The sequence below is a fragment of the Erpetoichthys calabaricus genome, chromosome 15 (assembly GCF_900747795.2).
Source record: "Erpetoichthys calabaricus chromosome 15, fErpCal1.3, whole genome shotgun sequence".
NCBI lineage: Eukaryota > Metazoa > Chordata > Cladistia > Polypteriformes > Polypteridae > Erpetoichthys > Erpetoichthys calabaricus.
Window position 1 is genome coordinate 102029853 of NC_041408.2, and position 144179 is coordinate 102174031.

The 144179-nt window shown below is 38.5% G+C and overlaps 1 protein-coding gene across 2 annotated transcripts; it reads right to left on the minus strand.

The window, feature by feature from the left end:
• Positions 1-13099: 13099 nt before the first annotated feature.
• On the minus strand, positions 13100-104283 carry foxn2a (forkhead box N2a). 2 transcript variants are annotated; one of them, XM_051919617.1, is made up of 7 exons: positions 104115-104283; positions 65095-65177; positions 61066-61619; positions 44478-44602; positions 37919-37974; positions 17274-17342; positions 13100-15857 (listed from the first exon to the last, which is right to left on the minus strand). In XM_051919617.1, the coding sequence occupies exons 3-7, from the start codon at positions 61603-61605 to the stop codon at positions 15334-15336; spliced, it is 1314 nt and encodes a 437-aa protein (XP_051775577.1). In that variant the 5' UTR covers positions 61606-61619; positions 65095-65177; positions 104115-104283; the 3' UTR covers positions 13100-15333. The 2 variants fall into 2 exon arrangements, with proteins under 2 accessions (XP_051775577.1, XP_028676235.1); XM_028820402.2 differs by lacking the exon at positions 65095-65177.
• Positions 104284-144179: the final 39896 nt, after the last annotated feature.

A 144179-nucleotide genomic window follows, 5' to 3' on the forward strand; every position in this document is an offset into this window, starting at 1 on the left:
GTAATGAACCTTCTACAGGTTTTCGATTTTTCCTTCCTCAATAGTCAAAGTCGTTCTGCCACAGGTCGCGAGTGGAATCAGTGGGGCTGATCCGAGGACCTCACTTAACCATCCAAATGGTAGTAGCAATGACCGGTGTGTACAAAGGGTAGGGATTTCCTCAGTGTGAGTCTGTGACCTGCATTTCCTGGGAATTCCTCACTAACGGTAACAACTACAAGCCCCGGTCCTAGCCACAAATGGGATTCAGTGGCTTAGCCACACCTCAGGTCACCGGGCAGACACACATTGATCCACACTGTAGAGCACGTATGCAGCCATGGACATCTAAGGGCATCACAGACCTGCTATTGCTCAATGTCACTTGTTATGTCCTCATGTGTGATAGGAATCTCAGAAATTTTTCTTTGTAACTGTACGTGGCCACAAATCCATCTCCTCAGGATGTTCGTCCCCAGCCCTCAGTGAGCATCTTATCAATGAATAGCTGCGATTAGACCATGGGTGTCATAAAATGGTTACACTTTTGTAATAGCAAATAAGTAAATCTGTACATAGCGAGGATTTCCTGTATAACATCTCAAACCTGCCTAATCCATTTCGGAATTGCAAGGGGCCAGAACCTTATGTAAAAGAATGATTCATTGAATTTCATCTGCTAATTATCACAAATGCCCAATTCAGTTCAACGTAACAAGGACTGACACCTATCTGGGAAGCACCGTACCTGAGGCAGGAACCAACACTGAACAGAACTCCAGCCCGATTCAGACTCAAAATTCTTGTCATCTGGAGAAAAAAAAAATTGAAGAAAAGAATCAGACATGTCGACAATGTGAAAACTCCAAACAGACTGTAGCCACCACAGGATTTGAACCTGGGATGCTGAATCAAAACAGTAGCAGTGTTACCCATGAGACCCTACAACAATGGAAATTTAAAAGTATGTCTCCACCCCATAACCCAGAACTGGATTAACTGCATTTGCTAATCGATGGAGGAAGGCGAGATGTGACTGGATGAATTCCATTCCAGATTGTCTCCTTGTTCCTTCCAGTGCCAGGCTAACAGCATCTCATGACTGGATATGTCAGTATCTGACTGGTGGCCTAGTTTTGCTGAATAGGCAACAGAGAAAAACAATTCAAGTAAGGTTTAAATTGTTTACAGAGACTTAGATTTGACATATTTAATCATGATTTTATAAAATAAAATCAAAACTGGTTAGATTAATGATGAGTAGTAATGAAGCACAAGAGCCACTCATAAGGTGAGACTGTGCAGCTGAGCCTTCAAACGTAAGGGCAACAACATGGCAGTGCTTCAGGGCAAGAAAACTGGCACAGTGCGCTTATCTGTGTTTTATCAGAGATTTTTCAGATAAGGCAGACAAGCGTTTTGGAGGAAAAGCAGTCATACTCACGGGTCAAGGTGCCGGAGAGCGGTTTTGTGTTGCATGTTTTTTAGTTAGTGCATACAATTAAGAATTTCACCAAACTCTGGACTTGTGGTGAAAAGGAGGGAGTTCTGACTATGGCCTCTGCGCTCTGGTGATAATTCAGAAGAAAAAAGAAAAATCTTTGTTTCTGGCACCAGCTCATTATGAAGAAGGCACAAAACTAATTTTCCTTGACTGTTAATTGCAATCAATCAGAGCTAAATGGAAAAAGATTTGGGGTTCTTTGTAATCCATGTAGTGAGTTAGGCTGGCATGATGTACTAAAGTGATAGAAAAGTCTGCGCCATTCTGCAATTTGAAGCACCCACCACAAAGGGCGCTATAGGAAATAAAAATGATGTGCCTGTAATGCACTTCATTGTCTTTTATTGTATTCTCATGTGAACCAATTTCCTTCTGACAGAAGTCACTTTTCAAGGCGATATATTAAATAATGCAGGCTAGTTTTACAGTGCAGTGCGGTTGTTAGTCCTGCAGTTGGTTCTTATCGGTGTGGAGTTTGCAGTTTATAGTCATTTGTGTGTGTGTTATATTTTTCTTTCAACACTGCCAAAGACATATTAGGATAGAAATCCTAAAATTACATGCGAATGTGTGTGAGGGCCCTGCAGTGGACTGGCACCCTGACCACGGCTGTTTCATGCCTTGTTCCCACTGTATAAATCAAATGCAGGGCACCATCTTATACTTTTAAGGTTTAGGGCATTCTAAATTTCTGTGTGAAAATATCAAGTAGGAAAGGTCCATCAGTCTACACTCAATAACCCAGAATGACAGAGTGAAAACATGTTTTCAGAACAGTCTGTAAATTAAGAAAAATCAAAAACAGAATATCTCACCCATTTAAATATTCAGTACATTATAGAAGCCCTTTGTCACCGATTCTGTTCATAACTTTTATGGACAGAATTTCTAGGCGCAGCCAGGGTGTTGAGGGGGCCCGGTTTGGTGGACTCAGGATTGGGTCACTGCTTTTTGCAGATGATGTTGTCCTATTTGCTTCATCAGGCCGTGATCTTCAGCTCTCTCTGGATCGGTTCACAGCCGAGTGTGAAGCGGTTGGGATGAGAATCAGCACCTCCAAATCCGAGACCATGGTCCTCAGCCGGAGAAGGGTGGAGTGCCCTCTCAGGGTTGGGAGCGAGATCCTGCCTCAAGTGGAGGAGTTCAAGTATCTCGGGGTCTTGTTCACGAGTGAGGGAAGAATGGAGCGTGAGATCGACAGGCGGATCGGTGCGGCATCCGCACTGATGTAGGCTCTGCATCGGTCTGTCGTGGTGAAAAAGGAGCTGAGCCATAAGGCAAAGCTCTCAATTTACCAGTCGATCTATGTTCCTACCCTCACCTATGGTCATGAGCTATGGGTAGTGACCGAAAGAACGAGATCGCGAATACAAGCGGCTGAAATGAGTTTCCTCCGCAGGGTGTCTGGGCTCTCCCTTAAAGATAGGGTGAGAAGCTCAGTCATCCGGGAGGGGCTCAGAATAGAGCTGCTGCTCCTCCGCATCGAAAGGAGTCAAATGAGGTGGCTCGGGCATCTGATCAGGATGCCTCCTGGACGCCTCCCTGGGGAGGTGTTCCGGGCACGTCCAACCGGGAGGAGGCCCCGGGGAAGACCCAGGACACGCTGGAGGGACTATGTCTCTCGACTGGCCTGGGAACGCCTTGGGATTCTCCCGGAAGAGCTAGAAGAAGTGGCCGGGGAGAGGGAAGTCTGGGCATCTCTGCTCAAGCTGCTGCCCCCGCGACCCGACCTCGGATAAGCGGAAGAGAATGGATGGATGGATGGATTATAGAAGCCCCCTTGGCAGCAATTCCAGCTTAGAATCTTCTTAGGTATGTATCTACAAGCTTTGTATACTTGGACCTGGGCACATCCTCTCAAGTTCCATTAGACTGGATGGCTCTTTAGACTCCAATCTTTATGTCTCTCTACAGATGTTCCATGGGTTTAAGTCATGGGCTTTAGAGCAGTCAGAGATTTGCCCAGATGCCACTTCAGTGCTGTGTTGGCTGTGTGCTTTGGAATATTACTGTGCTGAAAGCCAAACCATCTTCCCAGTCTGTGGCTGCATGTAATCCGGTGCACGTTTTCTTCAAGCAACAATCTGTATTTGTCTGCAAACATCGTTCCCCCAATTCTGATCTCGCTGATCTGCCACTGTGAAGCAACCTTGTAACATGATGCTGCTACCATGACACTTTACCGTGGGGATGGTATTAGATAGATGATGACCAGTGCCTGGTCTTCACCAAACACAGCGCTTTGAGTTCTGCCCAAAGAGCTCACTTTGTGTCAAATCAGGTCGGAGAATCTTTCCCCTCATTCTCATTCTCTCTTTTCAATGTTATCACATGCCTTTTACTCATGGCTGGCTTCCACAAACACCTGACCCATGGTGTGCTGCTGAGATGGATGTCCTTTGGATAGATTCTCCCATCTCAGCAGAGGACTTCTGAAATTCTGTTAGAGTGACCAGACTCTAGTGGTGCCAAACCTTTCCATTTCACAATTATTGAGACTGCTTAACAAATGGTTTTAGGCTCTTACCCTGATGTATGCCTCACCATAATTTGATCTTGGAGGACTGCAGAGAGCTCCTTGAACTTCATATCTTGGTTTTCATCCTGACATGCAGTGTGAATTGTGGGATATCATGTACACAGGTGGGTGCCTTTCTAAACAATGTCCAATCAATTCAATTTGCCACAATTGGGCTCCAGTCAAGTTCTAGAAACATCTCAAAGAGAATCAGAGCAAAGAGGATGCACATGACCACAACTTGGAGTGACATAGCCAAGACTCTTCATACAATTATTTACACAAATGACAGATTTCAGTTTAAATAAATGTGTAAATCTTTCAGAAAAAATGTTTTCACTTTGTCATTGCGTACACCTGATGAGCCCCAAGTAGCACGAAACATGTTGTGTATTCTTTGTGTTATTTGACAGGCATTGTATGGCAAGTCCATGATCTGCTTCTCACAACTGAGAGAGTGTGGTGGATGCTTGCTGACTGGCTAACCAACCACAAGTGTTACCTGGAAGGTGACCACCCAAATAATCAGATTGCATTCAGACCTATGGATATGACCTATGGAATATCTTTTTATATGGGATATCTTTTTATAATTTACTAGCCAACCCGCGGCGTACCATACGCCGCATAATCAGGCTAGGTTTTTAATGATTTTTAAGCACAGGGAAAAAATTAACATTTGAAAAATCCGGAGGAGAGGGGAACGACGCCCATTACGCCCCATCCGTCATGCTAGTCTGCTGATTTCTCGTTTAGTAACCTGTGAGTAGTGATGGGCGGGGTGAAGCCTCGCAAAGCATCAACACGTTTGAAGCAATTGTGTCGGAAATCGTATCGAAGTTTCGAAGCATTTAACACTCACCTCTCTAGTGACACCTCCTGGCCATTTTCATTAACGTTACAGAAACTTATGATACACTTGAATGACGTCTGTTAAAACTGGTATTGCTTTTATTTTTTCGCAGCTACAGACTGACAACGAAGAGAAGGGTTTGTCAGCAGCTTCTAGTGCGTGATGTGTAAAAAATATAAATATAACTTCTTTAACTGCCTTGTGGCGCTGTAGAAGTACGGCTGCTTTGTAGTAAGGAGACAGTGGAAGATTGTGGGTTTGCTTCCTGGTTCCTCCCTGTGTGGATAGCAAATTATCCGACAAACAAACTGTTTTACACGCTGCAAACCAACCCGCGCCGCTTTTTCAATGTTTTTTAAGCAGAGGGAAAAAAATGAACATTTGGAAAATCCGTAACGCTGCTTTCAGTAAGTACAATGCACACGCGTTTAGTTTGTTGGTGACTTTTTGTCAGCTGTCTTTCCTGGTTTGGGCTGTGTTTGCAGTGTTACCGCTTGTGCATATTAAATCTTGAATTCGTTTGAGTAACTAACTAACTAACTAACACCCACCCACTCAGCTTGTGTGAAAAAAATGCGCCTGTTCTTTCATCATTTTGTTGCAGCAATATACATTGTGTTTTCACTCAGCGCGGAGGTGCGCATTCATCTCGGATTATTACATCCAGCTAATCTGCTACACGACTGCGTTTGAAAAACCGACTTATCCCAGATGAGTTTCACCGGCATTAATGATTAGGAATCTGGTTGGAACAAAACACTGCAGCCACAGGGTTCAGCAGGACTGAGTTTGGGAAACACCGCTGAACACTCGTGGCTCTTGCCAACTCACGGCGTATCATATGTCGCATAATTATGTATTGATGGGTGAACACTTTCTGAACGACACAGTTGTCCAAACAGAAGTGAAAGTAAAATCGAGCCTGGTGCATTCTTTAACTGCATTCTCTGTCTTGTAGCGCAGTGGTAGTGTTGCTGCTTTACAGTAAGGAGACTGTGGAAGATTTTTGGTTCGTTTGGGCTACATTTGCAGTGTTACCGCCTGTGCATATTAAATCTTGAAATCCTTCGAGTAACAAATTAACTAACACCCACCCACACACACACAGCTTGTGTGAAAAAATGCGCCCGTACGTTCATCATTTTGTTGCAGCCTATCAAAGACTTGCTGCCCCCAACTCAAGGTGGCTCAGAGGTCCATGTGTAGCGTACAACAGATGAACAGAAATGACGCCGTTTTTTCCGAGGCGTCGCGTCCCAGTTAGTGGGCGTGGCTCTGCGAGTTGTCGTCGTATCCAATGGTCATAGAGTTGGTGGGCGAGGCTCTTTCCTACTTGTCGGCGGCTTAGTGAATCCACGCCTCTTCCTGCGTGCTTTCATGGGTGTCTTCCCCTTTGGCGGCGACTTTGTGAATTATATATATACTGTAGATATATATATATAGTGGACACTAGAGGTCGCGGTTGCCTCTTTAAACCCAACAGACAGAAGCACCAAGAAGTATTTTAATTATTTTCTTCTTTGAATACTGCTTTTAAGCACCCCAGCCACAATATACAAGCAATTAAATCACAAATTACAATAATACTAAACACAATTCTCTCCTCCACACCTCCCAGCAAGCTCTGCTCTTCTCCTCCTGACTCCGGCTCACCTGCTGGGTCTGCAGCAGTCCTTTAAATAGTCCTTGACCTGGAAGTGCTTCTGCTCTTCCATCCACGTGACTTGTCAGCACTTCCGGATCAGACAGAGAATTAAAGTTCTTTAATCAGCCCAGAAGTACTTCAGGGCTCCCGTCCTCATGACTTCCTAGTACTTCTGGGCTATAAGGGAAGCACGACTCCCCCAGTCCTTCCACAGCACCCCCTGACGGCACTCACGGCATCCAACAGGGCTGAGATAGCGAACTCCAAGTCCCAGGATGCCCTGTGAGAATCTGGAGTACTGCTATACTCCAGGGGAGCTGCCATCTAGCGTCTTGGGGGAGGCAGTGTCCTACGAATGCTGCCTACCCCCGTCTTTTCATCTCAGGGGCTGCCGGCTGTCTCTTACAATATTATTGTATACAGTACTGTGCAAAAGTTTTAGGCAGGTGTGAAAAAAGTACTATATATATATATATATATATGGAGAGAGAGAGAGAGAGAGAGAGAGAGAGATTCACACGAAAGAGGCCTTGAATATTCTGTAATACCTTTTGCTAGGATGAAGCAATCTGAACGAAACAACATGCAATGTACTCCTCTGTATATGGAGCTTCAAACAAGCCGGGATGCCCCTGCGTTGGAGTGATGAGGTAGGCGCCGGACAGCCTTTTCGACATTTAACCTCCGTTTGCAACTTCTGGGTGCATACTGCCCGTACCCCTTCACTCTGTCACTTGACTTCTCATCAGGATAGTGGTGTACAGTAGTGAGCAGCGTGTCTTCAAGGTGCAAACCTATTAGGTCACCAATTCGTTTAACCAACGTCAGAATCAACTGGATGATCATGAGTTATTGGAAGGTAACTTTCAGCAAGATGAAGCAATGTGTCACACATTGGCAAGAAGCATGGCAGAAATTCTGTCCTTCTTCGGCAACAGGGTAATTTGAAAGGGGCTTTGGCCACCATGGTCTCCAGATCTGACACCACCACACTTCTTCTTTTGGGGTATGCTCAAAGGGAAAGTCTATCGGAACAAGCCTTGTGGAAGATTTGAAGGAAAACATCCAACATGAAATTGCTGCTGTTCCCCCCAAGATGTTTGCCGATATGTTCAGAAACACGGAGCACCATGTCGAAATGTGTGCGGTAGAAAACGTAAACCACTTCTAGCATCGCACGTAATGCAATTGATTACACATACATCAAGGTGTAGAGCATTTTTTTTTTTGGTTCAGATTGCTTCATCCTAACGGGAATTACAAAAGAATATTCGGGGCCTTTTTCGAGTGAATCTCCTTGTGTATATATATATATATATATATTGTAGCAGATACACCCTTGATCCACCTCTCGGACCCTCAGGTACCACTCCAAACACCAGGTGAAAGTATAACAACTATTTATTTTGTTATAACACAGTGCACCAAGCACCCTCCACTCCACACTATTCATATAATTCACTATAATACAATTCTCTTTCCTCCTCGCCCAGACACTTCGCCCTCCTACCTCCCAGCTCAGCTCAATGTACTGGGCTTCCCAGAGTCCTTTTATACACCCTGACCCGGAGGTGTTCCTGTCCAACAGTCCACAGTTCCTTATTCCTTCCGGCTCAGGGTAAACAGTCCTTTTCTTCAACCCGGGAGCACATCGTTTCTTCCTGTCACGTGACCATGACGTACTCCCGGGTTATAGGGCACATAAGAGCCCACCTACAGCGACGCCTGGTTGCCCCCAAGGTATCCAGCAGGGCTGGGTGTAGAAACTACAAAGTCCATGAGGCCCTGCTGGAACTCGGGGCACGTTTATGCTATCAAGGAGAGCTCCTCCTGGCGGCCTGGGGGTGAGGGCCGGAGTAAAATGCCGGCAATCCACCACAATATATAGCGCCCTCCACGATTATTGGCACCCCTGGTTAGGATGTGTTCTTAGGCTTCTAATAAATTCTTTTTTCTTCCCAAAAAATATAGGCTCACAACACAAAAAAGAGAAAAATCCAACATTTAATTGAAGTTCATTTATTCATTGGGAAGAAATCCCACATTAAGAAATACATTTTTCACCTGAAATCCTGTGTGCCACAATTATTGGCACCCCTGCTGTTAACATTTCGTACAACCCCCGTTTTGCCAACAAGACCGTACTTAATCTTCTTCTATAACATTTCACAAGGTTGGAGAATACAGAGACAGGGATTTTTGACCATTCCTCTTTGCACAATCTTTCTAGATCGGCCAGAGTCCTGGGTCCTCTTGTGTTCAGCTCACCCCATGGCTTTTCAATGGGGTTGAGGTCTGGGGACTGAGATGGCCATGGGAGGACTGTGACTTTGTGTCTGCTGTGTATATTTTGCCATATGTTTAGGGTCATTATCCTGCTGGAAGACCCAATGATGACCCATCTTCAGCTTTCTGCCAGAGGCCACCGGATTTTGATTTAAACTGTCCTGGTATTTCAAGGACTTCATGATGCCATGCACCCTAACAAGGTTCCCTGGGCCTTTGGAAGAGAAACATCCCCACAGCATCACAGATTCTCCACCATACTTTACAGTGGGCATGAGGTACTTTCCAACATACCCATTCTTGGATTCATGCCAGATACTGCTTAAAATGTTTGTTACCAAAAAGCTCCATTTTAGTCTCATCTGACCAAAGCACACGGTCCCAGTTGAAGCCCTAGTACTGCTTATCAAAGTCCAGATGCTAACGTTTGTGATTGTAGGTGAGAGAAGGCTTTGTCCTTGCATGTCTTCCAAACAGCTTGTTGGCATGTAGATGGCGTCTTATGGTTGTCATGGAGACTTTGTGACCCCCCCTAAGATAGAGAACTGTACCAAAGAGTGCTAACAGTGACTTCTCTCACCGTCATCCTCCTCACTGTGCCTTGTGGTCCTCGTCCAGCCCTGTTTGTCACTGTTCCTGTTGTTTTGCACTTCTTTATTATTCCTCTGGCTGTAGATACTGGTAGCTTTAGGCGAGGAGCCGTCACCCGACTCATTAAGGTCGACACGCATCTGCCTGACTTGAACGGCATGTTCTCTGGTCTGTCCCATGTTGAAGAGTGGCTAAGAGCAATAGGACACTGTGTCACCTCATATTTATACCCCAGGGACACAGGAAGTCATTCATTACTAATTCAAAGTTCCAATTTACTCTGATCAACTTTAAAAATTAAACTGGAAATTACAAAAACGCTTCAAACACGTTTATTTTATAGGAATTGTTAGGGGTGCCAATAACTGTGGCACACAGGATTTCATGTAAACAATGTATTTCTTAATGGGGGATTTTTTTCCCCAATGAATAAATGAACTTCAATTAAAGGTTGGATTATTCTCTTTTTTGAGTTGTAAGCCTATAGTTTTTGGGAAAAAAAAGAATTTATTAGAAGCCTAAGAACACATCTTAACCAGGGGTGCCAATAATTGTGGAGGGCACTGTATGTATATATATATATATATATATATATATATATATATATATATATATATATATATATATATATACACTGTATATATATATGTTTGTGTGTGTGAGACAGAGAAGGACAAAATTGAGGTCCGTGTATATCGAGAGGATTGCTTACGGTCACACAGAGAGTCAAAGTGGGCACTGAACTGGCAGTCCAGAGATTTGCTCCTATGTGAAACTGCCTAAATAAACAGGCCACTCAGCGTCACAGAGAGACCAAGGTATGTCTTTTACAAGTCTTGACTGGGATTAAATTAAGCTGCCGTAAGCTAAAAGGTTTTGCTATTAGCTCATTTTAAAAGCATCAACTGGTGCTCTAAAACTGTAGCATAAAACAGCCTAGGGCTGCATTTAGTCACAATGGATGCACTGGCAGATTTAATGACTTGCTCAAAGTGAGTCTCTGTTGGGCTACGAGTCCGTAACCTTGTGGTCTGAAGCCAAACACCTTAATTTACTGGACTCTTCCTGCTCTCTCACTTACGTATGACCTTTTATCTTTTCCCCTGTGATGTAGTATCTGCTGATCACGTAGGCTTCTTTAGGCAACTGACCACATTAAAAAGCAGGTGTAAATGCACAATTCACATTTGGAAGTGGTTAAAAATGGACAGCAACCACACTTCACACATGTAAATGCCACCAAGTAAGCAGAAGCTGATTTGAATTTTGCATGGGGAATGTGATATTTGATATGTCTGCTGTCAATGATGATACATTTTAGAGCCTGGTGTAAATTTAACTTGGCAAAGAAATGTAGGGAAACAATCCAGACACAAAGCTCATATTAATTCCAGGAGTTGGAGGAATTGCTGTACTGTCTGTATTTACTGTTGTAGATGCAGCACATTTCTTATTTTCCATTCTAGTTGAATTCTTAGCTTTACAAAGTGCCATAAGGAGGTAGTGCACCTGGTTAGAATGTCAGTGTATAAAATAAGGATTGACTGCCATTGAGAAATTCACTTTCTTGTGTAAATGGACAAGCAATTAAACTTTTTATTTTTCCTGAGAACTTATTTTTTTAAATAATACCAAATCAAAGTCTAAACATGCCTGCAGTTAGTTCGATGTGTCCTGTGATGACTGGCATCCTATGCAAGATTGCTACCTGCTTTGCACTCTGTGGTGCAAGGCACCAGCATCATCACGACAATTAGTAAGCAGGCTAGAAAATAGACAAAAGAAATGGAATTATTTTCTTGTTTTAATCAACTGAATATCTGGGGTGCTGGAACCACGTTACGGGCAATTTGTCAATCAATATAGGGGGAAAAAGTTCAGATACAGAAATAATTATAGCAGTCAGTGGGAGTAGCTTTTACTCAAGTTTTAAGATGCAGTACATGATCATCCCTACCTAGACGGCCATCTGGAATTAATATTGTGTTCACTAGCTATGAGCAACCTCTCTGATCAGGACTCCACATTGCCAGCAGAGATATTCCTGGCAGGGATGTCAGGTTGCTTAATTGTGAAGAATGAAATAATTTATATAGTATCAAGAAGTTTGTAAATTTAATTGATCCATATTTTAAGCCCTTACTAATCAAACCATATTCAGCATAAAAATGGGAGTCAGCCGTGAGCTTGCAACAGATAAATCAGCACTGCAGGAACCAGTAATGGCTGAAGATTTATCAACTACCCATGCCACCCACAGTACAGGGAAGGAAATGTGCAGAAATAAACTAGAACAGCAGTAAAACAAGTACATTTTATTAAGTAATACCATATATAATGCAATTGCATATCTTTGGTGAAAATAAACTTTATAAATTTTTTATTAACAGACGTTAGCATACAAAAAGAAAAAAAGGTCATCTGTCTTACAGACACTGAAGACAGCTAGACTCATTGTTACACAAACTGATACTGTATTGGCAGCTTACGTTAGTTTTCATTTAAAATCAAAAAAATAAAAATAAAAACAAAGTAGATAAGAAAAGCAATCGTACATAAAGTATGTCACTTTCAGCCTGACTACTTGCGTAGAGATTATGGCAACTGCTTCACTCTTTCTGGCTAGCTGAACAAAAGAAATAGAGTGCGATAGCACCTCATCTCTGGAATACAATTCCAAGGGATAATTACTCTCTTTTGTCAATATATCTGTATTTAGCTTTAATAATAAATAAAAAAGAAAATGGAAATTAAAAAGAAAATGAGATGAAACAATGGCACTCTTCTTTGATGGCTGATTGAATCATTCCTCAGGAATTATATACCTAACAAACACAAACCTGGTTACTTTTGTACGCTTTGTCTTTCTATTTACTAAGTACACCTTCCTTTTCTCTAAAGCCCCATAAATAACATCAAAATACAGAACCATCTTTTACCTAAGCTATTTTGAAGCTGACTGATCAAACTGAAAAGCTTGGCCTCTTCAATAGTTGAGCATATGCTATAAAAACACTTTAGTCCTTAGGACCAATATTGAAAAAAAAAAAAAAAAAAATAATGAAGTAAGTGCCAGGGTATCTGCTCTGGAAGTACATCTGATTTTTCATAACCACCCAACCTTCATATCCCCATACCCATACCATCTTGACATTGCTGCTTATTAAATATCTAATGTTTCAAAGTAAAAATGTTGCTAAATTTCTTGAGAATTCAATCATGAACTCATAGCATAGATTCGTAATACTGTACATAGCTCATGGCAGAGGTAGGGGACTGACTGTTTCACCACCTCCCATTCTTTTCTCTTGCCTCCAACTATTCAAATCCTACTAGAAGAAGAAAAAGTATAAAAATTAAAACAAATCATACTTTCTATCAAAACCTTCTGTGAATTGTGCCATGATAATTTCAGCCAATCATCTCTACATGCATTCTAAATCCTTTTTACAAAAATAAATATAAAAAATAAACAGTTTAATAGCTACTTGCTTTAGGTAAACATCTACATTTCATACAGGTTTGCAAACATATGACCAGTCACAGCTTTCCAGTTTAACAAAAAACTGAAGAAATGATGAAACAAACAGCTAATCTTGCTTTATATTGGAATACCATTCTATTCTGATCACCTGCAAAAAATACATTTTAAGTTGGACTGGCAGTGGATGGAGGGGATATATATATATATATATATATATATATATATATATATATATATATATATATATATATATATATGAGACTGAGTCTTTTGCCTGCTACATACCCATATAACTAATGGCAATGAAACATTAACCAATTCACTTAATGTTTCTGTAAACAAATTGAGCTGGTATTAAGTCAAAATGTCATCAATTTCAACCTGCTGTTAACACTATCTGCAAATCCTGTTTACCACTGACCTACCGGCAACAAATAAAATTAGAACAAACAGAACTGAAAATAATTCAACAGTTGTTTGTTTCGGGTAATTACTCACATTTTCAATCAGGCAGTGATAACTAAAACATAATTAAAACAAGAAACAAACTGAAAAAAATGTGACAGTTCCTGGTAAATTCTTTCCACACAAACTGAAATACATTGTATGTATATTTAATATTTACTTTAACAGCAACCTTTTACCTGCTAAGTTCCCTTATCCTGGCCTGTGAGAATCTCTGTAAATGCTTGATTTAAACTTAAGCATAGGTGTGCTGGTCCTGGCAAACTGCAGAAGGACCTCATTTTGATAGGTCAGTGTTTTTCAAATGAATAATTTAAAAGGCTGAGGTGGCAACCACATTTACATGATGGCATTGGCAAGGAGTTAAAGAAGAGAGATACGCTGTCTGTAAGATGTGGATAAACCCGTACTGCTTTGATACATAAAAACTATATGTATCAACAGATACGTTAAAAATATTATGACATGACATAACAGAAATAAGGACAGAAGTGTACATTTAGTAGAATGCATACAATATAAAGAATCAAAGTGAGCATTGATGGTAAGAAGGCAGTAAAAATGTAAGTTTGGATTCTAATGAGATGAGGTCCTGCTTTTCGGCGATTCTTAACTGCGTAAATGTTGGAAATATAAAAGAATTAATAACCCTCAAAATTCTCAACTTTAAACTGTTAGAAAATAAAGGATTTTTTAAGCTAAACTGTACTTTAAAGAGTGTGATTTTGTAAGGTCACATGAAAACAGAGATAATCTGACTGACTGAACGTCCACTTTCTTCCTAGAAATACAAGGTCTCTAAGCCAGCAAGGATTATTTCCATCTTGACTCATACACTGTGGGACACAAGCAAGTACCTTTTTGTTTTCAAATTTTATCCGTAACAAAACTAAATCATGTTTTACAACAAAAAACACACAAATTGCTCACTTGTGCTTTGTTTGTCAAGTTGGTGTCAGTCTAGTAGCTTTGCACTTCCTTGGTCCAGCACACCATAAGAACAATGGATATTTTGCGACATAGTATTCAAAAAGGAAAGAAATAAAAAAAACACAACAACAAATTCCACAAAAGGGCTGTTTTTTTCCCCTCAAACCCCAGCGGACAGTGTAATATAGCAGGAAAAATTAATCAAGGGATTGAAAAAAATGACATTATTTTGTTCACTTTTCTTTTTCTATACTCCAAAGAACATTCACTGTTTTTTGATTCAGAAAAACAGAAAATGTGTGTGCATACCTCTCACATAATAGTTTGAAACAAGTTTTGAAAATTTTTTTTTTTTTAAAACTAATTATGACTCTAGAGGGTTTCTTTTCAAAATTATAATCTCCCATATAGTCTTCTGTTGAAGTGCTTTAAATGAACTCCTGTTGCGGAACTCAAAAGCAAAGTTCAGGAAAGCTACTAAAGGCTACACATTAACACAAAGTCCAGAGGCTCTTTCTCTAACTTTCTCCCTGATAAGGTTGTGGTGCTAATGCTTTCTTGTCTTCATCTAAATGTATAATCCACCTTGGAGAAAAAAATAAAAAATGGTTTGTAATAATTATTGCATTTTGTTTTGGGCTGTATCTCTCGGATAATCTTCTAGCTGAGAAATGCCTCATTTTCTTGACACTATTCAAAGAGTTTTACAAAGGAAAGTACGGTACAACTGTGAAAAATGATGGAAAGCAGAAGTCCTGCTGTGTGCTATAAATCCATGCATTCATCCCTAAATATACCAGTAACTTGCTGGGAAAGGAAGCATGCAACTGTTTTATGTTTGAAACTCATCACTTTTTTAAACAAAGAGAAAAACGATATAAATTTGTTGAATTGCTTCATCTTATTTGACCCTTCAGAGTAGTTCACAGCAGTCACTATCTTCTTAACAAAAGTCTTAATATGGCTTTGTTCTCCTTTGTAAAATGATATTGCCATGTGGGGTTATTTTTTCAATATATATAAAAAACAAAAAAAACTAAAAAAAAAAAAAAAAAAAAAACTGCCACTCTTGGAAGTCTTAATTTTTGCTCTTGCTCTTTGCTGTGCATCTTGAAGCATCCAAACATGTGCGAATCCCAGCAAGGTGCAGAAGAGAACCTGCTGCCTCCTTTAGCTCCTCGTCAATCTCCACCTTCACTTCTCTGCGGGGCTTCTTGTTGGCTGGTGCACCAGCTGCTAGACTGGCACTGCATCGCTGAGATCCATAGCCACTGTCTCCAAGGAGATCTTCTGTTTCCTCTTCTTCCCCATCATCTGGCAAATCAGAATCTTCATCACTATTGAAGCCCTCGCTCCCTGCTCGTCGAGCTGTTGATGCAAACTCATAGGCCTCATCCACAGATGATGAGGAAGACACACTTGACCTTGACGCACAGCGTTGGAAGGTGGCAGTGTAATTGTGATCTTCCTTAGGGTCATTGCTGACAACTGCTATTACTGGCTGAGAAAGATCAATAGGTTTATCTTGCACATCCTGTATGCTGTTGCTGCTGTAGGTCCTCTTTACTGGCAATGTGGCAGAGGCAGAGTGAGACAGGCCACCTGATTGAAGAGAAATGGCATTGCACTTATGAAGTGAAGATTACAAATAAAAGGAAAAAATTGAGAATGCATTCACAATTTAAAGGAACTCTTGTTTTTCATACAAATTATTGCACTTCACATTTCCCACAATGAATAATATCATATGAAAGACACTACATAAAAGTAAAAATGTCAAATAATAGATTAATAATTCAAAAAAGAAGGCTTCAGAATAAAGCTGATGCGGACAGAATTATCAGTTCTAGTTGGGAGACAGTGACCTACAGGAAATACAACTTGAAAAATATTTAGGGGTATACATTGTTTCAACATTCTCATCCTATTGAAATGTGCAGAATCAATTAAAAGGCAAATTAAATGTAAGTATACTATTGAAACTGCTGAATGCAAATCAAATGAAATTATATTCAGATTATATGATATGTATGTGATACTACCACACAGAAAACATACAAGGAAGACCTAAGCCAACTAAGGTGCAATTTCTAAACTAAACAGCATGTACTACTCTGACAGAATAACAGAATGAAGCTACTTTAGGCCTAATGTCATGTGATGAAGCTGATGATATCTTGAATCATTTTTTTCTTTTTCTTCTTTAAACTGTGGGAATATCCTTTACTTGTTTGTTTTTTTTTTGGCATATGTACACTAATGGACCCATTCACTAATACTTAACTAACCAAATTAGACTAATGGATCTGTGTTAAATTTGTTACATTTTGTATGTAGCATGGGGGTTAGCAGAGTTTCAATTTTGGAGTATTTTTTACATAGAGTAGCATGTGGCCCCACACAAGTTAAACTGACTCATATGGATTGGATATACAGTTCAGATGTTACAGGTCACTACAAAAAAAAAAAAAAAAAAAAAAAAAGGTTATGTTTTTTTAGTTATAGTTAAGGTATGCATTATGTCCTTGTGTTCTGACCACATGACATTTGAGAGCTAGTAAAATATGATACCAGAGACATTAGAAAACGAACAAGTTGTGATTGAGTAAAATTATGTGGTAATTCAACTTAAATATCCAAATTTTAAACAGCCAAGACACTATGTGCTATAGGGTAAAGGCAGTAAATGTTACTTGGAATGTGAGGTCTCTTGACCCAGCTAAGCAGCTAATCTTTTTTTCCTTTTCATTTTTGAGATAAAGGCAATCATCTGGCTTCGATCCTTCATGGGATGCTCAGAATAATGATACAGGGATCTTGAGGCCGGGCTCAAATTTCAATTCAATATTTTTACATTTTTACATTTTGTCTTTTTGAGGGCCCATTTTAACCTAATAACACATGACATGTAACTAAAAATACACAATCCTGACAAATGTACAAATTAAAATGTTAACTTCTACAAGAAAGATAGAAAAAAAAGGTCTTACTGCCTTGCTATAACATTAAATCACTTACACTCCATCTTCTGTTTCTCTGGGGAAGAGTTTAAAAGCATCATGGCTGTGGCTGCATCAATGTCAGATTCTAGAAAGAAGAGAGATAAGGGGAAAAAATCAGTTATATTTACTGGCTTGCACATGGGCACAGAATTAACCTTGAGCTTTTAAAGCTGAGCCATAATTCCCATCACCAAGAAAAGCCAAAAAGCCTCCAGGGGCCAAAATATAAATTATTAAAACCAAACTAAAAATGAAGTATCTTTTTTTTTAACTGAGAATCAAGGCAATTGGTTGTTGAAACATTTGTAGCCAAGGTTACAAAGGCAGAGATTCACAATTTTAACATGCATTTCAGTGATATAACTGGGAAATATTAACTGCTTGCAAGATATGAAAACCACATAATTAAAAAAAACACTAGAGAATATTTCTTTAAGGAAATTATTTCATAACTTAATTGCTCTCAATTTTTGTTGTCAAACAGATGTGATAATGCAACATTAGCCTGTGGAAAAATTAAATAGATAGTTGCTTTATAAAGAGGCTCATCCTGCAGAAATGCATGATCAGATGTGGAGAATTAGATAGAGTCCATTAGGCAACTGAAGGCAGCAAGCTCACGCATTTTTAAAATCATGCTAGTAATGGAAACCAGAACAGGTTATCAGTGCCATCTATTCTGATCCAACACTGCAATGTGCTCTTAACATAATTCTTCACATTCAACAGTTTTTGTATTTCAGAACATACTGTTAACATTAATTTTATCTTTATATCATTTAAATAAGACATGTCTCTAATCATACACTTTGTTATATATGATCATGGTGTGCTTTGCCTGCCACAAGGGGCTTGGGGAATTAATTTCTATACCATTTATAAGGTGAGACCTACAAATGGACAATTTAACTTTCTAATTTAAGATTTATAGACAGATAAAGCCACCTGACTCATCTTTATTTAGCTGAACAACTGTTTAACCATACAGAAAACAGAGCTGGTCTTCCAATTGCCATAGGAGCACAAACATGGTTAAAGAAGATAAGGACAGTTGTTTGACTGCCACAAGATGGAGCAGGCACCACAGCCAAGAATTTCTTTATTGTAAGTTAATTAAGAAAGCAGCAACAGATGGAGGCACCAAGATTTACTATCATATAGCAGTATTAGTTCTTCTAGAAATCCTTACGGCTAAAAGAAAGTTAGCTAAAAATATGTACATTAAAAAAGAGGGTGTTGGAAGTAACTGTGGAAAATTAGGAGGTCAGACATCTTTGCATTTCAAAAATTTGCCCTGTGTAACACTGTTAGTTGCTTTGGTTATTTGCTGAATTCCTATTTCCCTTTCAAATTGAAGTACACACCTAACAAAATACATCTTTTGACAGGATAAGTATCTTTAACCTGAAGAAAGATTTTTAAGTCCTAGTTATGAAAGGGTCAGTTTTAAATATTGTACGAGACCAAGAAAAGAAGTACATCATTGGTATCCAGGCACATTGCTGTGATCACCCCTGCCAGTTGGTCAGGTGAAAAAGTACTTTGGGTTAGTATAAGCACATTAACAAGTATTACAGTAAAACCTTAAATAAACACTACATGTCACACTAGCATGGTCAGAAGAATGGGTGTGAGGGGGACTGCATGCAAGCACTATAACCATACATTTAGATAATATTGCACATACGCCTATATTAAACCATATATGCCTCTCAAAAGAACCACAAGTAAAATAATAATGGACCAACATTCACATACTTTAGCATTCCTCATTTTTCCTGGAAATTTCCTGTTTTTCTCATTTTGCTGAACAAACCCATTGGCAACAGCAGTCATATTCACTTAAGGAAACAGCAATAGAAAAGTACACAGTGGCGTTGACAACATGGCTTTGTTTAACCCGTTCACTTCGACAAATGTGTGTGTGTGTACAAACTCTTTTGAAAGCATTTTGATTAGTACAGTAAAGTAACCGCATGTGTATGGTCAGTGGCAAAATCTAAGCACGAAGTTGTGAAAAAAATGTAAAGCAGAGTAATTGCTTCCTAGGTTATGTAGTATACAACAACAATGAATACAATATATAACATTAAAAAGCTAAAAGTGCCCTGAATGCCCGCCCTTCCCTTCAATTTATGTGGTTCATTGATCCCAGTATTTCAAAGAGGTATTAATACCACATACATAAGCATGCATATGAAGAATTTTATAACTCTAATGCACCAATTTAACATCTCAACAGAAAAAGCTTATTTGTCCATACGTAAGCTAATGACAAGTAATTCTGAAGTTACTTTTGAACATTCAAACAACAATTGATTGTAAAATATAAGAGGATATGTTGGCTAGGTTGATTAACATCGGAATAGACTGCATCAAAGGGTCTTAAGAGCTAGTCTAATGACTATTTAGAAGGTCCTGGACAAATCTGATGGCTCCACTTTACTAAGCTAATAAATCAATACACTATTTACGTAGGCCCTCCTCATGAATAAAGAAGCAATGATTTCAGCATTGCCCTAATTGTAGCCTTTACAGTCCCCATAACAATAAGATAGTTTTAATATTAATATTTTTATGAGGGGTTTACGGAGGTAATAAGTGACCACAAAAGCAGAATTTGTAGATTACTACAGAGAAAAAAGAGGTATAAGCATAATGAGCTAGGCAGTGCCTGCCTCACCCCTATCTAGTATTGAACTTAATTTAATCTTTATAAGATCATGCCAATTTAAAATAAACTTGACTTATTATTAGCACTAGAAATTGCAGCAGAGTAACATCAAATTCTTGTCCCCATAGTTTCAAAATCATTACAATTTAAGACACCATGCCCTCCCAAAACCAGAAATTGGATCAGATTCCATACTTTTAAGGACCTCAAGGTAAAAAGCCACCTTTAACATCTCTGTCCTAGAAAGCAACTGAAAACCATTTGACATGACCTACATGGTCCATAAATATTTGGACAGAGACAACTTTTTTCTAATTTTGGTTCTGTACATTACCACAATGAATTTTAAATGAAACAACTCAGATGCAGTTGAAGTGCAGACTTTCAGCTTTAATTCAGTGGGGTGAAAAAAACGATTGAATAAAAATGTGAGGCGACTAAAGCATTTTTTTTAACACAATCCCTTCATTTCAGGGGCTCAAAAGTAATTGGACAAATTAAATAACTGGAAATAAAATGTTCATTTCTAATATTTGGTTGAAAACCCTTTGCTGGCAATGGCATGCCTGAAGTCTTGAACTCATGGACATCACCAGATGCTGGGTTTCCTCCTTTTTAATGCTCTGCCAGGCCTTTACTGCAGCGGCTTTCAGTTGCTGTTTGGTTGTGGGCCTTTCTGTCTGAAGTTTAGTCTTCAACAAGTGAAATGCATGCTTAATTGGGTTAAGATCAGGTGACTGACTTGGCCATTCAAGAATTTTTCACTCCTTTGCTTTAATAAGCTCCTGGGTTGCTTTGGCTGTATGTTTTGGGTCATTGTCCATCTGTATCATGAAACGCGGCCCAATCAATTTGACTGCATTTAGCTGGATTTGAGCAGACAGTATGTCTCTGAACACTTCAGAATTCATTCGGCTGCTTCTGTCCTGTGTCACATCATCAATAAACACTAGTGTCCCAGTGCCACTGGCAGCCATGCATGCCCAAGCCATTACACTGCCTCCACCGTGTTTTACAGATGACGTGGTATGCTTTGGATAATGAGCTGTTCCACGCCTTCTCCATACTTTTTTCTTGCCATCATTCTGGTAGAGGTTGATCTTGGTTTCATCTGCCCAAAGAATGTTATTCCAGAACTGTGCTGGCTTTTTTAGATGTTCTTTAGCAAAGTCCAATCTAGCCTTTCTATTCTCGAGGCTTATGAGTGGCTTGCACCTTACAGTGCACCCTCTGTATTTACTTTCATGCAGTCTTCTCTTTATGGTAGACTTGGATATCGATACGCCTACCCCCTGGAGAGTGTTGTTCGCTTGGTTGGTTGTTGTGAATGGGTTTCTCTTCACCATGGAAATGATTCTGCGATCATCCACCACTGTTGTCTTCCGTGGACATCCAGGTCTTTTTGCGTTGCTGAGTTTACCAGTGCTTGCTTTCTTTCTCAGGATGTACCAAACTGTAGATTTTACCACTCGTAATATTGTAGCAATTTCTCGGATGGGTTTTTTCTGTTTTCGCAACTTAAGGACGGCTTCTTTCACCTGCCTGGAGAGCTCCTTTGACCGCATGTTGTCTGTTCACAGCAAAATCTTCCACATGCAAGCAGCGCCACACCTCAAATCAACTCCAGGCCTTTTATCTGCTTAATTGATAATAAAATAATGGACTTGCCCACACCTGCCCATGAAATAGCCTTTGAGTCAATTGTCCAATTACTTTTGAGCCCCTGAAATGAAGGGATTGTGTTAAAAAAAAGCTTTAGATTGCCTCACATTTTTATGCAATCTTTTTGTTCACCCCACTGAATTAAAGCTGAAAGTCTGCACTTCAACTGCATCTGAGTTGTTTCATTTAAAATTCATTGTGGTAATGTACAGAACCAAAATTAGAAAAGAATTGTCTCTGTCCAAATATTTATGGACCTAACTGTACATTTGTTGTTTATTACAGTATGTGCAAAGACAATTGTACTGAAATACTTACGTTGTACAGACATTGGTTTGATTTTTCCCTCTGAGCATAGTTTTCCCAGAAAGTTCACTGTGTAAAGAATTACTTGAAGTATTTGTGAGAAACTCTTACACTTACATCTAAGCCTCAGTGCCTTGTTGAACAACTGATTTTAAACTTATATCCAGGGTCTATCTTCATAATTCCCTTCTACTTTTGAAACACTTCAGTCATGTCACGTTTTAATCTTTGCTTGTTTAGAGTGAAGAGATTGAATTTCTTCAATCTTTTCTCATACTATATGCCTCATATACTTGGAATTGGTGTAGTAGGTCTTTTGTTAGATTTTCTTTAAAACTGTTATGTTTTATCTATACAACATAAACCAAATCTACACACAATATTCTAGATGTGGCATGTGCTACATAATTCAACATCCTAAAAACCTTGTTTCTTGAATTGTACGCTGTCTAACTACTGATAGTGACGTGTCGACTAGGGGTTCCAAGTCATTCTCATAAGTTATAGTTTCTGATTTTCCATTGTGTTTTAATAGTTAATGCAGGTGCTTCTCATATACATGATATTTATCAGACATTTATTTACAAAAGGTAAAATGTCTTTAACCTATATACCTTGAAAATCTGAAAATCTGTTTTTTTTTTTTCAGATTCTCTCTGTAGAGAATTTTCTAATTTTACAGATTATCTGCCTAACTTTCATCCTTGAAGGTAAATTAGTTAGTTTAACCCACATTATTTACATAAATCAAAAAAGATTTACCACTGATCTTTTATAGATTTTATTAATAAACATTTGCAGTTTCTTTTACAGTATACATTTCTTCTCGCTTACAGTTTTTACACCTTATCTTCTCCTAAACTAATGGATAGAAGAATATAGGCTGGCTAAGCTGAGGCAGACTCAGCATATACTTTTATCCAATCAAGAAAACAAATATACAGTTTTGGTATTTTCAGACTATAACTAACAGTTCTTCTTTAATACAACAATAAATGTTATAAACACATTAGTTGATTCAGAAGAGCCAGGCACTCTAATAAGGAATGTCTGGTTTATGAAGGTACCCAGCAAATTAACTTGATAGCTAGGATTTACTTATGATTAGCCTTTGGAACAATGTTCAGGAGAACTTAACAAAACATTTCAAACACCCAGCCAAAAGGTCACAACTGTGACCTGCAGTGAAAAATACAAGGAGTGATACAGTGCGAGATACATTTTGCTTTGTATAATTTTGAAAACTGTTAAAAAAAATAATTACATTTCTATTTCAGCAATATCCTTCTCTCAATGCCTTCTAGCATTTTTAACCTGTTTACTCTGTTAATCTGTTTACTCATCCATTGTAGACTTAAAAAATGCTATTGTGTCTAATGTTAGGAATGAATGTGCACTGAATATATGAACATTTAGTCGTTTGCCCCCACATTACTTATTTAAGGTTTTTTTGTACCTCTTCAAGTTGACTTTTTGAAACTACAGTATTTTAACTTTCACAGATTCACTCCAGCAAGCGACACTGAAAGTTATTATACTACCGGTATAATTGCTCACTCCTATTTGGTCTGATGACAAGTTCATTATAAATTTTATCTTGATTATCTAGTCTTAATACTAGGGGGCTCCGCCCCCTGCTCGCTTCGCTCGCCAACCCCTGGCGTTGGGGCATGATAAAGAGTGAGATGTATGAATTAGATATAGAATAGTGTGCAGGTTTGGATGATGCCTATATAAATACAAAATAGAGTGTTTGGCATAGAGTAATGTTTTATTGGAATATTTCTCTGTATACAACATTAGTAGTAAAGATGGTGTCTTGTCTTTGAATGAGTCTTCCTTGGCATGGATCATTTTTAACTTTAAGTTTAATGTGAGATGAACGTCGAACACATGAGAAGGCAACATAAAGATGTCCATGTCCAAAAACGGGTTCAGAGAGGCAGATCCAAACTTTGTCCATGGTTTGTCCTTGTGATTTGTTAATGGTCATGGCAAATGCAGGTTTAATGGGGAACTGTCGGTGTTTCAATGTAAAAGGTAATTCCAGGTCAGAACTCATAAGGTCAATTCCAAGAATGAGAACAGTATTGTTAGCATGTGAATCTGAAAGAACTGTTGCTTGAATAACATCGTGTGTTATGGTGTTGACGACTAACCGTGTGCCATTGGATAAACCCTGTTTAGTGTTAAGGTTTCCTAATAGCATGATTATTGTTCCGTTGTTAAGGTCAAGGTTGTGTTGTGGTCATCCCTCCGGGTTAATAGTGTTCAAATATTCTAAGGGTAAATTCAGATGTTCATTGTCGTCATCAGAGTCAACTTTGTCAGAGCTTAGAAAGAGCCGTGTCTCTCCAGGAAATAATGAAATGACCTGTTTAATAATGTGATTAACATTAATATTTTTTGGACATAATATAGTGCGTTGTGTTAACCACATATGCGAAAGCAGTAAGGGCCATTGCCTTTTGGTGTCCTGTTATGTTCTCCGGTAGATGCAAAAGCAAATTAACTATTGTAGGATCTAATGCAGTTCATAAAGTTTTCACTTTCAGGCACATCGTTAGTTAGAAGCTTCTGTAGATATTCAGGATATGAATGTAAAGGAGGCTTTCTAATCTGCCCCTTTTGACAACAACGTGTAAATTCATTATTTGTATTGCCAGTTGTTTCTTCTGTGAAGTTAAGTGAATGACAATGATTGCAAATGACATTCATTAATCCCAATGAATTTTCCTCAATAGTGGACTCATTATTGAAAGCGTTGTCAGCCAACTGGCGTAAGCGTTTAGCAGGTGTCTGGCGTTGATGTCTGCGACGGGCATGTTTTGCTTGTGGCGTTTGAGTGCCGCGTTGTTGCATGTCCATTATTTGTGACGCGCTATTTTTGATTTTTAATTGATTCGCCTCCGCTTTGCGCAAAGTCCGTTTCACTCTATGTCGTGCATTGTTTGTATCGTGCCTTGTCCGGTTTTGTATGTCGGTCAGTTGAGCTTTCTGCTTTTTGAGTCCCGCTTGCTTGTTTTCTGGCCGGTCATATGCGCGTTGCTTTGCTCCCTTTTTTGTATGTCTGAGTCGCGAGCTGTTTCTTTTGAAATCGTGCTTGTTTCGATGCAGCACTTTGAGACGCGTACTGTATGCATCTACGTTCAATGTGTCTGTTCATTTGGGCACGTCTCTGTAACGGGGTTACTCGAGCTTTGAATTTTTTGATCCGAGACATTTTTTCTCACGTATTTTCCGAAGCGCGTTGTATGCGCCGCCGTGTATTGTTTTGGTTTCATTCGTGTTCGTATGTTTGGTCCCGTTATCCGATCCGAATCGTTTTGTACCCGTGACCGTGTATGCATGACTTGTTTGTTCCTCAGCGTGCGAAATATGTATAAGTAATAAGGAGGATCGCACTCACTGTTAATATGGAGCCTTTTCTCCAGTTGAACGGTTAATAGTGCTTTATTTTAATGAGATCCACCTATGCTGCCTAGTGTGAAGGTGTTGAGATGACGTATGTTTAATATGGACGTTTCCTTTAGATATGTGGCTTTGGGTGTCACTTCTTATTGATTTTGGGGGGGGGTGAGGATTGTTGTTGCGCGCGCGTCTTCTTTCGTTTTGTGTTCCAGGGGCTTGTTGAATACCCCTTTTTGTGTGTGTCCCGTCCGTTGCTTGTAGGGTGTGTGGGGTGGTTTTGTGTTCTTTTTTTTTGTGTTCCAGGGGCTTGTTAAATCCCCCTCTTGGTGTGTATCCCGTCCCATGCCTGTAGGGGGGGGAGCCTTGCCGTTGTGCGCGAGCGTCTTCTTTTTTTTTGTGTGCTAGTTTCGTGTGCAATGGGTTTCGTGCGGTGCCTGCCTTTGACTACATTTTTCTTTGCCTTTTCCCTTTTTCTGTGCTTGCGGCGTCTCATTTCTTTGTCCTCTTGTTTCTTTGCTCACTCCTTTTTTCTGTGGTCTTGTCCGCCTCTCGTAGCCCCTCATCCGCCTCTCGCGGCCCTTTCTTGCGCCTGCGCAGTACGTCTTTTTGCAGCTACGGCCCATGGCCGGATGTGCCTGCGTCCATCATCCGGTTTAGCATTCTCGGTTAGTAATATGGATGTATCGCTTCAACAGTAAGTGATGTTCTGAGTTAAAAAAAAAAACAAATCTGTGAATTTCTGTCCTTGTGTTGAAGTACTTGTGTGATCTTTACAGTTTACACTGGGGTGACTGATGTCCATAACCGTACCATATCCAACTATACCTGCTTAATTTGTATTATAATAATTTAAATCATTTTGATATTGATTTTGCTGTGTGTGACGAGAGCCTGTGATATATAAAATTCCAGGGTCAGTCAATCACTGCAGGTTTCTAGTCAGACCCAAATATCCTGACTAAGCTGCAACTCATCAATTATTTAAGTAGCTTAATTGTTAAATTCTATCTTCATGTATATGACCTCTGACTTTACTAAATAATGTTTATCCATATAAATTATCTATCCAAATTATATCAACAAAGGTTCTGCTATTAGCATAATAATAATAATAATTCATTACATTTATATAGCGCTTTTCTCAGTACTCAAAGCGCTATCCACACAGGGAGGAACCGGGAAGCGAACATAATACAATCTCTGTGTGCAGCGGCATACAAGTCCCAATTATTTAGGAAAGTATATTTTGACCAAGTAGGATTATGCAAGTTTATATACTGGATGGATGAATACATTTATCTTAAGTTTTAATAAACAGTCAGTCAGTCATTGTCCAACCCGCTACATCCTAACACAGGGTCATGGGGGTCTGCTGGAGCCAATCCCAGCCAGCACAGGGCACAAGGCAGGAACAAATCCCGGGCAGGGCTGCAGCCCACCGCAGTTTAATAAACATCAAAATAAAATAATTTTTAAGATGATGATACAAAATGACATTCATCACATGATCAGAACAAAGGTAGTGCACCTATGTTAGTAGTTTATTAAAAAACTAATGTCAGTACAAAGTATTTATCTTTCCGTTTGCTATGGTTCTGAGCAAGAAATATTACCATGTACCTTGTATGGCTGTTAGGAAGTTGTGAAAGAAGGAACTACCAAGGTTTAATTATTGTGCTGTACACAGTCTACAAGGGTATTAGAGGGTTCAAGCACGTGTAAAATGCATATACATGTTCTCTGATAAGTGTTTAATAACTCAAAAGTAACAAAAACAATGACAATAAAGATATAACCCTAAATACTGATTGAACATGCTTAAATTAATTTAACCCATTTGTTCCTTTTGAGTAATTGTATGTATTTTGATCTCAACAACTACTTATCCTTTAATAACAGCCCTTGAATTCTGTCGTGTATTTGCAGCAGCTTGATCAAGCAGACTCAGGATTACCCCTGTGAAGCATGACTACCCCTAATTTGCTTGTACTGTATGTACTTCATGAGAACCAAAAGCATCGATGAGCCTTATCTTTCATTTTTTAAAATTAATAGTTTTGGTGAATGGGAGATGCTAGTTACAATTTTATTTCTGTGATTTATATATGTGATTATCTCTGGTTCTGATCAGTCACCATGGGCAAAGCAGGCACTGTTGAAGAACACTTACACCATAACACATGTCACACTGGCCAACAAAATGCATGTAGCAGAAAATTACTCCAGTGTACTTTTTCCTTTTAACAAAAATGACAGGTGAATGATTGGGGGAAACATGCTGAATTACACACAAAAACGCACAAAACAATGAACATGAAAAATGAATGCAAACACATATATGTGAATTAAACCTTATGAAGGTGAGCTTCAGTGGGAAGAAAGCAGCTTGATGGACAGAGCATAATAATAGCCTATGCTCTTTAAGTGACAAAATCCATGATATTTCACTCATTAAGCCAATCAAAAATAAAAATATGCATGTATTTATGAAGATTCTTTCCTTCAAAAACAAAAAAGCTTATTTTATTTGACATGTTTATCCTTATGAATACAGTGGAACCTCGGTTCACGACCATAATTCTTTCCAAAACTCTGGTCGTAAACCGATTTGGTCGTGAACCGAAGCAATTTCCCCCATAGGATTGTATGTAAATACAATTAATCCGTTCCAGACCGTACAAACTGTATGTAAATATATATATTTTTTAATTTTTAAGCACAAATAAAGTTAATTATACCATAGAATGCACAACGTAATAGTAAACTAAATGTAAAAACATTGAATAACACTGAGAAAACCTTGAACAACAGAGAAAACTAACACTGCAATAGTTCACGCTATAGTGCTAGGAACCGCTAGCTAAAAACACTTTTTTTTAATGAGCAGGGGAAAAAATGAACATTTGAAAAATCCTAAATTTAATAAACCACCAAGAAAAGTAACATTGCAACAATGCAGGCTATGAACCGATCACTGTAAATAGAACTGAAAACAAAAACAAGCCTTCTCTACCTTATGTGTCCCTCCCTCTCTCGCTCGCTCGCTCTCCCTCTCTCGCTCGCTCTCTCTCTCTCTCTCTCTCTTGCAAGCCTGGAGCGCCTGTGTGTGTGTCTCTCTAGCGCGCTCCTGTGTGTGTGCGTGCCTCTCTCTTGCTGCCTGTGTGTGTGTGCGCGGCTCTCTCGTGAGCTGCCTGTGCAGCTCTCTCTCTAGCTGCCTGTGTGTGTGTGCCGCGCGCTCTTGCTCTCTTGCTCGCTGCACAGGAAATGCACAGGGAGAGACTGAACATGTACAAACCGAAAGGGAACCTGGCTTGTTCGTATACCGAGTGTGTGGTCGTGAACCGAGGAAAAAGTTTGGCGAACTTTTTGGTCGTAAACCGATTTGTACGTGTACCGAGACGTTCGTGAACCGAGGTTCCACTGTACTTTTTAAAAGATTAAGGTCATGAAGTTAGGAAACTGTTGGTTGGATAACTATTTACAAATATCAGTGATGTTCTAATCAATAATAAGCATGTCTAAGCATTTTGAACTTTTGCTTTCATACAGTCAGGTCCACAAGTATTTGGATAGTGACACAATTTTCATAATGTAAGCTCTGCACACCACCACAATGGATTTAAAACAAAGCAATCAAGATGTGATTGAAGTATAGACTTTCAGCTTTAATTAAAGGGGTTCAACAAAAGTACTGTATGAGCTGTTTAGAAAAAACAGACATTTTTATGCATGGCCCCCCTATTTTCAAGAGCTAAAAAGTATTTGGACAACTAACAATCATAAATATAACTATCATTTTAATATTTGGTTTTAAATCCTTTATAGTCAATGACTGCCTGAATTCTGGAACCCAGGCCATCTCCAGGTGCTGGTTTTCCACTCTAGTGATGCTTTGCCAGTCCTTTACTGCTGCTGTCTTCAGTTGCTGCTTGTTCATTGGGATTTCTTAAATCAGTTTTGTCTTCAGTAAATGAAATGTATACCCACTGGCCATTGAAGAATAATCTACTTCTTTGCTTTGAAAAGCACTCAAGTTTGCTTTCTCAGGATGTTTTTGCTCATTGTCCATCTGTATAGTGAAGTGTTGTCCTTTCAGTTTTAAAGCGATTGGCTGAATCTGAGCAGCTACAGTAGTATAGACCTATGCACTTCAGAATTCATCCTGCTACTTCTGCCAGCAGTCATATCATCAATAAACACTAGTCCATTCGCAGCCTTGCATGATCATGCCATAACACTGCCTCCTCCATGTTTCAAAGATGATGTGGTATTCATTGGATCATGAACCATTTCTTCTCTTCTCCATACTCTTCTCTTTCCAATATTCTGGAATATATTGCAAACCCTTTGTCTTTACTATCACAAAGTCTTCTCTTGATTGTAGACTTTGGCAATGATAGGTCTATGTCCCAGAGAGTGTTCCTGGTGTGGCTAAAAGTTGTGAAGGAGTTCCTCTTCACCAAGAACAGAATTCTGCAATCATCGAGAACAGTTGTCTTCTGTGGTTTTCTAGACCTTCTGGTGTTGCTGAGACCATCAGTGTGTTCCTTGTTTTTAAGAATATGCCAGATGGTTGATTTGACCAGTCCTCATGTTTCTGTTCTCTCTCTAAAGGGTTAGTTTTGTTTTCTTGGCCTAATAATGCAATGTTTTTACTTTCATGGACAGCTCTTCAGACCTCATATTGAGAGCTCACAGTGACAGCTTCCAAATGCAAATTCCACACTTGGAATCAATCCCAGGCCTTTTACCTGCTTAATAGTTAATGAAATAATGAGTGATCTGCTCCCAGCTGGCTATTGAACAGCTTGTCAGTCCATATACTTTTGAGCCCCTGGTAATAAGGGGGTTATTTACATTTACATCATTTAGCAGACGCTCTTATCCAGAGCGACTTACAACAGTGGTTGTTAGTTTTTTTCGCATACCCCTTGGGGTCAGAGCGCAGGGTCAGCCATTGTACAGCGCCCCCTGGAGCAATTACAGGTTAAGGGCCTTGCTCAAGGGCCCAGCAGAGTAGGATCTCTTTTGGCAGTGACGGGGATTCGAACCGGCAACCTTCGGGATACCAGCGCAGATCCTTAGCCTCAGAGCCACCACTCCGCCCCAGAAAAGGTTATGCAGAAAAATGTTTGTCAATCTTAAACGGCTTATACAATATTTTTGGTAAACCCTTTAAATTAAAGCTGAAACTCTACACTTCTATCACATAATGACGACTTTATTTCAAATCCATTGTGGTGCCGTACAGAGCCAAAATTATGAAAATTGTGTAATTCTCCAAATACTTATGGACTTAACTGCATCACCATATTAAACAGAAAATATGGAAGTTCAATTTCACAAATGACACTAAATTGTAACTAAAGCTAACACAGAACTGTATACACTGAAAACTGCCCAGTCTATAAAATATGTATGAATTTTTAAGGAGCAAACCAGGAATAAAAGAATGTGCAGGTTCTTTTTTTTTTTTTTTAATATTTTATTAATTTTTTTGTAATCATTCCATACAAATAGATCAATTTTTACAAAAAATAGGATTGAAAACAAATCAAACCCCATCCCTGAGAAGGAGAGCATGGCCAAAGGAGTAATACTTAAAGCTTGTAAATATACCTAAATTGTTGAGTTTAATAGGGCAATAAAGATAAATGGAGAAGAAAAAGAAATGCAGAGATAATTATTTCTTCTTATTCTAAAATATTATTGATTAGATCCTGCCAGGTTTTGAAAAAGTTCTGTACAGATCCTTTAACTGAGAATTAGATTTTTTCCAATTTCAAATAATATAAAACATCGGTTTCCCACTGACTTATAAGAGGAGAGTTAGGATTCTTCCAATTTAACAAAATAAGTCTGCGTGCCCAAAGTGTAGTGAATGCAATCACAGTTTGCTTGTCCTTCTCCACTTCAAATCCATCTGGAAGAACACCAAACACAGCTATTAATGGGTTAGGAAGGATTGTGACACCAAGGCTGTCTGAAAGGCACTTAAAAATTTTGGCCCAAAACATGTGACCCAGTTAGGCAGGAGCTTGGTTGCAGTGTTCACAGATTGGATCTTGCCCTGGAAATATTTTGGACAGTTTTATGCGAGACAGATGAGCTCGATATATAATTTTGCGTTGAATAATTGTATGCTTTGCGAATATGGAGCTCGAGTGAATTTTCTGCATTGTTACCTTCCACTCCTTTTCTGATATATTAAGAGATCTATTTCCCATTGTCCTCTTGGATCTTTGAAAGGAAGGGACTCTTAATAAAATTTTATATATTGCAGAAATGGTGTCTAAGTCCTCGAAACTGAGCAGTATTTTTCCCAGCATGGTGGAGGGTACAAGATGAGGAAAGTCGGGCAGGTTCTGTTTAACAAAGTTTCTAATTTGAAGATAGTGAAAGAAATGTGTAGCTGGAAGGTTAAATTTGGAATGTAATTGTTCAAAGGATGCAAAGATCTATATAAAGATCTCTGAGCAATTTAATCCCAAATCTTTTCCAGATATTAAAAACTAGATGTTTGTGAGGGCTGAAAGAGGTAGTTCTCCTGCAGAGGTGCCACAGATAAAAGGTTTTCCATCTTAAAATGATTTCTAAATTGGTTCCATGTTCTGAGTGAATGAAGCACAATTGGGTTATTAGTATACTGTATTTGCGATAACTTGCATTTATTGGGGCGCAGTGCAGGGAATATAAAGAAGTACTGCAGGATTTTACTTCTATTGCGGACCAAGCCTGTGTATGTTCATCTATTTGTGTCCAGGTTTTTATAGCTTGTACTGTATGTTTGCTGCCCAGTAATAAAACTGAAAATTAGGTAGAGCCATGCCACCTACTGCCTGAGGTCTTTATAGGGCCGCTCTTCGAATACGTGAATGTTTTGAGTTTCAAATAAATGAGGTTATGGTTGAATCTAATTGCTTAAAATTTTTTTTATTGATGTATATTGGAATGTTTTGAAATAAAAAAAGAAGCTTAGGAATGATATTCATCTTAACAATGTTAATTCTTCCAGCTAGAGTGAGATAAAGGGTTGACCATCTATGCAAGTCTTGCTTAATTTTTTCCATACAGACGGTGAAATTTTGTTGATAAAGAGCTTTATGTTTACTTGTGATATTTACCCCAAGGTATTTAAACTGATCTGCTATGGTAAAAGGTAATAATAATAATAATAATAATAATAATTCTTTATATTTATATAGCGCTTTTCTCACTACTCAAAGCGCTCAGCAATTGCAAGTTAAGAGCCTTGCTCAAGGGCCCAACAGAGCAGAGTCCCTTTTTGGCATTTACGGGATTCCAAAGGTAGGGTGTCCAATCTAATATTATATGCTTGAGAATTCACTAGAAAGAGAATACTTTATTCAAATTAATTCTGAGACCAGAGATCTTTTGAAATTCTGTAAGTGCTGTTAAAACTGCAGGCACAGTGTTTTCTGGGTCTGATATATATAAAACCATATCATCTGTATATAGAGAAATTTTCTGTGCCAGTCCTTCTCTGATAATCCCCTTTATCTGATAAGAATTTCGACAGTGGACCGCCAGTGGTTCAATGGCGATTGCAAACAGCAGTGGTGACAAGGGGCATCCTTGTCTGGTGCCACGTTCTAGTTTAAAGTAGTCTGAACAAATGTTAATACAAACTGAAGCTTCTGGATTGGTATACAGTAGTTTGATCCATGCACAAATACTCGGGCCAAACCCAAATTTCTCTAATGTAGTCAAAAGGTAGTTCCATTCAATCATATCAAAAGCTTTTTCTGCATCCAATGATAATAATATCTCTGGGGTGTTTGACTTTGCTGGTGAACATATTACATTAAACAGGCGTCGAAGATTGGAAGGTAAGTATCGGCCTTTAATAAATCCAGTTTGATCATAGATAGATAGATAGATAGATAGATAGATAGATAGATAGATAGATAGATAGATAGATAGATAGATAGATAGATAGATAGATAGATAGATAGATAGATAGATAGATAGATAGATAGATCATGTGATATTACTGAAGGCAGCACTTTCTCCATCCTTCTAGCTATAATTTTTGAGAGTATCTTAACATCATTATTCAGAAGTGAAATTGGTCTGTATGATGCACATTGTAACAAGTCCTTATTTTGTTTAGGAAAGACAGTGATTAATGCTTGACGAAAGGTTTGAGGTAGAATTTGATTGTCTCTAGCTTCTGTAAATGTTGCCAATAAGTGGGAAGCTAGCTGAGTGGAGAATTTCTTATAAAATTCTACAGGGTAGCCATCAGGGCCTGCTGATTTCCCGCCTTGACTTTATAGCATCTAGTAATTCTGATAGCATCAGAGGTTTATCCAGTTCCTCAGCACTAAAATTATCTATTTGTGGTATCTGTAATGTATCCAGAAATGCATTAGATTGTTTGTTGTCTTCTTTAAACTCAGTCGAATGTGCAGGTTCTTAAAGTAAATGTTGACAGTTTGCCTCTGACAAACATTTGTCCAGACAGCTTAATAGGAGAGCAGATCATTTTACTGCTGAGAAGAGTGGTGAGTTTCCATAAACTTACGGATTACATGAATGGAAAATAATATTTACTGCTGGATATGTCTTCTCCTTTCACCATACATTCAATGAACCTTTGCAAAAGCACACGAAGAAGAAGTGCAATCTGCCAATACCAGATGCAAGGAAAGAACAAAATGTGGATGGGTCACTAGTCCATCACAAGGTGTACTCAAAATCCTTCACAATGGACTGACCGGTTTAGAGTCACCAATCAACCTAATAACCTAACACATAAGATGAGATAAGGAAAGAAACATGCACCTGAAGAAAAACCCTTATTATCACAGGGAGAACTTGCTCAGGTCAGGATATGAACTTAGTCTTCTGTGAGGCAATATTTGTAACCACTGCACCAATGTCCCACCATTATTTATATATAAATACAGTATGTAAATACCCACACTGTTGCAAGTACACTTTTGTTTACTATACTTACTATAAACAAAATGGAAAAATAGCTTTGAGATAAATCAAATAGTGGAATAGGATGAAAAGTATTAAAAGCAAAAGGTGACTCAAACCAGACAAAGGTTGAGTGTCCCCAACTATGCGAAAAAGTGTGTTATGGAATTATACATTCCATATTACCACAAAAATATAGTCTGCTTCATTTCTTCATACATACACAACAATTATGTGTTTATAAAGACAAATGTCAATGTGTAGCTCTCAGGTTGTAAAAGTATTTTTTGAGGCTTGCCTGCTAAAGTCTATTGTCCGCAATGGAATTACTGAAGATTTTCACCCAATTCAGTGTAAAAAGTATGCAGATGGAGGATCCCTAATCCAAACTGCCCGGGACCAGAAATATTTCAGATATTTTTGTATTTTGGAATATTTACATATACAGTACATGAGATATCTTGTGGACAGCCTTGATTGAGTAGGAATCAAATGCAGCTAAAAAAGCTACATGATGACTCACGTATAATAACTCATATCTCTGAATAGTTATTATAATGTGCACTGATGTGACAAACATATTCCACTACTACAAGTACTTGGGGATCCTCATTAATGACAGGTTGGACTGGTCTCAGAACACAGAGGAACTATATAAGAACGGGAGTTACAGGATGCACTCTGTACCCCCTGGAAGTAGCAGAAAAAAAGCATTTAAAACAGAACTGAGTGTCATTATGAACAGTACTGTACATCCTCATTCTGACACGCTAACACTGAGCCAACAAATGTTTTAGCAGAAGTGTGTCAAGAAACGCTACAGGGGCTCCCTTATACCAACAGCAATACGTCTGCATAATGCCTTACTGTGACTGTAACAACTAAGTCAGACCTTTAACTATTTATTTACTTACTTATGTATCTATTTATTTAAAGAGCTTCTGTCAAACACCACATTTCAAATTGAGGACAAATAAAGTTCTATCTATCTATAGACTTTATTTTAGTTCCCTTTCAAGAGGGCCAAAGCTACATATTTGCATTGTAGAACTTTTTTGTTTTTTTTGTCAGTGTGTATTGGTCACCTGTTGTAATTTCTCAGGGAACTGGCCGATTATGTCAGGAACATCTCAGGCAAGCTTTCTGACTGCTGTGTTTAAGTCCTTAACCAGCTGATTAGGTTTTGCTACATTCAGCTTCTCTATGGTTTGAGTGTACTTATACAAAACATATATATGCTTTTGTCAATATAAACAAAATGCCAAAATAAGAAGGCAATTTGCAGCAGTGTCCTGTTTACTTAATGTAATCAAAGCAATTTACTGAACTCATATTACAATAAGGGCACTTAGCGAGAATGGAGCTGCTTTTATTAACTTTAAGCAGTTAAATACAATTAACACACAAGTCATATACAATTTTAATGATGCTGTGCAGCACTTTTGAAAACTAGCTTGTCGTTCAGTTCTTCACGGGTTATCCCCCACTCTCCTCATGTACTGTAAATTGTATGTAGTTTCCTTGTGGCCTGTCAAGCTTCATGGGGAACCGCCATCCCGCTCTGAGAGGAAAAATCAATTTGAATTTACAAATATGGTATTCTCATCCACTTTTGGCATAAGCTTATTTTTACTCTTGAATCCAAATAAAGTTTTATAAAACAGAACCCTGGTGTGGAGTTTTCCACTTGTGATGTTATGTTGGTACTGAAAAATTTTTGGAATTTTAAATTAGGGATATTCTGCCTGTAGAAATACATCACATCAGTACCAACTGAAACCATCATAATTTTTAATAACACAGTGAAATGAATTTTTGGCTATACCACCCACTCCTAGCTTTATGAATACACAAAAAACAAATACAAGTATTGTGACTTAAGTGTGTGAGCACCACAACAATTATGAGGCAGTTTTAGCATAAAGTTTAAATACTTATGCAGGAGGATAACATACAGTATATGGGCTATGGAAAAATAATTGAAAAACATTCCTTAAAAATACTGTATTCCATTGCAAACTGTGTCTGTGATTTCTTACACCTCTTAAAGAAGACACTGAACCCTGAATAGTATAACATTTCCCTTTTGTAGATTTTTGGCCAAAATTGAGCTTTAAGGATTTTTAAAAGAGAATGGTGTATAGATGGCAGTAAGTCTATATACCAGTTAGGTGTATTAATTATCCATTCTGTACTAAACAGATTTTTTTAACTAAACGAACATCCATCATCATTAAAGTTTTGCAATTATGCTTAATAAGGATAAAGTCAAATTTAATTTAGACTGCATAACTGACACTATAAATCTGTAGAAAAAAAAAGAAATACTCATAGAGTACTACCTGTAATATACTGTATGCATAATTAACTTGGGTCACAAGTGTATTGTAGTGGTGGTATAAAGAAGCCCAATTTTAAACTTTTTTGGGATTCTGTCAAAATCATCCAGCTCTTTAGAGGGCAGAAGACCATCTCTGATCTGAAGGGGTAGAACTGTGTTGCTCTTGTAATGCCTTCAGGCTAGAGGCTGCCTAAGTAATCTTGCCATTTAAGGGCCACTGAGGAAATGGAAGGAAAAAAACACCAGAAGTGACGTTCATTCCTGGTGTTCTTACAGCTAAATTAGAGGCATCCCTGATCCTAAAAGTGATCCTGGGCTTGGGAGGAAATTATGTAAACCAGGGATTTCTAGCTGTCTCAGATCAAACCTACACTGCTTGGAGTCCCAGCGAGGGCTTATGGTGAAGGCATACTGGTGGGAGGAAGAGGCGAATACCGTCATGGAGAATCATGGAATGTGGAAATGAGTGTGAAAGTAAAACTTTGGTGTGATACACTGATGAGAAATTACCCATGTCATAAGGCATGGGATGGGGGTTAACAAGGCTTATTTGCCTAAATTATTCCCATTGTGTTCTTTTGAGTATTAATGGCCATAATCATGTCATTTTTATTTTCAGTAAACATTGCCTATCATTTTCTTTTCACTGGTATCCACCACTAGTTAACTACACTGTTATTTTCTATTTGTTTTTGTGTCAGTGCAGAAATTATAAATTAGATTTTTATAATAATAAGCATTTTGTATATTGCACAGGAATGAATTATTGTCTTTTATATTGATTTTAAGATTTTACTGTAATCAGTAATATTATGGTTATTCAAGTCACTATTTACAACTGAATAAGCCAATGAAAGAGCTGTCCCCTATTACCACCATATATATTCTGAAAATGTGTCAAAAGCCAAAAACATTTAAATGAAAAGTTAACAACTGCAAAAAACAGATCTTTCTCTGTTCATTTTAAATGATAATCACAAATTGTCAAGCATTTCCAAATATAGGCTAAAAGCAGAAAGGGAAAGGCTAAATAAAAGAAAGTCATAAAAACTCAATGATTGCAAAGGAGCCTGGAAGAAAAACCTACAGAAACAAAACGAAGTAATAAAATTCAACTGTCTTGAGCATATCTTCCATTTTTGCACATAATATAAAGGGAACTGGTATAGATTATTTTGGTCTAATGTGACATTAACACAAAGTACCACAACCATGGCAGTTAAGTGTTTAAAATAATTGTACTTAATTACAGTAAAGTATACGCGAAGCAAAAAATAAATAAAAATACTAACAACTGAACATAAACCTGAGGACTTACCTTTCACAGAAAAGCCTTGATCTTGGAGAATCAAATGTGGAGGAGGTGTTGATGCACTGCAAAGTGAAAAACAAAATAATTTTTGTTAGTTCAGGTATACAGTGTAGGTGGGGTACAATATGAGGCATGACTCCTGAATGCAAATGGTTTGTAGGTACACTGAAAATTACTAGTGCATGTACGTATGTATAAATTGAAATGGGTTTTAAAGTGACAGCATTCAACTGTATGGTGACACTGCATCAACGCAGTTTTCAAGCACAACTTTATTCAAAGACATATGCACATGACATATGTAAAGATATTCATTATTGCCGGTTTAAAAGCGTACACCTCCTTCTGTGCATATTACACACACTGCATGCTATCATCCTTCTTTGCTGTTCACTAATAACATCTAAGCTTCCTGTTTTTCCCTTTGTGCCTTTTATTCCAATAAGCTTATTGTTGGGTGAATTACAGAGTAGTCCAGCTTTCACAAGAGCAAGAATATTTAATGCATGGCACACTCTCCAAGAATGTGAAATTGAATTACTTCATGCAGTACATTAGTGTCACTGTATCACCACAATTTAAACTTGCAATAATGTATGCAGTAAAGATGCGAAGAAGATAATTTTCTCACTTTGAGCAAATTAATTCTACATTTATCATGAACAACATATTCTGTAGAATGTAACCTCAGTGAGCCACCAACAAATCACTGAAACTAGATCCAATATTTACCTAAGGTCCAAGGTATCACAGAAGTGGAAATATGAATTAAATATATCTGGGATCATGCAAACAAACCTTTCAAAAGAGGACTAGTAGAAAAGCAAATGTCTTGCAAAATCTAGATCAGAGAGAATTATCAAATGCTTCCAAATGCACAGGTTAGAGATGGAGAAGGGAAAAGTCCACAAAACTAAGCACTGATTTGAATATTAATTATTCAAAAGTATGGTTTGTGTATTCATTTCAAATGGAGCATCACAATTCTATACCATGCTAAATTACTAAAACTGTAATCATAAAACAATTAGAAGACTATTTACGTGAAAATATAATTTCGAATGGAGCATCACAATTCTAAACCATGCTAAAGTGTTGAGACTATAATCACAAAACAATTAGAAGACAATTTACATGAAAATACAGTAAAATAATAAATAACAGCCCATTTGGGTTTATAAGTTGAAGACCATCATTCTGTTAGACTGTAAACGGGAAATTGGAATAGTAGGTAAAAACATAAGTACACAACATAGTTTACTAAGGCTACATCCACACTATAATCCATCCATCCATTTTCCAACCCGCTGAATCTGAACACAGGGTCAGGGGGGTCTGCTGGAGCCAATCCCAGCCAACACAGGGCGCAAGGCAGGAACCAATCCCGGGCAGGGTGCCAACCCACCGCAGGACACACACAAACACACCCACACACCAAGCACACACTAGGGCCAATTTAGAATCGCCAATCCACCTAACCAGCATGTCCTTGGACTGTGGGAGGAAACAGGAGCTCCCGGAGGAAACCCACGCAGACACGGGGAGAACATGCAAACTCCACGCAGGGAGGACCCGGGAAGCGAACCCAGGTCCCCAGGTCTCCCAGCTGCGAGGCAGCAGCGCTACTCACTGCACCACCGTGCCGCCCCCCGCACTATGTTTTTATTTAAAAATGCAGACACTAGTCTCCATTTTAACCTTTCTACACACTATCCTGATGTTTTTAACCTCCCATAACATAGACTTTGTAGTTTTGATAAGGAGCAGACACACTTTGAAAACAGCAATTCTGTGTTTCAGTGCGGATAGATGAAAACAGAGACTCTAAGCACGCTCCGATTTATTTGTGCTTATTATGCAGCCCCTCCCTGACTGATACCTAACTGTTACAACTTTCATTCCCCGATTGGACACCCTTCACTAAAGAAAACCTTTATTTCAACCTTATTGGAGGCAGAGAGGAGTTCATTTCTAATATACTTGTTGTGTCCTTTGTTAAAATTCTTTCCAATTTTTTAACAAAGAAAAAAAATGTAGCTTCAAATTACTGCAATTACTGATATCAGCTAGCATTACAAAACTGTCAAGATCCTGATGCATGTGAACTTCCATGTCCTTGATATGCAGCACAGCTTGACTGAAAACCCTTTTGAATGACACAATGAAGAGGCCATGACCAGACTAAGTGCCACAGAGCAAGATAGTGTTCTTGAGATTTCTGGTGACAATGCTTAGACAAATTTTTTCTCACTTTTTTTCTCAAATTTTTCCCACTTTTAAGTAGTAGGAACACCTTTTGTTCCTCAAGATCTGGATGAATTGCAGTTGTTACAGGAAATGTACAATCTACATTGCAATAGTAATTTCAACAATAAATTAAGATGAAGTGCATGAATATCTGGAATTAAATGAAAGAAAAGGATAATTTTAATATACTGTATAATGCATTTGCTTGCAGTTAGTACAGTTTCATTTATTGTAAGACTTGTGTTTTCACACGTTAACACCCATAACCTTTTCATATTACAAACAAATTAAACATCAAAATATATTACAGTATGTGCTCACCCTTAGTTTGGACCAAGGTGAAGACCCGATAACATTTAATATCAAAAATATACAGATTTAGAAAGCCTAAGTACAGTTGAACTATCATTTTATTTCAAGATAAACAGATACTGACAACAACTTACGAGTTACTTCAAATGGGTCAACTTGCTGTGGTGGCACTAAGGCCAATAATTCTTTCATATTTAAGGGATTAAGAGGAGGGGAAAACTGAGTACTATAAAAATACCATGTACTGTGCCTATATAAAAATTCAAAGGGCAACATTAGGTATAGAAGATGGACACTTTAAAGCTAAAATGATGTTATACACTCATATAGAATTATTCTCCCTGACACTCTGCCCCACAGTAGTATCTGTTATTAGCCCTTGTACTGATTTAGGGCAGGAGAGACAGAGAGAGAGAGAGAGGCCATATTGACTATTTTGTTCAGCTGTCTATGGAGAGATTCCAAATCCATATTTAACTTAGAATTATATGGAGGTCGAGGGCATAAGATGTTAACTGATGCTGAAGTATTCTCCTTTTATACTTGTCTAAACAAAGTTCAAGTGTTCTTTTAGTCAACAATCTAAGTGTCACTTACTCACTTTTTCTCAGCAGTATCAGGACAAATTGTACACAGCAGTGTTATATTTGTTATATTATAGGATTTAGTTCTAACCAGAGTTGAAAAATAATTATTTGATACTGTGATTTGTAAGCCTAATTATGTTTTGGCATATATGCATACATTTTTACATTATACTACAGAAAACCTGCTAAAAGTTTAAGAGTTTATTTCCTAGCAATGAGAAGTCTATGAAATCTGAAGACTTTTAGATATTAGAAGAGGTACACTGTTAAGCTACAGCAAGTTGTAACAAATAGTGAAAGAATGTGCTATCTTGGTGGTCAGTAGAACAAATGGATCACTGAATAAGCTAAAGTGGTAGATGTGAGCATATATAAGACCTCTCAAAAACTATCAAAACCAGAAGCTCTACCAGCACAGATGTGACATCACCTCTGTGCCAAGAAGAATACTTCTGCACTCCTCCTGAAGATGGACACACAATTGTTAAAATACCCAACTGAACTTTTGCAAGACAACTGCATTGTTTCAATGGTTTCTCTTCAGCAACATTTGTAAATATAAAATGATTATACTGCAATGCATATCAGGAGTGAAAATTGCATTTTAAAGTAAGATAAACATTTCCTTTCTTTTGTAACATTTTTCTTATTTTAATAATTTTATTATGGTTACTGATACCATTGGTGTGTTAAGTTTCAAAAAGTGTCTCTGAAAAATCTATTTATTTTCTCCCCATGACCATGACTCCTCCTCAACACAACCTTCACAGGTATAGATAGATAGATAGATAGATAGATAGATAGATAGATAGATAGATAGATAGATAGATAGATAGATAGATAGATAGATAGATAGATAGATAGATAGATAGATAGATAGATAGATAGATAGATAGATAGATAGATAGATAGATAGATAGATAGATAGATAGATAGATAGATAGATAGATAGATAGATAGATACTTTATTAATCCCAATGGGAAATTCACATTCTTCAGCAGCAGCATACTGATACAATAAATAATATTAAATTAAAGAATGATAATAATACAGGTGAAAAAAACAGACAATAACTATGTATAATGTTAAATATTAACCTACATGGATCATTGCTGCTTTTTTATTTTTTTAAAGGCTACAAGACGCAGGCATTTGTGCTTGGAAGAAATCAATTAGGTCCAAATGGGAGAGTTATACTGAATTGTCAAGCTTATTCATCAAGTGGCCAGAAAATAAATTAATAAAATTAGTCAATTGGATGGAACTTTATGTACAAAAACAAAAAGGCCATATGGGTCAATGTGGACAAAGGAGAAAGAACTTAAGCATCACATCAGCACATCCCTGATATGCAGCAGGCTTTTACACCTAATGCAAAATGCTGTGTATAAAAATCAACATGGTATACTATGGTAGCATCTGTGTCATTATATTGATCAGTTATTTTTTTTTTTTTTACATTTTGTAGTGGGTAGACAGTCAGTATGCAGCTTGTCAGTGAGGGAATTACGCTGTTTGCACTTGATAATCTCCTTTGCCAAAAATGCACTGTTGCGTGCATTTCTGGATTCAAAACTGGTCAAATTTTCTTTGCGCAAGTTAAGACATCACCATAATTTCCGCTTGATACATAATGCATCCAGAAGTTTACAACCAATTCCTCTTTATACTTGTGCTGTAAAATGCAGTTTTTCTGCAAATCAATAAGATCATTTTCAAATACGGCTCTTGAAACAACAAACCTTTCCGTGAGTTCTGAACCAGATTTTACATCATTGCTCTGAGGATTTTCAGCTTTTCGAATCATTGTGATCAGTATTTTCATGTCATTAAAACGACCATTAAATACACTTGAAAGTTCAGCAAGATAGTCTGTGCAACTCTGTTGGGTGGAAAGTATTGCACTGGTGAAAAGTTTAAAACATTACTGACAAAAAACATGGAGAATGTCTTGTTTCTTTGTAACTTCAGATTTAGTATGTTTAAATGCCCAGTGATGTCAGCAAGAAAAGCAACATCTAGTATAAATTTTTTCATCCTTGACATAAGCCAGAGCAGTGTGTTCTCTCTGCTGAATAAACTGTTGAATAACTGGGAGCAAATCAATAAACCTTAATAAATTGCTACCTCAGCTAACCATTGAAATTCAGCATACTATGAGGTAGTGAGAGTGCATTTCAAATTCTTCCACTAAAGACCAAAACTGTTGGAGCTTAAGTGACTGCCCTCGATGTAATTTACAATCCTAACTACCTTTTAAATCATCACCTTCAGATTTTCTTTGTTCAGTTTGCAACATAACTGTTCTTGAAGGCTAGTGTAGAATCTGATAGTTACATTTTTGACATGTGACTAATGATATTATCTTTGTTTTTAAAATCGGCAAAACGAGATTGACTACACTCCAAGAAACATTTCTTAATAAGTTAACATTCAGTAGCAGGTCTGTGGCTCTTTGAAACATACTTAGGGGCCACAGAAAATGTTTTGTTGGGCCGCATGTGACCAGTGGGCCATGTGTCGAGTAGCCTGGATATAAAACATAATGGTTCTCTGTGTCTGGTATGCAGGAGTTTACTATAAAAAAAAAGCAGTATTGGATCCAGTAGCACGATATCAGTGATCCTATTGGCCCTAAAAAGTCCTGATTGGAGCATCTCTATTTAATCATCATTTGTAGGCTTAAGATTCCAAGAACTTCAAAAACATTAAAGGACTTCAAGCATAATGCACAGATAATATGTAAAGATCTGAAAGCATATATTGCAAGGTCTTTCTATGTTTTATTATAATTTTATTAAACTACTGAACACCCTCATGACCACATGTTGAAAATGTTTTCAGAGCAAAAGCCTGGTAATTGAAAAGGATGCCATTAACAAAAAACTGAACAGGTATTAATAAATAGTTTTACATCTGTTGCACAGAGAGTTGGTCAGTATTAACTGCCAATATATAAGTCTAAGTTATAGTATGGACTTTAAACACCAATCACTCCCATTTATACTTAACTGGCAGAAAATGCTGCCTATCTGAAACGCATCCTTAACTGAAAGTATGAGTGAAGATTTAATCCTATAATAACCAGGCCTGCTAAGCAATTAAAGGTATTACTGCACACTTATTTACCAGGGATAACAGGACATTCCAGGGATATTTTGTTTTAAGTAATCTTTTATACATTCCTTTCTTCCTGATATGAAGGGGATTTTAACTGCATTAAAGATAAAGCCACGGTCTTAAAATATGCATGCAGTTAATATGAAGCAGCACATTTCCAACTCTAGCACCAAGTTATCTTTGGGACATCTTAAAAAGTTATTACCTGACACTTTTTGGCAAATAATAAGCCCACAATATGTTTATTTGTCACAATGCATTCTGAAGGAACATGCAAATTATACAGGCATGTTCTTACCTTGGTGGTGATGCTGGTGGGGTACAGAAGACATGTGCAGAGGGAAAATGTTGCTTTTTCAGTGCTTGAATAAGATTGGGTCGATATTCTGGATCAACACACCATAAAGATCCTTTTCCATTTGCCTTTTATTAAAAGAAGTAGAAAAAATATTTATTCATCATTTTAGGAAGGAATTTTACAAGATCAAAGAATGAAAAACAATTTAAGATAATCAGGCATATATAATATTAGTGAAAAAAAAAATGTAAAAGTTACTGAAATCAAAAATGGAATCTTTTAGTAGTGTGTAATAGGGTTCAATCTTCAAAATGGATTCTATTCAACAAAACCACATTCCCATCCCAAAAAGCTTGGCATGTACATTACAGAAAAACTTATTCAGAGAAGGGTAGATTTAAGAGAACGGTTCAAAATCCTACATGAAGTTAAGAGTAGGGCTAGAAACCCATTTTCTTAATCATTAAGCTACATCACCAGTCAACTAGTTAAGATAAGATACCATAAAAAATGAAAATTATTTTCAGGCATGCTGTTTTTAGAGTTTGTGGTTGGTTCTACTGTAACAGGCTCTAGGCTAAAGTGATCCTAATTTGGATTAACTGGACTTGAAAATGGACAGATTTTTTAGGTACAAGTACATATTTTGAGGTGTGATATCATGTGTAAGGTGTTATATTATTATAAGAATACAGAGTTCCAGAGTCACTGCTGTATCCCCTTGGCTCAGTATCTGTGCTGTAAGTAATTGTGTTTGCATACTTGGTATTAAGATGAAACTTTTTGATGGAAGTTGAATTTGTGAAGAGTGTATTTCCTGTTCATAGTGTTCATGCACGGCATATGAAAGAACCCTAAGGTGTGAGGAGTATCCAGTTTGGGATCTGAGGATTGCATCTCTTCTCTTTGCAGATGTTGTCCAGATGGCCTCATAGGACTATGTTCTGACATGTGCTGGAGTCGTTCATAGAAATATGTGACACAATATTGACGAGAACCATCAACTGTAAATTTGAAGCTTTGGCTCCTTCCTTATATAAAAGAACTTCCTTTTTATATGTAACTGGGAAGTGGTTCTGTGAAGGGAAGAACTTTAAATACATTAGTATCATATTGACAAAAGAATTTAAAGATCAGCATGAAACTGACCAATGGTTAAACGCAGCACTGTCAGTACTGTGAAAGTTGTAATAAAGTAGGGGCTAAGTCCTAGGACATACAATAGCTTTTGATTTTGGGGCTTGAATAATAACAGAGGATTGTGGTAATCATGCCTATACTTTTTTTTAAAGAAACCCCACATGGATTAACTTAATAATGTGGCAAACTATAGCTGTGCTTTCAAAGCAAGAAGGCTTCAATTTTTGCCACTTTTAACACTATTACAGATTTAGTTCAGATTTAAAAACATGCGATTCGTACATGCTTGGACAGCATAATGATGAAACCAATAAGCTGTCAGATGCCACCTTTTTAACCTGTAGTGTTACACATTTAAACAAAAATTATAAATGATGGTTAATTAATTTTTATTACAGCATTTATCTGCCGATTGCAATGGACATGTCAACAGGTGTCAGTTAAAACATCTATCTAATTTCTAAACTAGCTTTTCCAATTCAGGGTTACGGGGAGCAGTTGCTTATCCTGGCTACATGGGGCACAAGGCAGGAGACAACCTGTATGCAGTACTGTTCAACAAAACCTAGGAGGTAAGGTAAGATTTTAATTAGATTATGAACAAATAGAAAAACAAAGCAGTTTCATACAAATGATCTGCTGCTTCAACTACTTCAAACGAACTATACATTTTTATATTCCAGCCTTATATACAGCATATGGACAGTGGTATTGATAATCAATAAAACAGTCCATTACATTACATGTGCCATGCTCATGTGTATCCATCCACACTTACTCATCGGTAACCAATTTAGAGTCATCAAATAATATAATTTGCATGTCCTTGGAATATGAAAGGAAAACTAGGGTATCTGGCAAACAGGCAGTGAAAACCTATTGTGTAGCAAGTAAAAATGGTGATAAAATTAGCTGCCCCATATAGTTAATTCCAAAATAAGATGTATTTAGTTACCGTTTCAAAGCTTTTACATTCATCAGATATTTCTGTTGCTTGGATCATAATGCTCTGAAGCACGAGACATATCTCTCTACTCATATGAAATATAATACATTAACAGAAATGCATAAATCGCAGAGATGCAGGGACTGCTAAAACAGAATATTTAATAGCTTAAAACTACTAGCAAACACTACATTTAAACAATAACAAAGTTTGACTAGTTATGTTGGGCAACTAAAAAACTACAGAATAAAGGCTGTTTTACATGAATTTTGTCATAATAATCTTAATTTCACAAGTATAATCTCAGAAAGGTAGTCCTAAAATTGGTACGAACGTAAAAATAGAATGGAGAGTTTTATGAAATTAAAACACCAGTCATTTGTGACATTTGAAATTTGAATTACAGAAATTTGACTTGTTCATTAAATACTGCTACTCAGTAAGAGTAAATATCTAGCTAATGCCCCTTCCATACACTGATGCAAACATAAATTTTATTAACAGTTAATGTCACCAAATGACAATATGATTTTCTAACAAATCAAATTCAAAAAATGTTTTATTACAAAAACAGCTTCAAAGCATTTATGTACATGGAAAATACATTGAATTATCTTGGTATTTAGTAATTCATATGACAATGATATAATGTTTACATTTTTTTTTAAGTATTTAGTTTAAGCAGTATTTACACTAGATTCAGAAAGCATTCAAATCCCTTTTGTTTTTCCACGCATTGTGTTGTAGATTTAATTTCAAATGGATAAATTTGCCATTTTTGCCAATGCAATAACCCACAATGACAAATTGAAACTGTGTTTTCAGGAAGGTTTGTTAATTTATTAAAAATAAAGGAAGACAAGTCAGCAATAGGACTTGCACATGTAATAACACATATAGCTGACTGGGAAAGCAGCCCTTCCCAATTTTTACTGGTTTTACTGGAAGGACAAACTGTAGGATGTACCTCTGATGGAACAACTATACATCATAGACGACACATACATATGTAACAATTTAAAGACACTGACTGAAATCCTTGGAAACACAGACAAAATATGTAACATAAAGTGGTTGAATCACTGAATGACAGCACCACAATGTGCTACTCTACCACTGCTCCTTCCATTGACAAATGTATTATTGAATTCATATTGTATGCGGTCCATTTTCTGCTCATTCTTAAAAGGTATAAAATAAGTTTTTACCTCTTTAAATGAAATTGTATGGAGATCTCTGACCTGTCCTAAAACAATACTTCAGCTAGAGTTAAGGTCAGGTTGGGGAGCATGCACTGGTACAGCATGTTGCCACACCTACCACTAGAGGTGGGCGGTATGACCAAAATTCTATATCACGGTATTTTTCTAAATTCTGCCGGTTTCACGGTATTAGACGGTATTTTTTTCCCCATGCATGAGTGGATGTTAACCACATTTTCCACTGCAATTACTGCAGTAGACTGGCTAAGAATAACCTATTAGACTGTTATGAGAATTGTACATCGTACAAAAAGACATTTTAATGTGCACACAAGTATTAATCCAGGTTTGCATGGCCCCATAAAGTGATAGTTTTCAAGGGGGTGGCACTAAAGAGAAGGAATCACATTGCATGACAGATGCAGTCAAAATATAGAACCTTTAATTGAACAAATTTTGCAAAAGCTTAAACTATGATTTTGACAACATATTTTCAACCATCCAAAGAGGCATTTAGACTTAGTAAAATATCCAGAGGTGTTTGTCAAAAGTTGGATTGCACTGAACACGTCTTAGAAAAGGAATAAATAGTAAATATTTTTTGTAAACCAACTACACTTTCTGTTAATGTTAACAATATCTGTCCACTGACACGTTTAAGTGACTTTTTAAACAATTTTACTATCATTAAACTGCATAATATTTAAACTAATAAATAACAACAATAAAATATATAATAGTATTACTGATAGCTGCACCATTACTTCAAGGCTTCAAGCCCAGGTGCATTGCACAGTATTCACCAAATTAAAATAAAATAAAACAAGTGCAACTTGGTGATGACATCTTACCAACTGTACCATCATTTAGGCAAACTGCATTAATATGGACCTTGCTTCAAGCTAAGCTATATACATAAATAATAAAAACTGCAACTTGCATTTATAATGCTGTTTGTGGTATAGCCCTATGGAAGCGCATTAGGGCCACTGTGAAGAAAAAAACAAACTATATGTCGAGAATAAATTCGACATGTTGACTATGTCAAGATTAAAGTCGACATTTCCACTTTATTCTCATAGATTATTATATAATTAAAGTAGAATGTTGTAAACTAAACTTCATCCTAAAATCAATGTTTAATTTACTAGATTTTCTCAAACCCCGTCACAAGTTAATGCAGCACATCAAATACTTTGTGTTAAGTGTTCCCCGACCCAGTCGTTAATCACTACGCTTCTTAAACTGACTTCCTCCGCACTAACAGCAGGAGCCTGCAGCAATCACCGCACAGATAAACGTCTTTGTGAAATTAAAACTAGTTATTAACTTAGCCGACAGAGTGTTCAGAACTTTAAAAATATCTTCGTTATACATGTTTAATTATGCCATCTATTCAGAGTTGCGCCCATCTCTGAACGAGTCGCCAGCACATCGCAGGATCAATACAAGCAAAACATACACTAGCAAGTACAAAAACAAGTACAACTTGGCTTGCAGTGTTATCCAGTAGTATAGAAACAGTATTTACACATCTGACCTTTTAAAACCAAAGTATCTCCAGGAAACGGACGTGATTCCTTTTTTTTCGGCAAAACTTCTTCTGTGTCATTATGTTCAACTTTTTCGTCAGCTTCAGTTTTGGAATGCTCTCTGTCCATTTTCACCGCGCGGCATACCTATGCTACCGCCCACTATTTGGTGGTGTAGCATTGAAAAAGAGCCCTAGTGCAACAAATCTGTGTTTAGCGGTGTAGCAGTGAAAAAGGTCCCCACTTGAACAGTTTCCCGCTGCGCCACGTTCTGAACGTCGTTTAGGCAATTTAAACCGGTGTTGCGGTATAAGAAAAATCCGTATCATAAAAAAAAATTAAAAACGGTTTTCGGTATGAACCGGTATACCGGCCAGCACTACCTACCACAACACGAAACACGTCAGGATCCCAGTTGGCAACTCCCCAGACAGACACGCGGTCCAGTCCCACTCTCTGGAAACGGCTGTCTTTCTGCCACAGCCAGGTATTACGTGGATGTCCCCTTGGCCTAGTCCAGTCATTCGGGTCCTCAGCAATGAGGATCCTGCGCTCTGTATCACCCTCAGGGAATGCTGCCACATGGCTGTAGTACTGTAACTGAAGCTCTCTCACAATGCAGGTAATGTGCCTCATTTGCGACTCAAACTTAAACTAGCGGTACCCAAGGATTCTCCGAATAGACACAGTAACGAAGGAGATCAGTCTTCGTCTCATCCAGAGACTTGAGAGGCGCTGCCAAGGTAAGTAAACTTCTCGATATAGTCAACATTTTCTCCTCAGACAGATACACTGCTGATGGCTGTGCCCAAGAGGTTATTAAAGGCCTGGATCTTTGTTTTTATCCAGGACATTCACAAGTCCAGACACTCAAGTCTCTTGAAAGCTCTCATCAGAACCTCCATTGACTTGGCAAAGATTACAGCATCGTCAGCAAAGTCAAAATCAGTGAATCGTTCTCCACCAACAGATACCCCACAGCCACTAGACCCCATGACCCTGTCCAACACTAAGTCCATGCAAGCACTGAACACAGTAGGAGCAAGAACACACCCCTGACAAACCCCAGAAACAACTGGAAAGAACACACATGTTCTGCCTCCACTTTGCACAGTACTCACAGTACCAGTGTAAAGGCCGGCCATGACATCTAGCAACTTCGGGGGGATCCAGCGAAGTCTCAGGATGTCGCATAAAGCAACTCGATCAAATGCTTTACGAAAAAACAGACAAAGGCTGTGTTTGTATTCAATGAGAACCCTCAGTGCCAGGAGCCAATCGATGGCAGACTTTTTAGGCATAAAATCAATCTGCTCCGGTCGCAGGTAGGTGAGCAAGTGATCACAGATCCTATTAAGGATGATCCAAGTGAGAATCTTACCAGCACCAAGAGTAGTGTTATCCCTTTAACAGTTGCCGCAATCCAGGTGATCACCATTCCCTTTCCAGATAAGGATGACAAGTCCCATTTTCCAATCAGTTGGTGTGGCGCCCATCTCCTAAATGGAAGGTAGAGCTAGATATATACTGTAGTAAGGGCCAAGTAAGCTCATATTTTGATTCCACCTCTACCATGTAGTTTCAAGCTTCTGCACAGTATCTGAATAACAGGGCTACCTAAAGACATTACCTAACTATGCTGATCAGTGACCTCTAGCCCTGTTTGGATACACAATTTCATTTGACAGGTATGTAAAGAGCATACAGCATTGTAATAGACTTTATGATTGTACACAATCCCTCAGCAGTCTAGTTAAGAACTTCCTGAAGGCTGCTAGATGGCCATTTTGGAAGGTCACAAGTACATGTTGTTCTGAAGCTATAAAGTTTCAGTTAGACCAACAATGGTACATGTGCTTTACACTTTTATCTGTGTCTATACAACAATGTCCTAATAAACTTAAACATAGATTAAACATCCCTGTTGTAACATGAATATTTTTTATATATTGTGTGGCAGCCGGCTGGGGATGGTACCCAGCCGGGACACCCAGGAAGACCGGAGGAGGCCCTGCGCCTCCTCCAGACCACGAGGGGGTGTCTGCCCTGGTTGTGTTGGGGGCCACGGGTACAGGGCTGTGAAGCCCAACCCTGTAGGGGCCCGTGGTCACCACCAGGGGGCGCCCCAATGCCTGGAGAGCCCTGGACCTCAGCACTTCCGCTACACCAGGAAGTGCTGGGGGGAAGAGGTGCAGGGACACCTGGAGTGCTTCCGGGGATGCAGCCGGCACTTCCGCCACACTGGGGCGTGTCGGTGGGAGATTGAGCGAGCATACCTGGAGCACATCCGGGTGCTCATAAAAGGGGCCGCCTGGAATTGGGTGGAAGACGGATGAGGTCTTGAAGGAGAGACAGGAGGCGGCCTGAAGAAGAGAGGCATTGTGTGGTTTGGCCTGGACTTTGGGGGAGTTTGGGGTTGTTTGGCACTTGTGCAAATAGTTGTGGACTGTAAATAAACGTGTGTTGGGTGACAAAATGATGTCTGCCTGTCTGTGTCCGGGCTGTTCCCCACAATTGTTTCAATAAACCATCAAGTACACCCAAAATGTTCAATTCTCATAATAAAGCATTTATTAAGCTTTCCACCTTGTACTGGTCTACAGCACCCTTTTTAAACAAGTAACACATTAAAAACATTTTGCCTCTTAACACTAAGTTCAAAATCTATTAACCATATTTAACCTGTATTTTGTCTAATGGCCATGGAGCTTTGTTGCAGCTCAAGCCAATTTTTATTTCATGCATGGGTTGAAATTAATTTGGTCTGGGCAATGCCAAACACCATTGAACAACCATAAAAGTATTCACAACCCAACATTAATTGAGGTATCTGTGTGAAGTCTTGGACACAAATCATTGATCCTAAAATAAAATGATTTAGTACTTTCAGTTATCCCATTCCCAAATCATGGCATAGCTCAAAGTGCCCCAGTTTATACAAAGGAGACTGGAAGTGGCATAATGTGTTCAGTAGGTATGCAAACTTGTATTATGACTGAACTCTGTAAATATGTCATTAATCACTCTCAATTACCAAATTATGTTTATTCATACACATGCTACATATTAAATTACATTTATCCCCTTTTCAACCAGGTTGCTGATAATGGTTGCATGGAGTCTGATTAATCCACCAGTACAGAGCAGAATATGGGAACCAGCCATGGATATGGCGTCACTTCACAGGGCAAAATTAGAGTTGCCTCTGAAATTAAAGTTTTGATGCATTTTAGATCCTTATCATATCTCAAGGTTTTAAAATGTAATTTCATAAGAAAAATGTGTTTTATATTGTCATTCCATTTGATAACCATTATGTATTTAGCATGTTAATCTAATATCCAATATTGTCATTGAAACTAAACAAGAATTGTACTTTAAACACATGATAATTTGGTGAGGAAGGCAGGCTCTATTGTAGGCATGGAGCTGGACAGTTTGACATCCGTGGCAGAGCGATGGGCACTGAGCAGGCTCCTGTCAATAATGAAGAATCCACTGCATCCACTGAACAGTATATCTATCTATCTATCTATCTATCTATCTATCTATCTATCTATCTATCTATCTATCTATCTATCTAATTATCAGTTTTAATTAAATGGCTTAATACTATTTGTTTTCCACAGAGAATGTTGCAATGTACTGAGTGTTTAATAATTAATATAGTGAGCTTGCTTACCCAATTAGTTTGCAATTCAGGAACCAGGGCACTCATCCACACCAGTTCCAGGTCAAATACTGACCCAAAAATCAGCCTAAGTTTGTTAGAAATCCCATACAAACAGTGACAGGTCTACGATTTGAATCCAGAATTCTAAAACATTCAGACAGAAGTGCTGCTACATACTGTGTGTGCTAGAATTAGCACTGTATATCTCTTGGACAGAAGTGAAAGCATGGAAGAAAGTTTGATCCCCAAAAATCTTTCAGAAATATTCAAAACCTATGACTAGCATGGAGTCTAAGGGAGGATTCAGCCATGGAATGTACCACTATATTTCAATGGACACAGTCACCATAGCGATCAACTCACCCAAACACAGTTTGCAGAAAGACTAGGATTTAAGATGAAGCCGTGAGGAATGCTAGTGACTGCTTCGGCAGATCACTCGGTTTCAAAATATTACATGCACTATGTGAAAGGTTTAAATGAGATTAAGGATTGTTTTTTGCTTTTAAATTGCCTGCAAAATCCTTGCCAAGTCTATTTTCTGTTTGGGTTTGTTGATTGTGCCTTGTACACCAGAGTTGCAACCCTATGCTGCTGGCATAATTACTGTGACAGTAAATTGGACAAAAGTCATTTTCTCCACAGCACATATAGTAACTAGCATATTTTAGTAATTAAGAGCAATTAATGACACATTTCCAGTATTCAGTAGAAAAACAGGTAATTGTCAGCAGTTACACACAATGATCCAAGTAAACGTAGGGTAAGTGTATAAATTCCATGCTTTCCCTGACCAGGTTAGAAATCAAACTAAATAATATGATTAAATTAATATTAAGTTCAACACTGGTTCAGTTACTATTGTTTGCTATACTCTATGCTTCGTTTTCTACTTGTCACTAAAAGACATTTGAAAGGGCAGGTCTAATCCTACCTATAAAGCCAATTGATATTGTAAGATTTTTCCAATAATATGCCCACATGCAGAAAAACAGAAGAGGTCTACAAAGACAAACGGTATACATAGTGTTAAACAGTGTATTAGTACATACAATTGAATAATAAAGATGAACAGCAAATCTTGTACGCTATCTCAATGTGAGTCCTGAAAACAGCCAAGGATGAATCTGAAGTAAAAGACCGAAGGGAGGAGCTAACATAGGATCTGAGCACGGTAGTATACACAATTTGTTTAAAATTTAGCTAACCAAAACCAAATTAACATGGGAGAATATACAAACACCATATACTGTAGAATATAATAGCTCAGGCCCAATTTACTCTGTAATTCTTTAGTGCCCAACCATTTTTCATTGTTGTAGTTACAACAAAAACAAAAAGGAATATAATTATTTAAAGGCACTTATTATAAGGAGTATTGATGAAAATGCAGAAAGTAAATAAAGATGTGCATATTCTATATACTGTTCACTCATATTAAAACCAGCTTAAAACCAAAAAGCTTGAATCAAGATCTCCATATAACCAGTTATGAGCTGCAGCCACAAAAATAGCAAGTGAAGGATAGGCAGGGGTGTTTGTATTTTCTACCTGATTAGCTGGGGTGAGTATGTTGTGCAACAGGAAGTTTTTCACTGCAGTATCCTTGATGAGAATCATGAAGTCTGAGACTGTAAAAATATTCCAGGCAATGACAAGATTACTAAAGCAATGCACACATTTTTTTATTAATGGGTAAAGGGCTCTTGCCTGCGATATAGAACTCAGCACTTTAGATCATCACAAAAATAACCTTGACTCATATTACCAGCAGCTTATAAACAGGAAAACGGAGGAAACGTTTCTATGGCAACAGAAACCAGGCTGTCATCCGAGACCAATGCTCAGATACAGAAACGAATGGCTGGGTAAGCCTATTAGCTGCAAATTAAAACCAAAGGTGTTAATATATGATAGTTGCACCAAAATAAATATATAAAGAGCAGAAACTACAATTTCTTGATACAGTGGTTGAAGAGGCCATAAAGCACATACTCATTTGTGTATTTCTCATGATGCCCAGTTAACAGGCTAGGTACAACATGAGTCCTTCCTACCTCACATGTTGTAGAAATCCAACAGATTTCCTTACCAACAGCAAGTGAGAAAGGCTAGACCTATGCTCTGCTTTTACTCATGACTGAAGAAATATCTACATTTGGTTGAACAATCCATTTACAAAAAAAAAAAAAAAAAAATCACATAATTGCCCATGAAGAAATGTTTAAATAACACTTGTCTATTTTTTGACTTGTGGGAAGACCAGGAGCATAGTGAGAGAACCACTTGTTCAGAAAGTGCTGTTGGTAATATAGTACTATCATTGTGCAGTTGCTACCTTACACAGTGTACAAGAGGATTTCCATTCATTATGGGCAGGGGCAACAGAAATGGCATTAAGTGTGGCTAGGACTATGGGAAGTCCTCATTCCGGCGACTGATACACCACAGTCAAACCTACAGGGACTGGTTACTCCCTGAAGGAACATAAATAAGGAACACCTACAACATGTTAACATCTTTCTTCCTTCTTTACTGGTGGAGGCTGTGGGAAACTGGGGAAGATGTCAAAAGGCTTGTATAGAAATGGGCTCAGGCAGACAAATTTTGCCTTCACAGCATATGTCGAGAAAGTAGAATGCTCTGTGGCTTGTTTATTTTTCTGACATCTTGTTCTGCTTCAGTAAGCCATTTCTGTTGTGGCACGGTACAGAGTATGAAGGGGTCATACACCTACCAAGGTTTATCAATTACCCACGCTTTATAAGAGAGACTCAATCATAGTTCTTTCCTTATACTTACTGTACATTACATCATGTTCATGTCCTTCATGACTCTAGGTTTCTTTTCATTTACCCTTTTGCTTATTTGATAAGTACAGTCTAATTTACTTTTACCCTTATAACAAAGTCCTAGCTCATCTGTGTACTTGTGATTGACTACTTGTGACCAATATCTGTCTTCTGTGGCTACCTTTTGGCACAACACCAACCACTCATAGGAGAATCACATATTAACTGACATTAGTAAATTTTGCACTTGAAGACAGTTTGCTAAACCATTGACTCTTGAGAGCTAGTACATTTTACACTGACTAACTGGTGAAAGCGAAAGGAAATGCAATATGGCAATATGGATGTTTAGCAAACAAACAAACCTGCAAGTACTACTGTAAATAGTCAGTAATTTAATTGCATTACATTACTGCATATAGGCATCTTTTAAAATGTGGCCATGTTTAATATGTGGACTTTGGTTTTCCAAAAGTTGTCAGAAAATGCCACTATGAAAAATCAAAACAGTAGCAATATAATATTCCTATTACTTTGTCAAGCATATATTATACATGTACAGTATGTTATATGCATGATCCTGAACGGGACAGTATTAAGTTATACTGAACAAACTGTTAATGCTGTTTTATGTGAGTCATCTGTAGGCCACTGTACCATAGTTAAAAATAAATCTCACCCCTCAGAGACAACTGTAGTTCTATTTTAGATCAGTTTGCTTCAGGATCTAGCTAGTGGTGGGGCTTTGAGTAAAACAACCACAATTTGATTTGTTTAGATTTTGGTTTTAGCATGCCTCAAAATGACTTTATAATGTTGTTCTGTTTTATGTTGTGGTACCCGGCTGGGGTTCATGCCCGGCCGGGATGCCCAGGAGGACAGGAGAAGGGATTGTGCCTCCTCCAGAACACGAGGGGGCGCCCGCTCTGGTTGCTTTGGGGGCCACGGGTACAGAGCTTGGAATCTCAACCCTGTAGGGTCCCGTGGTCACCGCCAGGGGGCGCCCCGATGCCTTGGGAGCCATGAACCTCAGCACTTCCGCCACACCCGGAAGTGCTGTGGGGAAGAGGATTGGGGACACCCGGAGGACTTCCGGATACACCGCCAGAGCTTCCGCCACACAGGGGTGTGTTTACAGAAGCTCCTCAGGATGCACCTGGAGTCCATCTGGGGTGTATAAAAGGGGCCGCCTCCCTCCAGTCATTGGCAAGAGTCTGGTGGAAGAAGGACGGAGCTCAGAGGAGAGTAGTGGAGGCGGACCAGAGACTAGAAGGCATTGTGTTATGTGGCCAAGGACTTAAGGGGTGATTGGTGCTGTGGCATTGTGCACTGTAAACATGAATAATAAACGTGTGTGGGGTGAAACCAACAAGTCTACCTGTCTGTGTCCGGGCTGTGCCCCACAATGTGTTTGCTCAGTTTCTTCTTGCTCTGTCTAAAAGCAACATAATATCATAAAACCCAGCAGAGTGCTGACATCATGCCTATAGTTGTTTCTAACTTGTGCCTGGCACTACTTGGATGAGCTCAAGTTTCCCAGGACCATGAACTGGATTAAAAGCATTTCAGAATGTTATGTTTAGGATTAATAAAACATGTTTAATTAAAAAGTATATTTAAAAACTGTTAACTAAAAAAAAAAAAAAAAAAACAGACCTGCCTGTAAACCAGGATATACAAGATATAAATTGAATATCGAAGGAATGTACACCCTTGTCATCATTTCACCCATTGTAAATTTGAAGGCTTGAATTATGACAAATCATGTCACACTTAATTTTAACCTTTAGCAATATGTGATAGCCAAAAATATGTAAATGAATTGCTAATTCTTAAGAAAAGTATTTAAAATAAAAGACATTCAATGCATCGATGGTACAAGTGTACACATACTTTATAATGGAGCTGGAAACGGTCATAGATGGAACTAACCACTTTCAAATACTGCCATTGCCTGAACATGGAGTGATTCTGATTAGTCTTGAATAAGATCAATTGCTTTTGTAGGATTTCCCAAAAGTTCTCTTTTGTTTGCACAGTGGAGAGACAACCATGAGCCACATATAATTAATTAAAGATCTACAGAATCTCAATATAAAGGCACATCTCAGAAGAGACACATAAAAGAATTTTAAATACATTACATATCTCCTGGAATCTTTGACGATCATCTTTAAGATAAATTATAGTACTACCAGGACAATATACAGAGTAAGAGGTCCCTACAGTACTGATGACCAGGTAAAAGAAAACTCATCAAGAGAACTAAAAAATGCAAATGAACAGCAAAGAAACAACTGGCCACTGGCAGCTTATTACAGCCATTTTACCTTTTTTTACATATCTAAGCTGTGGAATAGGTTGGAAAGCTTGAATTTGCTTCTCATGAAGAGGAAACTATCCATTTTTATTTTTTTTATCCATTAATGACAGTGTCATCCTATGAGGCTACTTCTCAAAGCTGGGGACAGGGGCTGGGATCAGGATACAGGGGAAAAGAAATTACATCTTTTGATTTTTTTGCAAGCACCTAAACCAACTGCCTGAACCGGTTAGGTATTTTGCAGCCTTTTCTGCTAATAAAATTAAAGAATCGTATGCAGTAGACACCCATGAAGTCACGGTTCAGAGTTTGCGGCCTCAGTCATTCGCGGATTTTTCCTTAGAACCTATCTAATAATTGTTAGTGGAAACCGCAAATATCCTCTGCAATTTTTATGGCTTTTTTCGTGCTAATACTGTACTGTAGAGAGAACAGGAAGCAACTGTAGAGGAAACGTGGCTTGGGATGGTGAAAGTAGCCAATAGAATTTGAAACTGCGACTCCCAACAGTCCTTGAAGTGGCTCTGATTGGTCTTCTGCTGAGGGTGCTGGGGCTATTGGGGTCAAAAGATGTCAGCGTGGCTTTTACAAAGGGGGCCGGTGACCAAAAGCAAAAAAAAAGTTTTTGTAATTTGTGTTTCAAGTTCCTGTCTCTCTCTCTGCCTTCTGTTGGGGTACCTGTACTTATTCATTTTGCCCTGGATCGTTTCGTGTTTGGCGTCTGCATTGTCTGCTGTCTGCCTGTGTACATGAGGACTGTAAGCGGATTTATGGCCATCCTGCAAAGAAAGAAGCACTCCTGAACCAGTCTTCACCATTTCAGGAACTAGCGGTAGGACTATCTTTACATTCCCATTCAACGTGCAGATCTCTGGACTATCTATTTTCATCATTACATTTCATCCTTTGCTGTTTTTCATGAACGTTTTTCATGATTTACTGTGTGTATTTTGTTGGTGCTTTGTTGTATTTAATGTGTAACCGCTGTAAGGGGAACAGGGGGGGTATCGTTGTTTTCATTTACTTCATTTGTTTTCATTATATTCTTTATTTGCTGTTTGATTACCGGATTGCTTCGTTTTTGTCTCGGTTTGTGACTGCTTGCAGGTCGGGTCAAGGCTGGGTGCGTCCCTGGAATCTCCACCATAAAAATAAATAAATCACTGTCTTCTCAAAGGTGTGAATCTTAGCGGCACCGGACCGCTACAGCATTATTCATTTCTCCTTGCTGCTGATTGACTGTGATGCATCTCTAGCTGAGTGTTCTTGTGTTTTCCGTTTTGTTCCTCTTAACCCTTAAACCGCCACAACCAGCTATAGTCGTTTCCCAGTGTCATTTGCGAGCACGCAGGAGCTGATCAGTCAGTGCCGTACATTCGTTGAGCAGCCAGCGCATGACCACTGCCAGCCCCTTGTGAGCAGGGGGCTGATCACACCCCTAGAAGACACGGACACTCCTCAAAAAAACCCTCTTAAAAAATGCTGATAGACTGCTTTCACATTGCTCCCTTACTTGCTGGGCTTACTTGTGGCTGCTCTGTCATGTAATATGCTTCTCACGCGGCGCTAAGCTTACTTAAAAGCCTGAACAGTACCTGTCCGTTTTGGCTGATTGCTTTGTTTCTCTCTCCTCCCCCAGACATCCTCTGCTCTTGTTGGGGGTCCCATTGTGCTCCCCTATGATGTTTGTCTATTCTTTAATCAAGAACTAACTGCATACTGAGCTCGTTTTACTTCTGAAAGAGACATGTTTGTTTGAAGTGTTTGAATAAAGTTCCTGTCTCTACAATCTCCTGTGTTACTGTGCAATTCTGTGACCCAAGTGTGACACAGTGCAGCCTCATCGTCTCTGGAATTGAGACAGCGTCAGCGTTTACCTCTGTATGCTTGCGTGCTGCCAGTTCAAGTACAGTTGGCTCGGTGATTTGCTTAATTTCATCCGTTGCATCTTGTACATACTGATCCAATAGTTTTTTTAAATAGTTTTTACAGTTCATTAGCAGTGTGTAAAATGATCAGTCTTGGAGTACTCGTGATGCTCTTTGCATGGAAAAAAAATGTGTTCTATTAAAATTTCACTTTTTCTTTGTGAATTGTGACGTTTACTTAAAGTGCAGCAAATAAGTACAGTGCAACCTCGGGTCACGAACGTCTCGGACCATGTACAAATCGGGATACTACCAAAAAGTTCGCCAAACTTTTGCATCTGTTCACGACCACACACTCAGGTGACAAACAAGCCAGTTTCCCTTCCGGTTCGTACGCGCCGATGATTTCGGCATGTGTTCAGTCTCTCCCTGTGGAGCGAGAGCGAGAGCAAGAGAGAGAGAGGGCTGGCCTTGTAAGGCCGAGAAGGCAGTTAAAGAATGCACCGGGCTTGTTTTTAAAAAGACTGATTCGAGCATTGTTTCAACCTCGTTGTATTTAAAGATGACTTTTTTCTATGGATTTTAATCTCCACTTCACTTCTGTTTACAGCGATCGGTTCATAGCGTGCATTGTTGCAATGTTACTTTTCTTGGTTGCTTATTAAATTACGGATTTTTATATTCATGGGCACAAAAGAGTTTTTAAGTGCAAGGACAAGAAAACTGAAAGTGACTTTGCTTAAACATGACAATGAAACTGGAATACAAGCAGGTTAGAATTATGTAAAAGATGTTGTGACAGGCTACAGTCAATACCAGTGACAGCAAAATCCGAAGTGTAAAGTTAAAATACAAAAGATCATACCAGCAAAGAATTGCAGACAACACACTTGATATCTCTATAAATTGTTCCCTCTTCCCTAAATTTCTTATTTCCTTGTTTCTCTCAGAACATCTATAGATATTTGTATCCACCCTGCTGTCAAGTTTTCATTTTCTACTTGTCTGTTTGTCTCTCACGTGTTAGTTTCCTCTTATCGCCTGTAACCTGATATTCATCCAGAACTCATTTTATCTTTTACAATACCCCACAATAAACTTTTGATACTTACTTTACCAAGGCCTCTCTCCACCTTGCGAAAACACTTGTTCAAGGACAAGTTATGTCTCACTGAGTTTTTCCAGCCAGTGGGGGCACTGGCAAAATAAGGGAAGTGATCCAAGATCCAGCAGTAGATATCCTTGACAGGCAGGCATTTGTTAGAAGACTGTTCAATAGCCATGTAGATAAGAAGGCTAAAAGAATATGGGGGCTTTGTGTTAACAGAATCCTTCTCCTGGGCTACAGAACAGGACGAAGTAAAAGAAGGTGGTACACTATCTCCCTCAATGTCATATAGAGGACTGACACTGGGCTGAGCTTCTGAGACCAGAGTGAAGTTTTGCAGGAGGTTTTCATGGAGCCAATTCAAGTTTGTCAGTTCTTCATCATCACATGGCCCCTTGTCCACACTTGTTGCCTTGGGGCTTGCAGCACTTTCAGCTTCTGGTAAGGTGCCCATGCCACAAGCAGTCAACTTTAATCCTGAAAATTCTTGTAACCCAGGCGTTTCCGCTTTCTTATCTGGAGACATTCCAATTACAGGACCCATTAAATACTGGTGTTCTAGAGTATAAAAAAAGGAAAAAAATCAGAGTTTTAGAGCACAAAAAATACCATAAATAAGCAACCTTTATTTAATACTAAAGCCTTTTATAATAAAGGCTATCCCAAAGCAGTTTACGAGTAAACAGATACAGGGCAACTGTGTACATATCTTGTATACAATTAGACTTCTGTGGGTTAACTGACTCAAAGTCAAATAAAATTAAATGAAAAGTAAACTGAAAAGAGAACCTTTGGGTTTTAACATCTACCTTGTTAGTCACTAGACTGCACAGATTTAACCTGAAATATTCTGTAATGTTACACAGTGCAATGGTCAACTAACTTTAGGATATAAAAGACTCACACAGGTAGAGGGGGCCTTTTGGCAGAGGTTAATATTTGCTAAGGATATGAGAGAGAACTACATGTTTTACAAGGACTAAACAATGATGATATCATCTCAGACAATATTCCTACTTTTGAAATTTCTGCTATTACTGTATCAAGGGTCTTTTCACTTAATGTCACAAATCTAACAAGTTCTGATGAGAGAAGACATGGAAACACTCAAGTATCTAATAATGCACATCCTTCTCTATTAACATTCCGACAAGAGGAATAGGTTACCCTCGACACCATGGCAATTATAGCAACCACGCTTTCCTTCTCATCTCCACAAGCTGAAGAGGATTTCCAATAGATTCACACACTAATTAGGGTTGATAAAGTGAAAAGAATGGAAAGTGTAGTAAAACTGGCTAGCTGCAGCACAGCGAAGGAAGATTTTTTAACAAGGATAACCATCTGCAAGAGAACTCTATGAAAAGTTTATTAGGTAAATAAAGTTGTTTTTCATTTCTCCATAAACAATACAGCAATTATGAGGTTAAGCTGATTTTTAGATTTAAACTGATGAGAAATTTTCTTTTCAGTGATGTTAGCAATTAATCACAAAAACATAGTAAAGCACAGTGATTGCCTTAGACATTTATTAGTTAAGTGTGCAAATATATATGCAAGCACATGCCTTATAAGTGAGTGACAGAAATCTTAATGTTCCTAAGACTTGCCTATGTGCCAGATTTATGTCATACCCTAGCCTGACACTAAATATTTAGTCCTAGTTTACCATAAAATGAACTCAGCATTTGCTCAAAAACTAATTAACGTTTTAGATGTTAAGTATTTAAAGAACCTTCAGATCATAACATATTACAGACATTGGCGCTTCACACACTCCAGCAGATGAGAAAATATTTCTGATTAGTATAATGGTAAAATGATTTTATAGCACCAATCTTGTGCAACGAAATATTGTCCCAAGGCAAAGGAACATGCTCACTACCCTTCAACTTTCAATAGGGTGGAACCAAACTCAAATTTAGCTAACCCTGTTTACACAGACAATTACATATTATATACTATCATCAAATGCTTTAGGACTACAGGACAAAAAAAAAGAAATATCTTAATAAAAAAACCTTCTAAAGCAGGCGTGAACTGTGAAAATGAGATGACAGATTGTCTGCACATTGAAAAGAAAGAAAGAAATGTAACAACTGAAGTAAAATTACCGGTAAAAGGGAAGTAAAAATGTGAAAAAAACTCAACAACAGTATGAGGATATCAATTCAGAGTCGTGCTTTACTTTCAGAGCTTGTTTTAACTGTACATGTTACTTATCATATCCTAGTTTAGTTATTGTAAATGAGATCATGATATAAATACTTTTCTCAGACTACAGAACAGGAAGAAGTAAAAGCAGGTGGTGCACTACTTAATGTATGAATCAATTACATTCAATTTACCTCAGGAAATAGATGACCTATTAGTACATTTTAATTATTGTACAAACAGTTTAAAGTGCAGTAGCTTAAACTTAAAAACCAAATGATCACCAGTAACGACATAAATACATACATAAATCTGCAAGTTTGACTATGAGTGACAAGGCTCCAGGTTTTTGTGGCCTTGAAATGGACAAACTACATTATGTTACTTAACAGTTAGAAAATAATAATGTTTCCCTAATAATGTGGTAATCAATCTCAACTAGTAAATTTAATAAAAATAATGATTAGAAAACAAAATATTTCACTAAAAAAGGTCTGTGGTGGACAAGTGAACATATGCTGAACACAAATAAAGCCAAGGAAGCAAAAGTAAATAAAAACAAGTTAGAAAACGTATGCATAGTATAACATTCACATGCTTTTGGTGACTTAAGTTAAATGATATGAAAGTTAGAATATTTCACTTTTTTAGTTACCTCATCCAAGAGATTAATTATCATATTTTTTAGTAAATGTTTTGGTAACAATGAGTCAAAATCTTTTTTTTTATTTTAGTTTTATTGATTTTTAATAAAATCAAATAATATTCCATATAAATAACAATGAGTCAAAATAAAAAATAACAGAGATAATAACATGCAATTACATGTGTTGGAATAGACTACAATGAATACCTGCTTTTTAACAGTATTTATTATGTCATGTAGTTAAAAATGTAGGATAAATTCCAAGTCAACTGATGTAAAAATGACATGAATTGATGTGTTTTAGTAGTAGAGGGTCTGTGACTGTTGTTCAATTTTCCAAAACATTAACATTTTTAAAAGAATACCCAACAGAGCATCCACCCATCCATTATCCAACATGCTATATCCGAACATAGGATCACGGGGGTCTGCTGGAGCCAATCCCAGCCAACACAGGGCGCAAAGCAGGAACAAACCCCGGGCAGGGCGCCAGCCCACCGCAGTCCAATAGGGCAGTATCCAATAATTACCAAAAGAAAAATAACTATTAATACAAAATGACCAACACTAGCATAAAATTACTATAAAAATGACCCTATAAAAGAGAAAAACAACTAAAATAAGTTCCCCATCTAACTATTAATATTAATTAAAAGCAGTAATTCATTAAAATTTTATAAATTATATAAGAACTTGGAAAGGAACTGATTTATTGTATAAAAGAAAAGCCAAAGGTGACAATTACATTGAAAATTTTAATTCCAGTATGAAGATACACGGACACAAAAGCATCTCTTCGGGTACTGATAAACCATAACCCAAGCTAAGTCTGTTGTATGTTATACCACTAAGTAACTCATTTAGCACGTGCAAACTATAATCCTGTCCTTGCTATTTTCAGCATAATCAGCCTCACCGTAGAAACTGAATTCCACAGCGCACTCCTTATTGCATGCCCTGTGGTTCTGATCTTCTGTTCACAGATCAGCTGCAGTCCCCTTTCTAAGCCTATGCTACGTTTATATCACCAAGGGGAGCTGCACCTTTCCAATGTAATTAATTAGTTCAAACTTTGTTTAGCTCCAGGTTGATAGCGCCAGTTCTTTACAACAATATTTCGCAGATAATATTAGATCAGTCAATTCAGTTTGATGTATGCTTACATATTTGCTTTCCTCTTCCATTTTTTTCCCCAGAGAAATGCCATTTTTTGTACTTTTATGGTTAACTTACCTAAAGCAGCAGAAGACGCTGCTGCTGTATGAGCTGCTTGCACGTGCACTCTTTTTCTTGCATTGTACTGGGGATCCAAGTCACTGGCAGACAAGTAAAAGAGGAAAATATACTAAATATTCAAGTTTTTGTAACCACTGTCAATGTATAACTGAAACAGTAAACAAATTCATAGTTGAAGTCGCAAATAATGTTTTTCTGATTTAAGAGAGATGAGTTTACAGATTTGCAAATGCTTTTCAATGAGAGATTTCAAAGTTTCACAGCTTAGTACGGAGTAACCTGTTTAAGATATCTCAATCAAAATTGACAAATTTCTTTGAAAAATAAGTGCCCAATTTCAACAAAAACTGGTCCACTCAGGGGACTGATTTCTTTAATGCAGACAGATAGATATGACTATTGCAATAGATGCTTCTTGCATTATATATGAACGTACTTAAAAAAGTAAAACAATTATAAACATCAATTATAAATATAAATTGTAAACAGAATGGTACAGGGTTACAGAGAAAATATAAAACTAGCAAGCAGAATCGACAGACCTAATGCCACTGAGGGTCAATTTTGTCTGTCTGGTAGGATGCCTATCTCATTTATCCAGATATCTACATCTCCCCAGTTTACTCCTTCTCTCTGCTTTCTCTCCCTCCCATTACTTGAAATCTTAACACCACCTGATCTCCAAACTTTAAATGCAACCAGAATATAGCCAGGAGGGTCTTTTAGGTCCCTTCATGGAACTATATCTGGGAGAAGCCCAACTACCACTTCTGTTGTAATGAAAGGGCTACAGTACTTCAGAGGTTACTGTGACTGAACTCCTTCTTGAAGGTCCAAGCATCCCCAAAATCCTGGATCCAAGCCTTCGGATTAAAGGCCATGTAATATTCCAGACACCAAACTATAATATGGGGAGCTGAGAGCCAGTTGAGCATCTTACGATCCAATTCCTATCTAGCACCATTACAGTACCACTGCAATTATATGCCAGGCCCTGTTTTATAAAAGAAAAATATTAATCCATATATAGTCAGTTGGGTAAGCCTCATCAGTATGACTAATCTCAACTGATGACAGTCATCCATTACATGTAGAACTAAAGTTCAGTAAATCAGGAAGGATAGTCGCTTTGAAAACCCACACAAATCGCTCCAGAAACTCCTTTCTTCCATGGTGCCATACGACTTTTCAATTCAATAAGAATTATCAGAGATAATGATTAAGGTTTTGATATATATCCTGTAACCTTTTTTTTTTACAGGGGTGTAAATATGTATTATCTAACTGCCTTACCTTAACCTTTCTTGTTTCTTTTTGTCTGTTTTATTTCATTCTGTCTGTTATTAGATGCAACTGAGTTTTCTTGTGTAAACATGACTAAAGAAACCTTAAACCTTAATCTAAAGAGAAACTACTTCAGTTTATGAGTTTCAATAATTTGTTACAGTTAATGTATTTAATTCCCTAAATATAACAAAAATGTGTTAAAGCAGATGTTCATGTTTGCATTTCTAATTTCTGATGTATAATTATAGCTAAATTCCCGACTAAATTCATCTCTTTATTGATATGTGAGTCAGACACAAAAATACCACAGCTAACTTCTGCAGCATGTTCAAATAATTGTTGTAATGGATATGAAATCTCAAGAGGTGCAGGTATTAAAGCCAATTATTACTATAGCAACTAGATGACACTTTTCTTATCCTGAACCTCCCTGTACATTCCACTCCCTCCCCACAGACCGTGGTGGAATCTAGTAACTAAGATCATACAGTAGCAAAATAACCTTATCTGTAGCTGCCTGTTGTGCTGATTGGGGAAATAAGGAGTACACCACAAGCAGCAACATAAGAAGTAAAATCTCCACCCCCCTCGCCATGAGCTTGTGACTTTTTAAAAGGAGGTCTGCACACAAAGATAAGAGGTCAGCAAACCAGAGTCTGACTTCTGTGACCCCAGAAGCAAAGTGCTGATCCTCTTTAAGCTTCTCTTTTCTAAAAATATTGGCAGCTCAATGATCACAAGAGAGCTGAAAGTGAATGCAGACAATCAACACCATCTTTCATAAATAAATAAAAAAATCATACATATAGCTCAAGAGCACTGACCTGCTTTCTTCTCATAACAAACAAAACAGTGTCAAGTCCTAAATTTTGGAGGTAAAAATTGTCTACCATAGGGACACCTATCAGGGTGCCTATTAAGGAAAAAGCCACTTTCACTGTCCACGCAGTAATAGAAGATAACAAAAAAAAAAAACAACGCTTCAGAACAGCGTTGATTGCTCATTAGTTGTGAACACTCTAAATCAAGATATATTAGCATGTTGTTAACCGTGCATGTGTTTGCTGGAAAGAATGGAGCCACCCCCAATGGTATTTCCTTTGCTAATCAGTTTTGTTCCTGTTTTCTCTCACTTGTTTTTACATGTTTTGAATCCATTTCACTACACACACCCCTTTCACAAATGGACCCATGGCACTCCCTAGATTGGCTGCTTTACATCATTTGATGACTGAGCGCAGCTGTGCAAAGCACCTGTTTATCTTTTAAAACTCCTTGTTTGTTCAATTGTTTGAGTGGTGAAGATTCAGTTGGAGGAAGTCACCTGAGGCAGCACAGTATTTTTTTTTGTCTTAACCAATAGTTTTCAACCACGAGTGACTAATACAACAAAACAAAACTAGTACTAGCCAATTAACAATGGTGTCTAAATGAATGTTGGTATTTCATTGGAGCGTCTATAAGAATAGCCAACATCCTGTCATGACATCATGGAAGAATTCATAAATAACATATTCACCTACTTCAGTCTATCCTTAGTTTAAAAGAAATCAAGCCAACAACCTTGTGCTGTTAATTTAATTTTCAATTTGTGAATATGATTTCATTCACTCTTTAGCCCTTTACTTGATATATGAAATTGTTTGGTTTTATAAAGATGAACAGCCAAAGGAACACTGGTATTAGAGGATAGACACAGTGAACCAAGAGAAGGAGTTACTAATTCAATATTCTCTTTACAATTTCAGATCTTCATATAACAGACCACACTAGTTAAAGCTAAAATTATGGTTTTGTAATTTACCTTCCGCTATGATTAATCACCCAGGGAAAGTGGTTTAATTTCAGTGTATTGATTTTGTCACCAGGGAGAGGTCCATGCTATAAGCATGTTGGGTATAAAGCACTATTTACTGTGAAAACTACAAAAAAATATAGTGACAGATACTTAAAATTAGATACATGTACATCATCTATACTTGTGCAAATCAATTTCAAGAATAAAATAGCAATCTGAGCCTACAATGGTGAAATACTCATATGCTTAATCCTTGTATTTAGTTGTCAAGATGTAAAAAAATTAATGAGTATCACCCTTACGCAAGAAGATAATTTTTTACCTTTTTAAGAGAATGAGAAATGACTGCCATTAACAAATTATATAAAAAAATATGAGCACCCACTCTCCCCCTCCTAGAAATTCAGTGGATTCCTGTGGACAAATATTTAATGGATTTATGGACTCTGGGTATGAAACCAGGGCAATAACAGAACAGGTAGGATATGTAATCTAATTAAATTAATTTTAAATTAATTAAAAATATACAACTTACCTAAATACAGAAAGGACAATGAAAATGATTGGCCTTTTAATATAGATAACCTGAACAAAAATACTCACAGTTCAATACAGATCATTCCATTATTCTTTACAATTATTATTTTTTCTCTTTTTAAATAAAGCATTTACAATTACAGAATTGACAAAGGATTCTTAAGTATTATCTTTTTAGCAAAACACAAGCCTTATAAAGCTCGGTTAGATATTCTTTCTTTAAAAAAGTAAAAACTAAATGTATATCAAATTTTGACAATTTAATTGTTAAATTGTTACAATGATCACTACACTTAAAATATGATTCCTTCATTGGGCTGATGATACAAAAAGATGGTATGTCTACATTTGTATAGCCAAAATATTTGTATACAGTGCTTTTAGACTCCTTCAGTCTCCTGACATTCAAATTAAACAGATTTCTTCCTATACTGCACTTGAAATGTAATATTTGCAGCTTGCCTGCTACTGGGATATTAACCCAAACCAAATACATCTATTCAGAATTCTTCTTCAGTACAATTTTCTGGTGGACATTTTTTTGTGGTTGCCATGAAAAAAAAAAATTCACTTTGAGACACTACATACTGTGAAAGATACTACATAGACATTATGCTTGCTTTTCAGTGTACTTTTCTTTTGTAAGATACTTTGTAACAATCTTTGCTATATAAAGTTTACATTTCTAAACATTCAAACTTTGATATAAAATGCTCATTATAATAATTCCCATAATGAAATACTCAATCATTCTTTCATTTTTAGATCTCACCCTTTCAGTGTAAGGCCACACAAAGGGAGAACCTAATGCAACACCAACAGGTATAAACATTGATTCATCATTTATAACGTACCAAAGATGAATGCCCAGCCTAGCCACTGTCTGTGTGAAGTTTAATGTTCTCTTCATGTTAATGTCGGTAGTCCTTTATATTTCCTCCAAACTATTGAAGAAATTAACATTAGGGTAATAAGTCTAGTGGAGACCGATAAGAATGAACTAGTGGGTGCTGCCATTTGTATGTATGCTGTGCAATGGATCCATCACTGCTGTACATGATACCTCTGTAAATTTAAAGTTAAGTTACCTCTGTAGACTGTTGAACACCTCACTTATACAGATTGCACAGCCCATACCCAGCATATATCTTTGCTCACTGACTTTGTCCCTAATTCATTCAAAAGATGTCATCATTAGACAGTTATTAACACATTCATATTTAGCAATGGTCATCCAAGACCAGTTTTCTTTAGTTTGGAAATATTACAAAAAATAAAGGCATTTCTTAAAATGAAATAGAAAAATGTAGTTCCTTAATCTTTGTACCCAGGGTAAGCACCAGCCTTCCATGACCCTAAACAGAGCAAGCAGATTAAAAACCGGATGGATAAATAGTTCTCTCTTTTTAATCAAGTAGACCCACCAAGTGTAATGCTTTATTGTATGATTCTTTTAATTGTTTTACTACTACTATTTTAGTTATCCATATTACTAACCGAGAATGCTAAACCGGATGATGGACGCAGGCACATCCGGCCATGGGCCGTAGCTGCAAAAAGACGTACTGCGCCGGCGCAACAAACAGTCCGCGAGAGTCGGCTGAGGACCCGAGAAAGGCGGACAAAAGAGGGCGAGAGAGGCGGATGAGGGTCCGCGAGAGACGCAGGCGCAAAAAGAGTCCGACAAGAGCACAGAAAACAGGAGTGAGCACATACAGAAAGGAGTCACAAAAATGAGGCCCAACAAGCACCAAAATAAGGAAAAAAAACATTAAAGAGTACTCAAACGAGGGGAAAGCACGAAACACATTGCACACGAAACTAAACACACCAAAAAAAAAGAACAGACGAGCGCACAATAGCAAGGCACGACCATACCCCCCCCCCCCCCCCCCCCCCCACCCTACAGGGACGGGACGGGACACACACCAAGAGGGGGATTCAACAAGCCCATGGAAGACCAAAAAAAAGAACACAAAACCACCCCACAGACCCTACAAGCAAGGGACGGGACACACACAAAGAGGGGGATTCAAACAAGACACAGGAACACAAAAAGAAACAAAACGCTCGCGCAACAACGATCCCCCCCACACATCCATAAGAAAAAATGTCTCGACTCCAAAAACGCAAAGCTCAACTAAAGCTTCTAACTAACGATGTACCTAAAAGTAAAAACTTTATGAACTGCATTAGATCCTACAATAGTTCATTTGCTTTTGCATATACCGGAGTAAATATCAGGCCACCAAAAGGCAATGCCCCATACTGCTTTCGCATATGTGCACAAATACTGCATCGCATTGGAACAGTGCACCCTGAAACAAATCAACAACGCAAATATGCACAAATCTACATCCTAGATCCACATTACGCAATCTATCAATCAAAGTGCTGCATCACAACAGGCACGGATTCAAAACGAAACACCTCCCGTCTCAGACATACGTTAATGGCAGCGAAGGCTACAACGGGCTTCTCACACAGCACAGGCAAATCGATTACAGCTCCAAAACAACACGTCCCAAATACTACACATGCAACAACGCGCCTCTCAAACGGCACAAGGAAAACATACACCAGGAAAATTCATTCGGATTAATGAATGTCATTTGCAATCATTGTCATTCAGTTCACTTCCCTGAAGAAACAACTGGAAATACAAGTTATACATTTACACGTTGTTGTCAAAAGGGTCAAATTAGACTGCCTTCTTTACATTCATATACTGAATATCTACAGAAGCTTATAACTGACGATGTACCTGAAAGTTAAATCTTTATCAACTGCATTAGATCCTACAAATCGGTATCCACTATGAACATTAACGGTGGCACTGCACGTGACATCCGTCTTGAAAAAATGTTGTTTATTGATGAATGTTCAATGACATGAAGTCACTTACTCAACACCATTCATAAACTTCTACAAACGTTTATAAATAATAATATTCGATTTGGAGGAAAGGTACTTTTATGAGGAGGAGATTTTAGACAGTGATTAGCTATTCTTCCAGATGCCATGCACTCAGCTATTGTTCAGTGCACCTTAAAATACGCAGACAATTGGCATTACTTTCAAAAGATACAGTTAGTAAAAAAGATACGATGTCCAGAACCAGATCATAACAATTGCTTATTACAACTGAGAGATGGTACACTCACCAATACAGATGGACTTCAGCCACATATTATTACAATTCCTCAAGCCTTTATCTGCGACGACTTAGTTACAGAGACATTTGGAACAGCAATCTCATTAGACCAAATGCCCCTTTTAACACAACGCACTATATTATGTCCAAAAAATATTAATGTGGAAAACATAAATACCCAAGTCATTCCATTACTTCCTGGAGAGACACAACTCTTTCTAAGCTCTGACAAACTTGACTCTGATCACAACAATAACCATCTTAAATGACCTTACAAGTTCTGAGCTGGAATTACCTTTTACTCTTAAACGGCGTGTACAAAGAAATTTTCAAATAAACCTTTACACTGTGCCACACACTTTATTGTTTGATTTCTATTTGCATCATCTACACCGTCACACTATTCTATATCTCATTCATACATCACGCTCTTTGTCATTCCCAACACCAGGGGTTGGCGAGCGAAGCCCACCCCACAGACCCTACAAGCAACGGACGGGACACACACAAAGAGGGGGATTCAAACAAGACACAGGAACACAAAAAGAAAGACGACGCTCGCGCAACAACAATCCCCACCCCCCCCCCCCCCAGACACACACACACATCCATAAGAAGTGACACCCAAAGCCACATATTCTAAAGTGAACGTCAACACCTTCACACTAGACAGCATAGGTGTCAGCATAGGTGGATCTCCTTACAATAAAGCACTATTAACCGTTCAACTGCAGAAAAGGAAACATATTAACAGTGACTGCGATCCTCCGGAGTGGCAGCAAATCTGTTAATAAATGGTCGTACATGTCACTCAAAATTCAAAACACCGGTGCCAATCACAGAGACATCAGTATCCACTATGAACATTCACAGTAGCAATGCCCGAGACATCCGTCTTGCAAAACTGATAATTATTGATGAATGTACAATGGCATCCAGTCACTTACTCAACACCATTGATAAACTTCTACAAACGTTGATGAATAATAATATTCCCTTTGGAGGAAAAGTTCTTTTATTAGGAGGAGATTTTAGACAATGCTTAGCTATTGTTCCACATGCCATGCGCTCAGCTATTGTTCAGTCCACCTTAAAATACGCAGACAATTGGCATTGCTTTAAAACAATACAGTTGGTACAAAACATGCGATGTCCAGATCCAGAATATAACAGTTGGCTAATACAACTGGGAAATGGTACACTCACAAATACAGATGGACTTCACCCAGATATTATTTCCATTCCACAATCCTTTATCTCAGACGACTTAGTAAAAGAGATATTTGGAACAGCAATCACATTAGACCAAATACCCCTGTTAACACAACGCACTATATTATGTCCAAAAATATTAATGTTAATCACATTAATAACCAAGTCATTTCATTATTTCCTGGAGAGACACAGATCTTTCTAAGCTCAGACAAAGTTGACTCTGATGACGACAATGAACATATAAATTTCCCCTTAGAATATTTGAATACTATTAACCCTGCCGGATTACCACAACACGACCTTGCCCTTAAAAACGGAACAATAATCATGCTATTAAGAAACCTTAACACAAAACAGGGTTTATGCAATGGCACAAGGTTAGTCGTCAACACCATGACACGCAATGTTATTCAAGCGACAGTTCTTACAGGATCACATGCTAACAATACTGTTCTCATTCCTAGAATTGACCTTACGAGTTCTGACCTAGAATTACCTTTTACATTGAAACGCCGACAGTTCCCCATTAAACCTGCATTTGCCATGACCATCAACAAATCACAAGGACAAACCATGGACAAGGTTGGCATCTACCTCTCTGAACCCGTTTTTGGACATGGACAACTTTATGTTGCCTTCTCACGTGTTCGCCGTTCATCTGACGTTAAAGTTAAAATTATAAATAATCCATGCCAAGGAAGACTCATTCAAGGACAAGACACCATCTTTACTACTAATGTTGTATACAAAGAAATATTCCAATAAAACATTAATATATGACAAACACTCTATTTGTTATTTCTATGGGCATCATCCAAGGCTGCACACTATTCTATATCTAATTCATACATCTGACTCTTTCTCATGTCCCAACGCCAGGGGTTGGCGAGCGAAGCGAGCAGGGGGCGGAGCCCCCTAGTTTCAAAAGATTGCAGTATACTATATTGAGAAAGTATGACTATTCAACTTCAAGTCTTAAATCTCTTCACTGGTTTACAGTTAAAGGTTGGAGCCAATTTAAAGTCTCCCTTTTGACATATAAACTCATGAACTTCTAACAACAAAGTAAGAAAAGCATAAGTTATTCATCCTATGTTTTTAAAAACACACAAATGTAGATCAAAGCAAGGGTATGAAATTCCTGTAAAACAGATTTCTTGAAAAACAGAAAGCATCTGGCAAATGAAGATTGAGAAAACAAAAACATGTGTACTATAAATAATACATGGCATCATTTCAGAGACATACAGATTGATTCACAAAATAAATATATTCTAAAAACAAACAAAGAAAATATGACTTGGATGAAAATAAACATTATAAAAGCTAAAACAATTACAGGAAAATCAATAATATTTTTTAGATTTTCAATAAACTTTTGATATTGTTATACACTGAATACTAATTCTAAGGCTAGAAATTGCTAGCATCAGAGATATTAAGAAAAAACACATTTTAAGATGATTAATAGGCAAATGACAAGGGGCAAAATTTGATATTGTTATATATTGAATACTAATTCTAAAGTTAGAAATGACTAGCATCAGAGGTATTAAGAAAAAATACATTTTAAGGTGATTAATAGGAAAATGACAAGGGGCAAAATTATAAGAAATCTCTTGCTGGGATGAGGTCAACAGCAGAATCCTAATAACATTAATTCCAATATTGTAAATCAAAATGTGTAAGTTGAGGATGACACCAAAACTAGAGGGCCAGTAAATACTTCAAGACTTTAAACATTATTCAAAAATAATAAGTTTAATGGAGATGAGCACAATGTATTTTATGCTGGTAAAATGGAAAAGTGGTATATAAATACAAGAGGTTAATACTGACCCTTAAGCTAACTCTGAATCAAATTTAGAGGTTTAGACTGACAACATTCTCATCCTCAAGATAATGTAAAGAAACAAATGTTAGATAATATTTCAAAAGTACTGAATATAAATCATGGAACATTATGCTTAAATATTAATTAAGCAAAGTTATCTGTAATATTCTAAAACTTTGGAATGACCAACCTGCCAAAAGAACATAAATATTAGGGAGTCTCCACATTTAATTCAACCTGCTTACCCCAAACCTACTTCACTCAGAGTTTCAGATGTGAATGCTGTCATTCATTTGAATAAATGTGGTAACCACAATGATCAGTTCTTTTCAAGTCTTCCCCATTTACTCTCTATTTGATGTCCTGCACTGGCACCTTTAATACCACTTTCAACACAGACATCCAAACCTTCAAATGGAACCTTAAAGTGGCTGGCAGAAATTATCATTCTCACCAATGACAGACTCTGCTCCAGAGTTCTGATATATGCCATTAAAGCCTCAAACATTTGTCATTTACTTATATTAGTACTATAAGTAGTTTTAACAGCATTCTCAAAAAAATAATCATCTTAACTCTGTAGCGGAGGTCATTTGAACAGACATTTTTTTTCCCCCCAAAGAAGTGTCTTCTAAATAAATTTTCCTTTATTTATATGACTGACAACTTTATCCAAGGCAACTTACAACATTTATGATACAATTGGTTACATTACTTTTGGTTTTTCAATGGGAGTAGAGGCAGGTCAAGTGACTTGCTAAAGGTCACACAGTGTCAACAGCGGGATTTAAACTCACAACCTCGGGGATTGAAGTCCAAAGCCTTAACCACTACACCACACATACATTTCAAATTTAAAGGTATAACAACCCCCAGTGATCAAGAAGGTGCTACATACTCACAGAAAATAACCATTATAGTGTGTAATCAAATGAAACACTAATTATCTCTTGACAAATTTTACAAAATACAAAAACAGTCAGGGTCAATCAGGGTGCTCTTAAGCCATTGCAGGCCCAATCAGCTACCAGACAAGCCCATAGTCCATTTAAATCATTAAGGTAACACAACCAGGAATAATGGAGAATACTTAGACAAGTTTACGGCAAGTTTACAGCAGGGTCGATAACAATACCTTTGTCCTACAGCCTACCTAACAACTTCCATTCTTGATCATCATTTGCCCTTACCTCCAGGTCTCTTCTAACTCCTTGCCTTCTATGTTTCAATTCAATTTACTTCATTTGTGTTAGTGCCCTTCAGCAAGTGCAGGCTCAGACCGCTGTCTTCATCCACCCAACTGTAAGCTTCCTAAATCAGTATTTAAAGGCCTTATTAAGAAATTGACCAGTTTTTCCAGTAACAATACTGCATGTCCAGGAAGCAGCAAGAGGGGCATTGGTCTAGAGATCTTTCTAAGAGCCCCAAGTATTCAATACTTTAGGGAAACAAGAATTCCCCTGACCTCCTGTAAGAGTTAGACTTATTAGAGCATCATGCCTTATCAGCCATCTGGACTGGTACAACACTAAATCAGGTCCTCCAGTATTCTTTCATTTCACTGTCCTACTATACAGGGAGTTTTCTCAACAACTGTCTGAACTGGGAAAATAAACACTTTGTAGTTCATTCCACTCCACAGGGGCTTCATTTATAAAACTTTGTGTGGGTTTCAGCGTGAATATGCACACGGCAGCGAAAAAAAAACCAGGAAAATGTGTACACCAAAAAAAATAGTGGATTTATAACACCTAGCGTACACACATTTCTAAGCAATTTACCGCTTATAAATCAAAATCACCTTGTATATATGCATAACTGAAAATGCTTTGGATGCTGCTCTGAAAATCCATATATGGAACATGCTAATCAATCTCATACTGTACATATGCAGTCACAATACTTCAGAACTTCATTGGCTTGTAAAGCAGCCTCTCCCTCCTGACATGTCCAGATCCCACAATCCTGCCTTCAAGGGTATCTGACTGCGTTCCACAACTGAGGGCATAAGATCACACATTATAGCACCTCTCCTCTGTGCTCTGGGGGTTCGGGAAAGGTGTAAGGCACCATTGTCTGAAATGGTTGTTTCTATTACCTGTCATATGTAACGATGGGATTGCTGGTACAATGAACAGCACATATCTTATGAAACACTAAGGGTTCAGTCAGTTACCTTACCAACAAGCCAGCCACCATGTATAGCACCATCACGTCTGCCAAAGCTACTCTGCCTCAAAATAAATGAATCACGTGTTGACTCAGGCCACCAAGACACAGTGTTTGCCAGTCAAATCTTGGATGACTTGTGCATTAATGGAATGTAACTGGTTACAGTTAACAAATGCAGCTTCATTACCACTAGATGCCCTTATTGCAATATGAGTGCAGTAAAGTGCACATCTGATTACATTAGGAGAGTCAGATACGGCTGATTAACTGCCTTTTTATGTTGACAAAAAACATTTTTTTTAAACTGCATGCACAGCCAATACCATACAAAATCTGGGCATAGTGGCTCGCCAGTTGGTTACTAGCTTCCAGCAAAGGTATGCATGAGGAAGTGAAGCTTGACAGAGATATTCCTGACCTGTCGTCCAGTTTACTGAGAAGTGACAAAAAGGATACAGTTGATATAAACTGACAAAAAAAAAGGCGATTGTGCATCAGCTTCATCTGCTTTGGTGTAAATGAAAGTGACAACAGGTGCACTGGAGAGGCAACAGCAAGACAAACCCCAAAAAGTGAATGGTTTTGCAGGTGGTGCCCACAGACAATTGCTCTCTCCTTATCCTTTCTGACCGATTCTTCTGTAGTTTTGCGTTGTTCTTGTCACTACAGGTAGCATGAGGTGGTTCCTCCAGCAGATTCAAGTTGCACAGTTAGACAAGCTCCGCCAGGATGACATGTCCATATGAGCATGGGGGAGATACCAGGAGATGGGCAGTCTGGAATAAATGAATGTAGCTTCCAGAGATATACTAGCTTTTCAGTTCAAATAAATAGTGGCAACAATTCCTTGTTTGCACTAAATCATTTTAATTACCCACGCACAAGAATATACTGCATGATATGAACAGTGACATCTGAGAACTTTTTAAGCTTCCCCTGATAACTCCTGTCCTTTTATACTCCGCATCACATACCATCAGCAAACAATGTGAAGAGCTTATGCACTTTGGCACACATATGAGTGAGTGAGTGAAAGCGAATGAGTATATAAGTATGTCTTAAAACAATAAAAAATTCACTTAAATATTTGGAATGTCAAAGCAAGCCAAATTACTCACACTAATAAAAAAAAAATAATAATATTACAGCCCTCTGAATAAGAAGCTCTTTTGTGAAATCAGTTAATCTGACAACTAGCTTTACAATTATTATGCCCCATCATGTTTTGGCTATACTGTACTCTTATCCAAATTGTTCATTTATCCTTTTTCTGAACCTGCTTAGTCCCCTATACTAGCTCAAGACACAATGCCAACAAACACTGGGAACACTCATATACACCTATAAGTCTTCATAAAAGACTAATTTAGAGATGACAAGTAACCCTTAGCTGCAAATCTTTGGAATGTCAGAGCAGATGCAGTTCATGTAGAAAATCCAAGGGGACATGGAGAGAATGTGCAAAAGGCAGACTCAGAAAAAGTGTTGCCATTATTTTAATAAAGTATATAATTTCCCATTTCTCAGACAACACATTACATAGCTACTAATATAACCTGTTCTAAGCTCTTTACTGACATTCCAAACCAACCTGGGTACATTTTGGACAGTTGGTCTGGGATAAAAGATTGAATATATCTCCATAAAACACTTCTGTTTCTGCATTTTCCTAGAAGAATGCAAGTTAATAACATGAAATGCCTCAGAAGAGAAGCAAGTGTCAAAGGCATACTCTTATAGGTCTCTTTTGTGTTTGCTGTATTAAATGTGTTCAGTATACATGAAATATGAAGCAGACTAAGAAAAGTTTGCTATGAAACACAAGATCACAAAAAGCACTTAATATTTTTGTTTCGTTCTGCATACACCTTAAATGTAATTCAACATTAGTAAAAATGAAATTTTCGTATCATTTGTATTAATTTAGCTACTCTTGTGTTTAATGCAACACGAAATCAGAGGTATAGTTACTTTTACAACTGGACCACTTGAATATTAAGAGTCTTTCCCAGATTTACAAAGTTGAGTCGGTTGAAAGGATAAAAATGATTTTAAACTAAAAGTCTACTGAATACCTACACAATTTGGTCACAGAGCCAACCATAGAATTGTAACAAAAAGAGCACATCATACAAAAGTACATGAATATTGTTAAAACTTCTTTACTAGCTTTTCAAACTCCTCAAGCATATGATTTTACATTTTCACAATGTATGCCAAAGATGAACACGAACCATGGTGGAAACAGTCCTGAGATACAAATTATTTTAAATATACAGTTCAATTCAGAAGAAAGTATTTCGACATCAGTTTGACTGATCGGACATGCTCTGACAGACACAAAGCCGAAAAACCTTTTAATTATCACAAAACCATCTAGCCTTCTCACAAAGACACAATTGATAACCAAATGGTGTGAACTACCTCCTAGCCAAACCTAAGCTTTACAACAAATAGTAGGATCTTGCGTCAGGAAGGCCAGCTCACTATTTGGTCAGAATGCCTCAGAGTTAGACCTTAGTGCGAATGACCAGATAAGTTAAAATCTGTCTCATAATAACTCCTTAGGCATAGTTTACTAGTTAACCTATACATTGTTGAAAACAAAGTTGGCACAGCTTTTGAAGTGTTCATTATTAGTATATTGTATTTCTAGGAAGCAAGGCTGTCTGTTTCCATAGCCAGACAGATCTTTCTTGAATTAGTCAATGCACATCTATTACCAAGTACTACTTCAGTGCATGTTAAGCAGGTTTAAAGTGAACAGGATGGCCTTATGTTGTCATGCCCCAATGAATAAGGGAATGGACTGACTGCAAAATCAAATCCAAAACTGCACAACAAGCAAAAAGAATAATATTTACACAGGAATGTCTACACAAAAAATAGCAGAAAAGGGAATGGAAAAAAAGACTGACCACAGGTGTCGTTTTCTGTTTTCATTATTATTTTAACCTTAAAAGATGTCCAGATATACATTCTACAGTGTTTTTTATTTTTATCAAATGCAGACAGCAGATAGAACTGCTCAGCTACACTTTCCCTTTTCAAATTTGACAGCAGGATTCTGCTGATGGGACTTAATATCAAGGGTAGATCCCAAAAGGCTGCCTGTGTAAATGGAGCAAGCATTGCATGCAAGTGGCCCATTAAGGTCGATTTACACAGATTCCCATCATAACAGGAAAATGCATCTTAAAAGAAGGTTTCCATTAACAGCTCACTTAGTTGAGCAGGCTGTACTGAGAAATGAGTCCATCAGAAAGCTTAATTAACTACTATGACAGCAACAAAACAAAAAAGCTCCATCATCTGGCCACATTTATGGAGATGAGGAAATGCATACAGTATATGCAGCATGTTAAAGGATGCCCTATGGAAAAAATAAACTTTCTTTTAGTGCCATTACTGTAAATATAATGGTTATTTGTATTTGCAGAAAAAACAATGTGTCATTTATTGTCTAATGAAACTATGTTTGGGACAGAGGTTAATAGTGTAGGTTAAATGAACGAGCATGCATGTTCAAATAAGGAATAGATTACATGTCTGAGTCTAATTCATCTATGTATAACCCACTCTCTGTCGGAAGATCCCCTTTGGTTTCATCTTTCAAAACTGGATAATCTGTTCCACAGTCACAATTCCTTTGGTTTTGGTTTATTCTCATCTCTGTCCCCCCACTTAACATTCTGTTGTACTGACCTGGGTTATGCTGTGTACTACTTGAATTTACCGTTCAATATTTTTACTGGCTGGTCCCTGATGGTAATGACACCTCAATATAGCATGTACATGCAACAGAAAAATATGTTTCTCCTAAACCCAACTCAGAACCTATGCTTCAGAATATGGCAGAACGGGGTTGGTTGTTTTGTGGGTAAACTAGAGCATAAACTAAAAACACACTTAATTTCACGTTTTTTTTTCCCACTAATTAACAAGATAATTTGATAAAAAAAAATTAGTCATTCCTAATGAGTATGTGCCGTGATAACTTCTATCAAGTTCATCACTGGACATGAAATTCTTTATGTTGCTCCACATATAAACTTAAAACTTCCTTAAAGCAGAAGGTCATTAGGTTACCCATTCATTCATCCACCCGCCTATTTTTAACTTTTCCTCGTCAGGGTCAGGAAGCTTTTTTTAAGCAGGAACGATTTGCCATTGGAGCCACTGGGAAAAAAGCATGTGTTTGGATTGTGGAGGAAACCCACATGAAAACAATGAGAACACACACAAAAAATTAGGAGTGTCTAAGTACTATGAGGCTGTAATACTACTCCCTGTTGCATTACTGTGGTGCCACAAACTCATTAATTTATCAATGGTGAGCTGTAATCACTTTAGCCAACAGGAAACCTTTTGGGACAATTCCACATTTTTGTTATTTCACCATTTATAATTTCCTGTAATGAACAAGATTCTCTTTAACACAAGTACTGTTTGCATTACACTGTTGGTTGGAACCCCACAACCTAATTTTGGAATATGTGGGTGCAGAATTTTCCAGGGTACAGAATAGTGCCCTGAATAGCAGAAAACTAGACAAGAAACTTAATGATTTGTGCTTTTATCATTAAACCCAAAAGTTACTTAAATTTGTTCAGTCGTAGTCCTTGAGTTTTAATATTGCACTAAAGAGAAAACTGAAAATCACAACAATATCATGAACATTTTAGTTGGCAATTAAACCTATGAGCAAAACATCATTCAAGTTTTACATTTAAACAGGCTTTCAAAAAAATGTTAAATATAAACCTACAGAAAGAGTTAAAATATGACTGTAATACAAGGGGAAGGGATCTACTGTATGTTAGCACCATGAGCATTCCATCAAAACCCCCAGACAAAAGCTGACAAAGTTTCAGAAATGGTAACAAAGAACAAAAGATTAATCTTGCCTTTGAATGAGAAAACAGATCTCAGATTTACCACTAGATTCCAATATCCTAGCAGTTTTCCTTAACATTTTCATGCAAGTTTATTTATTATTTCTTGACAATACATAGAATGTTTCCTGCACTTTTTTCTGCCACTTGAAAATTAACCTATACTGCACAAAAATGGAAGAGGTACAAAACATTTTTCCTTTGCTGCAATTTTCAGTGTGTTTGTTTTCCATCAAGATTCTTGACTTTGACGGAGGTGAGGAGCATGCAACACAGTAAAAGACAATTGATCACATTTTTTTTTTTTTTTTTTTTTACACAAAAATGGGTAAGAAACTGTGTTGTCTGTCATATGCAATCTACTTTATTTTTTAGGTTTATTTGTGTGCACGCATGAAAGATTGACAACAGGGGTAAAATGCATATTTAGGCCAGGCACTTACAAGCAATTAGTCTGGCAAATGCATATTGTTCTAAAAAACAAAGCCTGCTTTTTCATTTACTGTAAACAAAGATCAGGGGCAGACGTTATAAAATATACATTACAGCAAACACCACTGATAAATAATTGAAAACCATATGTTCATCTCCCCCCACACTTTTTTGGTTCTTTGAAAACGGTGAAAGCACTTTTTTAGGCTCATGCATGACACACAAGATAGACTTTTATTTTAGGATAAAACTGAAACTAATAAAAAAGAAAAATGGAGAGTATGGTTATACCACATTGAGAGCGGATGCCTCAGATTTAGCTCCAGTTAGGACACTTTATGGAGTATGTATATTCTCTACGTAATAATTTTCTCAAAAGGCCAAATAAAGTGCAAATTAGGATTAAGTGTGTAAGTGTGTAGGAGTATAGTAACAAGGGCTGTTCTTCCATTCAGGCTGGTCCTTACTTGGATATGATCCTAGATAGGTTTTGGACATATTACCTTTAAAAATGAAAATACTTTCAAAATTGAGTAATACAGCTTATTGCAATGAACATACAAACACCTGCTGCAAGTGAATACTCCAGTTAACTGATGACCAGAGAAATGACACTTTCTGTTATAGATGAGCCTGTAACTTGTTTTTGTCCATTCATTGTGTAATACATGAAAAAGTTTACCCTAATCAGTCTAAACAAAATCCATCTATGTATATCTGCATAAACTCTGGCCCCAAGTAACTAATCTTTGATCTGAATTTAAATGTTGGGAAGACTTAAATACTTAACAAACAAACAGGCAAGAGGGACTTTGGAAAGCAAGATCAGCAGTAGCAACAAAGGGGAAAACGAGTGCTTTCTGAGAGCAATAAAATTAGGTTTTGACCTTAGAGATCCTCTTTTCATTCAGTTTTTTTCATGGTTAGAAGTGTTGACAAGTAACATTTCTGAAAGCTGTCATAAAGAAAGCATATACACAAACATCTGGCTTGTTCCCTCTCTAATCCCCTTAAAGTGAAATCAATGGTGGTGGTGGTTCAATATTAAATGCCTCCTATTCCCATTATTTTACTAAAATGAGATTTATAGTTGGAGCTGAACAGTTTAAGTAATAGGTGCACATAATTAAGAAAATGTGGTTGAGCTTTTCATAGACATGTTTTATCAAGCAGAAAAAACTGGTATAACCAGACTCACTGTGAGCCTGTTACAAGCATTACAATGCCATCATAGTCCTACAGTTAACAGTAATAACAGTCTCCCAAGTTCAAATAATGTTTATTTAGCTGGGTAAATGCTTATCTATATATATAATTCACTAAGCAGCCGCCAGCGCAAGCAAGACACCCATGAAGCACGCAGGACAGAGCCACACCCACCAACTCTAAGACCATTGGATACGACGACAACTCGCAGAGCCATGCCCACCAACTCGGACGCAGCAACTCACAAAACAGGGCGTCATTCGCATTCGTCTCTACTACACTCCACATGCACCTCCGAGCCATGTCTTTTCATTATTCTTTTCAGTTACAACGCATGACCGCGTCCACCATCGCAAACTGTTTTACACGCCATGGTCTAAGAGTTGGTGGGCGGGTCTCCGTGAGTTGCTCTTACGAGCGGGCACATGACCAGGCGGTGTGTATGCTTCGAGAACGAGGGTGGACGCGGCCGGACCATCTAAGAAGAGGCATGTTTGTCGCGGATGTGAATCTCTGTATGCAGCGTGTAAAACAGTTTGTTTGTCTCGGATGTGAATCGCTGTATGCAGCGTGTAAAACAGTTTGCTAGAGGTATCCCATGGTCTTAGAGTTGGTGGGCGGGTCTCCATAAGTTGCTCTTGCAACCGGGCACGTGACCAGGCAGTGTGTATGCTTCGATGTGAATCACTGTATGCAGCGTGTAAAACAGTTTGCGAGGGGTATCCCATGGTCTTACAGTTGGTGGGCGGGTCTCTGTCAGTTGCTTTTGCGAGCGGGCACATGACCAGGCAGTGTGTACGCTTCGAGTGCGAGGGTGGACGCGACAGGACCATCTAAGAAAAATCATGTTTGTCGCGGATGTGAATCGCTGTATGCAGCGTGTAAAACAGTGTGTTTGTCGCGGATGTGAATCGCTGAATGAGCGTGCAACGGTGGTCCTCCAATTGTCAGTCACGGACAATTGTATGTTGCCCTCTTCAGAGTTCCATCTTTTCATTCACCTACAGTTGTATCCTCAAACCCACCCCATTTGGACAACTGTGTCTTTCAGGAAGTGTTCACCCATCAATACATAATTATGCGGCGTATGCTACGCTACGGGTTAGTTAGTTTGTTTTAATATCCATGGGGTTGGTCAGATGGGCTACCATCATGGGTTTGTGGATTAATGGCACAAGGAAATGGCAAAAAGAAATGAAGGGAATAATAAATAATAGCTGTTTTATTTGAATCATGCTAGTGTTACTCTCATTACCTAAAACCTATAGCTTCACCTTGGGCCAAACCTTTGACTTATTCTAATGACTAAAACTGACAGGCAGGCAGTAAGCATGCATTTAACAATGATGTACTTTTTGTCTGAGTTGGTTTGACATAGCACAGGCCAAGGATTACACAAAAACACTAAACTTGAAGTATCTGTCCAATTACAGCAACCTGATTAATAAAGAAAGACATAAATTTAATGTTAGAAATGTAATTCAGTGATCCCACAGAAAGGGCTGTTAGTATACAAATGATCAGATGTGTCAAATGCAGCAGCCACTTACAATTGACTTCTTTGATAATCTGACAACAGCATCCTTTTGTCAAGTTTCCTGAGTGCAAAATATAAAAGATACAGCATTTCCTCTTATGCTATAAGGACAATGCGTGCACACTATCACAACTGGACATTTGTAGGTGGAAGATGATGTATGAAGCTAAAAGTGATCTCAACTGTAATTAACTTCAGTACAAACTGACTAAAGGGTTGCTGAAGTCATTTCTACCTAAGATATTCATTTACAGTTGAATTTCACAAGTTTGCTGAATAGAAAGTTCAATTTAGTACTTTAAAACTCTTTAACAAAGAAGTCTTTGTTAAGCAAATTATGATTTTATTTAGTGCCTACCAAACTAACGTTTGTCACAAACATATGAAGAATAATGCTACACAAACTGTGGAATCTAAGAATTTAACAAAATATTTTGCATTCTAATGCAAAAAATTCACCATTCCATGTCTTAAATGTACTGATGCATTAAGACATGGGATCTCGGGTATGCTGTCTGATGATTCAGTATAAAACATAAAATATGACAATTGTTTAATACAGTATACCCAAATCAATGTGTCAGAATTAGAGGTATGCATTGAACTTTCTTGAAAATGAATTAAGTACATGTTCGGACTGATAATGATAATGCAAAAGACTTGAGGGACGCATTGGCACAATGAAAAATGAGCAAGTGGTGGGAAGTATGTTTTGGCAGAAAATCACTTCTACGTTGATCTTGGCCATTGGTCAAGGAGCTCTACAAAACATTTGAATGGTTTAGAGCCATCGCTAGTGGAATATGCCTAAATGTGAATTGCAGTAGGATTCCCAGGAATTTTATAAGCTGTGAATTGGCTTATTATTTCTCAGTACATTATCAACTAAAACTATGTTCTCTTCTTCAAAGACTTACCTGTATAGACACTTGACTGTGAACGAACTTTTCCAAAAGGCTTGTATTACAAGTGAGCACAGTCCATGCACAACGGCTACTTCAGTTAGCAATATTGCTAGAGCAATGCACTGTAAATCTGTGAAGATCATAGAAATGGGATGCAACTTATAGGCCACTATAGGCTGGCTCATTTCACTATAGAAAGTTTTAAATGTGTTAATATAAGAGGTAAAAAGTAATGAACAATTCAGAATTTAAACCGTTGAAGGCCTAAAGTTCATAAACAAGTTTAAGGTGTAAAATCTGCTGCATCTAAGCTACATCACTGCCAAGCTACTCCCAGTTCAATATGCAGTGCATAGTCAGAGGTACCTAAGCAATTGTCCAAGATCTTTACACTATTCAGAAACTTTGAATAACCATAGAATGAAACAGAAAAACAATAGTTTAACATTATTTAATTGCATGTAATCATTCCCTACTCTGTAACTGTATAAACTTTATATGCAGTGAAATACTACCTGGTCCACTGGTTAATGAAATAAGTCCAGAGTATTACAAGTGTAAACGTCACCAAAAAGACATCCTTTGTGAAAAAAGCAACTCACTTACTCTAAGCAACCCTTTTGGAATGCATCCTAATTATCATACTTTAAACAGTAAGATGCTGGGTGTCAAAAATGGTACCACATAAAAGACACAGGGGGCTTAATGGATACACGTTACTATTTTTATGCAACTTTCATTTTTTCCTAGGTTTTTAGGGTATCAGTGGGCTGTTAAACAAAATAACTTGATATTGATTATATAAAAACTGTAACACATGCAATGATACACTTTCAGAACAAATTGCCACACTGAAGTGAATGAAAAAGAAAAACTCTGGTTGAACAGGTAACAAAAGACATGAATAGAGTGAGTGATGTCTTTTGTGTCAGGAACCAAATCCACTGGACCTTTAGTTAAACCCAAATGAAAATTAAAACTACTTTTAAAATTTCTTGGTTACAAGTATGTTGTACTTTATGATCTTACCTGTGTCACACCCCCAAGATGGCACTCTTTTCTAAACATGTTATTGACAATTATACAAGCATGGGAATGCTGATCATTTGCTCAACTGATTCACACCAAAATATACTTATCCTGTTTCTAAATACAGTATATATGACTGTTTTAATAGCAACTATATTTAAACCAAGTAAACCTATGAGACAACAGGGATTTGATGAACTTGAACTTTTCACTATTTCAAAGTCTCTTACTAGCTACATATTAAGCTTTGTGGCACCCCCTGCCACTCTCTAATGTCTGTCTGTAAAACTCAATATTAACACACTCGGTCTAGGGACCTAGGCTTAGATTGATTGTTGAAATGCAATGTATGACCTAAATCAGACTAAACTGGGAAAAAAAGACTAGAAAAACTGAGGTGTTCTAAAACTTTTGACCGGTACTGTATATTGCACTAGTCACTTAAAAAAAAAAAAAAGAAAAAAAAGTTACCTACCACTGAGGTAGGAGCTACTTCTGGCTTTGCATACAAATTATATTTGCCAGATTTTCATAATGTGCATGAGATACAAAAAGTTCTTTTGTTTTTCATGACAACAGTTTTAGCTACTGCATTTTGCTACCATTTCTACAATGTTTGGAGTTTGTTTTGAAAAAAAATACATATTCATTTAAAAAGGTATTTGATTATGTCAGGTTGGGTGGGTTAACTGTTAAACCATAGCACACATACCTTGGTACATTATATAGTAGTATGAAATTATGTTTCCCTGGGCCATATGTGACAATATAACAACATGGAGGGTTGGCTAATTTTGCCTATTTTACCTAATATAGAACAAGGAACAACAGCTGTACAAATCATCATCATATTGACAAGCAGCAATCCATGATGATTGGAGATGTACTATGGACAAGGAATTCAAACAAGAACTGCAATTAGATATGAGCCTATGATAAGGACTCACATGAGGGAACAGAGGGTAACAGAGTGTTCAGAAGCCCGACAGCATGTGGGAGGATGCTGTTGTTCTGTCTGGTAGTGTTGGTTCAGACTCTGATATCTTCTGACAGTTGAAAGGAGGGAAAAGAGACTGTGGGAGGGATTCCCCACAATGCTGGGGGCCTTATGGATATATTGCTTTGTGATCATATCCATGATGGTCTCTGCAATGTGCACCACAACTGATCTTTGTACGGACTTGTGATCAGATGTGTTAAAGTTCACATACCAGACACTGATGCAACTGTTCAAGACTATTTCAATGGTTTCCCTAAAGAAGATGATGAAGATATCACGTGGAAGGCTTGCCCTCTCTAGCCAGCACAAAAACTGGAGATGCTGCTATGCTTTCTTGGTCAAAGAGGAGGCACTGACGAAGTAAATAGATACAACTATTAAAATGTACTTAATGGTTTAGCTAAAATCTCAAGATCAATTTAGAAGTTGGCAACTAAACTCGGGAACACCAAGAAACTTTATTAGCATTTTTTAATTGCATAGTAGTTTTCTTTTCACATTTTAGCTTTACATTTTGTACTTTAGTTGTATGTCCTTTTTGTTATTGTATAATTATAACTGTAATTACTGCAGGGATTTTAAGTAGAAAACTACTTTAATAATATATTTACCTTTTTTCCCCCTAAGATTTCTCTTGGCTCTTTGAAAGTAAATTTAGACATCAAATATTAACAATATGATCTATAAGGTTATTTGTAAAACTGCTTGTTTACCATCATGCATCCTTTCTTTCTCTGAACAATTCAGAGTGACATGTCTAGTGATTTTTCAAATTTGTTTGTCACTGGACACACGTCTGGTTGGAAAATCCTTGGTATTGCTAACAATACTGACAGCAGTCTTTCAAATACAATATTCATACTAGGTAATAGTACTGATATTTATTACATTGGTTTATTTAGTTATGTTTTGTTTATAACAGGAAACAATTCTAGTTTATAAAACAAATGTTATTATCATACAGTCAAAAAAATGAGTACACACATTATCCTCCAATGCACATTAAAAGAAATGCATCATTATGCCATGAGCAGTTAAGAAAATACAAAAAATTAGATGTGTACATGGGCATACATATGTATTTATAGAATTAAATGTTAAGATCAGCATATACATTCACACACAACCTTCAAGAGTAAAGACACACATTCATTTCAGCCAATTACAACTATTCACAACTGTACAATGGCCCATGCAAGTTTTGTGAATGGCCTTTCTCTTCTTTCTGTGCTCACTCGTGGGCTGCTCCAAACCCGTTACACTACAATGGCAGGATTCAAATTAAAAACAAATGCTTTCTTGAGTTTGTACGTTATTTCATAAAGCAGCATTGTTGTGGAGACACTGGGCAGGGCTTTCCTCTTAATTAAGAAAAGGAGAGCATTAGCATCCTTTTGAATAGCATGCAGTGTCTAATGGTATGCCTTTGGTGTTTAATCTTGTAAAAAGGGGCTTAAAAGACTTAAGCAAAGAGTCTGAGATGAATATATAGCACATGGGCAAATGTGGAGGCCACTAAAGAACCAGCAGGAGGCAGGGTGTTGGGTGTGCATCCCATAGGCCACGCTCCACTCAGGCCCCAATCCACTCTCAGTGGTTCACACTTCATGGATCAGCCTTTTCCCTCCCACCTTCTAAAGGGGTCTTCTAGCCATCCAGACATGAGGTCAAAATTTGCATCCCAAATTCAGCACAAGCCGCCCAGATTTGATTACCACGCTCTGTTATGTCATGTATCCAGGACAACTAAAGAATTACGGTCTCTTGTGGATTCAACTGCCTCCTGGCCTCAGCCTTCAGTAGAAGAAAAAAAAAAAGGGGGGGGGGGGGGGAACGGGACACGGGGCTGTTGTCTCCAGATGAAAAATGTGTACAGCTGGAGTCATTATGAATTAGCATGGGCAGAAAACAAAAGGCAATAGAATTATTTACAATGCAATGAGTGTATGAGTAAAAAATAAATAAATAAAAATTAAATAAAATATTAAATGTACAGATTTACAGTAACTGCTTTATACACAATTCACACACAGAATAGAACTTGAAGAAAACACAAATGAGTCTGAAAATATTGTGGCTGTTAATAAACCTTTCCCACCTAAGAAGACAGCAAGAATGACAATTTAGACATGACATTAACTTAAACTTTTTCCTATTGCTAACCTCAGACTTTGATATTCATTTTCTAGCACTGGAGGTTCCTTACGCTAATAATCATTATGGGGTTCTGAAAACACAGAATAGACACAGAGAGAGAGAGAGAGAGAGAGACAAGATCAAATATGGAAGATGGGACACAGAAAAAGGCAAATCAGGAAGAACTTTCAGGGGCTCTTTTCTATAGTTTCACCATGCAAGCATAAAATAAAGATATCACTACCGTGAGGGGATGCCTATCTGGCAAGAAGAAGCCAGAGGCAGGAGTGACACCAGGTGAGAAATATCATGCAGAAAAAGTTGCACCAGAAGTACAACTGTGTACAGTAGATCCCCGCGAAGTCGCGGTTCAGGGTTCGCGGACTCGGTTGTTTGCGGATTTTTCCTTAGAACCTATCTAATAATTGTTAGCGGAAAGCGCAAATATCCTCCTCAATTTTTTATGGCTTTTTTCATAGCAATACTGTGCTGTAGAGAGAACAGGAAGCAACCGCTGAGGGAAACACGGTTGGGATGGTGGAAGTAGCCAATCCGAGAGCGTTTTTCATTTCTCCTTGCCGCTGATTGACTGCTGCCCTGTGACGTGTCTCCAGCTGAATGTCCTCGTGTTTTCCACTTTGTTATTGTATTAATTTTGTTATTCTTAAACACATAAGATGTCACCGAAACGCTCTGCACCTTCTAAGGCTTCTGGCACTGAGCCTAAAAATGCAGAAGAAGTTTAAAACACTCCAGGAGAAGGTTGAACTACTGGATTTGCTCCAGGAACTAAAAAGTTATGCTGCAGTAGCACGCCACTATGGCATTAATGAAAGCACCGCACGCTACATAAAGAAGAACGAAGCAGCGATCTGGAGTACCGTATCTGTAAGTTTCTGTGATAGTACCAAAAGGGTAACGACTGCAAGGTATTAAAATATTGTCATGATGGAATCTGCCTTGGCATTGTGGATCACCGACTGCAGGAAGAAGAACATCCCCTTGGATGGTAACATCATCCGTGAGAAAGCACGAAAATTGTACCAGCAGTTCGCTACAGGAGACAATGTAGCAACTTCCCATCACAATGTTTCTGAAACCTATAAAGAAAAGCCAGCACGAAACCCCACCAGAAGAAGCCCCGTCCAAAGATACGACTTCTCCTGAAACACCTGAAGAAGAGGTGCCACCCGAGGAGTTTTAAATCCTATGCATCGTACTGCACAGCTACTTCATCATCATCATCATCATCAATAATGTAAGGAAGCATAAGAGTGAGTACCCATACATTTTACTGTATTTTAATTAAATTAAATTACTATGTATTTACTCTACTTATAACAAAGAAAACGCGCTTGCATGAATTACAGTACGTATAGCGGTAACATCGGTATTTTACATTCTAGCACCGCGGGAGACATAGCAGTACAGTACAGTATACGGGTTTACCTTTACATTCATACATGTATTAAGGTAATTTTTTTATGTAATGTATTAAGCTGAGTTTGCAACAAAATTAAAGTGCTTTGGGGGCCTACTGTACTTAAGAGTTTAAACTATAAAAATATGCATTTAAAAGAAATTTTTTAACCACATCCAAAAGTCACAGTTTTTCACAATTCATGGGTGCTCTAGGAACGTAACCTCTGCGAATTTTGGGGGTGTACTGTATGCAAATGTGGGATGTCAAGAACCACTAGAGGGTGGCAGCTCCTACCATGCGGGTGTAATTGATGCCCCGGATTTTCACAGATTCATATATACATCCATATACTGTACATACACACACACACACACACACACACACACACACACACACACACACACACACACACACACACACACACACACACACACACATATTTACATATAAACTCTCATCCCGTATTTAATTCTCTCTTTACTTGTACTATATAACAAACTGGACAGAAATTATAAAATAGTAAGGTTATTCACTGTCTCATGATATACTGAAGAACCAATACATAATGACACCAATGACAGAAAAATTTTGCAGACTTTAAAGAAACGTTGAATACTCCTGTGCGAAAAAGAATGACACAACTATATTTCTCCACTATAACAGGGAACAAAGAAAATACCAGTATGGAACAGGGGGTCACTATCCTGCCAGCACTATCAGCAAACATCTTCTACAGTAAAACAGCTTGTGACCATTACCAGAACAGTAAGCATAAGACTGATCACTAACTTTAATGGGTATTACATTGGAGTGCCTGTAAAAAAATCCATGTACACATAAACAGGTCAAGTAAACTCTACACTGACAATAAACAGGAGGTGACTCAAATCCAGTCTTCTGGAGCTATGAGGCAACAGCACTCACTACTACATCACTATTTCACCAATGAGTAATCATTTTAGTGAAACACTGTTAGCTTTTGTAAAGTTAGTTTGCTTACATTTGTTTCTAGTTGCACAACGAATAGCAGTAGCGCAGGAAGTAAACTAACCAAATGGAACACTATGGCATAGGAAAACAGAGATTGAAATGCTGAGGCATTAAGTCTTGGAACCACAAGTGACAGATCAAAATCCCATGCATGGCTCAGTGTATCATCATAAATATGTACCTTGCTTATCTGCACTAGTTTCTTTGGGTTTAGAGAAGTCTGTATTTGCCATATAAGACAACATACAAAAATACAATTTGGATAAACCAGTTTTACACCTTAGGCCTCTGAAAAATGTATGTCCTCAATGTGTAACCTGGCAAAAAACAATAAAAAGTTTGTTACTTAGTATGATTTACATTTAGCTCTATCGTAAAAAGCTATACGAGTAGGCAAAGACTTTCTGGAAAGCACAGTTACTGTTTACATAAGCAAACTAAAAGTACAATCATCTTCACATATTTGTAGGACTCCATCTCATCTGAAGAGTGAACACAAAATGCAATTAAATATTCCAGGCATTGTGACAGGAAGTGAAATTCAATGAAGAGGCTTACATGAGTGCGGACATATGCAATGCCACAAACGCAACAGATCCCTACCCTGACTTGTTTGCTCAGTAAATAAGGAATTAATTAATAGGTCCTCCAACTAAAGCAGGCCAGAATGAGCTATAGCTTTTACAGGCTTGAGTAATAATAATAGTCAGAAAATATTGTTGTGCCCCTAGTACTCTGAAATTGTCAATGCACTGAGTTTCTTTGGCTGCCTTTATCCATTACAGGTTGATGGGAGCTGTTGCCTACTACAGAAGTAATTCTAGTTCATCTGTGTGAAACACTCAATCATACTAGGCCAAATTACAGTCTGTTTGAAAATGGATGTTTTAAATTCTACAAAAAGACCGAAACTGCTGGAATTCTAAAGGATTCCTGCAGATCACCACTATACACATAAAAGAAGTAATAAAAACAATATCTTATTGAAAAGTGCATTTATGAGTTATGGATAAATGTAGGGAGTGCAAAACACACAATCAGAAATCTGAGAGCACCACATAGCTTAAGCAATCACTATTAACAAATTATAATATGCATTTCAAAACTATTAGTTCCATTTGTGGATTTTCAATCTTCCTTTATTTAAAACCACACAGATGAAAGTGAGAAATGTCACAAAATGCAAAACAAAATTTGCTAACAATATCAGAACTAATGAGGACCCGAACAATGCACTAAAATACTTGAAGAGAAAGTTTACCCTTCTCAACATATGGGGCTATTTTAACACATACCAAGGCTTCTGTCAAGATGCCAAACCATTTTTATATCTCTTATTTCAACTGTTAATACATCACATTTTTCTCTTCAAATTCCTAATTTTCAAGGTCACCTAAAATGTCTGAAAAGTCTAATTGATTTAACATCCAATTTAACAGTATTATTGAATTGAAACATTAGATTTGCAAAGACATTTACCTAAAATAGCAAACATTTTAAAAGGACATTTCTGTACAGGCTATTTTCTTTAGCAGTCTCCTCCATCTAAATTTACAGAAGGCATAAAACCAGGGTCTTTAACAATTTGTTATAATGTCATCAAACTGAAAGCAGATTGCTAGAAGGTAACTCAACATAATTAGTAATATGTTGTACAAATAATACTGCCATATTAGAACATGTGCATTAATCTTTGGAAAATTCCTACAATTTCAAAATGTAAAACATTGAAAATTTGACTTACCGGTAATTTTAATTACTAAAATAATTTGAAAGACAAAACTGTGCAAACACTATTTACAGGAATTACTGCAGCCATGGGAAGAAATATGGTGTATTTGCGAAGTATAAAATGAGAAAACTGTAGTCTGTGAAGTAACTGAGAAGTCAAGACGAGATGTAGGTAGATGTCACAACCCCAGTCCTGCATAAATTGTTGATACTTTAGACTTTAAATGAATGACCAAAAAGAACAATATGCTATGTAAGAATTAAACCTGCACTTCTACTGCAACTACAAGTTCACCTTACTTCACTCTGGTACTGATGACAACCTTAACATTTCAAATACAACACATGGGACATCTGAATCTGCAGCAAACAGTTTCAAAAGCTAGAGATTAATGCAAACATGTTGCATTTGCAAATATGTGCACAACCATGGTTATGGCAAAGGTATGTCTTTAGGCCTACACTCATGATTTTTGGCAAAGACTTTTAGTTACTACTGATGTACTAACTACTAACTACTGTGCACCAATAACAGTCAGAAAAAACAAAAACACTCTTCAGTAGGGTGTGTGACTAGAGTCTTTAATAAAAGAAAAAATCACACCCTATGATGAATGAGTGGAGTTAAAGTTATCGGTCAATAATGTGTGATGCTGCTTTTGCTTTGGGAAGAGGTTTCAAATATAATTCTCTATACAAGGTACTATAAAACAATAAATTGTGATATATTATATAATAATATTAGTGATAAAAATATTGTGGCATACATTTCAAAAGGTTTCCTTTACAATTTCTGCCATTACATTAAACAAAAACTGTCCAGCCAGACAGTAATATCTGCACTTACTTGCATGCTTATCAGTTGTCATATTCAAATTTTTCTTTATGATTCAAAATCTTTTAGCATAATAATACCTCCAGCTCCCTAACAGAAAACCAGAGATAAATTCTTAATCTAGCTGTTTCTTTTTATTAAACACAAATATGGACTAGTTTCTCCTTAATATTTCTCAGCTACAAGTCTGTGAGGATTTCTGCACTGATCTGTGGCACATTCCATCAAAGAGCACAGCAGGATCCATCTCATCTACCTCAAATACAACTGACAAAAAGGAGGTCCCATCGTGCCAAAACACAAAGTGATACAGAAAAGAGAAAGAGGGAGTGACAACCACTAAGCATCACAAATCAAAAAAATACAAAAGTTGCACCAATCTTATTAAACAGTGCATAGTCTACAAAATACAAAAAGGAAGACCAACCCCACTAAGCATCACACAGTTCACAAAATACAAAAGAGATGTCAAACCCATAAACTATCAGGCACTCCAGAAAACACATTCTAAAAGTCTAGAAGTGATAAGATAAGAAACCTAATGTCAACAATCATTTTACATTACAGAAAGTGAAACTGTACCATCTGATAAGAAACAAAGTGTGTGTGTCTATGTAGGGAGTAATCCAAGAAACTGAATTATACTGAGAAAACATGGAGGCCTAATATAACCAAATATTAAACAAAAGAAAAGCACATAGCAAAGAATATAAAAAGTAGTGACTCTCTTCATGCCAAGCATCATAGACAAGACAATATAAAAAGAGACCATATCTAAGCAAGCTTCATGCAGTCCAAGAAATATACAAAGATATATACAAATATATATAACCTTATCACATTTACCATTTTTCTTAGCTGCTTAAACGAAGTCCTCAAATGATTACCTGCATTCACAAAAGAGTCTGTCAAAAATACAAAATCCTACATTATTAATGCATTTATGACAAAACACTATATGTACTGAATAATCTCGGATTGCTTTCACACAGAACTAGTGATGAGCGAACCCATGTGAATTTGCTTTGCCTTAAGTTTGGTAAAATCATGGAAATGTTCACAAACCAAACTCCCCAAAACGCATTAGGGTCAATAGGGAAGTAGCAATTAAGCTTGTTTTGAGTGGATTATAATGATGCATAGAACTTTAAGTGTCCCTAAGGGCTAGGAAAAAGTCTATCAACTATGCAGAACCAATTATTGTGCCCAAAAATGTAAGGCAGCAGTGTCACTGTTCCTCAAATAGTGAAAGATGCAGATGGAACAAATTCCACAAGCTAAATATAACAAATGGCCACAAAATAGCAATAAGCAAATATAATATACATCATTATACTCACAGAGTTACAATTTTGGGGTAGACATTGGTTGTGCCATGAATTGGTGACATTGGACTGTCGTCCTATTGTTTAAAGTCTCAACTCCAGGCATTGCAGCAATTTCTTTTTTGTTACCCATGTATCTGTGCAGATACTTCACACTTAAACACCTTGTAAACAGTAATAAATATTTAGTTTTTAATATTTCACAGCATTTCCTTTGTTTTTGATAAGGGAAGGGATAAGGCTTTTTTGAGGTTTGTTTTGAGATTGGAGCTGGGCACATGGCTAATTTGCATGCATAATTAGCCATTGAATGCTGCAGTAGATTGCCATACTCCTAAGTATACTTCAATTTTTTTGGTTATTTTTTTAAACAAATGTTGGATGTAAATTTGGTCTGGTAAACCTTTGTGGCTTTAGAACCCATTTTTACCTTTTTAAGTTCACCGACCCCTGTCAAGTGGGGGTTGAAATGACCGTGAATGGAAGAAAAAGTGTGGGGAAAAATATAGTACAACAATGTCGCGTGCATTGGTGACCAGGGGTAGCCATGTCAGCAAAAATCTTACAGTAGGAATGCACGAAAGTTCTACGCATGGCTGCTACAGTTCTGTGATGTCACACTAACTTTGTAAAGCATCACGGAGAGCTTGGAAAAAAATATTTGCCTAAGCTGGCTGCACAGTAAAATTACAGAAAAATATTGAGCTAACAATGTCAACAGTGAACACATAATATCCATCCATCCGTCATCCAACCCGCTATATCCTAACACAGGGTCACATAATATACACTGAAAAACGCTTTGGCGAATTTTTCCTATCAATACTACACAGAGCACAACATTTTCATATACACAAATACCATACACTTGACACAAAAATCAAGCAAGTCTTGCTAATCAAAATGTCTTATACTGTGTTCAGTTTGAGTCCATCACTTTCTCATGCCTTTAAAAATATATTCACTGTGCAAAATACTGCAAGCATGTATGATATGTGAGATTATAGTGAGTCAATTCTCCAGTAAATTTTCCACAGCTGAAAGTAACCAACCACTTGTTCTGTCAACCTCATCTCACATGTGCAAACTGTGAATAATAAGTTCTCACAAGCACATATGCCGCAAAGTTCCCAGTGCATTGTGTTGCTGAGAATACAGCAGGGCAAGAACCTGGCCTTGCAAAACAAAAAGTGTCTTAATGTGTTGTTGGAGTGAGCTTTAGGGAGAGTAAGGCAAAATTATCTTGGAATATTTCAGTTGAAATTCTAGGCCACACTAATTGCACATATACAGCCATGGTCTAAGTATGTCACTTTGGTCAGCGGCTGTTGTATGTAAAGTGCTTTATAAATAAAGTTGACTTGACTTGACTTGACTTCAGTGACTTCAATAATATGGATGTTTAGGAAATTGGCATACATTTTGCATTACTGTATTCATGTAAACCTGCTCAAAGACTAACATCTCAGAATCTATTGTATAATTGATGGACTTTGCTAATCAAATTATTTTTCCATTTATGGAACTAAACCACTGACACACACTGGTAGCAGACAAGCAGAATTTATACCTGAACTTGACATTAAAATTGTCAACAATACCATCAGACTACAGGAGATTCAGAGTGCTGTTGTACAAATGACACCAACTTCAGTACAATACCTTTGCGAGTCTGTCCAGCATGGGCAGATTCATGAAGAAGCACTATATGTCTGTGAAGCAATTTCGCTGGGTTCCTTTGCAAATGAAAAAACTACAGGTAGTGCCATAGAGTAATGTCTATCCTTTCAGTATTTCTGAGAGTAATTTCAGAAAGTAGTGAAATAAGAGATAGTTATGTAAACTGCTTTGTATTTGTGTCTAGTGCAGAGTGATGGCGGCAGAAGCAAATGAAACCCTGTACAATTGGGTATGTGGATTGCACTTGCAAGTTTTGAGAATCTAAACAAAGTTTCAGGAATTGCATTTAAGCAACTGAGAAAAATTCAAAAATATAAATTTGACAGAACCCAACAATCACCAACCAACCTCACTATACATCACACAGCAAAAACTGAAACATTAACATAAGGGATTAAATCTCTCCAAGCACAGAGCACTGCAGGGTTTTTTTTTTTTTTTTTTTTAAGTGAGGCTTTTTAGCAAGCAGAACACACTGAAAATAATAGAAAAGCAGGTACGAATCCTACCAAGTCAAGCCTGCTGCAAAAAAATATATCACACAGGTTCGCTAGGTGAATCCTAGCAAGTGTAAAATACTACAAAATATAACAGAGAAGACCAGTCATGCAAACTATAATACAAATCATAAAACAGGGTGGGAAAAGTACATGTATTACTTAAACAATTAATGAAGCAACCAACCCCACATTTTAAGTGATTTCAGTATATGACCCAAACGTATAAATCAATGGTTACAAAATTGTTCACATGAAAAAATAAGTAAGAGTACACCCCTTTCAAAGCACAATGTTTCAGCCACTGCTCCATCTTTAATTAGAATGAGGGGCCTACAAAACTGTCTTTAAAATATAGGTGAAGCTCAGTCACTGCTATTCAGTTCTTTTACTTCACATCTATGATACTGAAAAATCACAGCCTATCATAAACTGGGCTTTTGGCACATAACAGCAGAAAGAGACAATATGTTAATTAATAAAAATATGTAATACTTTATAAAAAAAGCTTTAAAAGGTTATTAATCACTTTCTTTGTATAAGAGTGCAATAACACACTGGTTACTGCAAAAAGAAAATGAAAAAGTAGAGGTAATATACTGTGTGATTATTTAGAATACTGTATTGCATGACTGTGGGACAACGCACTCATGAACTAAACAGAATAGCTAGATCTAGCTTAAAGCAGTTAAAAGGTTTGAACACCTGCCCATCACAGTGCACACTCAAACACACAGGGCCAGTCATAACTCTCCAATTGAGCTTTCAAACGTGTATTTGTGATAATTGAGGAACAATGCTTACGAGAACAGAACATGCAAACTCCACACTGAAAGTAATTCAGTCAGGATTTAAAAACAGTAACTTTAAGATTGTGAAATAACAATACCACTAACAGGATCAAAATGTGAAAAAGGCTCAAAATGTGAGGATGTCTTTAAAAACATGCACAGATCTGAAAAAATATTTTTTAAAACTTTTAACCAAAGCTAAAGATGATGTTTTCATTTTTACCTTGTTCTTCAAGTTAAAGCAGTCGAGACTTGCCTCATGCATGTAAATTAATTTATTTTTACTTCCTTCATAATATGACTATATAAACACCAAAGAAGCTGGTTAAACCAGCCCAGTAACAGCATGGTTGTGACACATGAACTAAAATATTGACTGATGTTCTGGTTTTTTTTGGGGGGGTGGGGGGGGATTTGGGTGACATTTTTTCCATTATCTAAAAAAAAGGGTCTCTAAAAAAGTTTGACTAGCCACTTTCCTAATACTGGTGGGCTTGTGGTATACTGTACACTAAAAATAGGATTTTTTAACTGCATTATAAGAAGAACAAATAAATATGTCATAAAGTAAAAAGTAACACAATCCAAAATCTCAAAAAGTGGACACATAGATGCTTCTTGTTTGTCTGTGCCTCAGTACTCAAAAGCATCTACATTTTAATTACTCTACTGTCCAGTTGATGGAGCTCATCTCACAAAGACTTCATCATTTTCAGTAAAGCACTAACCAGTTCAGGCTACTGGCAAGGCAGCCAGTAGCAATAGTAATGTTAATTCTGAACTGTGAACTGGAAAATATACAGTATCTATCATATAGAGCAAATACCACCATCACCACCACAACCACCCCACAACCAGAACTAAAAGAAACAAAAGAATAGCATTCTGCTTACTGAGCACCATGGCACTATGCAGACACCTTGAAGAGTGTTCACACAGAAAAATCTAAATTGCATTTCCTTGCCTCAAAAATCAGCCTAACGCTTCACCCTGTTTAATGTTGATCTTTATCAGCGCTGACAAGCATCTGTTAATTTCCTTGTAGTCTAGCACTGGCACTAATTCTATGTTAAACTGCAATCTAAGCAACAAAAAGCAAAGATCTTCTGACAAGTTCAAATTTTTGAATTGTGTGGGTGTTTTTCATTATGAAGTTGGATTGGTACACTAAAAGCAATAATTTTGGAGCTACTATCATTCCTTCATTAGATAGATAGATATCTAACTGCTTAGCAATATTACATTAAATACATATCCTATTCATATTAAAGAATAACCAAATTAATTAAAATGTAGTCTTACCAACCATGCACTCATTTACTTATTCCATTACGGGGTAAGAGGAAGGTGGTTCACTGAGCAGAAAGTAGGAAACGACCCTAGATGAGACAAGTCCATTGCAGTACACATGGACATTCACAAGGAATTCATGCCAAGCCAGTTCACAAACATATATTAATTTGAAACATATAAACATAGGATATGTTACAAAAGTCGATTTCTCTGAGGTAAAACCATACAAATACAGGGACAATGTTGAGACTACACAAAGAAAACGGCTAGACCTTGAACCAAATCTGGATGCAGAGCTGTGAGGCAGCAGATTACCACTATGTCCCAGTCAGCTAATGTGACACTATAAAGGATAATTTTTTTTAACTTTACGGCACAAATTATTAATAATCTTAAATGTGGGTGCCAATTGCAAATTGTGAATTAACATAATAATTACTCTTTTTAATTTACTTCTTGGGATGATGCCTTTATTCAACATGACTTACAACATTTGAAATTCAACTGGTTACATATGTTTTGTTTTTCCAATTGGAGCACAGGCAGGTGAAATAACTTGCTTGGGGTCACACAGTGTCAGTAGCAGGATTTGATCCCAAAACCACAGGGTCTAAAGTCCAAAGCCTTAACTACTATGCAACACTTATTCATAAATAATTTTGCTTATGAATATTTGAGTATCACCTTTCCTGGGAAAACACCACAAAGCAATTAGAAGCAGTCATAATAAACACAGTAAAAGTAACTTAACTAAGGACAAAGAGAAAACGCCACCATCAACCACTTAATTATTTTTAATCTGATACTTTCTTAAAAAGTCTTACCAGAAGTAATATCATAATATTAAACATATAAATAATCTGGATGACTCTGCATATTATAATTAAATACAGACAGTGTTAATGAATTCTCTATAGAAAATCTATTACAAATGCAAAAAACGTCAAACTTAACATCTAACTTCTTTTAAAAACTTTTTAGAAATCAATTTTAGTTAGCTACGTTAGTATTTAAAAAAGCATGGCCAGTTTTGCAGACTTGGTATCTATGGTTGGGCTGGTAACAACAGAAGCCAAAATGGGTTCCTTAAAAACCACAGCTGCTCCCTAACAATATAAATGAGATGGGGGGGGGGGGGGGGGATTGAGAGAAGGAACAATAAATCCAAGTTAAAAGAAGCTTTTGGACATGGGATTGGGCATCTTGAAATGACAGTCAAAGGAGAAAAACAAATGTTGACTTAAAAATATGCCCCCACCACTCCATGTTTTTTTATTTGTTTAATAGTGAATGTTATATTGGCAGTAGTATAAAAATAAACTGGAGGATAAACTACTTTAAGTGTGGTGTTGGTAGCAATTATCACCTAGAATATAACTAGCTTTCCCTGATTTTGATTTTTTCATGGAATTCCATTGAAGGTTTTCATGGCAGATAAACAGGTATGGCATAAGGATACAAACAACAATTTTAAATTGCTTGGAAAACAAGTGCCCATGTTTGGGGTTAAAACTGGGCACTCATTAAAACCAATTACTAAACTCATTCCAAAAAAATAAAATTTCAAGTAGTGCTAACAACACTTCTGCAAATGGTAAATGTGGGTTTGTTCTTTATATTTCCTCTCATTGTTTTAACCTAATTTTCAACAATAAAAAAGCGTGCCACCGTTGTGGGAATGTGGTCTTAGCCCGACAAGAATTTGCATAATTCAGTTAAAAAACCAGGCGGCCGACCTTGGGCGGAGGAGGTACGGGGCTGAGGAAGGTCTGTCTAGCTGATGGAGATGGCTTGGGAAGAGGCAAAAAGCGAAGCGGACACTTTGAGGGGAGCTGCTCTCTCTTGTGACCACTGCCAGATCACTGGCCTATGCTGCTGGCTCAGCACTACCGGGCTGATGGACCACGTGTCTGTGTCACTCTGGACAGTCAGCGGAAACAAGGCGACCAAAAAATAGATATATGTATATAAACGGGCATAAATCATTGAACGCTATCAACATCTGCGATTTATACTGACAGAACCACGTCGAAACGGCTGAAACCGTGGCTAACCCGACACCTTTTCAGGTGGCATCAAGTCATCATCTTTTTTTTATTGGGGACACCGATGTTAGGGAGCGCATTGCTTTGCACACACTCATAACAACACGGTCGAGCGGAAGGAAAAACAACACCCAACGCAGACTCTCTTTAAATGCAAAACAACAATAAAGTGGCTTCAAGTTTTTTTTTTATCTCGGAAGCCGAAATGCGAGAAGGCTGGAAAAAAAGATACGGTCGGTCTGCTAAGAAAAAGTGCTCCATGTCGCAAAAGACGGTGAGACAGCTGTCAATCATTATAGTCAAGGGGCACAAAAGGTGGATGTGCGGCACGCAGGAAAAAATTAGTCACGTCACATGAACCAGAGGCTTCCCGACAGCATGCAGGATCTCGTCTCCACCCAGCTTCACCCACTACCAACTTATTACCGACCTCAGATCTGGGTACCCACTTCACATGGGCAGATTCACATTGTTTTAAAACATGCGGTGTGGTCAGCCAGAGTGGCACTGCAAGATTACGATACATGTACTTTATAATAGTCCGTTCATTTTATTTATATCCGCATGTGCATAAATCTATATATCCATGGGTAGGTTCTGAATTTTATATATGACACTTAACCTCGCACGTGAATCGAGCATCACTGAACACATACGCAAGGGAGATGGTGAGAGAGTGTGTGTGTGTGAGGGGGGCAGTTGCAAACATTATCATCTAAATCGATGATCATCTCGGTATGGGTTAAGCAGCTAAAATGTTAAAGACTTTTCGCGTTGATCACACTTGAAAAGCACCCACCGAAACAAAATAGGCTTAAAACCTTTTTTATTTCCGAAACGGGACTCATATCTCGTTTTTTTCCCATGTTGCCTGTACGAAATCCGCTTAAAGTTACAAGGACAGTTTAGTTCAAAAAGAGGAAGAACATTCACCAAAACAAAAATACGTACAAAGCGGCAAGGAAAACAGTGCAGAAGTTAGGGCGCGATATACCGCTACATACATTAGGACACCCCCGCATGCTGCCTCAATAGCTTTCAATTTTCAGTGTCACAGAGGAATGTGAAACAAAAAGAAAAAAAGCGTGGGGCAGAGTAAGCACAACCTCTAATTTCGGACCGTACCGTGACCCAGTAAAATGCTTTTCGTAAGAAAAAAATAATAATTTGCCCCCCTGGCGTTTTGTTTCACTACTTATTATACACAGGTTTGTAAGGAAGCCTTAGTTATAAAAACCAAAGAGCAATTAGAGCAAACCTTTTTACTTACAGTCATGCACGTCGCGCCTGTTTTGCAATATGGCAGTGAATCAGTATATATGTGCATATAGACGCCTGTCTCTCTCCGAGTGTCAGAGATCAGCAGCTGCTGCTTCCTCCATCCACGCAGCGCAGAAATCACACCGCACAGCCACGCTACCAAAACCCCCTGCCGTCGCCAGGGCAACAGAGCCGGCAGAGCCAATAGCGCTCCTCTCGCTCCGATATCGCTTGGCAACTGCCGCAGCCTGTTCCCCCCCTACTATGGGGCTAGGGCAGGAAACTGCAATCGCGTGCTCTCCATTTTGGCTCTGCAAGGCGAGCATAGACGATCGGAAATCGCCTTTTAGTCCAAGAGCCTGAATGGCGTCTGTTTCCTGATAGCCTTCTTGCAGTGGCTCACATTCCGAAAGCGCCTCAAGCGCAGTCATTTTCCGTTTCTGTTTTAAATTCGAATGTTTCCACCCCGGGTTGTTTGCCCCTAGAACAGAAAAACACAAGGTTGACATTGAAAATATTGGGCGTGAAAGAAGTAGGGATAAAGCGTACCGGTCAATGGATTTAGGACATATTCTTTTTTTAAACCAGCGGCGGGAGTAAGTACACCCTGGGAATTGCGGCGCGTGGCAGGGTTGTGGCCAATGAAGGGACGGGGCTCGGAGTTACTGTGCGTCATTTTGGCGGGGAAGTTACGCCAGCGGATAGGAACTTGTGATCTGTGTGACAGAAGCTAGCGGAACCAGCGCAAAAAAGAAGAAAAAAAGTCTCCCTCCTCCCACCTCTGTTACCATTCACGCCCTAACAAACATCAAAATAAAGAGGATTGTTCTTTTTAGTTTAGTTTTCTTCTGCTCCTAAAACTGTTGTTTACTACACTGCCTAAATAAGAATCTTTGCCATTATTTGCTAATGCTAATTACCAAATAGCACTGTAGTTTGGAAATTGTTTGATGAACGTGTGTGTGATTATAACAATGTCTCTGTTCCACCCTGTTACTTGGCTCTCCTACACCTGGAGAAGGGGATTCACATACAGAGGACATTCTTCTCTGAGCCCAGTAAACTTTGACAGGGTGTTCATCTGCTAGACACTTACTGACACTCTTGTGTGAGGCGTTAGAGTTCAGTCCCAGTACTCCTCATCCTAGAATAATTTGGGACTTTGTTTCTGATTGCATTTCCCTGGATGTGCTTTCTATTACTGTTGGTTTTAAAACAAATAATGGTGAGAAGCCCAACAAAACAAACTTTTTAATTCATCCATCTTTAATTAGAATCTGTGTATCTAGACAGCCAATTTAGTTAATCCTCAGCAGCTCAACTTTTGTCTCACCAGCACTTTGCAGCATCATCATTTGATGTGTCTTGTAGTTAAACAAAAGTATTGATTTTAGATCCTCCATCAAGCAAGGGTCATCTTCTTCACTGGTGTCCTGCCTTTTTCTCTTGACGGTCTGAATACTTGTTAAGGACAGATTTTACACTAATGTCTGAAAGTATTTCTTCACGCAAAGAACTGTAGAACATATGGTGGACAGTAGTAGGACTTTAGGGATCCAACTTGATGTATGTGGTGTGCTGGTGAGTAGCAGGACATTAGGGATCCAATTTCATGTTGTTTTAGAAAACTGAGGTGAATAGGATGGACAAAGTTGTTGGTCTGTATTGTTTCTTCTCATCGTAATTGTTCCCTTCTTTTTGTTTCTTAATAATATGGTTCACAGTTGCTCACTTGTTTCCTTTCAGATTTTTTTTGTCAAGTTCTTCTCTGTCCAGCCTACCTCCCCTTAGGTAGTATCCTAAATTTATATTGGGCACCATATTTTTGCCTTCCTTTCACAAGGCAAATTTCTTTCATTTATGATCTTGCAAGCTGACACCATCCATGCTGCTTCATTTCTTTGTTCTGATGTTTACCTTCTTCAGCAAACATGAAACTGAACAATCCAACATAATGTGTCACACCACGGTTTTAATGATCATATTCTTCAATTCCCACTTTAGTTATAAGCTGTATTTTTGCATGTCTTTGACTAGCGTGATTCTGGCCTCAATTTATTAATTTATTAATTAATTAATTTCCCCTTGGGATTAATAAAGTATCTATCTATCTATCTATCTATCTATCTATCTATCTATCTATCTATCTATCTATCTATCTATCTATCTATCTATCTATCTATCTATCTATCGATCTCAGTTTTTAGATGTGACAAAGCTGCTTGCCCTCTGTTCGTACCTCATTTTCTCCTTCCCTTTTGTTTCCCTGCTCTAGAATCTGTCACAAGTTTTGTCTTCTCCATCTTTCCACATCTGTCAGTCTTTCCAAACTTTATCTATTTCAACTTTTATTCTTCTTCCATCTGTAGTTTCCCCCAGTACTTCAGCTCTTCATCATTTAATGAGTACATGAAGGATGCTAATGGGGGAGAAGAGCACAGGGTTGTCTGAACAGCATCACAGACCCCCTGGCAAAGTAGTGTGCTGGAGCCCCAGTTTTGATAGCAAAACAGAAACATACATTGGCATCAGAAACATCGTGGGTCCCTGTGCTCCTGGGACCCCCTAACCACGGCGGCCAGTGCCCTTTGGCTCTGAGTAGGCATCTTTTTCTCACCACACATCAGATTTCTCCATGTTCTGATTCCCTTTCTTCCTTTCTAATCATCTTTGCCCAGTATTGACCTTTCTGTTTCTACCCTCCCCTTTCCCTTCATTATTTCAAGTCTAATCTTTTACCATTCTAATTCTAAAGGCCAGACAAAACCCATGAAGCGTAGGGATAGCACTTCCCTTTCATACTCCATGCTTATTTACAGCAAGAATTATGGCAGCAGCAGTTCCTCCACTGTCAGCCAAAGCCTATCCTGTCATAGCTGTTCAGAACTTTAAGCAGTCACATTCCACGTATTCATCAGTTAAATTCTTTGCACACTCTGTAGTCACTTTATTTATCTACATTTTTTTAACCCATCTTGCTTGTACATTTATAAGAGGGCAGCTTAGTGTTGTCTGACAGGTCTGTGTGGAATTTGTATGTTTTCCCCGGGTCTCTATAGAGAGTTTTGTCTTAGAGTTATAACCTAGCTGAAGTGATTTAGAAAATCCTGTGAGTTTGTATTTGAATGTTAATAAAGATAATTGAGAAAAGTGACAGAAGATTTCTACAGACAAGAGTATTTACTGTATATAATATTCATTTCAGTTCTTTTATGTTGTTGTCAATGTGCCTTATGATAAAATGAAAAGTATTTTTTGCTGTTGTAGAACAGTAGGACTGAATTGGATGTTCTGCTGACAAAAGCCCCTCTGTGCTGCTAGAGGGCAAGTGGCAGAGATTTGCTTCTGTGTGGCATTTTAATATGGGGAATTTTATATAGCTACCACCATGGTGTCACTCTACAATATGTGAAAAGGTAATCAGCTCGAGAAACAACCATTGTGCCATTGATTTTAATACATTTAATGGTAGGTTAAACTTAGGATGGCAGATAGGCAAGTCTCAAAGAAATATGTTGACCTTCAATTTATAATTTTAGTGCTGTGTGACAACAGCACCCCAAGGACTGCTGGATTGTGTGGCGATGGCTGACCACATTTAATTGAACTAAGCTCAGTACTGGTTGGACGGCCTCTTCTTTCTTTCTTTCTTTCTTTCTTTCTTTCTTTCTTTCTTTCTTTCTTTCTTTCTTTCTTTCTTTCTTTCTAAATGCATAGCACAATAATTTCTTTCTTTCTTATTTGCAGAAAAACAAAATTTGACTTCAGTACTAGGGTGAGTTTAGGTGAGGGCTGAATCATGGATTGGTAGTCTTTTAAAAGAAGGTACGTGCCATGTGGCGTGCGGTTGATTTTAAATAATAATTCTCAGAATGCAACACATTGTCTTGCTACCGTATACCCTTCTGGCAAATCTGCGTAAATAAAGCCGGCTAAGCTTTCTGGCGGGCATTTGTCTGTGTGCCCTATAGAAGTAGGGCAGCTACTGGTATTGGTTGTGGGTAAATCCATTATGAAAAATGAATGTAAAGTATACTGTATTTAATGTGAAATGATCTCACTGACACCAGACTGACATTTAATACAAAAAAAAAAAATGCCCTTTTCATTATGGCGACCCATGAAAATACTATGTTTTATAACTAACAGATTAGTAGTGAAGCTGGCAGAAGGCAGGCAGAACGAAGGAAGCCTTCAATCCAGAATAATCATCTCCCTTAGTAATATTCACTTTTGCCAGCAGAGTATTACAAAATGAGAGCTATTTATAGCCGCGGCATGAATGGAAATGTTTCTAATATCAACCCCTTTTTAGTGCTGAGACAGCAGGTCATGCAGAAAAAATGAACGAAAGCAATCCAGCAAAACAGAGTCAGATGAATTAGGCTCTGCTGCTAAAATGAACGGCTCGCTTCCGCAGACGTGAATAATCTGATTTAAGGGCTAAGAAAGGGAAAGGAGTGATTTATGTGCCAGATTGGTAATGATCAATATGGCTCGCTTTTATGACAAGGTATTTCAGACTGAGGTAGAGATGGGACGGCTCTGGTCAGTAAGATATACAGGCATTCTACCTTCTGCTGGTGATACAGTGATCCGAGGACAGTGCCCATGGTTACTTGACTTCAATGGATTCTAATTACTTAAAGTGACACTCTACTTAAATTTAGGAAGGAAGGAGCTTGTTTCTGCAACTGATAGCTCCAGTAAAAGGAGGCCACCCCTGCCTTCAATGACAGCCACCTTCTTTAGCATTACATTGTGGTGAGCTGCAGTGTCCCCGGGGGGGGTGCTGGGGGGGTTGGGGGGGGGCAACCACTAATGGATCAGGATGGCTCATTTGAATGTTTACTTAGAGCAGCAGGATCAATTGGGCATGGCAAGGCTGGTCAGGGAAAGGGCGCGGCAAAGCAACATGAGCCCACTCCTCCCCTCGGTTCTCTTAAAGATGCAGTGTGGTTTGCTATACGTGCAAAGTCCTCTAGGTAGTATATCAAGAAACAACAATTTTAGTTATTTTTTCTTTCCTGCACCCTTTTTAATTTTCCAAATCCATCTAGTCCACTTTGGGATCGCATGGAGTTAGAATCTATACTGTACCTGTAACACAGAGGTGTGAACTGCAGCCAGTGCTGGGTGAGTAGCCAGTCCATCACAGTACTTGGTTGCACTCTCTCCTGCTTTGTGAAATTAGAGTCATTAATCAGCCTTACCTGCATGTCTATGTGGTGTAGGAGAGAACAAGGAGTATGCAGAAAAAAAAAATGGGGACGGAGAGAACATGGAGACTCAATGCAGCCCAGAAATCAATCTCTGGAGTCTAGAATCAGAAGCACTAACCACAGTACTGTCCTATCTTCTTGTAAATTAGCTGTATTTTTGGGTGCAACAAATCTTTGTTGTATAGCACCTTTCCATAGTTAATACGGTCCTAAGGCACATTATTGATGCATTATATTTATTACCATGTACCTGGAGTTGCAAGGCAGGGCCACTATCCCATGGTGTCACCCTGTATATATTTAGTCATTTTCAGCTACTAGTTTGTTGTATAGTGTGTCACAGTTCACTCTAAATCTGAACACTCCAGGAGCACAGGGGGAACTGAGAACTTCTACAAAGGAGAGTAAGAACTCCAGATGCCTCAGAGGCTTTTGTGTTTTCTTTCTAAGATAGAACCAAAAGTGCAAGGACCAGGGCTTCTTTTATAAATGGTGCCTACGTGCAATTTTTATGCAAAGATTTGGGATTTATTTAAAAAAAAAACGCCTTTGTTGGGAATATTTGCAAATCTCTGTGGAATCTAACATGTGCATACACACCTTATGGAGGTAGGCTACAAAAATGATAAATAACTGCTCTGGTAGCAAAAGAATGAAAATGAGGAAAATATCACCATAATACAGTTGCCTATAATATTGTAATGCACCACTTGTAAAAAAAAAAAATTCTAGTTTTGAACAAGTTCTTTCAGACTTGAAGATGTATCCATGAAGGCTGATTTGATTTTGCAATTATCAGTGGTCTTTATTATGTCATTTGTGTTTGTGGAGCCGCGTCAGTAAGGACACAGCCACTGGGTGAACATGACACACGGTGTGCACTGGAGATACTTGGGCTGGTCGCACTTTCTGTATGGTATCACAGGAAGGTCCATGAAAAGAAAAACGTTTAAACCTTGAATATTCATTTACATAAAAGTTGACTGAAATGCATCCTTGATTTCACTCAGTCCTTAAGCTTTGAGAACATACCTGAATCATTTGGACCTTCAACTTCTTTCACTGTGTTGTCCCCTCATACTCCCTTATGGTGCTGCTCACAGCACTGGATTCATCTAGTGGCGAGAGTTCTGGTATCCCCTTGACCCCACCCATGGCACTGACACTGATCCTGCACCTATTAATGTACTTCTTCACATTTACTTTTAAACAGGACCCTATTTTGGAATTTTTGGTAAAGGCTGACCTTCAGAGCTAGCGTCATTGACAGCAGTCATTCACATTGTTTTTTGATATGTATTATATTTATTTCCTTAGAAGACGGGCATCCTTCAACATCTGCAATAAGATGCTGCAGATGTTCTATCGGACGGTTGTGGCGAGCGCCCTCTTCTACGCGGTGGTGTGCTGGGGAGGCAGCATAAAGAAGAGGGATGCCTCACGCCTGGACAAACTGGTGAGGAAGGCAGACTCTATTGTTGGCATGGAGCTGGACAGTTTGACATCTGTGGCAGAGCGACGGGCGCTCAGCAGGCTCCTGTCAATCATGGAGAATCCACTGCATCCACTAAACAGTATCATCTCCAGACAGAGGAGCAGCTTCAGCGACAGACTGCTGTCAATGTCCTGCTCCACTGGCAGACTGAGGAGATCGTTCCTCCCACACATCTATCTATAGAAGAGCTCATGCTTCCAAATATTTCGAGCCTTGACTTTTCTGTCAAGAATGCTTTTCTTACATTTGCTTAAAGTTCTCTTTTTGTTTTTCCACTCTGCTTTTGCCATTTTTCTATGAAAATCCAAATAGCTTTAATGTGGGAATTGAACATATCAGTATTCATTAGTGGTGGTTCTGTGACTTTATATGAACAGTTATGGCTGTTACCTGGTTGGGAGAAGGAACTCATTCGTATGCTCCAATTTCCAAGCTGATTGTGATTTATACAGGTGAACCTGCTTATGCAGTGTTTTATAAATCAGGTTATTTTTGGGTGCATGCAATTCATCAATTTTGTCCATATGCACACGTGTAGTGTAAAATCTATGCATAGTTTTATAAATGAGACCTCAGGTTATTCCTCAGCAGGGAAAACAGAGGCATGGAGAATACTGTGTGACTTTAGCAGCAGCCAGGGCAAGCAGAAGAGCAGAGTCACCTTCTAACCACATCCCTCTGGTGTTAAAGGAGGCAAACCAAGAAGACAGACAGTTGGCTGGTCTTCTGTATAGAATGAGGAACTTGACCCAGAGGCTGATCCATACATCCATGCAGGAATTTATTGTACATTCTAGGCAACAGTAAAATGCAAAGGACTTAAAAATATGAAGGTAAAAACATTAATAAACACTTACAGCATGGCTGGACTCTTTTGAGATTTGATTTTTTAGAGCCTGCCCAAACAGTTGCATGTGCCTTTCATACAGTGCTCTCAATGATATTTGGGATAGAGACACATATTTCCTTGATCTAGCCCTCTGAGCCACAGTTTAACATTATAACTCAAATAATTCATACGTGATTAATGGTATTCTGTAAGCAGAAGCAAGCCTAGGTATCTTACGCCTGCATTAATGAAGCAATGAAACACACCTGAGTAATCGCAAACACTTGTGACGCCAATTGTCATAAACATTATAGTCCCCTCAAATGGAGGGACCATGTATGAAAAGTGTGTCATTTTTACTTGTGACTGAAATGTATGCATATACCCTTAAATTAATTGTCTGCAATGTACACTTTAATTATGACTGAATTGTTGGATTTGTAGTTTTAAACTGTGGAACCGAGGGGTAAATTAAGGAAAAATGTGTTTTGTCCCACACATTACGAAGGGCATTGTAGTAAATGCCACCTTTACCAGGTGGACTACTGGCAGGTGAACAAACTTTCTTATATTCATACTACAGTGTAGTACTGGGAATTCAACTGGCGACCCTGTGCACTTGACTCCGATGCCTGACCCACTTGGCCATACAGCTTATAGAAAGAAAAACACTGCAAAAATATTAAAACTATGCATTTGAAATGATAAAGTGACAATAATTAAAAAAAAAAAAAACTATTCTCCCTTTGACCATATGGCTTTCCATTATGGGAGTGGTTGAAAGGTGAAGCCTATCCTGAAAGTATTGAGCAAAATTTAGAAGCCAGCTCAGGATGGCATTCTAGTCCACACTACAGCACACTAAGCAGTACACTCATAGTTATTTACCATCATGTAACTCAAGTTCATGTTTTTGACCTATGGGTGGAACTAAAGTCTCAAAATGAAAAAGAAAGACAAGAAGAACAAGTCATATCTACCTGGAAGGCTGTGATTAAACACCATGGTGTGGCAACGCTGCCCTCTGTGTCACTGTGCTGCTCAAATTTCATTGTATCTTTCCAGAACTATTTTAAAAAGTGTTGGGTTTCGTGTATACTGGATCAAATCAGAACTTTATTACTGTTGTACATCATTAGAAGAGAGTATGAAATAAGAGAGAAATAGCCATCAAAGAACTGGGGTGCCAAGATGGAACTCCATTTAATGCCAGGTGTTTTTCCCAAGTAGACAAATAAAGTTAATTGTAAAAAATGAAGGACCCAGTGAATCCCTGGTGTTCTTTTAGGTTTCTTTGTGGGATGGTCCATCTTCTGAGGAAGCAGGTTCCAAAATAAATGTCAACTTCTAGTTATCTTCCTGTTTATATAGCAGGGTAACAGAAAGGGGTGGGGCTTCCAGTGACAGAGCAGAAGTGATGTTGTGGATTGGCAGCATTTTCCTCCTCCACTCTAAACAGAAACAGATAAAGGCAGTAACTGACTGTCACCTTTTTATCATTCCTTGTCATGCTTACCTTATCGAAGGCAGTAATGGAGCTCCCTAGACTTCTAGATAGATAGATAGATAGATAGATAGATAGATAGATAGATAGATAGATAGATAGATAGATAGATAGATACTTTATTAATCCCAATGGGAAATTCTATGACAAGTACTTATTTTATTTTACCTTCTTTTGACCCTTTTCTTGATTTTTCTTCCTACTACTTGTAAAACATTTTTCTGAGTTTTCCTCGCATTACATTTTTGTATAAATCTGGCTGCTGTTTGCATGAAATTGTGCATTTTGTCTGATTGTGTATGTTTCGGTGTCTTCCAGCATGCTGATTTTTTTTGTATGTGTATTTCAGTTCTTTTTGAGTCTGTAGTCAATTTGATTTTTCTTGCGTTATTTCCTAATCTTGCAGGTTAAGTAAGCAGTGTTGCTATTTGGTTGCTTATAAGATAATGCTTTCATTTCTTCTAAAGATCTTCATCGAGGCTGTTATTCCTTACTTACAAACAGTAAAGCCCTGATTGTTCATTCAGCTCCTCTTGAAATATGAAGTGCTCTTGGTAGTGAGTAACAGGCACTCTGTTCCTCCTTTTACACTTAGGTTATACCTTCCATGCTATAATACTGTATATTTTTTGTCTCACACATTTTACTCAGCTGAAATCATTCAACCGTTTATTTTCTGAATTCACATTTTCTACAACTCATATTTTCACGTCATTAAAGACTAATATTCCACTGTCAGGGTTCAAAGGACTGTTTTACATTAAAGGCTTGGATTGATTGTTATGAATTTGAATAGCCACACTGCAGCAAATGAGTTCAGTATAAAGACTGACTTCATAGACTTGGATCTAACATAAAGAGTGACATTATAATGTTGTGCCTAATGTCAATTTAAGAATGAATTCTGGATCCTGGAACTGAAGTCCATCACAAGACAGGCTTATACACACCTGACCACTAAAGAGAGTAATCCGGAACACATATCTTTGTGCATGGAAGAACATGACAGTACCCAGGGAAAAGCCCATACAGACATGGGAACTCCATGCAAATCCCAAACAGGCAGTGACTGGAACAGTAATGAAACTGGCCGTATCCACTGTACCAAAAATATCTATCACACCTCATCAGTGCAGTTTGAATTTTTTTGGAGATTGATTAACACAAAGATCAACGTGTAAATTGCATCGATCAGATGGGAATATGGTAGATATGACATGAGTTTTGAATGGGAAGAAGAAGGATGTGACTTTGAAATAAATATCACATTGAGTACAGGGGATTTTATTATTCAATGACTGTCAGACACAAGTGCTTAAGAGACACCTTTAAGGCTGTAATGAAGTAGGCAGTGCCACTCCATTCCAGGAGGGTGTGTGGTTGCTAATGCCTTCTCCTCTCTTCTCGGCAGTTCTGAAGAACAGTCAGAAGCCGTCTGAGGTCACTTCCCTCGTTTCCCCAGAACTCCCTCCTCTTCCAGGTCCTACAATATATAAATCCGCTAACCCATGGAAGAGATTGTACACTGATGAACTAGGAATCGGAGCTCCAACGTGTAGTGTAGACCAGTCTGAGCACTTGTGTAATCTGGCTGTGGCAGATAACTGTTGAGTATTTTTCTTGTTAACTTTTTTACCTTTTCTTTTGAATTAAACGGGGTTCACTGTAGCAGCTCTTCCTTTGTTTCATTCCATAGTGAAACAAGTGTTACACGACCTTTGTAGGAAATGTGGTCAGTCACATCTTTGAGATAAGATATAATGGAGGAGGATGTTTCTAATGTAACACTTTTAGTGAGAAGTTATTTTATGGTCTAGCTGCTGCCTCAACATGACACAATCTATTCATTCATTTTATTACTTGCTTATCTTATTCACATTGATGAGGGAATGGGTCTTTATCAGCAGCATATACAGTAGTAGTAGGGTGTTGTATAGTGTTAGCCATTATGGATGAAATGAGGAGTCAAGCAAAATGACAGCACATACAGTAAAGACAATACAGGAATCAGACTTGAACGGGCTGCAGTCCATCAGAGGGCACATTCACACACACATGCTCTGTCATACTGTAACAGTACAGAGTGTGACCAGAAGGGGGCATTGCAGCAACCCAAGCACAACCTCATCAAAAGAAGCCCCGGTTTAAATAAAGGGTTTACTTGCTCAAATACTTTACAAAAAGGTCTCAAAAGTGGTATGCACACAACTATGATTTTTCTTTCTTCTTCCCCATCTCCTTACACTCCTTCAGGTGCGCCTTGTCCCTCTTCCACCCGACTCCAACTCACCAGGATGAGGTTGAGTGAGTTCTTCTTTTTATGACCCATGAGGGCATCTGGTGCTAGGGCATAGCCCACTGGAAGCACTTACGGGTCAAATGGAAGTTCCACAAAGTAGGGATCACATATCCATGCACCACTCCCCAGCAACACCCAAGGAATCCAACAAGCCTGTTATATGGGACTCCAGTTCCCAGCATGCCTTGTGGGTATCCACCCAGGGAAGCTTCCACCTACCGTGTTGCCAGAGTATGTAGCCCTGCCAGGTTGTCTCCTTCTGTGGTTTCATCCCACGGGCCTCCCGGACAGGTAAGGCTCTAGGTTCCTTCCCTGCTGGGAAACCAATGTGCCCACCTGTATATTGGCATACTTTATTGGTCCTTCTTTGTACCCACTCACTGTCATGGCCTACTGGCCATTTAAGAGACCAGAACCCATCCTGACAGGGTGCTATCCATCACAAGAGTCATTAAACAACATAAGAAACACATTTTTGGAATGTTGGAAACAGACACAGGCAAAATTTGTTAAGTCTACATAGAGAAAAAGTCAAACAAAAAGACACCTTTTATTAAGCTTTTACATCTTGCCTGAAGAAGGGGCCTGAGTTGCCTCAAAAGCTTGCATATTGTAATGTTTTTAGTTAGCCAATAAAAGGTGTCATTTTGCTTGACATTTTCTCTACATTCATAATGACTAACACGATACAACACCCTAGTACTTAAGTCTACATAGAAATTGTTCTAAGATGGTGGGTGGCAGCAAGTCTAACCACTTTTCTGCCCTGCCATTCTAGCTTCATAATGTTTTATGAGAAAATTGATGCTATTTTTGTTATTTAAAACAGGAAAAACATTTTTTTAATTTTTATTTAAATTATACTAATAACATATTTGCATTGGAAAACACTGGAAGCTCATATTTTACAGACAGATCTAACTCACAACCTCACATGAAATTGATTAAAGAGGGGCATAATTAAAGCTGCACACTTGCTTACATCAACAACTGTGACTGTTTTTCCAGTTGCATAAAGAATAATCCTGTCTGTTTATCTACCCGGGAATTATAGAAGGAAAAGCTGTAATTATGTTATGATTAGCCTAATTGCTGTACAGTATTTGCAAAAAAAGGTCCAGGAAATCGAGAAGTATTCTGATCACCACAAGTACTGTAGTGAGTGCACACTTGAGAACGCGTGTGAGGGAGGCTGGAGGAGTGCAAATTTGTGTGGTTCCGCAGACTGGAGGGACAGTAGGTTCCCCCAAGGTGGCTCAAGGAGCTGCACATGCAATGCAGGTATCCTCCAGTTAGTCAGATTCCTGGTAGACGGGTGACTGAAACTAACAAAGAGCCACTGAATGTTCTGCCTATAAGCAACATTTGGTGGTGTGGAGGGGTCAGGACAATTGAATCATTTCAATCTGAGATTCAGAAGATGATGCCATTATTTAATGGAACAGACCCCCAAAGACATTCCAGATAATAGGTGTTTAGACTGAAGTAACATATACAGTATGAATGGACTAATGAACAGGCATATTTTAAAATGAAGCGCTGCTTGTCATGGATGAATATGTTACTCTAAATGTAGACTTTTAACCATATAAGACTTTACCATTCTGCTTACTCATTCACTTGATAGCTTTTAATGTCTTATCCAGATTTTAACACTTTGAATGCTTTCATTTTTTAATTGAATATATGAAGCATGGCTACTTGTTTATTAAGAGTTTGGTTGGAATGAAAACTGGAAAAGGCTGCGGCATAAATCCCTGCTCCAGTCTGACCCTCTACATAGATATAATACCAGTGTAGCAGAAAAAAGACACATGAGGATAAAAAAAAAAAACCCACAAAATGCTAAACCATGTGTCAGATCTGTCTACTCGAATTTACCATACACAAGACTCAACTTTTAGAATAAAACTACTCCTGGTCGATTTTCCTAATATATTCTTGTCTTGCTGTGGTGATGAATCTGCCTCTGATTACACGCCCCAGCAAAGCTCCCTGGCAACACTCTGTATCCAATGGAAACCATCATATAGATTGCTCATAAAATAGGCGATTTCGACTTCATGACACTTGTCTGCTGGGGCTGGGGAATTTTAATGTAATGGATTCTTTGAATTTTATATTTGAGGCATGTTGCAACAATATAAGCACCTGCCTGCAAGTTTAATGACATTTATCCCTTTTTTCAGAAACACATCTACTAAAGACTAAAATAAGTTGGCCGTTTCTATTTAAGGCTTTTGTGTAGGAGAATAATGGACCTAAATGCAGTATGCTGTGCTTTCTATTTATAGGATCATTGTCTGCTTCATATATTTTTTTTTCCATGTTTCTAAATGATGCAATAAATACACCGCAGATGTAAAATTAATTTGCCTTGCTGCAGCAATGGATGGCCAAACCTGGGCTTATTTCAGTACAAGTTATACTTTCACACCATTGTGTTGAGTGTTCTCCCTAGCGCTGTAATGACATAGAGGGAAGGATGAAGAAAAAGAAGATGCTGAGTTTTGAAGTGGGCTAATCATACAAAACAGAACTTGGTCGAATAGAAAGAGTAAAATTACAGAGTTAAAGGTCAAAACATTGATTTACTTTCAAGGACAGGATCTGTAAGGACCTGGTTTTTGTATAAATATTGTAGGAGGTACACGAGATGGACAGGCATTCTGGCAAGAAGTCAAGAATATCCCTTACCCATATGGGAGGCCCCAAATGAACATAAAGGCATGCCGTCCAAGAGAGGGAAGGATGTCGCAGCCGGGAAAAGGTGCCATAATGGATGGATGGACAGTCAGAGGATGTAGTTCCTTACCCAGGGGAGAAGCCCCAAACAAATGGGCAAGTGTCCTGAATGGACATGTGCTTCATACCTTCCCTGGTTGGGATAAAGGAGGACAGGGATGGACAGTCTCTGAGGGGTGTTTATTCCCTCCAGGGCGCTAGATGGCAGCAACCCCTCATATTGGCACCCATTTAGGAACCATCCAGGGATGATGAGAGTTGTAGTTCGGCAGCACTTCCCTGCTGGGGTCTGTAGGTAACGCAAGAGGGCACTGCAGGGAGATGTACTCTCTACTATATTGGACTTTTGCATGACCAGGAAGTACTTCCAACGGGCAACAGCCCTGACACTGGAAGTACTCCCGGGTCCTCAATAAAAGGGACAGCACTCACTCATCCAGACAAGTCAGAGCTGGGAGGAAGGAGGGCAACACTTGACTGGAGTAGGGCAATGCGATGGTGAGATGAGAGGGTAATTGTGAAAAACAGAGAACCTGTGCTTGGTCAACTTTGGAGAGGTATTGTGTTGAATAAACAACCTTTGATTTGAACCTATTGTGTCGTTGTGTTTGGGATTTCGGGCTCACTGTTGCTCCGCTTCCATCACAATATGAACAGCCGCTCTACAGCAAATGAGTTCAATGTAAAGACTGACACTATAGAATGACATTTAACATAAACAGGGACATTATAGTGTTGTGTTTAATGTAAAGAGGGGCACTGCAGAAAGGAATGTTAAAAATTAAAGTTCTAATTCATGGCTGGCTTTAATGTTGAGTATAACACCGAAAGGTTGGATTTACCATAAACTGTGACACAGCAGAGATGGAGACAGGGACATTTTAGAACTGGATTTATAATAAAGATTAACAGGGTATTCAGTTGTAACCTTTAAGCCACCAGCATCTTCTGCTAAGGTATTAGCTAGCTACACCTTACTTTTGCTTTTCAGCTCCCAGTTGTGATTTTCCATTTTTAGTAAGACTAAATGATCTTTTTGACTACTCTTGTTTGAATTTTTTAGTTTTGACTTTAACCTTTTGTTCTCTGGTTCTGTCTTTTCAATTGCGGCATTTTTTTTTTTTTTGAGTTTTGGATTTTCTGTTTTTTTCCTCTGCGGTGGGCTGGCACCCTGCCCGGGGTTTGTTTCCTGCCTTGTATCCTGTGTTGGCTGGGATTGGCTCCAGCAGACCCCCGTGACCCTGTAGTTAGGATATAGCGGGTTGGATAATGGATGGCTGGATGGATGTTTTCTTCCTTTCGTGATAATTTTGGATAATCATTATTACTTTATTTATTTTGCATTTAGTTTTATTATTTAGCATTTTTAAATTTCACTCTTTGTTTTAAACATTGCTGCTTTCAGACATTTTACTTTTGTTTTGGATTTTTTTTTCTTTATTTAATATATTTCTATTAAATATATAATTTACTAGCCGAAGCCCGCCGTAGCATACAGCGATGTAAGAATAGAAACAGAAAACGGTGAGAAAGGAATTCAGAAATCAAGAAGAAATAAATACTTCTTGAAAGACGCAGTTGTGAATAGGTGTTTTGGTGGAGACGACAGATAATGAGTCGAAAGATCTAACCCTAGAAAAAGTACCATTGTTCATGCACAATGCTGTTGGGTTACCTGCTGTACCGCATGGTCCGTGTACCATGCATTTAGTAACAATTTCAAATAACTTAGGGTCAGTGTTAGGGTTAGGGAGTTCAGCAGTGACATATTTATCAATGTCATCTTTGGTTCTTATTTTAGAATTATTGTGAAGAGTAAACAGCATGTGGGCATGAGGAAGGCCGCGCTTCTGAAATTTGATTACGTAAATATAATCAATAACAACCCCAAAAAGATGTCGTTGTAGAATGTCTGTAAGTAATTCCTGCAGCTTAATCCAAAAGGCTCATACTACAATATCAGGTCTGTGCTCTGGTCTTTGGATATCCAACAGTGAATGTTTCCGGCCAAGCAGGATTACATGTGAAAGTTATAAATAAATCAGGCTTTCCGAATTTACATACTATGGCCATGGCATCCTGATAGTTTTGATGCATGTATCTTGGACTTCCTGGAAATGTGGACGGAAATATGATCATTTTGCCTACACGTACGTTGTTATTTTCAGCGTTTGCTTGCAGTGCATCTGATATTCCTTTGTATTGTTCCATGCGCAGATCTTGTTGATGTAATCTGAGATAGTTGACGGGCTCCCTCTGTTTTAACATACGCATCTACGACGTACTGTAGGAATAGTTTGCCGCTAGAGTGCAAAATAATAAATGTATTCCTCATTGCTAATCTGTACGTGTAAAGTTAGCATTGAGTAAGCCTTATTCTCTTGGCAGTTCTTTTATCGGGAATATGTTGTAAATCTTTGTGCCAGCCAATGTCTCCATAAGGGAATAAAAGTGTGTAAACCATAGGACCGCAATTCATATTGAGCGTGGAAATCTGTTTACAGGAGTTGCCTATGGGATAGATACAAACGTCCCTTTCGGCAGGCGGTTCGCCATCTTCTCTGATGAAAATCACTGCAACATCGGTGTGACATGTCGGGGCATTGTATCGTCGTAAATCCTGCCTAGGGTTTTCCTTGAAAACCATTTGTCCAGATGCTTTTGGATTGGACATGTGCATGTGTTTGTATGATTTAGCGAAGGGGTTGATGGTTCTGAGCATGGATTCTAGCTGGAGAAGTACATTTTCGCTGCATGCAGAGTTTGCTTTATTTTGTAAGCATACTTCAGTAGCTTGCACTGTGTCAAAAACATACAACTGTCCATATCCTGGAGAGGTAGAAGTGTTAGCGTATAGTGGAGAAATTTGGTGATAAATTTGCCCGTGTATTTTAAAACAGTATGGTCCGTGGCCAGGTGGTTGAGTTATCTGTGCCACTGATAGGAACAGGCAGTTGCCGGATCCCAGAATAGAGATGACGTTGTACAAAAACCTGTCAACAAAGAAGATACTGTCATTCATTTTATAACAAAGGCTTAGGAAACAACCGTCACAGTATAATGAAAATAGCAAGGTGTATGGGAGGCCACAGGCAGGTGGGGAAGGGTTTGGAAGAAGAAGAATAGGAATCGAGAAATGCCGTGTCGGCTGGGTGTGAGCGGGACCGGTTTTGACGTGGAAGCAGGACGAACCAGAAGAGAAATATATGTAAGAGATTCTGCCACAGATGGGTGAGAGGGACTAAGATATGAAACTTAAATTTCCATATGAGACAAAATTTGTTAACCCTAAGTGCCTAGAAATGAATCACTAAAGTCAAAACATTAATCAGAATTTTTGATTTAAAAAAATCAAAAGCAAGAGTTGATACATCAGAGTCCTAAATACTGTTATTCATTTTTATTTTAGTTTTATGTTTAGTTATATACTGTGCTTAAAGTGGGCCAGTATTCACCTGCAGTCCATACTGACACTTGCCAGTTCCTGTTTTGAGTGTGTACACTTTAGCCCATGTAATAAAATGAAACTTCTTTAGATGACAAAAATGTGTTGGGAAACTAGTAGGCTGCCATTTAATTAGGAGGAGGTAAAAAAGATGAAAAATAAATGGCACAAAAGGGTGTTTGAATGAGAATGAAAGCAGTGCTTCTGAGTGATCTGCTCAGTCACGTTGAGTCGTATCAAATGACTGCCTCTTTCTGCAGCCAGTTAGTACTGAAGTGCTGATTCCCAAAAGGGAGGGGACTTGGACATAGAGAAATGAAAGTGCCATCACTCATCCTCCAGCCTGCATCCCTCTGAACTGCAGAAGGAAGAGAAGTTTGCGTTAGAAAGAGCACCCCCCTCTTGTTTCTGTGGTGATGTTGCTTACCTGACTGGGACCCTGAAGATGTCTCCTATTCATGCCTGCTTGACGCCCACATCAAACCTGTAATCTGTAATTTCTCAGAGCTATCACACTTCCGAGGGGGACCACAAACACCTCACCCCTCTCTGCCCACCATGCCAATCTTCCCTATGCTTTCTGTACATCAGCATACAATCAGACCTCAAAGGTGGATACTCCCTCACTAACTGAAATTGTTTCAGTTGCTATCAGCCAAAATAACATGGAGTACCAGCAGTTCTTCATTTACACTTCAACCACTAGTTATATTGTATATTAGGTTGTATATTATGCTATTAATCATACTTGTTGTCTTTATGTGTTATATTACACATATAATATAATATAATATTATTTTTTGTTTGTTGTGTTAATAATGTGTTTAGTTATGTGCCCTGTCTACATAAGATAGAGTTTTCCATGGTCAGGGCCACCATGACATAGAGCTGGTCTTGAATTTTGTTGTGGAGGCATCTTGTATTGAATCAGAATGAGACAGCAGAGATTTCTTAAATGAACAGGAATGAGAGATGAAACATGGTTGAAAAAACTGGCAAGAGTTGTAACGAGAATAGATAGGTGATCAAACATCAAGCTTTAAAATAGAAACCAAAAATCAACATCTGGAAAACCAGAAAAATGTAACCAAGAACAGAAAGATCAGAATAAAACAATCCGCCCTAAAAGAGGTAATGATTTTTTTTTCCTTAGGACCTAAAGAAGTGTGTAGTCTTTGAGCCAAGTATTTAGGCGTTTTAGGCCTTTGGAAGTTTGTTATGCCTTACTCATACCACACATGCCCATTCTTCTGGAAGAGTGTGACCACAAAGGACAATTTCTTCACCTGCTCTTTGACCTTGCACTATACACTGAAAGTCAGGATAAAAATCAACCCATGGAGTTCAAAAAACTCTTTGTATACCTTCATGATAAAACTGAAGCGAGGCATAGTTCAGGGCAAGAGTGTAAAACCATTTCTGAAGTTTTTGAGTGTTTCTAGGTGCACAATGGCGCAATCATTGTGAGAAGAAATTTGGATTGTTTGGAAACACCAGGACTCCTCTTAGTTGGCCATCTGGTCAAACTAAGTAACTAAGCAAGAAGAGCCTTGGTCTGGGAGGTGACCAAGAACCCACTGGTCGCTCCAGCAGAGCTTTAGAAGTCTTCAGCTGAGATGGGAGAACCTGTCAGAGGAATGGCCATCTCTGCAGCACTCCATCAATTAGGCATTTATGGTAGAGTGGGGCATTTAAAGATCTCTGAGAGCATGAGGAAAAAAGAGTCTGTGGGCTAAAGGGTCAAAAACTGATCTCCTTAAACAGAACTCTGAGTACTTTGTCTGTCAAAGATTTTCAGATCCCGCCTAAAAAAAAAAAGATACAGCAGTCTCAGAAACATCCTGCATTCTCCACCAATTTTTCAGTGGTTCCCACTCTGCTCCAAGCATGCTTAAAGTTAGTAGACAAAACAAACTATGACACAGAGTACTCATTTGGAATGAAATCCAGCAGCTCTCACATCTTTTTTTCTATTTTGGCAAAAATGTGTGTGTTATGCAATCCATACTGCAATAGAAAATTTGACCAAACCAGTCATTATCCAATTCATTGCATACACTTAACTTAACACACTTGTTTGGCTTTAGCAAATAGAAATTAATATTTTCATCATGCTTTCACTACTCAATGTGGCCATCCAACGGAGAACAGGATGTCTACTCAAAGTTTCTTCTGTGAACAACTAGCGCACAGTCCTGTCTGCTGACGGCCTTCACAATTCTGCCTGGCTGAGTTACACACGGGCAGAGCCAAGGGCTTTCCATTTTAATTGCCAATAAATCAGCATGTCCTCCTCCCTCCCTGGCAGTCCCTCACAATCAGCTTTTCAGGCAGAAAATGAAGTGACTGACTTCTAAAGTGTGCACGAGTGACAAAGCCTGCTTACTTATGTGCGCGTGTGTGTGTGTATGTGTGCGCGCGGGCGCTTTCTGCCCAGTTGGAGATAAGAACAATGACAATGCAGCCCACTGCGTGCAACTGCACAGCAGCTAATAAAAACACTTTATTAATGGCCGCCTCTGCTAGTTCCCAGGCTGTTGATTGCTGGAGATCATGTGCTATTCCACTATATTTAGATGCTGCACGATAAAATCATCTTCATACAGTACCAACATTTGACTGATAACATGGCTGATGTCCAGGAGGTTAGATGATAAAGGGTACCCTGCTGCCAAACAAAATTGTTCATAAACTGAAAAAAATGCCTCTTATAGGCACTGTTACAGTGGCACACCAACATTTCTAGCTGGCTTGGAGAAAAATAAAACTAGAGAGTACAAGGCAAGTGTAATGCCTACAAAGCTTATACTATCTGTAATAATATTCATGTAATGACTGATCAGCATGCTTGCTTCCTTTCCATCCATCCATCCATCCATCCATCCATCCATCCATCCATCCATCCATCCACCCATTTTTCCAGTGGATCACCTCTCAAAGTCACATCCTATCCTGGCAGACACAAGAGAAGAATAGGTCTTGACCAAGATGCCAGTTTATCACAGGACACACTCAGTTACACTGTCACTCCAACTGGGTTGACACCTCATGGAATATCTTTTGACTGTGAGGGAAACCCATAGGAACACTGGGAAAATATACTGCTCAAAAAATTAAAGGAACACTTTTTAATCAGAGTGTAGCATCAAGTCGATGAAACTTCTGGGCTGTTGATCTGGTCAGTTAAGTAGCAGAGGGGGTTGTTCATCAGTTTCAGCTGCTTTGGTGTTAATGAAATTACAAACAGGTGCACTAGAGGGGCAACAATGAGACGACCCCAAAACAGGAATGGTTTAACAGGTGGAGGCCACTGACATTTTTCCCTCCTCATCTTTACTGACTGTTTTTTCACTCGTTTTGCATTTGGCTATGGTCAGTGTCACTACTGGTAGCATGATGTGATACCTGAACTCTACAAAGGTTGCACAGGTAGTCCAACTTCTCCAGGATGGCACATAAATATGTGCTATTGCCAGAAGGTTTGCTGTGTCTCTCAGCACAGTCTCAAGGACATGGAGGAGATTCCAGGAGAGACAGGCAGTTACTTTAGGAGAGCTGGACAGGGCCATAGAAGGTCCTAAACTCATCAGTAGGACTGGTATCTGCTCCTTTGGGCAAGAAGGAACAGGATGAGCACTGCCAGAACCCTACAAAATGACCTCCAGCAGGCCACTGGTGTGAATGTCTCTGACTAAACAAACAGAAACAGACTTCATCAGGGTGGCCTGAGGGCCCGACATCCTTTAGCGGGCCCTGTACTTGCTGTCCGGCACCGTGGAGCTCGATTGACATTTGCCACAGAATGCCAGAATTGACAGGTCCACCACTGGAGGGATGCACAGACCTCTACAGGCTAGACAACGGCACCTTGACTGCCATTAGGTATCGGGATGAAATCCTTGGACCCATTGTCAGATCCTATGCTGGTGCAGTGGGTCCTGGGTTCCTCCTGGTGCACAACAATGCCGCGGCCTCATGTGGTGAGAGTATGCAGGCAGTTCCTGGAGAATGAAGGAATTGATACCATTGGCCCCCATGCTCACCTGACCTAAATCCAATAGAACACCTCTGGGTGGGACATTATGTTTTGGTCCATCTGATGCCACCAGTTTGCACCTCAGACTGTCCAGGAGCTCAGTGATGCTCTATCTTGCCTGAAGAAGGGGCCTGAGTTGCCTCGAAAGCTTGCATATTGTAATCTTTTTAGTTAGCCAATAAAAGGTGTCATTTTGCTTGATCCTTATGGCAGCTTACAATGGGCAAAGCACCTACAGTTTTGGCTAAAAAATTGTTAAATAAATTCTTCTGAAAATAAAAGCAGTGCACCCACAGGAAACGCTTTTGAATTAAAGACAGGACTCTTGACAGATGAATGAAAGGAACAAATGGGTCTTCCATTCTAAACCTCAGTTTTGTGGAACGTGTTCCTCCTGTGTTAACTGATTTTCCTAAAGAAGTTATTTAACAGTATTTTACCAACAAATGCATGTGTTTTGCCCATTGTAAGCTTACGACTGGATAAATTGACATAGAGTGGACACAGAAGGTATCCAGACCCCCTGATTTTTGCAAACTTTTTTTGTGTTGTAGATTTAACTTTAAATGAATATTTTTGCCATTTTTTCCATCATTCTGCACTCAATAACCGTAATGACTAAGTGAAAACACACAGAAATGTTTACAACTGTACTCATTTTTATAAGTATTCAGACTCTTTGCTGTGGCACTCCAAATTACAGTCTGGTCGATCCTATTTGATTTAATTATTCTTGAGATGTGTCTAGAACTTAATTGAAGTTCACCAGTAGCAAACTGAATTGATTAGACATCATTAAGAAAGGGACACACCTGTGTATATGAGGTCCCACAATTCACACTGCAGTCAGGATAAATACCAATTTAACACAATACACATTTCAACCATTGTGAATTTCCCCTTGGGATTAATAAAGTATCTATCTATCTATCTATCTATCTATCTATCTATCTATCTATCTATCTATCTATCTATCTATCTATCTATCTATCTATCTATCTATCTATCTATCTATCTATCTATCTATCTATCTATCTATCTATCTATCTATACCAAACCATGAAGTCCAAGGAACCCTCTGTAGATCTTCATGATAAAATTGTTGTGAGGCATAGAGCAGGGCAAGGGTGTGTTTGAAACAATTTTTAATGCTTTGAGTGTTCCCAGTGGCCTTAATCACTGTGAAACAGAAGAAGTCTCAAACCACTAGGATTCTCCTAGAGTTGGCCATCCAGCCAAACTGGGTAAGAAGGGTCTTAGTTGGGGAGGTGACAAAGAACCAAGTGGTCAGTCTAACAGAGCTTCAGAAGAACGTTGTTGAGAGAGAAGAACCTGTTGGACTGATGACCATCTCAGTGGCACTGCATCAACCAGCTAGATGGAAGCCATTCTTTAGTAAAAGGCATGTGACAGCCCACTTGGAACAGAGAGAATAAAGAAAGACATTCAGTGGTCTAATGATATAAAAGTTCTCCATGGGCAGAATTCCAAGCACTTTAACTGGCAAAGACCGGGCACTTCTCATCACCTGTCTAATACCATCCCTGCAGTGAATCATGGTGGTGGAAGCAAACTCAGGCCTAAAACGCTTGTAGAAACTTAGCCAAGAAGACTCAAAGCTGTAATTCCTTACAAAGGGGCTTCTACAAATTTCTGAAATAAGGGTATGAATGCTTATATAAATAAGAGATTTCAGTTTTGGATTTTTAATAAACTAGGGGGCTTCACCCCCTGCTCGCTTCACTCGCCAACCCTCTGGCCTGCACTACGTGCCCGCCACTTCGCATTGGGATCCACTTCGCATTGGGATCCACTTCGCATGTGGATTTCACTTTCACCAAACATCAAATCTTTTCATTCTCGCAGATAGGCCTCTTCATTAGGAAGAAACACTACTTTTCTCTGATGGCAAAATGAATTAGACGATCTACAAGTCTCCAACTTAAAGTTTAAAGCCAAACAATGTATACATACTTCTATCATATCACCTATGTCCATATATTCAATGTCTTTTCGCTGTTCCGTTATTTCACCGAGTAATAATTTCCATTTGTTAGTGCTAATGCGATCTTTACTATCAGTTTATTGAGACTTTCAAATTTTAGTACTTTCATAATTTCTAACCGGCTCTGCATGTGTATCACGCCAATGTTTTTGAACCTCTTTATGATATTCTACTTTGTATTCTACTCTTTGTCTTTTACTGTATATCCGACCGTACTTGGAGCTGAGTATAGACTGATGGGCAAAAATGGCAAATTTATCCTTTTAAAATGAAATCAACAGCATGATCCATCCATCCATTTTCCAACCCGCTGAATCCGAACACAGGGTCACAGGGGTCTGCTGGAACCAATCCCAGCCAACACAGGGCACAAGGCAGGAACCAATCCTGGGCAGGGTGCCAACCCACCGCAGGACACACACAAACACACCCACACACCAAGCACACACTAGGGCCAATTTAGAATCGCCAATCCACCTAACCTGCATGTCTTTGGACCGTGAGAGGAAACCGGAGCGCCCGGAGGAAACCCACGCAGACACGGGGAGAACATGCAAACTTCACACAGGGAGGACTCGGGAAGCGAACCCAAGTCCCCAGGTCTCCCAACTGCGAGGCAGCAGTGCTACCCACTGTGCCACCATGCCGCCCTCAACAGCATGATAAAGTGTTCAAAAAGTGAAGAAGTCCAAATACTTTCCAAATCCACTGCATGAGTTATGTGACATGGGTAATGTGATATTTTTTCATAGACATGTTGTTTGCTGTGGTCCAGCATTGGTCTCTATAGACTCCCATTCTGCCAGAAAGTTTGTAATCTCAATTCTGCATGAAAACATGAGATTATAAATGTTTTTTGGCCATCACTACAAACCACATGGGGTAGAATCATAACAAATATTATTTGTGGGTGGGACATTTGTTTAACTGCTGCCTATTCAGTTTTTATGTGAACTGAATTTACTTGTATTGGAGAACTGAAGAGTAAAAATAGTGTGAATACATATGAAGCAGTAAATTTGGATTTCATGAAGATGGACGGTTACTTCATCAACATTTATGTAAAAGATTTCTTTAATGGTAAGCCAGGAAAAAATAATAAGGATACACTAGGTAAGGATTGGGGTGTTATTGACAGACAAAAAGCGATAGACTCACAAACAAACTGGTAGAAAGCTTTGGTGTAACAGAGACAGTAGTAAAGGGGTCTAACGAGACCTCCTGAGGAAGTTTAGATATTCATAGACCTAAAAAGAAGGTTGTGGTCTCACATGCAGAGGCATGGGCTGTAAGAAACAGACAGTGAAAAGGAGAGTGTCTAACAGGTGACAACAGACTAGGAGGAACATGGAGCCAAATTGACACTCTTGGATGATAAATGTGTGTACCCTGACAACATGACATTTGTCGTGGCGGCAGGGGTCAGAGAATCTTGCATCAATGAGAAGCTCAGATGTTTCCCCATCTCAGCAAAATGCCTATGTGTTCTGGTTGCAAATTCAGCTACTACCCTTAATTGTGTACGCAATGTCCATACTTCAGTCAACTACCCTTAAGATGAATACCCAGATGGCATGAGAATTGATTGGTGGACTTTGTACACATTTTAACAAGTGGAAATGTTTTCAAAAAGCATGATAGCTGTGAGCAGATTCTCTTAAAGTGACACAGTTGTCCTGTTGTCCTTTCATTTTCTGAACCTGTTTGTTTTTTAGAACTTAATGGTGTAGCATCAGGTACAAGTTTTGAGTCAACCCTGACAAGCTGTCAGTGAAATATTAAACACAACCACTAACAATGAGCCATCTTAGAGTTGCAAGTTAACCTAACAATCATGTCTTTGAGATATGGGAGGAAAACAGCTGGGAATATAACAAGTCCGCACAGACAGCAAACAACTTCAAATCAAACCGGGCTCTCTGAGCTGTGCCACTGTGCCACGTTGTAATCATGTAGAAAGAAAAGCTACTGTAAAATGGTAAGAGCAGTAACTCCAACATCTGTTTAAGTGAAGGGGTAGCAGTCATTCTAACTGAAATCAATTTTGGATTACTTTTAGCATTTTCAAAGTTGGATTTGATCATATCCTGCCTTGTGCCCTGTGTTGGCTGGGATTGGCTCCAGCAGACCCCCGTGACCCTGTGTTCGGATTCAGCGGGTTGGAAAATGGATGGATGGATTTGATCATAGTGATAAACAATGGATATCACTGTTGTGAAAACTGGGCGCGACCACATGTCTGTAATGAACAGTAAATTTACACTTAAATTTGCTTTCAATAATAATGAAGTACAGTGTTATTGTGTTTTAGGTATGGCACAGTGCGTGGTATCAGATACAGTAAACTGAAGACATGCTGACCTTCATATGAGGCATATCTTTGGGTTTCTGTTCTCGATTTGAGTAGAATGGTTGTTTGCAAAAGTGAGGAATGGTGTTGTGGGTGGCTGTGAGACATTTGCCATCATTGTCACCAAAGTATAATGAGAGTTAAACAAAAACACACTGCACTCTTTAGCCCTCAAACGTTTACTGTTCTTTTAAATACCCAGTACACTAAACTTACACAGTGGGCAATCCTATACACCCTGAAGGCACTTTGACAAAGTTTCATGATCATGCTTTTGCTGAATTTTTTGTTAGGTTCTGGTACATTTTGGTGTTGATTTATATGGTTTTAAAATATTTTTTCTATGTATAGTAGTGTAGTTTTTAAAATTATTTTACATCTTATGAGATGCCATATTGTTTTTGTTATGGATGTCATGATTTGTGACCACCTACATTTTTATTACTCTTTAATTTAATATTGTTTTTGTATCAGTATGCTGCTGCTGGAGTATGTGAATTTCCCCTTGGGATTAATAAAGTATCTATCTATCTATCTATCTATCTATCTATCTATCTATCTATCTATCTATCTATCTATCTATCTATCTATCTATCTATCTATCTATCTATCTATCTATCTATCTATCTATTGCTACTGCATTGCTAAGCTGAAAGTGTGTAATGCATGATGTTAGTTATAAGATACTTCCTGGTAAACAAAATTATGGATATTTTAAATTGAAAACTCTCTTTGTTGTTGTGCGTGTTATCGTGAAAGTCCTTTTGGTAGTTTTTACCCCATCATAGTATTAGATTTTATGGGTTGTATTTTGAACTTCATCGAATGTACTGTTGATTTTCTGGCTTTGTTTAACGTCTCTCCTTGGTCACTATTCTCTTTCATCTTTCACCTCCCAGACAGTGGCACATTACTTCAATTGTTTGTTAGGAACATCTGCCATACAGTGTCTGCAGAAAGTATTCAGACATTTCAGTTTTGTCACATTTTGTTATGTTTCAACCTTATGCTAAAATCATTTAAATTCACTTTTCCCTCATCAAGCAACACTCAATAATCCAGAACGACAAAGCAGAAACAAGATTGTATACATTTTTGCAAACTTATTAAAAATAAAAAACTGAAATATCACATTGACACAAGTATTCAGGCATTTTGCTATGATGCTTGAAATATGGCTCAAGTGTATCCCATTTTGTTCATCATCACTCAGATGTTTCTAGAATTTGCTTGGAGTTGACCTGTGGTCAATTCAATTGACTTCACATGATTAGGAAAGGCACATACCTGTATATTGAAGGTCCCACAGTTGATAATCAGAGAAAAAACCAAGTCATGAAGTCAAAGGAAATGCCTGTAGAGTTTAGAGATAGGACTCTCAGGAAGTTCTGGGGAAGGCTACAAAATTTTCTGCAGCACCGAATGCTCCCAAGAGCTCAGTTGCCTTCATAATTCTTTAATGGAAGAGGTTTGGAACAATCACAACTCTTCCTATAGCTGGCCTCCTGGCCAAACTGAGCAATCAGGAGAGAATGGCCATAGTAAGTGATGTGACCAAGAACCAGATGTTCACTCAGGCTGAACTACAGAGAACCTGTGTGGATATGAGAGAAATTTCCAGAAGGACAACCATCACTGCAAGGCTCCACCAATGTGAGTTTTATGGTAGAGCTGCCAGTTGACACATGAAAGCCTGCTAGTAGTTTCCAAAAAGGCACCTAAAGGACTCTCACACTTGACAAATAAGATTCTCTGGTCTGATGAAACCAACACTGGACTGTTTGGCCTCAATTTTAAGTGTCACGTCTGGAAGAAACAATGCATTGTTCTTCACCTGCAGTGATATCATTCCGAAGACCATCAATTTAAGCTTAATGAAGAGTGGACAGACAGAAGCCCCTCCTCAGTAATAGATACATGGACGTCCACTTTGAGTTTGCAAAAAGGCACATAAAGGACTCTCAGGACATGAGAGACAAGATCCACTTATCTGATGAAACCAGATTAGTGTCATGTCTGGAGGAAATCAGGCATCTACTTACATACTACTTACCTTCCACCTACTTTGATGAATATCTCTTTTTTGCCCCAAGTTTTAAAATGAGGGTTTTTTTCCTGAAAAGGACAACTGGAAAAGGATGAGGAAATCGAAGAGAGTAATTCCAATCAAGAGTTGTCAGAAAACAAGAGACGTTACCAAAAAGTCCAAATACTAAAATAATAAAAACCACTAAATGAGAAAGGAATCAGTAAGTCAATAAAGGCAGAAATACTTCAAAGCTGTTGTTGATTAAAAATGAGTCCTAACCACAAAATGAATGTGAAATAGAGGTTGTTTTCAATGGAGAAATCCAAAAACTCAGACATTGTAGTTTTCATGTTGTCATATTTTATACCGACAATGCAGTAACACCAGAGTCTGTGATATGCACGTGACCAGCACCTAATGATGACGCGGGCTAGAAAACAATGCTAGGTCACGGAATCTGCAATAATTCAAAATGGTGGTGAAAACAAAAATAAAATTTTCAAAAATATAAACAAATATTACAGAAATGAATGTTATGTTTCTTAGCGAATCACAACAATATCACACAATGATTCTGTACATTAACAAATATTTGTATGCTTGTTTAACGAATTGTTAATTCTCATTATGGGCTTTTTGAGATGCTGAATTGAATTTTTGCATGTAATTGTATTATACCGTAGAAATTTTTTCGGTTATTAGGAAATATTTTGCATCACTTTTATTGTCATTTTGTCTTTCACTGGGCACCACCATTTATGGTAAGTGGTCATGAGGTTATATGCTTAATGTTCATCTGTGCACCACTATAAGAATCGGCACATCAGATGCGTGACTATCCAAGTTTGTGGATACTCAAGGAAAAACAACCTTCATGAGTGCATCAGTGTTATCTATTGCTTTCTATTTACTCACTTTGATTCTTTAATTAGTGGTTTGGCTGTGTGTAATAAGTTTATATGTTTAATATGCACTGTGCCCTGTACAAAAAATATTTAATAAATCCACTCACATGTACAGCTAACAAGGCCAGATTTAGCACACAGAGGCTCATCATTTAGAACTGCTAGTCAAACATTTGAAGACAAGAAAGGGACAACTACAAAAATGGGCATTGTACTATTTCTTTGTGACAGAGTCAGCGTGACATTGGATCTTCTTTTCCTTGTTTGGAATGGCATGATTTACCTAAGTGGGGGCCTGCACATGAAGAAAGGGTATAAAGCCTTGAAACATTGCCCGGCACACCTTTGAAGCTGACGGATGGATGGGAGATAACGTCATCCGATCCTAAAAATCCTTCCAGCGCAGTGACGAAAATGGCAGACTGTATACATCGAGATCCCATTTTGGTGAAAGTATTGCTATGGCTTCCTCGTCTATTCTGCCGCGTAAATCATCATTAAAGGAAGCTGAGTTATTTTCTCTTATGTGATTTCTTATCGCCGTATCACTACGAGAGGGATATCACCTTTTAATATTTTATCTATATAGTTTCATGTTATTTAAGACACCGCAATTAAAAAAGAACTTATTCCAACCAGGGAGCTAGCGCCCCCTAGAGGAAAACACTGTGACAAAAGATAGGGCTGATTTTTTAGTTTTGATGTTTTCTTTCCTGGTGATCCCTTTAAACATAGTAAACTACGATAAATGATAATTACTGTTATACATATGTTAAATGTTTGTGATGATATTTTATTTGTATCGGCTTCACTCAATCAACTTCCTTGCAAATGATTCTGTTCTGACAAAAAATATTTTTATAGGTCAATCTGGTAGGCAACAACACCAGGAATAATCTTTTCTACAAACAGCAGTTTAGAATAAGAAGAGAAAGGGAGAACAAAAAAGGGCTGGGAGTCTGTCCAGTCTCTCTGTTTAATACAAAAAAAAAAGAAAACAAAAAGTAAAGTATGATAAAATAAAGTTACAGTAAAGTGTAAAGAAAGTAATCATGTTTCTATCATTCTAAGATGCCTAGGCTTTTATGGGTCTTTTAAAGCCTGTTCTCTTTTTGTTTTGAGTGTCTCCTCTGGGGGTTCCATCCCTGTTAGAAACTGGTTCATCAATTAGTGCTGGTTCTCAGTACCAACGTTTTTTAAATGGGTCTTTGGGTGGAAGTGTTGGGACCCCCTGATGAAAGTGATGTCAAAGAGTCCACCATTCTACAGATGAAAAAAAGAAGGTTACGTGTCCTCAAGTGCTTATGATAGAGGTTCTACCTTACCTGAGCCTGGTAGATGCTCCATATGTGCATGTTTTTGCAACAGCGGCTACTCCTGGCAGGTTGTGTACTGCATCTGCCTACAATGCAGTTAGCATCATTCTGAGACATCAGCTACACTCCACTCCACACCAGGACATTTCTTCCCTAGAGTTGCAGCTGCCCAGTACATGGTTTGATGTGCCACTGAACACAGTTTTCTACTAGTGTGAATGCTTAATGTAAGATGTTTATATATTCACCCACTGGGGATTCAGCTGATGCTTTGCACTACCATGTAAATTCAACAGAAATTGCTCCATTGCTTTGGTTTGGTAATTTATTTCTTATTTCTGTGGCACCTGGGATGAACAACAGTTTTCATGCAAAATGAGCCAATATAAGTGTAACGATTTCACAGAGCAACAGTTGTTTTGAATAGAGCTGAAACTAGAAGATGGATCACAAGAAATAAGTAGGCAAGGTGAAAAATAGCAAGACAAGATTTAATAGCACAGCCTCAGATATGAGATTGTAACAACCGCACTCACACTCGGTCAGAACACGGCCATGTCAAACTGCAACTTATCCCTTTGTTCCTTACCCACCCTCCAGTTGAATTCTACAGTTGATGGTAAAAACAAAGAAGTTGGACACATTTAAAATGTTCAGTATGTAAACAAAAATGAATATATTGGAAAAAGAATGAAATATAACATAGAGAAATCCTTTGTATTGCCTGAACCTGATGCAGGTGCAAATATATACAGCATTAGAGAAAAGAAAAAATACCTTGACCTCTTCTTGACTTAACCAGAAAACATGTATAATTTACAAAACAACAAACAAACATTCATAAACACAAAAAAGTCCAATGAAAGGTATGGAAACTGTGGAGATGAGAAATGGATGAATGCTGGTCAAGTCCCAAATAATGAAAGTGATAGAAAACCTGAATTCAAACAGTGCTGTTTCAAAGTATGAATTAACAAAGTCTCACCAATGACTCCTGTTTAGCTGCCCAACAGCCTGGGAAATAGATGATGAAAAAGTCTACCTTACTGCCATGTATAACCGAATAAGCAGTGATGATCTGTGGATGCCTTCGATGAAAAATAGTAGTGCTTGATGTGGTGGATTATGATCGTCTTATGCTTCCATTCTTCTTTTTTCTTCTTCCCATCCTTCTGAAAATGTGTTGTCTTAGCTTAAAATGTACACAACCCCGGAATTAAACAAGAAACCCCACCTACTAAAGGGTCAAGTGCAGTGCTTGATGACGTCCTTGGCAAAGTAGCAAGGAAACTCTTTTTCAGGTATACATATATTTTATACGCAAAAAAAGGTCAGACAAACACAACACTTAACAACATTAAACAAACATGATTGACATTTTATTAATCCCCGCTACAAGATAACAATCGTAAGTAGAGAATAGTAGAAGGATTGTCAGAATCCAAAAATAATTCATAGAGTGAAAGCCAAAACTACTGTGAAATAGGGAGCTTCTACTTAAGAAAATCCCAAAATACAGCCTTCAAAGTACTTTGGACATACTGTATGCCCTCAAAATGGGTAACTGGCCAATATACTTTAAAGTCCCAACACCGTTTCAAAAAAAGCTCCACAAGAGAAAGAGTCTGTCAGCGTTCGGCTTGTGTAACAAAAAAGGGAAAATGAAGATTCATTATAAAATAAAAAGATTTACTACACAGAAATGCTCTGTAGCAAAAGAAGCTCAGAGGAACACAAAAGTCACAGAAGGAGTTGCTTTTAAAAATGAGCAATCCAGTTGCAAACAAGCACCTATCCACAATTCCAAAAATAGTGAAGTAGGTCAAAATCCAGAAATCCAACAAAAAGTATAGCAATAACCAAAGAGAAGTCACTAACACTCGAGGGCACACAATGTAGCACCACGAACTGTATGTTCAGTCTGCCTTTATTGGGCCGAGGGCTGTCCCTTGAGGATGATGGACAGGTGACCCCGGCTCTTGGGGAACCTTCCACAAGATAAAAAAGAACATGGTAAAACAATGGATGCACAGAAATTAAATAATATACAAAATTCATAAAAACACAGAATAATGTCAGTAATAAGCAAATAGCAATTTTAGCATAAACATAAGAATCAAACATGAGCAAAAAGCCATATAAAAGGAATTTCAACACAAAGCAGGGGAGGAACCCTGACTGAAACAACAAAAATGTTAAAACATAAAAAAAAAGATAATAGGTATTAAGTTGTATCCACAAACATGAATGATGAACACTCCATTATTCCAGTTTATGTGTCATCAAGCTGATTAATTAATTAAATAATTATTGCTTTTGTATAGTGCTTTTTAAACCAACTTTAAAGTGCTTTGCCAAACCTCTTCAGCAATCACCAATTTGTAGCATCCACCTGGACACTGCAACGGCTGCCATTCTTGTGTCAGCAAGCTCAGCACCCATTAGCTACTGTATTTGGTTGTGAAGGGGTGAGAGAGATAGTTAGCCTATAAGGAACATGGGACGGTTAGGGGGGGTCGGGCAGAATGACCAGACCTGGTAGGCAATTAAGCCAGGACATTGGAGTATACTCTACGCTTTTCAAAAGATCTTTTATGACCACAGTGAGTCAGGATATCAGTTTAATGTCTTATATGAAGGATGTCTCTGTCACTGCACTGTGGCATTGAGATCCATACACAGACCACAGGGCTAGTGTGCCCGGACAGCATCATCAGATGGCCAGCAGCAACCCTAGCACTTGAAGTTGGTCTCTCATCCAAGTACCAGCTGGGCCCAAACATGCTTACCTTCCGGTGGAATACCTGTTCTAACACGCAGATGGTAAGGCTGCTGGATGATGTCACTCGGGAGATATTGCATGTGTCCCTAAGTACAGGTGCTCAAGATATCTGTTCCAATAACAAAAACAAGATGGAGCTGAGGGAGAGGGTATTTACTTTTAAATATCATTAACAAGGCCTCAGATTAAAAAAAAACAATATGATGACCAGATTCCTTGATATCTAAAACACCCAAAACAAAGTTTTAATAATTTTTAAAGGACAAGGAGAAACTGTAAAAAAATGAAGAATAAACTACCAACCATGACAATAAATCAATACTAGTTATGCCAATACAAACCTTACACTGGCTTCGCAGAAAGAGAGAAGAATGAATAAAAGACAGACTGTGTGACCTGAAGGGGGTGCCACTGAGCCCCAGACTCCAGAAACAATCACACCAAGTCAGTTCTGAGTGCTAATAGATATTTTTATTCACAGTGCTTTTGTTTTTCAAAGTCCACAACACAATCTTCAATGAACTCAGCAACTCCTTCAGTTCCTTCATTTGAGGTTTGGCCTTTACTTTCCAACTTTGACTTAACCCTTAAAGCAAGACAGCTTCCTTTTATGCTAGACCCGAGAGTACTTTCAGAGTCATGGCCTTGCATAACCAAAGCACTTCCAGGTCATATGGAAGCTGCCCAAACCAGGGAGATGTGTTTTTAACAGTACCTCCTGGCAGCAACCAAGGAACCCAAAAGGGTCACCCTTTGAAACTATGAGTCCCAAGCAACCCTGTGGGTGTCACAACTTGAACCAAACCAGGGGAGCACTGCCCTCTCTCATACTGAGGGGTTAAAATGTTCAGAATTCCCCAGTGCATCCATTAGTCTTTTTTCCCGAATGGGATGGGGATCAATGACCATCCTGGCCATGATTTGCCTCCTCTCATGTTGTCCTTCCGTTGTGGCCTCCTGGTCTGGCAAGGATTCACCCTCCATTCCAGTCGGGACACCAGTCCATCCACCATGGCACTTATAATTGACACAAAATAGAATGTCCACCAGCAGTACGACTGGAGGTGTTCCATATAAAAAAAAAGCTGATGTTTTCTAAAAAACCAGACGGGATAAAGGATGGGACACATATTCATGACGGAACAATAAAGAAAGGGAGGGGTGCAGGCTAAACCTGCAATTTTTTTTTTCTTTAATTTAACTTGAATACATTTTGTTGGATCAGTCCTAGTTTTTGTTTTAAGTCCCAGACTACTTCAACTTGGGTACCTCTTTAGGTTTTTTTGGATCCTACAAGTGACATCTCATTAGTTTGTTTCTTCAGGCAATCCCTGTGTCTTTTTCTTGATTCCTTGCAAGGTTACTGTGATTCATGCATATCCAATGCCTGTCTCTTTCAAACTTGTTAAGAAATCGTGGGTAGAATTGCTCTGGGGGAATAGGACATTGTAGATATTTGGGGAGAGAATAAAAAAAGAAAAAATCCCCAAATGCATTCCTGGAAATCAAAAGTGGCTGATGCTTTTCTCATCAGTTTCACTAGGTCTGACTCCAGCTGGCAGCTGTAACTTGCACGTCACTGTGAATCCTGCCGCTGATTCTTTTCTTAATCCACCCCAGCCAATCCTCCCCATATCTCCATGCTGCTGCTCTCCAGCTCGGACTCTTCTCCCTCATTCTGTTCCCAGGCAACCTCTCTCATTTGCATAGCTAGGGCATGTGAGCAGACATGTGCAGGCACATCTCAAGCGTGTGGGGATCCCATCTGTCACTGGGGCTAACTGCAAGCAAGGGCACAGAGGGAATAACGAGCGAGGAAACAGAAATGTCTCTGGTATAGCAGTATACATGTGCACTGGGCAGAGCAGGGGCTTTTCAGGAGTTTAGTGGGTGCAGGGGAAACAGATGTGAGATACGAAGGGATACCCATGGTGGTGGACAAGTAGAAATTGTGTTTGGTATGAGGCGGAGGCAGTACACAGGGCAAACAGTCGGTCATGGGAGTATATCTGAGGCTTGACTGAGTAATATTAGAGTGTGTCTGGGTAGCATCAGCTGGGCATTGGTGTGCACGCAGGAGGACATGCAGAGATCCAAGGAAGTTAAATATTAGGATGCTGGACGTGAGAAAGAAGGAATAAGCCGAGGTAGTTGTACCATGGGACACAATGATTTATTAATGGGGGAGCTGGGTTTGGGTGGCACAGGGGATTTTTCCGACTTGATATCCAAATCTTTCTTAACCACATTCCGCATAATCACCTAAGAGCTCCACTCAGCTGTGGGTACAAAATAGGCAAAGCCTTGCCCCCCAGTTGATTTGGGATGCCACCCCTTGTGTCCGCGTGACATGCCTTTATTGTTGGCTCCAAAGCTTTGATCTGTAAGAAGCAAATACGAAAAAAAGAGTCTGAGGAGGGCCGCTCGGCGCCAAGACAAGTAAGCCCTGGCACTGGGTCCTGCCTTGCACAGAGACTGCTCTTTTTGTCTTTGCTTGTACTATTCACTTCATGAAGGGAAGTGCTTGGCCCTGTAGAGTGTGGCCAGCTTTCGGAGCTTTTGGGCTGCACGAGCCCTGTCTGTTCCAGTCTGCTTTCTTTGTGTCGCTTCGTTGGCTGCATTGTCTAGCCTCGTCTGTCCCTCTAGGAGCAGCCAACCTGGGCTGACATTCAGGGACTGAATGAAAAAAAGAAAAAAACAGAACTCCATTTAAACTCCTGAGGCCAATGTGTGCTTCAGAAGAAATGCCATACCTTCAACATACCACATTCAATGTAAATATGTAAACAGTGCCATATGGCAAGCAGACAGACACCCCACCCAGAGGCTACTGGTTGCGCTTTCTGAATCTCCCAAGTTGCAATTTGCTTTGAAAATCTTTGCATTAATGAAGCAGCTTCACACACCTTCCTCTTAATTCTATATAACACATTTAATATTGAGCAACATTCTGAAGTGTGGTCCAAGTATAGACCTACTCTAAATATACAGTATTTACACAACTGGTTAAAAGTTTTAGAACATCTCAGTTTTTTCAGGTTTTATGCAAACACATGCACTTTAATGTCTAGTTTTGACATAGCCTGGAGGTAGGTTTTGGATCATTGTCTTGTTGTAAGATGAATCCCTGACCTACTAGACACAGACCAGAAGGTACTGCATGGTGCTACAAAATGTTGTAGTAGCCCTTGTAATTCAGCACTCCAGTCACTCTGTGCAAGTCACCAACTCTGCCTCCAGCACAAGGACCCCCGACCATCACACTTCTTCCTCCATGTTTGACAGTTGATGTCACACACTGAAGAATCATCGTTTCACCAACTCTATGGCATACAAACACCTTGCGTGATGAAATGAAGATTTCAAAATTTGATTAATTGGCCTTTCTTCCAGTCTGCAGTAGTCCACAGCTGGTATTTCATGGTCCATTCTGCGGTTTCCTCAGATCAACAAGTAATGCTTTCTTTCGTTGTGCTCTGGTTTAATGAGTTGTCCACTGTAAGGGGTGGAGTCAGTTGCCCTCGCTGGGTGCCTTCTTGACATTGTGGTAGTAAAAGAGACGACACAGTTAACGACAGCGCCTCCTCTAGCCCTGAGAGGGATCGTCTGGCACACATGCATGACTCCCCAAGGCCACACAGTGAGTTAGAAACGGCATCTACAATCTAATTTAACATTCTCAAACCCACTTCATTCAATTCTGGGTCACAGGGTACTGTTACCTATCCTAGTGACAGTAATGAACATAAGGCTGAAACAAACCCAGAATGACCCATGCAAACACCCCCACTTAAATTGGGAAAATTACATTCAACCTGACATATGCATCTTAGGAGATATGGAAGACATGTATCTGAGATTCTTTAACTTTTTCCACTGACAGATTTCAAGTAAACAGCTGAGGCCTGAAAGTTTTTGTCAAGCTGGATAGGAGTGAAGTGTATTCTGGGAAAGCTGAAAAGCAATACAGGACCTTAGAATGTTTTGTATAACCAGTATTTTTGCAGCTTAGTGCAGCTTTGATTCTCTTGGGATTCAACTTTAAGCTTGTGCAATAACTTTCGTGTTTTGAGAAACTGTAAAAGTGTTACCCGCTTCGCCAGCAGACAGTAAACCAGGCGAGTACACTTAATTTGGGTGAGAAGCGTTAGAGACAGTGGCTACCTTTTATTTCAACTTTTTCAAGAAAGAGCTTGGTTTTTAGTTTGGTTTTTGGCTTAGTTTTAGTTTGGCTGATGTTTTATTGCCTTTCTGACAGTTTGAGAGAAGCCACAGACATTTAAATGGAGCTTGCTGTCTGCTTAGCTGCTGGACACTTTCCAAGGATGTTTGTCTCCAACAAGAAATTTTCCTTTTCATTTTTTGACTAAGGATATATAATCTGTAATCTAAGGAACTGGACCTTCTAGGAAATGTCATCTTGGTTGGGACTGAATGAAGGCAACAAAGACTTCCATTTTACAATGTCATGATTTGGCTTTATGTGGATTATTTAGTCGTATTCTGTGTTTTACTTTGCAATGTCTTCCACCATTTTGAATTCTTTTTGCTACATCTGCTGTCCTGATTTCTGGTGGGTGTGGCCATAGAGGTCATGAACTGTGTGTCATCGCTGTGATTGGATTAAAGGACAGCTAGACTCCATTTTATTATCTAATCTATGGATATCAAATCTCTCTAAAAGCATTTTGCAAATATAATCGCAGTTTACCTTTGTTCCTAGAAGCAAAGGAATTGCCCAAAATCCCAATAAATACGAATGCATGGAAAAAGCACAAGAACTCACCAAAACTCAGAGAGTGCATTCACAACGAGCCACCAGGAACTATGGGAAACCCTCTGGATTTATAGGGTGGAGGCAGTGATTGGCAGGTGGCCACCCACAAAAGACATAGACTATAACCAAAGCATAGCACACAAATCACAGAATATATGAGAGTAACATTACAATAAAACAATGAGCCAAAAGCAAACAAAAAATGAATAAAACAAAAATATAAACCCCAGCCAAGGGAGAAACACCGGCTAATATATAACTTCTGATCTGTTATTACGTTTGTTTGTTTTGTTATTTTTCCCTGTCAGTTTTTTCCTGTTATGTAATGTGAGTGGGTTTCTTATTATTGTTTTATTTATGCTCCTTGTGCTTTGCATATTGAGTGCAAGGGGCCAGGGCCCCCTCATTGCAGCCTATGCAAGGTCTCAACGCTTTTACTGAGCCATTAGCTCTTGCTCATCCTTAGATTCCCTTCGTATAATCTGATTTTACAGTGTTTTTGCCCTTGGATTACTGATTTAGGATTTGCTTCTTTTTGTGTTACCACTTTTGAGAGAATTTCTGTTATTTTGCATTTTTTTGTTCTTTGTTAAAAAATGTATTATTAAGAAAATGTTTTTGTTATAGGGGCGGCACGGGGGGTGCGGTGGTAGTGCTGCTGCCTCGCAGTAAGGAGACCCAGGTTCGCTTCCTGAGTCCTCCCTGCGTGGAGTTTGCATGTTCTCCCCGTGTCTGCGTGGGTTTCCTCCGGGTGCTCTGGTTTCCTCCCACAGTCCAAAGACATGCAGGTTAGGTCGATTGGTGATTCTAAATTGTCCCTGGTGTGTGTGTGTGTGTGTGTCCTGTGGAGGGTTGGCACCCTACCTGGGATTGGTTCCCTGCCTTGCGCCCTGTGTTGGCTGGGATTGGCTCCAGCAGACCCCCTGTGACCTTGTGTTCGGATTCAGCGGGTTGGAAAATGGATGGATGTTTTTGTTATTTGAGCCAGAGTTTTCATTGTTCCTCTCTCCTGTTTTGTAATTTAAATGGCTTTGGCCTCTTCTCAGTGTACAGGTCATAAGCCAGCTTTTTGAGTTTGAAGGCCAGATGGGTTAAAAATATTATATACTATAAGCACTGAATGTTAATTAATTCATTTGTTTTATTTTTTGGTTGTATTCTTTTTGGTCACTGTGTTGATGACATAGGTCTGTATTTCATGTTAACATTCTGCATCCATGGATGCTTTACATTGTAGCTTGTCCCTCTTCCTTCATCAACATATAGGACCTCTCACATTATACAACCTTTTCAGCAATTTTCAGCTGCAGACTTCATTTATATAATGCTAGTGAGTTTGGTGACCACCAGTTACCCAACCACTCATTCCAACCAATCAGTGACTCGCCCCAATGAAGTCAAAAAGGTTTGATTTTGTCCTTAGTCATAAGAGCTCAGTGTGTGTGAGAGCTGACAACCAATGAGCGCTCAGTCGGAAGTGCAATGCATACAATGCAACTATGAGAAATATGGGACATGGGAGTTTTGTACTTTGAAAGCATAACAGAGGATCTCAGCTCTGATATTTCATGTTTTACGTGCCACAACAGAATGGAAAAAAGAAAACAGAAGGTGTCACGGGAGGCTGGGGGCCAGACCCAGCCGGGACGGCTGGAAGGACCGGGAGGTGGTTTATATGTCCCCCGGGCCATAGGGGGCAACCATCCTGGATGTTGAGGGGACCACGGGAAAGGAGCAAGGAGGCTCAAACCCACTGGGGCCTGTGGCTACTGCCAGGGGGCACCCCGAGCGTCATGGAGCCCGGGAGATCGACACTTCCGCCACACCGGGGAAGGTGGAGGAAGGACCTTCCAGGAACGCCCGGAGTGCTTCCGGGTGCAAGGGCAGCACTTCCGCTACACCAGAAAGTGCTGCCGGAAGGGCATCATCAGGCATCTGGAGCACATCCGGGTGGAAATAAAAGGGACTGCCTCACTCCAATCTGGGAGCTAGAGTCGGGAGTGGGAGCAGAGCGAAGCTCTAGTGAGGAGAGGAAAGGCGGCCCACGGACAGTGAGAGAAAGGCCCGTGTGCAGGGTGATTGGTGCTGGGAGCACTGCGTGTTGGGTGGACTTTATTGTGTTAATAAATGTGTATTTTGATAAAGTGCTGGTGTTAGTCTGATGGTGTTCGGACCCGTGCTCACAAAGGGTCAGAATAACTGTAATTGGGTCTGTCAAGCAACACCTTATCTACAGTCAGAAAATGTAACAAGCTCGCAAAACTTTGGAAATGTGAAACTGTGCTGGAAAGATGTCAAGGGGTCTTCTAATTTGTCATCACTTGTGTAATCTGATA

What these genes read in the sequence shown, in the direction of transcription:
- foxn2a (XM_028820402.2), bottom strand. Translation starts at nt 61,605, where the DNA reads ATGGGTCCTGTAATTGGAATGTCTCCAGATAAGAAAGCGGAAACGCCT. An exon ending in TGGAGAGAGGCCTTGGTAAA is followed by an intron (nt 44,603 to 61,065) that starts GTAAGTATCAAA and finishes TTTTAATAAAAG; the next exon opens with GCAAATGGAAAAGGATCTTT. An exon ending in TCAAGGCTTTTCTGTGAAAG is followed by an intron (nt 17,343 to 37,918) that starts GTAAGTCCTCAG and finishes TCTTCTTTCTAG; the next exon opens with AATCTGACATTGATGCAGCC.